This window comes from Electrona antarctica (assembly GCF_951216825.1).
Source record: "Electrona antarctica genome assembly, chromosome: 15".
Classification (NCBI taxonomy): Eukaryota; Metazoa; Chordata; class Actinopteri; order Myctophiformes; family Myctophidae; genus Electrona; species Electrona antarctica.
This window is the reverse complement of record NC_136796.1, coordinates 19,126,396-19,235,879: the sequence shown is the minus strand read 5'-3', so window position 1 is coordinate 19,235,879 and position 109,484 is coordinate 19,126,396. Positions and strand designations below refer to the sequence as shown.

The 109,484-nt window shown below is 41.7% G+C and overlaps 3 protein-coding genes and 1 pseudogene across 5 annotated transcripts; 3 read left to right on the top strand and 1 right to left on the bottom strand.

The window, feature by feature from the left end:
* The first annotated feature begins 3,116 nt into the window (after positions 1-3,116).
* syt11a (synaptotagmin XIa) lies at positions 3,117-21,599 on the top strand. The gene is made up of 8 exons (XM_079522332.1): positions 3,117-3,246; positions 10,625-10,790; positions 11,148-11,260; positions 12,445-12,642; positions 13,321-13,586; positions 14,728-14,955; positions 17,662-17,782; positions 19,713-21,599. The coding sequence occupies exons 1-8, from the start codon at positions 3,198-3,200 to the stop codon at positions 20,021-20,023; spliced, it is 1,452 nt and encodes a 483-aa protein (XP_079378458.1). The 5' UTR covers positions 3,117-3,197; the 3' UTR covers positions 20,024-21,599.
* A 6,833-nt stretch (positions 21,600-28,432) lies between these two features.
* Positions 28,433-46,382, top strand: rit1 (Ras-like without CAAX 1). The gene is made up of 6 exons (XM_079522754.1): positions 28,433-28,637; positions 38,401-38,491; positions 41,288-41,344; positions 42,427-42,500; positions 43,405-43,596; positions 44,801-46,382. The coding sequence occupies exons 2-6, from the start codon at positions 38,410-38,412 to the stop codon at positions 45,029-45,031; spliced, it is 636 nt and encodes a 211-aa protein (XP_079378880.1). The 5' UTR covers positions 28,433-28,637; positions 38,401-38,409; the 3' UTR covers positions 45,032-46,382.
* A 14,322-nt stretch (positions 46,383-60,704) lies between these two features.
* LOC306938283 (death-associated protein kinase 2) lies at positions 60,705-89,247 on the bottom strand. 2 transcript variants are annotated; one of them, XM_079522386.1, is made up of 12 exons: positions 89,171-89,247; positions 79,284-79,449; positions 77,156-77,377; positions 75,385-75,523; positions 73,958-74,087; positions 71,146-71,194; positions 70,080-70,106; positions 68,597-68,749; positions 65,673-65,718; positions 64,716-64,805; positions 62,343-62,426; positions 60,705-61,974 (listed from the first exon to the last, which is right to left on the bottom strand). In XM_079522386.1, exons 2-12 carry the CDS (start codon positions 79,343-79,345, stop codon positions 61,894-61,896), a joined length of 1,083 nt encoding a protein of 360 aa, XP_079378512.1. In that variant the 5' UTR covers positions 79,346-79,449; positions 89,171-89,247; the 3' UTR covers positions 60,705-61,893. The 2 variants fall into 2 exon arrangements, with proteins under 2 accessions (XP_079378512.1, XP_079378511.1); XM_079522385.1 differs by lacking the exon at positions 89,171-89,247 and having other exon boundaries at positions 79,284-79,472.
* Positions 89,248-89,325: 78 nt separating this feature from the next.
* On the top strand, positions 89,326-98,815 carry LOC306937978 (alanine aminotransferase 2-like; annotated as a pseudogene). Its single transcript, XR_013792566.1, has 9 exons — positions 89,326-89,380; positions 93,800-93,935; positions 94,446-94,669; positions 94,828-94,907; positions 95,584-95,720; positions 96,443-96,617; positions 96,846-96,982; positions 97,834-97,946; positions 98,474-98,815. The product of XR_013792566.1 is annotated as an alanine aminotransferase 2-like (transcript).
* The last annotated feature ends 10,669 nt before the right edge of the window (positions 98,816-109,484 follow it).

Here is a 109,484-nt window from a genome sequence, read left to right as displayed (position 1 = left end):
TCGGGAATCATTTGATTAGTAGATTTGACCCCCAATCCAACCCTTTGATGCTGAGTGCCAAGCAGGGAGGCATTGGGTCCCATTTTTACAGTCTTTGGTATGACCCGGCCGGGGATCGAACCCCCACCTCCCAGTTTCAGGGCGGACACTCTAACCACAAGGCCACTGTCTGGTCAAAAGTAACACGGTTCTATATGTTAACATATTTTATATAGCTCAGTGACAGTCAGTCAAAAGTAACACGGTTCTATATGTTAACATATTTTATATAGCTCAGTGACAGTCAGTCAAAAGTAACACGGTTCTATATGTTAACATATTTTATATAGCTCAGTGACAGTCAGTCAAAAGTAACACGGAAGTGCATCGATTCATGTTTGTAGCGTTTGAACTGAAAAATACATGCTTTGTCACTATCCTTTTTTTACACAGTGAAGATTTTTACTGTTGTACAACTATGTCCTCTCTCTTTGTTTAATAATTTGTGTCATGATGGTTAATGAAGATATTGTGACAGAAACATTGACCTTTTTTATATATATAATTTTTATCCCATGATTTTGCAAACCATTTTTTCCACCCAGTGTCAATTATCTGATGTAATCCTGGGTGCTATAGTTCCTCCAGGGGGGGCAACGGACTGACCTCATGCTACCTTCTATACATGAGGAGTCCAAGCTGCTTCTTTTCACCAGACCAGGGGGGAGTTTCCCCGGCCGGACGTAGCACGTGGAAGGAACACGTTATTCCAACCAGTTCCCCTCCATCAGGCGCCCCGGCTGGCCAGGGGGAGGTAGTTTAGAGACCAGGGGTGCGTTCGGAAATACCGCACCGGAGCGCACTCGCCTATTAGTTTGCATTGCACAGTGTGCTCAGTGCACTATCCGAACGTGCCCCAGGATTATTGCATGTTTTTTGTGAAGGTACCTACCCTAGGGGACACGGGGAGAACATGCAAACTCCACACAGAAAGGCCTTTTGCCATTGACCAACATTGACCTTTTTAACCCATTTAAACCAGGAAAGTGACCGCGTCCTTTTCGATTTTAGTCATATTCTTTACTTTGGCTGGTCAAAAATAGCAGATAGCCTATACAAGCTCATAGCACGTCACTTTGTGCCCACCATGAGCTCATAGAGCTGCTTTTATTTTATTTTATTTTTAGAAAAATCTACATTTTTGAATAATAAAATAATGCACAATATAATAAATTAAAGATATTGCACAGAAATACCATTGGAGTGTATAGATGAAACAATAAAGAAACGTTGCCCAATATATATATTTCTAAACATGTTAACCATATTTATATTATAGCTATTAACTATTATGTGGCAGTTTGGCAGTATAGTCAGTGATATTGTCTCCACCAGGCCGAAGCCATGGGGAGAGAGTATGTTTTGCACTGTGTGTGTGTGTGTGTGTGTGTGTGTGTGTGTGTGTGTGTGTGTGTGTGTGTGTGTGTGTGTGTGTGTGTGTGTGTGTGTGTGTGTGGGGGGGGGGGGAGAGTGTGTGTGTGTGTGTGTGTGTGTGTGTGTGTGTGTGTGTGTGTGTGTGTGTGTGTGTGTGTGTGTGTGTGTGTGTGTGTGCGCAATCTGTCCGATATTTCATATTCCATCCTAATAGCTTTCAAAGTTTGCAGGATTGGCCCATTTTGAACAAAAAGCCTCAAATCATGAACGCAGCGTGCAATTTACGTGAAATCTTTCACGCACTTTCCTACTAGGCTGAGGAATATATCCCAACCTTTTCACATAGCGCCACCAACAGGTGGATTTTTGCAAAACACGTTTTTGGAACAAAATGCCTCAAATCATCCGTAAGAACAAATGGCACCCTTTTCACATTGACCACCAGGAGGCCACAACCTGACCTGGCCTGATGGAGACCTGTGCCCCGAGGGGCACTTTTTCTAGTTGCATTTTTATGGCACGAAAATATACATTTTACACTTTTAGATGGACTTCTAGCTGAGTCTTCCCACTGCGGAGAAAAAATATTTCATTGCCAGAAACTAGTCTTTGTCTCGGTGAAGAATTAAAGTAGCCTATATTCTTTAAGAGTAGCCTAGACAGTGTGAGTAAAAAGTGTCAATGGGGAAACAGTCCGTCAGGCACAGGCCGTATATGTAGCAGTGGCGCCATCTGGTGAATATCAATAGGAACAATGGGATATAAATGTAGGTCACTCCCCGTGTAGTGGAAATGACTTCATTGTTTCGATCTTTTCTTGACTTAACGTCTGAAAGTCTGAAAGATTCATCATTATCACTTTAATATCAGCGTCCCTGAAAAGCTTCTGGTAAGATGCTGTATTTATATAAATCGTTCGTAACATGTAGGCCTACATGATTTACTTTCATGGGTAACCGTTTAAGAGGCCTGCCTGGCCAGGTGTTTAAATGAGGTGTCATGTCAATCTAGCGCAGGTGTAGTTGATTCGGCGGCCAGGAAGAGTATTTTTTTACTTTATTTATATTTGTGTATGCTGAAACTAATTAAGTGACGGACAATTGGGAGAACAGCTAGCAATGGTTAGCGAGAGAAAGCGAAAAGGCAGAAAGATCTATTTGGACAGTGACTTTGGGGGGGGGGGGTGCCATTTTCATTTTATGTCAAAATACCCCAAATGTATTTGGTGGTGGAGGTGGACCTCCATCTGAAAATTCGTTGTAGCCTACCGCATGCAAAGTTTGTGGTGTTTGTTTCCAAAATATTCCACATCTCTCTCTTTAAAAAAAAAAAATATATATATATATAGGCTATACATTAACCCATTTTGCTGCATGGGCCAATGAGGGGACCCCTGAACTCCCTCAAGGACCCCTGGGGGAACCGACTTTAGAACCAATCTATGGAACCAATGCCCTAAAGAAAGAGGTTCCCCCAACAACAATCTCACCCACACACACACGCACACGCACACGCATGCACACGCACGCGCGCGCGCACACACACACGCTGTCACACAGACGCATTCCAGCATCGTCAGTGGACCGACGCTCCTCTCCGGACTACAGGGGCGCCACAGCGCTCATTTCTCTGCTAGGATATGTCAGTGCATGATGATGATGATGCCGTCCATGAACCACACCCAGCAGCATCCATGGACATAAAATAAACCCCGCGCTGTCTTCTTTCATTCACTCACATGTTTTAATTATTGACACGACACCTGCAGGCAAATAAGCATCAACATGGCTGAGGCTGACCAGGCTGAGATAACCAACTTGAAGCCGGCATATGGTGAGTAGGCTGTATTTCTAAAATGACCTAATAATAATAGCCCGACCGTGTAGCCATATATTTTATGATGCTCATCCACTGTGATTGTGTCTATTCTATATTATGCTTCTAGATTGAGTAGCCATATACGTATGAGCCATATGAGGTGTATGCATTAATGTAGCCCTCTGTGTTGTCATGCTATACAATTTGTCTCGCGCTATAGCCTATATGATATCATCATGGTCATGGTCATCCATGTGATAAGCTATATCCACATCGCTTGGTGGTATAGGCGGAAGGCGGTATAGCCTACATATGGATATTAGAATTCAATACAAAACAATACGTTTTAAAGCACTTATTATTAACTTATTATACTATACCCATATCTGGTTGATCATATTACATGCATAAAGAAATTAATTAGGCTATAAAATAAAAAACTAGAATAGACTACAGAAGCAATAAAATGCGCATCGCAGCATAGGATATAAAGTAGGCTAAATGTTGGACCTATATCATCATCATTCATTATTAACCTATAGATTATGATTATGAATGAGTTATGTATTGTGTGGTCATGTTATGTTGCGTTGCGTGCTGCTGTGTCAGCCTGCAGGGCCATAGCAACGCTTCCATTCTGGAGACGACACTGTACAGTACACACAACGCTTTCTGTTACGTAATGCCCTTAGTGCCTGTCTGAGGTTTAACTCCGTAGCAAAGGACAGATCTACAAGCTGTCAAGGCGTCGCCGCCGCGTCTGGTCGGCGAGCGACGCAGTTGCGTGATTGTGTAGGCCTACTGATCTGTGTGGTAGTCTAGTAAGCCTACATCCCTCTGAGGCTAATTTGGTTATGATTCAAACGACGAAGTGTGTGTGTGTGTGTGTGTGTGTGTGTGTGTGTGTGTGTGTGTGTGTGTTCATCCCACCCACAGTCCATTGTTGTGGAGTTTTTGTCAGGGTGCCAGAACAGAACACAGAACCGGTCCTACACTGACGCTGCAAACATGATCTGAATGAGTGAATGTCCTTTTTATGTATAGGCCTATTATCATCATGTCTTCATCATTATTAGATTATTTAGATCCAGTAAGTAATATAGGCCTATATGGAAATTAGCCCACATGTCAGGCAGGCTATAGCCTGTATAGTAACATAGTTAGAATGTTAGAATTGACAGCCATCTATCTTTCTATCTGTCTATATATACAGAGATTACAGTGGAACTAAAAAAATACATTGTCGTAAATTATCTTGTACGTGTAATACTGGTGAAGATGAACTATACAATTAATTTAGCTGGGGACCCCCTGGAACCCCCTCAAGGACCACTGTGGGTCCCTGGACACCGACTTGAGAGCCTTTGATACAAAAAATCAGTCTACTTAGGGATCATTAATAGCTGGATTGATCCCCTGCAGCAGAAAACATTTGGTTGAACTAATGGTTTTGTAAGGTTGGACTTAATGCACTATAGAGTCTATCCAAACTCATACTGTTTCATTATTGCGTGGATTACAGAAGCACTGCATTGCAACAGCTACACTGCAGCTAAATCTGGCATTAACGTCTATATATGATCATAAGAAGAAAAGAAAAATAGACCTTAAATATAATAAATAAGTACCGGTATGTCAAAGAGAACATACAAAGATCAAGCTATATCTATGCAGATACACCTAGCATTAGAACAGCAGTGTGTGTTGAGGTTAAACACAAGGTCAGCTTGGCTTGTAAGCACATAGGGAATCTCTTTTGGTGCTATACAGTGAAGTAGCCTACACAGCATCTTTGTCAAATGGTGCTTTATAGAAACATTAATAGGTGCCTGAACCAAGCTGCAGAACCAGTAGAGAATCAAACCTATGTGTATGAGGTTTAGCATATGGTACAAACACATTGGTAGGTCCATATTGTGTGTGTGTGTGTGTGTGTGTGTGTGTGTGTGTGTGTGTGTGTGTGTGTGTGTGTGTGTGTGTGTGTGTGTGTGTGTGTGTGTGTGTGTGTGTGTGTGTGTGTGTGTGTGTGTGTGTGTGTGTGCATGCACGATCCATTTCCAAGAGCCACAACTATTACTTTTTTTAACTACTTTTACAAAAAAGTCAATAAATCAATCTTTGTGTGTGTGTGTGTGTGTGTGTGTGTGTGTGTGTGTGTGTGTGTGTGTGTGTGTGTGTTGGGGGGGGGTGGGTGTTGGGGTCCTTGCCAATTTCACAAATTGTATTTGTTTATTTAACAGAGGAGTGCACAATAGAAGCCACAGAGAGCCGTGTAGTCAATTTGCATATGCAAATCTCTGGGCTGAGTTCAAACCAATACAACATCAAAATGCAACACAGAAAATACAAAGGCAATACAATGAACCATATTTGAAAAGAACACATCATATAGAAAAGAACACATCATATAGAAAAGAACACATCATATAGAAAAGAACACATCATATAGAAAAGAACACATCATATAGAAAAGAACACATCATATAGAACATGAATCGTAGTCTCATCCATGTTGGTTCCATACAAGGGTTTAGATCAGTGGTTCTCAAAGTGTGGCCCATCCTTACATTTAGCAAATGGACCAAATGGACCCATGCATGGTTCCGTTTGTACGCTCTCAGAGTTATGGGTGTCCTTGAAAAATGTAAAGGTTTAAGAACCTGCGATTTACATCAATGATTTACATCATGGTCGGATTGTCTTGAGCCACTGATTCAAGCGTTCTTTTGAATACTTTCTCTGATATGAGTGGGAATTGAGTTCCACTGGTTTTCTGCTCTAACTGCAGCAAACGAACCAAAAGCATGCCGTTTTCCTAAATTTAGCCCTGCAGTTACCTCTGCCATAGCTGTGACTTTGACTGCTGTACCACCTGAAAAATACTGCATGTCATGAATGGAATGAGAGAAAGAACAGACACAGGCAGGTGACTGGTGTGTGCAGATAAATTACCACTTTTAGTGCTATTTTAGCACTATTTTGTTTAGTGAACCAGAGCCACTACACTAGTACACACAATGTCGTTAAATAGCACTAAAAGCGATCATGTGTCTCCGAATAATAAAGGGAACCTATAGCAACTATCATAAAGGTGCTATACCATAGCACCTTTGTCAAAATGATGCTTTATTGAACCATTAACAGGGCCTGAAACTAACTGAAGAACTAAAGAGAGAATAAGAACTCAAATGGAACCAATTGGACCCATTCCATTTGTACACTAGACGAGTTACGTCACACACTCACAGGCTGGTCACATGAGGTTTGAGATCCACATTGGAGCCACATGGTTCCCATGGGGATGCTGAGATCCACATTGGAGCCACATGGTTCCCATGGGGATGCTGAGATCCACATTGGAGCCACATGGTTCCCATGGGGATGCTGAGATCCACATTGGAGCCACATGGTTCCCATGGGGATGCTGAGATCCACATTGGAGCCACATCGTTCCCATGGGGATGCTGAGATCCACATTGGAGCCACATGGTTCCCATGGGGATGCTGAGATCCACATTGGAGCCACATGGTTCCCATGGGGATGCTGAGATCCACATTGGAGCCACATGGTTCCCATGGGGATGCTGAGATCCACATTGGAGCCACATGGTTCCCATGGGGATGCTGAGATCCACATTGGAGCCACATGGTTCCCATGGGGATGCTGAGATCCACATCGGAGCCACATGGTTCCCATGGGGATGCTGAGATCCACATTGGAGCCACATGGTTCCCATGGGGATGCTGAGATCCACATTGGAGCCACATGGTTCCCATGGGGATGCTGAGATCCACAGGATTCCTTTTGTGTGTACAGTATTGTCGTTGCTGTCTGGCAGAAACCTCCTATGTCCATATTTTAACTTTTTGTGTTTTGTCTTAAATTAACGCCCTACTTGATCATACTACAGTGTCACATGAAAGCGTCATCAAAAGTAACGCAGTGTGCACTTTTGCTATTTTTGAGGGGCGCTAGCCCCTCCTATATACAGGTTTAATGTTTGTTTTTAGTTCAATGTTTGTTTTAAAAACGCCATTGACAATGGTCAATTGTCCCTAACACAAACATTAAATACCATTAACAATAAAGAGAATTTAATGTTTGTTTTGTCACCGTTTGTTTTACTTCACCATTACATCACCTAATCATAGCAATATGAGTTAGACTTTAATAATTAGCGCCCCTCACTTCACACGGGTGTGATTTTTGAATTAGAATCACTGAAAAGTACAATATGCTTGTCTTGGTTCTGATGGCTGCCATGGCAGGCATGTGAGTCGGGTTGGGGTGGGGAGGGGAAAGGGAGGGGGTCCCTGAGCTGTCATAGGTAAATCCAGTGTCCCAATAGGACAGCATGAGACAGCTGTTCCTTTGTCTCACAGCACAGAGGTGGTAGTTTACTCCGAATGATTTGAACACGTTTGTTTTAATCTGAGCATTTGAACATTCACCATGGTGATTGGTGACTGTGATTATTTGTATAGGATGAGGGTGTCTGATATTCTTCCAAATAGGCCAGTAAGCCATTGGGCCTGCTGGTGTTATTATTATTCTTTAGGCCACCCCAACTGGCACAACAGGACAGAACAAGAACAACCAGACAGATTTCTAGGCCCCAGGAGGACGAATTCTCTCAATAACGCCACAAGCAATGCACATCCACTGTGTAGCATTGGGTAGAAGGCTTGTATCTCCATATTTCTACTTTTATGCCCTATGGTGTTACAAATAGTATAGTTCAAAAGTAGCAAATATTACAAACGCACAATGCGTCTCATCTCGATGCGTCATGAGTTTGTAGGTTGGCTATTTTTTAACATTTTAACATTTTAAGTGAACGTGGTTGTTAAAGTCCAAGTAATCAGGTATTTCAGTCAGGTCGTTCGCCAAGCATAATACAAGAAAGTGCTTGCTTGCACACCAGCATCAATAAATGCAATGTCCACACAGGTTTTTCAGATGCAAGAAATGTGTAATTGTGATCTATACTAGTGGGGGAAAAAGTGCTACCAAAAATGTGCCATCATTTTCCACATTGGTCATTCCAATTATTGAGTGTTGGTGTGCGAGTATTCCTTTTTACCGACATTTATTAACAACTAGATAATCATCATGACATCACCATATATTTTATTATGTATTTTTGGGTAGATAACACCTGCAGCATCGCATTGGAGCAGTATTATTCATTAACAATTAACATTATTTCTGGAAGTACAAGACAGTAACTGATATTGTTATTGACTACTATATATTATTTTGTTATTAATATCCACTGTACGAAGACATAGGTAATGTGCCTGACCACTTTAATTGATATTTACGGGCACTCTACCCGTAAATACCAGCTTGTTTACAAACATTCAAACATTCCGATCTGGTGTATATAGGATATGGGATCAAGTAGTTTTCCAGTTTTCTGATCTAGAGAGGATATAACTTTGTGTTGTCAGGCGGACTGAAATCATGGTGAAAAGTGAAACCAAAAGTGCTACTCCCAAAGTATTCCTTTCTGTTAGAGGCGTCATCATTTGTTTTGTTTGGTATAATCGTTTCTTTTCATTTGGTATATCTTTATTTATTCCAATGCGTAATGCGACTACAATACTCGATTTCGGCATGCATGTTGCTGGAGGAAACAAAAACAAAGCTGCTCCAACCGGAAACCACTTTATAGAATTGTCGCCATAGGCCTAGACGGGATCACACTGGTTCAGTTTGGAATGAAAACAAGGCTTTGCTCTGCATGGAAAGCCTTAAATGTATTTATAAAAATGAATAAGGGATATAATGGGGTCATAGTTTTAACCACTGTTGTGAGCGCACCAGTGAGGCAGAGACAGAGAGGCTGTGTTCAAACAATAGACTCTCTTTAAGTAAGGATTTTTATTTCAACAAAGGTAGGGAGGGGGAATAAATGCATCAACATAAACCTTCCAGCCAAAAGTATTTAAGTAATACACCCCAGAGGTTGCCTAAAGGAAAAGAAAACAGTCCATTAAAATCTGTTCAATTCAATCCATAGTATCCACTAATAGTGGAGTGTGTAAAGAGGAGAGTTACAGCCTCTGACTGTGAGCAGGTCAGCTTCAGTTTTTGTATAGACCAGGATGATCAGGAAACACATAAATAGCCTATTATGAACGTAGAGAGATACCTCATTGGCCGTGGCGGTTCATTGACACCTTCATTGGAGCGATGCGTCATGGAGGCATCCATATTTTGTTTGCTAGATGACTAAGTTTGTCTTAGCTTGTTTGTGTTTATTGATTGTTACTGTACTTTGTCCCATTCGGTTCAAATATAATTTTCATCATTTCATCCTTCGATTTATCTTTTTTGAGTTTTGATGAACCACTATGTGAACTGACCCAAACGTATACATTACTAATTAACCTATTTCAAATAGACCTGTAGTGAAAATAGCAGATCTTCAAGCTCACAACATGTTGCAATGTGACACGTTGTGACATTGATTTTCATTATAAAACCAATGTTAAATACTTTTTAGTGTAAGTAAGTATAAAACATGAAAAAGTGAGGTACTTCTACACACACTGGTAGTGTGCTCACAACATGTGACTGATTGGTGCAGCGATTTACGAGATTAGCCACACAAACACGCACACACACACACACACACACACACACACACACACACACACACACACACACACACACACACACACACACACACACATACACACACACACACACACACACACACTTCCGCTTCTATAGCAACTGCTTCCATGGCAACGTACACAAAGCCAGAGTGCAGTGGTGTTATTTCTGTTGAGCCACAGAATGCCAATGAACCAAACCGTGTCATGTCCGTTCTACATCATCCTGTCCAAGTTTACTTTCCAACAGTGACGCCACACTGTATATTATTTCTCTTATTTCATGGCCATCGTCTGAGTTACCAGTTTGAGTGGTTCTCAAACTGGTGGTTGGGACCACCAGGGGTCCCCTATACGTTTTGGGGGTCTGCAGATGATTAGCTTAAATGTGCAACATGGTTTTCTCAGTAAACAGTACACAAACTAACATATGTGTATACAGATTATCTGCACATTTTTAAAGTTAGAGACCTTTTGAGACCTTTTTAATATCAAATTGCACAAGTTGTCAAATATTATGTAAGAAAAGAAAGAGGCAAACATTATGAAAAACGTTTAGAGCTTGAGAATCTGCTACTTTTGACACTCTTATGCTGTACGATCAAGTAGGGCGTTAATAGGCAGCTTCTGTTATTATATCTACATACGTAAGCATGAGGCTAGATATAAAGGAGCGAGGAAAAGCATTCAGCAAGCCGTGTAATAATCATATTTAATGTCCGTCTCTAACGAATCCTCTTCTCTTTCCTCCGACAAACCTACACAACAGCGGTGTCACCGGTGTTGGCCGGCTTTCTGGGCGCCGGGGTCCTGGTCGTCACGGTGACTGTGGCGGTCTTCCTGTGGACATGCTGCCAGCGCCGCTACCGCCAGCTGACGGGCGGCTACAAGCTCCAGTCGGGACCGTGCGACTCGCCCGTGGACCCGCCCTACAGGTAGGCCTGTCCCACAATTATTACATAGTCACTTAATCGCAAATTATTTGAGATAATCGCAATTATCGTCATAATCGTTTCCATGTTGAAATATTTTCATTCAAACAATTTTCAAAATAGCAGAAATAACTACTAATCTACAAGCTTACAACACATCACTGTGACATGTTGTAAACTTGTATGTAGATCTGCAATCTGTGCTCATGAAGTCTAAAAAAACAAACAGAAATTCAAGTTGTATTCATATGTCCCTATGTTCAAGTGACAAAAAACACAATTAAATCATTAAATCGAAATTATTTGTGTGACAGTTAATGGTCAACTTAGATGTTGTAATGGTGACTGCCCACCCTACAGGTTCATCCACATGCTGAAGGGCATCAGCATCTACCCGGAGACGCTTAGCAACAAGAAGATTGTGCGTGTCGGCCGGCGAGCCGGGAAGTCCCGGAACAATGGAGGAGGCCACGGTAGGAATGCTAACATTTCCGAGAGACCCATCTCTCAATACATAGGTTTATGTCTTGATTCCGAACACTCCGTGCCTTCATATCTATTTGGATCTTTCATTCCTAGAAAGGTTGCTTTGTTTTTGTGAAACCCTACAGTGTACTATCATCAGCTATAGCCTACATACTACTACTACTACTACTGTACTACACCATATGCACCCTTGCCACGTTTAAAACCACAATCAAAACCCACCTTTTGAGAGTAGCATTCGCTACCTAATCTAAATCCCCCCTTTTAAGATTTGAGTATTTACAAAAGTGCTATGTCAATTCTATGTATAGGTTATTATCATTATCAAATTAATTATCATTTATTACAATAGAAAATATCACAGAGAGTTCACCATAATTGGTGAAATTCGCGATTTCCTCCATCCTACACATCCTATCAATTCGCTTTTGACAAGTTGCGGTCTGGAGAGATAAACAGCGGATATGGAAACAGTCTGAGTGTCCATGTGTGTACTGTATGTGTGAAAATGACTGGATACAGTTCTGTAGTAGGCGGGCTGCACTCTGGCTGCCAAAATTGTGTCCTGTGAGGCAATACAAATATTTGTTTCTCAACCAAATACATGTATATTTTTAGTTGCATTCTCAGAGTTTTAAGCTTATTGATTATCACAATAATGTTGTTAATCACAATTATATTTGGCCCAATTCTCTTGAATTTCCATTACATCCCATCCCTAGGTTGGGTGACTTCAAATCATAATTTCTATCAAACGTTTTGTCTCAATTACAATGAACAATTTGTTTTTTAATAGTGAAAATGCCAGATCTACAAGCTTACAATGTGACGTGTTTTGCGATGTGTGTAGATCTTGGCAGAAAAATGTATTAGAAGGCTTTCACGTTGATATGCTGATATACACAAAAAAAACAATTATAAAAAAAAACCTTGCTTCTCAATAACCACAGCATCCGTATTGTGGGGAAAGCTATTGCAGAAAATAGCAGATTGATGCATTGTGACTCATAACGAAGTGAAAGTTTTCCCCACAATAACAGAAAACAGAAAAGTCAGTATTATATAGCCGAGAGGGACTTCGGTCAACCCGGTTTAAGTGGTTAAAGACAAAGTCGGTTCTTGGCTCTAAATGTCAGCTCTGATATATTTTCGGTTAATTGCCCGTCCCTAGGCCACGGCGGCGAGTGGGGTCGCGGCGGGGAGCGGGGAGGCAGAGGAAGGTCCGTGCCGGTGGACGTGGAAGCTGGGGCGGCCCCGCTGCAGATGAGCCGACTGCACGTGCCCCCTGCTGGCCAGCCGCTGATAGAGCGGGCGCTGCCCATCAGGGCCGACTACTGCTGCCTGGAGAGCAGCTCTGGAGGCCCCAGCGGTAAGCCTGGCAGAACCATTGATTGATTGATTGATTGATTGAATACTTTATTAGTCAGTTTATTAGACTTGTTTGTTGTTTCCTTGTTTCCATTGGCTATTTTCTCTATGTATTAACTGAAAGTGGAAGTGGTTAAGTGTGTCTGCGTTTTTTTATATATAAATATTGGACCAGTTATCAACAAGAGCTTGTGACTATATTTAAGGATTTATTTTCCATTTCCTGAAAAGTAACAATTTTGGACATACAGTACAAGGTTTCCACTTGACAGTGACGATAATTGTTATTTGAACTACCGGTAATAGCTATTATTAAGCATTGTCAGTTTATCCTGTATGAGTTCTCTCTCCTGATTGGACTACATTGGTATCCCAACCTGATCTGAACTAAAGGGCTGGAGAGAATCCTGTTACTGAACCAACAATCTACAGCAATGATCACTATCACAATAGCTATTTAACAAAAAATGTCACTTACTGAACCTTTCAAGCCTGTTTTGTATGTGGTACATTATTTATTTTTAATGGTGCTGGTTATTGTAAAGCGTAAAAACAGAAACAGAATTTTGAGTAATATGTTCCAAAGTTCAAATGTGAAAAAAACAGGAATTAAATTGTTAATCGCAATTGTTTGTATGACAATTAATCGTCAACTAAAGCGTTGTGATTTTGGTGACAGCCCTGAGCAGCGGCAGCAGCAGCTGCAGCGCCAGTAAGACGGCGTCGCCCTTCACCCCGGGGGGTCCAGACGACAGCTCGGCCTCCGGCACGCTGCCCACGTCCCTGGGGACCCTCAGCCTGGCGGTGGACTACACCTTCCCCAAGAAGGCCCTGGTGGTGACCGTCATCGGAGCCCAGGGGCTGCCGGCCGTGGACGAGCAGGCAGGCACCTCGGACCCCTACGTGAAGATGACAATCCTGCCCGAGAAGAAACACCGCGTGAAGGTGAGCCAACAGTGGGTCGGGGACCCATTTGTGGTCGCGGTCACGTTTATTATGGGTCCCTTCATTTTTGTGTTGTTTCGTACATTTTGTTTTGAATTATTATTTTAAAACATACGTACACCCTCGCTCCCATCAATTAGCCTGGCCTTAGCCAGGCTAATTTCTCATCCTCTCCGAAGTCCAGACTGATGCCGTGGAGCAACGTGTGGTTGAATCCACGCTATCAGTCTGGCTAATGCCAGGCTACCCTTCAATGGCTTTATTAGAAATGTCACATGCACCGGAGTGACATTTCGAGCACACTGAGGTGTCTGAAGAAGTCAAGACGGAGTGAGAAGACAGAAATATGTCATTTTTTATTTAGGCACACCCAATTCTATGAAGATAAGGTTGAGAATGGGTGCAGTGCTCCTTAAGACTTAAGACCACTAGCCGATTTACAGGCTCAGAAGGCGTTGCTATTTTCATGATTTCTTAAAATGTGTCATTAATGATTAATTAATTAATTAATTCATCCTATATTAAAGTTGCCTAATGGGTGGGTGGGTTTTCACCTACAACCCTTGGGGCCGCTATCAAATGCACATATGGAGATCAACAGGCACTGATGTCAGACACAATCTCAAGCTTTAGAATGCAAGATCCAAGGGCCAGTAAAGCCGCTGAGAACAGGCAAGACCAGGCTTTGACTTTGACCTCTTTAATAAACATAATGTAAAATACACACCATTATCAAACAAGGCAAAAAAATGATGTGAAAAGCAAATGGCACTGAGGGAATAACCTAGCAGCGACATGCCCAAAGTAGAGGTGTGCATTGACGCTGCCCTCATAATTCAATTTGATTACGATTCACCAGGTAACGATTCGATTCGATTCACACTTTTCTATATTTGCACAACATGGCAAAAGTTTCATCAGTCAATACAAGCAGTCATGATACTGAACAACATATTTTATTTATAATTATATTATATATAATACTATTATAATTATATTATAATTATATATTATATTTAGGCTTCGATTATTGATTATGTGACGTTGCTGGATCGATGCAGAACCGTGCGCGGCCGCATCGAGATGCATTGCTGAATGGATTCTTTTTGACTAACTCTTCATGTGTGTCCCTCCTCTTCAGACCCGCGTGCTGAGGAAGACGCTGGAGCCGGTGTTCGATGAGACGTTCACCTTCTACGGCGTGGCGTACAGCTCGCTGCCCGAGCTCACGCTGCACTTCCTGGTGCTCAGCTTCGACCGCTTCGCCCGCGACGACGTCATCGGCGAGGTGGCCGTGCCGCTGGCCGGCGTGGACCCCAGCACGGGGCGTGTCCATATCACCCAGCAGATCACCAAGAGACACATCCAGGTACAACAACACACACACTCACATCTGTCACAGCGTGGGCCAAGGACATTAATCACTTATATGAGTGGTTCACCCCAGAGAAAATGACTTAATTTCTATCAATTACACACCCAATGAAGCCTTGAATTCATGGAGATTTTTCAGTTTTTGTCACATTCCGAAGCCAATAATTTGATGCTTGGCGGAGTCTCCTGCTGACCGGCTTAGGATGAGGCGACAAGAACCCCAACTTCATGGGGTGTGTAATTGACAGAAAGTAAGTCGTTTTTTGAGTACTACTCAAACCCCATATGGTTGACCATAGTCCCTCAGGGCTCTATACTAGTGTATTTTAAGTTTCCTGTTATTGTGGGGTAGGCTTTGGCCGAAAATAGCCGTTCGACAAGCTCACACCGCGTTGCAGTGAGAGCTTGACGTTTTGCTATTTTCTGCGAAAGCCTTCACCATAAGAAGCATGCACACACACACACACACACACACACACACACACACACACACACACACACACACACACACACACACACACACACACACACACACACACACACACACACACACACACACACACACTATTTCATTACATCATGAAGGAGGCGGGAGAGAGACAGCCAGGGACAGACAGACAGACAGACAGACAGACAGACAGACAGACAGACAGACAGACAGACAGACAGACAGACAGACAGACAGACAGACAGACAGACACAGACAACAAACACATTCTAAGAAGAAGGATGACGAATCAGACTATATTTGTGGAACGCTGACAGTTTTTATGACCTTTTTTGCTGGGGGGTTTTCATCACTTTTAAAATGGATTCGGATATGAGTCACATACAGCATTTGCATGTGTGCGGACTGCGGAGTGCAGACATATACATGGCACGCACATGCACGCACGCACGCACACACACACACACACATACACACACACACACACATTTCTCGCCTGCATTGTGAGGTTCAGTGAGAGCTCTGCTTCAAAGTGTTTCTATGGAGACAACAGGGAGCTGAGGAGGAATGACAGCTCTTTAAGGATGAGAGAGAGACAGAGAGAGAGAGAGAGAGAGAGAGAGAGAGAGAGAGAGACACAGACAGACAGACAGACAGACAGACAGACAGACAGACAGACAGACAGACAGACAGACAGACAGACAGACAGACAGACAGACAGGGAGACAGACAGACAGACAGACAGACAGACAGACAGACAGACAGGGAGACAGACAGGGAGAGAGACAGGGAGAGAGACAGGGAGAGAGACAGGGAGAGAGACAGGGAGAGAGGAGGGGGAGAGGAGGGGGAGAGAGGGACGAGAACAGTAACATGGAAACAGCTCAGGATCCTGCTTGTTTTTTATCATTATTTACACTTGAGAATGTACAGGAGACTGGCGTCATTGTGTTTGTATTGTATGATCACATACTAGGCATAAAAATAATAAAGTACACATTAGAAAGAAAATGTCTTCAACTTAACCCATTATTAAAGCATCTGTTGTCATTGTATACAAATGTGGCTATTCAAATATAGCAGATATAGTAAGCTTATAAGCTTGCAAATCTTTGAATACCGGTATATAAATGTATAAATGTCAAATCTTTGCTTCTGGGGGTTCCTGGAACAACATATTTTGAGCCAAATATAATTGCCTATAATTGTGGGGGTCCTTGACATGAAAAAGTTTGAGCAGCACTGATATGGCAGCATACAGTACGTTTTTCAGAAAACCGTTATCATCGTATATAGAATGGTGGACATTTGTTATGATTAGCTATGATTTTGTGCAACGTGTCTAAAATTCCTCGCTACATCAACACACACCAAGCATCACTCCCCACCCTGTGATATTTGGCAACCCATAAAGCATCATTTATACTCCGTGTATACCATCCTCTGTGAGCCAGGACTTTTTTTTGGCTCACTGACATTATTTGGATTGTCTTCCAGGCGGTGAGACACTTGGCTCATACCTACTGACATTTATAGTACCTCATACCGACCCACCATTGTCTACAAGGTCTGCGTCTCCTAGGAGGGCTGTGGACACTTCATAAACCCGCCTACCAGTGACATCATCATTACGCATGGTCTTTTTAGGGGTAGACAAAAATGTTACCATATTATAATGAGCATTAGTGAGGACCAAGTATATGAAGATAGGTTGACACTGGGAGAAAAATATTGAAATAACCAGTTTGTGTGTATTGGGGGATTACTCACACGTGCACAAGCCAGCTTGTCTATCGCAGTAAGTTAGGCTTAAGTGGAGCATGGAAGAACCGATGTAACCTATTATTGGACCATTTTATAATGATAAGAAATTATTCTGGACCATCTCCAGTATAGATATCCTGTGTAATAGCAGTCATCCTGCCCTCTGGTTGTAAATATTACACTGTACAACACGACTGTTACTGTTTTGTTTGAATAGTGAAGCTCATCAAAACGCATCGCATCACTTTTCAATGTGAACTTGGATACGCTAGTTTCACGTTTTTTGTTTGTATTACAAAATTGGTTAAATATAATGTAAAATGGCCATGTGTCATTGTGTCAATAACTGATCGAATGTGTTGTGTGTGCGTGTATGTGTATGTGTTTGTGTTTGTGTGCGTGTGCGTGTGCGTGTGCGTGTGCGTGTGTGTGTGTGTGTGTGTGTGTGTGTGTGTGTGTGTGTGTGTGTGTGTGTGTGTGCGCGCTCAGTGTGTCAGTCGAGGGGAGCTGCTGGTGTCGGTGTCCTACCAGCCTGTCACTCAGAGGCTCAATGTGATGGTGATGAAGGCCAAACACCTGCCCAACATGGACATCTCTGGACTCTGTGGGAGTGAGTCACACACACACACACACACACACACACACACACACACACACACACACACACACACACACACACACACACACACACTAAGGCTGTCCCCGAACATTCGCCGTTCGAACCTTCGCTCGTTAGGGTTGGCACTCGAATCATAATTAATGGGCTTGAACCATTCGTTTTTTGTTGTTTTTTCACCCTTTTTTAACTCGAAAATATTTCTCGGCGAGAATGCGATATGCATAATAAGAGTACTATGTTAATGTTGTGTTTACATGTTACATGTTTAGATTTTATTAATAATCAGGGGGGCACACAACCGACGTATGCGCACCAGTGCACATACGTCGTCAAAATGTTTTCTGCGCGTAGATCAAAGGCATGCAAGGCGCATTTGCAGCTGAGACAGTTATGTAGAGAAATCTGACAGGCATTCAAAAGGAACTCAAATGTGATGTTAATGTCCTGTAATAAAACTAGTGTTGACTAATCATTACATGTGGATCTTATTTTGAAGAGGAAGTTAGTGCACAGGAAGTCCGTTTCAGTTGTAAACAAACTACTATGACACTTTCCCAAAGTTTGTAGATTGTCTGTGTGTGACACATCTACGTACAAATCTGGTGTAGCTCAGGTCGTAACCCCTACAAGTACAACCTGACCTAAATTACTAATCCTAATGTTAACCCCAATCTGAATCTTTTCCTAATTGTAAACCTCTCTAAGAATCATGTTTAACCATAAAATAATAGCCTACTTGTGAATTCACCACAGTGCATCCGGGTAGGCCGTCTATATGAACACAAATATCCTTGTTCGGGGAAGGACGGAAAGTAGGTTGGAGGCACTATGTCCTCACTGGCAGTTGACCCAGTATAGAGAGCAGTGGCATCACAGAAATGTGTGGGGAGGAATTAATTGGCATAATAAGTAAATTGGGAGAAAAAACGAGTAAATGTAAGGAAGAAAAGAAAATCTATTATTTTATGGTCAACGTCCTAGTCATGATTTCAAGATTTTCATGAATATACCATAAAACTCTAGAACAGAGCAGTTTGGTTTTCTGCAGAGGGTTGTATATAGTTAAAGCTACAACCTAGCTACAAGTTATCTGCAGGTTTTACAGTCTTTGTCTCCCTCTCCTGAAGAAGAGAAGTCATTGCAATAATGTCCAAGCTACAATATAGATCACAGCATCTATGCACCATGATCTGCTCAACTTAATTGACATTAGCAACAACATTAGCAAATAATTATATTTTATACTTGTAATGAATAAAAGGTTATTTTAAGCAATCTGTATGGTAAAGTATGTTAATGCAATGTAACTAGTACATGTGCAGTGGTTGGAGGTGGTCTGCCTACTCTTCCATTGAGACATTTAGACTCCTGGTTGATTGACACTAGAGTCATGTCCAGGGGGTTGTACGTGTACATCATGGCAGGGGATCGTACTTGTATATCAAGCCGCTTCACAGAAACAGGATATAGGCTCCCGCCCTATAATCATGGGCCACATGGCTCGGGAAACAAGAAGCCTCTGAAAATGCATGCAGCATTGAGTCCAAATGACCGGAGGAGTAGTTCACCCCAGAAATGACTTGTTTTCTATCAATTACACACCCCTGCATGAAGCCTTGATTATTTTGTCTTTGGCGCATTCCAAAGCCAATAATTTGATGACCGGGTAAAAGACTCAAAGAGTGACCCGGTCATCAAATTATTGACTCAGGAATGCAACAAAGACAAAACAATCTCGATGAATTCAAAGCTTCATGGGGTGTGCAATTGATAGAAAATATGTTATTTCTTTGGGTGAACTACTCCTTTAAGTGGTCAGATGGATGGGCTGCGAACGCTTTCGAGATTTCCAGGCGGGCCCTGATCCTCGAGAGGCCGGGAACCCTGCTGCTCTAACGCTGCTCTCCACCTCTCCCCGCAGACCCCTATGTGAAGGTGAACGTCTACTACGGCCGCAAGCGCATCGCCAAGAAGAAGACGCACGTGAAGAAGTGCACGCTCAACCCCGTGTTCAACGAGTCCTTCATCTACGAGGTGCCCGCCGAGCTGTTGGCTGACATCTCCGTGGAGTTCCTGGTGGTCGACTTCGACCGGACCACCAAGAACGAGGTGGTGGGCCGCCTGGTGCTGGGTGGCCAGAGCCCCATGCCCTCGGGCGTCACCCACTGGCGGGAGGTGTGCGACAACCCTCGGCGGCAGATTGCCAAGTGGCACAACATGGACGAATATTGAGGAGGCCCGGCGGGGTTCGGAGAGGAGACGCCACAAGCCTCAAAGTTGTCTAATCTGATTGAGTGTTTGTCTAACTCTGGGAGCGCGCAAACGGAACCAAACGGACCCTTGTGGCCAGGGGTGTCATTTGTGATCCCTCTGGATGGCAATTGTCACCCCCAAGTATTTGAATTTAACCTCAAATTCATTTATTTTGTGGACATTAATCAGAGTGCATCTCAATCCGCACCTGTCCATCTGCTGTATATGTGACATGTGATAATAGACATGTTTTCTTGTCTGCAACCATACATTCATGGAACACTATCAACCTGGGGAAAAAAACTTTTTAAAACATTTATTTTTTTCTAAAGTACTTTTTCCCTGAAATGACGCCTCTGCCACATGGGTCCATTTGGTTCCCTTTGCACCCTCTTGGAATTATACACCATACCATGTTGGAAGGAACCCCCCATGCGGAATGCACAGATCAACCTTAGCATCAAAGTCCAGGAAATCATCCCAAAAATACAAACCATTCCCAAACTCAAACAAACAAGACGAGACTTTCTGAAATTAATGACTAGCGACTACCAGTATAACCATTTAAAACATGAGTATTAACATGTCATTTAATATTATGTAATGTAGATACGGTATCCACGGATTCCCCCCTTTACAATTGCACATTCACAGGCTGTTTAGACAAAGGCAACAATCCACAAACCTGTAATATCATACATACTATATATTGCATGATTAAACCATTGAAGGATAAAAGAAAAGAAAAGAAGAAGAAAAAAAAAACACTTTAAGAACACTATGGTACCATAAAATATGACATGTGCTTATCTCTTTGTATTTTGAGGGGAAAGGTAGACTTCAAAAATGGTTCACCCTCGTCCTATAGGGGGGGCTGCAGGCCGAGACCAAAGGGACATATTCACGCCAGTCACGTATGCTACACCCCGCACACATAAAGGTGCACTCCAGGAGCATATACGCCCCATACCAGGCACAGAATGAATGATATTTAGCTCCATAGGGTCGGAGCTTAGCACACAGTGAAACCAGAAGAATAAGCAGGGGCTATAAGTTCTCAATTTGAACTATGTAGTACAAAAAGATAACATTTATATTGACATACATATATTGACATATTCCAAGGTGGGAATACTAATATATTTAGAAATTGAACATAATTTAGTACTTCATATGTTGTCGACAACGCTCACATCTAGTATTGTTGATAAGAAACATATTTCTGCCCCTGAATTTAATTAAGAAACCTTTGACTACAATGTTGGGATGAAAAGCTGCTTTCTGTTTTCAATTCATTTCACATTGTATGAATCAATATTGAGCAACTGCGTCGCCTATTTCCCATCTGAAATGTTATCGCAAACTCTTCTGATAACAACACAGACGTCATATAGGCAGTGTGAGGACTGGGGGTGAAACTGTGTGGTTGTGTAAGTGCCTGGAGGGTGCCATGTGCCTGTGTTCTCCAGGTTTGTAGCCTCCTCCTTTCTGGCATCATACGTTCAAGATGTTGGTTTGTTAGAAAATTTGGGGGCGGCAGGCAGCATGCCTGTTTTTGACAAGCGCGGTAAAGTTCAGCACGGGGTGCTTGTCAAAGCGATGCCAGCTTCCTGTGCCGAGTGGGTGTCCAGTCTAATTTTAGCAACTTGTCTGTTGCCTCAAAGACTATAGTACTATAAAGGAAACTACACTCTAAAGTTGAATGACATTTCAGATTTGATGTCTGATTTGGTGGAATTTAAGCCTGTGTTAACACTTGAGTCGTGTGCCGGCGTGCGTACCGGAGAATGATGTGCGAGAACACAACATGCCACACGCTGTGACGCTTTGTGAGCTTGTAGATCGGCTATTATAGTATACTAGAGCGGTGTCCGTTGGGCACTGGCCTACTTGGAACGATGCAAGTTGGAAATGCATGCCCCACCCAGTTATTATGTCTGTGTCCCTATTATGCCCATATATGGAGTTCTTTGTCAGGCATGCCCAAATATGGTGTCTTTGCAGCTGTCAGAACACCATTGTGATGTCAGAACAGGCCAGCTCCATATATGGAGATCTAGGGGTGATCAGGTGTGGTCAATTGGCTTATTTGGGCCCTGTCCAGAGCCTGGGCAGGGGCCTTGTCCAGAGCCTGGGCAGAGGCTTTAGTGCTGGTTCTGGACAACGGTGTATCCCATCGACTCAAGGCCAGGCCTGTGGTGGTGTGGAACGTGTGTGTCAAATTTTAAGTCGGTGGGGCAAACGGTTCTCGAGTTACGTGGATTACAGACGTACGTACATACTGTACACACGTACAGAGATGGTGCATTTATAGATACTGTAGATAATATATAAACCAGGCTTTATGAATAACATAATTTATGTTGAATTTCAGGATGATGGAATCGATCTGGGTCATGGAAAAAAAGAACAACAAAGTATTGTGCTACTGAGGCTGACAGCAATCAGTCTCACTATCAATGGAGTTCAGAACTGGCTCTGGAACAATAGATTTGGTGTGTGGAGAACTGGAGATAGAGCTTTTTATTGTCTGGAGCTGAGCTGAAGCAAGCTCTCCCTCCTAACATGGATTTTATTTGACATCCAGAGTGTTAACTGAACAAAGTGTTTATTTGTTTTAGCATTACATCTTATATACAACTACATAAAACTAAAATTAAATGGTAAGTAAGAATGGTTAGTGATACATTTATAGGGTGCCTTTATCCCAGAAGGCTTTACAATGTCTATTAGATTCTATTCACACATTGATGCAAGGCATGCACCAACCTGCTCATTGGGAGCAGTTCAGTGTTGCTCAAGGACACTCCAGGGGAGCCACTGGTGATCAAACTGGGAACCTTCCGATTGAGCCACTGCTCCTCTTTGGCTTAGGTTCCTCAATAATAATAATAAATAACAAAAATAATAATTTGTCTATGTACTCGCATATAAGATGTTTAAATTGAGAATCTTGGATTTTGCTCTGTAGGGACAAACAGGATATGGTAGCAACTATATACGATATAACCTCATTGTATTCATCTTAAATCTGAACGTTTAATATGGAACAAAACACTCTAAATATTACGTAAGTATCAGGAAGATCTAAGCTGAAATGGGATCTCCGTGAACTCACCCATTCCCGTAGTCAGTGCTGTCAAATAACTGCAAGCACATTTGGGGTTTCTTGTGCTATCCTATGTGTCACTGGTTGTCATCGTATGGGTCCTGGGACCCTTAATGGTCCTTGAAAGGGTTCCATGGGTCCCCATTTAGGATTATAGGAACCAAACGGATGGAGCCAAATGGACCCGTAAGGGTCCCAGAGTAAATAAAATCACACCTGTGTGAAGTGAGGGACGCTCTAATCATCGTACATTATCTTACATCATCATCAACAATGGTGGTCCCTTATTGGCCAAGGGTTCCCACTGACATACATATGCCAATTTACTCAGACACGTATGACGTAAATTCTCCGTTCATTGTCAATGGCATTTTTAATGTTTGTTCAGACAACACAAACATTAAAGCTGTATATAGGAGGGGCTAGAGCCCCTCGACAAAATAAAAGGGGGGGGGTGTCTGATGGCCTAATCACCCTAATGCATATCAAACTGGGGGTTCTTGAAATTCTAACATTTGAGAATCACTGATCTCTGATGATGTCACCTCAATCAATTCCTTTCCCTGAATTGGTTTTGCTTGCTGTTTTGACATTTCACCGGTCTAATATTTGCACCCGCCGCAGTGTGTGGGTGTCAGGTTTTAGATATACAGTTATAGGAACCTGTGTCTGTTATGAGGATTCTGGTGCCCTTATTGCTTTGCCCAAAGCCCTTCACCTTCAACTTGTCCTTGACCCCCGACTCTGGCTTGGTCAGCAGCGAAGGTAACCAATAAAACCAATTAAAAATAATAATAAAAAGGCTTAGTGGGCAGGTATTTTATTGTATTTTCTTTGCTGTAACTTACTGGTAACACGGTTGCCAGTAAGTAACTGTAATTATCAGTTTACGGTACCCTTACTGTTAAAAACAGCTTTACTCTGAATTTGACGGTAAAACAATCTTACCGTGAGTGTGCTTTGTTTCAGTATAGCTGCATTACTGTAAATGTGCTTTTATAACAAGTGGTTCTCAAAGTGAGGTCCGGGGACCTCCAGAGGTCATTGAGGAGTTACGGATCTGTAACTCTGAGAGTGCACAAATGGAATGAAATGGACCAGTAAGGGTACATTTGGTTGCATTTGTGCACTCTTGTGAGTTAGGATTTTACAGTGTAGTGACTGCATGGGGGCCCAAAATTTGAAAATCGTATGAAATGGGGTTGGGTCCATTTGGCCTGATACATATAAAACCGGGGGTCCTTGAAATGAAGAGGTTTGAGAACCACTGGTTTATTAGTATATTGCTGTAATTATGTTTCACGGTGCAGTCGCATGCACCATTTCACCTTCAGCCGTCACTCGTAACGCTGTCAAACTTGTTTTCACTTGCCAACAACAAGGCCATCAAAGTGACGTTTTGGTTTGGACTGTACACACTGTTAAGTCATTGAAGATCCACATCTTGCTGTGTCTGCGTATGAACTATGAACTGCCCAGCTTCATGGATGCATGCCTGTGTTTGAGGTACAAACAGACCCTTGACTCCACTTTTAAAGTGAAGTTAAAAAACAAAGACAAAAAAAAAGGCTCTAGCTATAAACCACGCTAATAATCAGCCTCACGCGTTCCGTGCCCGAGCTATCACAAAACAATCATGTCAGGTATGCATAATATGATGTGAATAAGAAGCTTTGGTGTGCATTTCATGTACTTGACTTCATGAACCTTATAGCGGCCCTCTTCTGGGGGGCGAATGTTCGACAAGAATAGCGGACCTGTAAGATCACTACGCATTGTTTGTGATGCATTATGAGCTCATAGATTGGCTGAATTCGTTGAAACATTTTGTTTTGAAAAAAAGTAGTGTCACTAGGATAGTGTCTGGGGACCAACATGGGTCCAAATGGACCCTTACGGGACTGCAACTCTGAGATTGTACATTTTGGTTCCATTTGTACACTCACACACTTTTACGGCAAAATCAAATGAGTCTGTGGCCTAATGCATATCATACTAGGGGTCCTTGGAATGAAAAAGGTTGAAAGTTGCTGGTATAGAGGGGAACAGGAGGGGCCTAGTATAGATGCCGAGGGGTTATCTAGTCAACAAAGTATATGTACTATAGGGTTTAAGTGGTTAAGGGGTGAAGTGCATAAGTATTCTTTATCATTATAAATAACTGTGCTTCACGTTCATGTATGCTGCACTTAATAGGAGTGGCTTTTGGAATCTGCAAGCCCTCTAAAATGCTCAATGCAATCTTTTATTTCATCATTTTGTCAATTCCTTTGGCCTTTTCGTGACGTTTTTGGAAAATGTGGACATATTGTAATATACAGTAGAAAAGTGGCATTGTGACTTGTTTCTACTCTGCGGTGTCCAGAAGAAGACTTAATATCCCCAAATTCCCCTTGATTTCTCTCTTCATGTATGGCATGACACTCTTTGGAATTTACCGTTCATGAAAATGTCAAGACATTATGCAAAAAAAAGAAGGAAAGTCTGCTGCTGTTGATTTGTGCAATGTTTATTTTTATTTGGGCAAATATACACAGAATTTAGAGATGCATATTCCCATGAGCTGTTGAGAAGTTCATTTGACTTGTAGATGTAAAAATGTTTTTCCAACTTTCTGCTATCTTAAATTTCAACTCAAATATTTAAATAGTCCAATGATCGTAGATGAGAACTTCATAACTTACTTTGGTATGGAGTTTCATTACCGCTGATGTTTTTGACATGACAAAAACATCAGTCCTGCAATGGAATAAAGGCTAAGCGTTAACATTTATTACAACCTGTGTTGGTCTTTTGAGTCTTTCCTTTTTTCACCTTGAATGAATTAAGTCTTAAGTCTGCCAGGTCAAGTATCAAGTCAATTAAAACAAAAAAGGACCAACCAATGTTTTACCCAAACTGATTAGAAATAATCAGAATCCTCTTTATTGTCTACTCTAGTAATGAAACAGGTGAATTTATTTGTGGGTGCGCTCCACCATTTTGTAGTTTCTGTGAGAAGAGAGAGGCTAAAGATTAAGGTATGAGCAGGAGAGGAAAAATAATCATCATGTAATACTTTTTCTGCTGATCATTTTCCAAAGCATACATTTCTTCATATTTTTACTTCCTTGCCTTACTGTGCACAAGAACTTTGCTGATAGGTAAAGTGGTTTGCATGATTATCCACGAACAACCGAACCGGCCAGGCTGAGGTGTAAACACCAGCAGAACTGGTTCTCCACCGCACCAAACCGCACCATGCTGAAAACCTTATGGTCATAGTAGAAAGGCCCTAATACAGACACACAGTCACACATGCACAAACACACAGGGTTGAAAACATGTCTCCCTCCCTCCTGCCTTGGGCCTGGTGGAGATTAAGCAAAGACAGATGGTTTGAAGTATTTTGGTGCAGGTCCAGGTCAAGTCATAGCAAGACTCTGACAGACATGTGGACTCAAGTCCAAGAGTCTTGTCTATACAGCTCTGGCCTGCTGTCTGTCTACTGTCAGCACAGTGCATCTCTCTCTATAGGTCAATGCATGGTTCCCAAACTTGGGATGATTAGCCATATGCAACGTTGTTTTATCACTCTACCGTAAACAAACCAACACACAGTATACTTAAGTGTATACAGGGTATATCTGCACATTTCTGAAGTTGCAATTGAAGACCTTTTAATACCAAATTGTCAAATATTATGTATTTGGGGCAAACATTGTGAAAATCGCCAATCTAGCTCATGAAAGCTTGTAGTTTTGGCTACTTTCACCATATTCAACAGTGGAACCACGGTCATGGTCAAACTAAATGCAATGCTTTTACAATGCTTGCTTGTGAGGGTGGGAGGTCCAGTTCAAATACAAATATGACTTTTTGTGGTGGGGGTCGCGGCCTGAAAAGTTTGGGAAACCTTGCTCTATAGGTCTAGGTCATCCTCAAACACGCCCTAACAACTGGATTATTGTGTAAATTAATTGTGTCTTTAATCCACTGTATCAATTAGTTGTGTGGTAACAATGCTTTAACGAAACATGCAAAGCATTAAGGAACAATTATCTCAGCTTGTAGGCCTATTTCATCAGAGCAGGCGCCAAGCATGCTGCCTTTTGAAACAGCTTCATAGTTATTGTTGTTTGAATCAGACAGAGACACAAAGGTGGGGAGTGTCTGTCTGATTGAAACAACAACTCTGTCTGTCTGTCTGTCTGTCTGTCTGTCTGTCTGTCTGTCTGTCTGTCTGTCTGTCTGTCTGTCTGTCTGTCTGTCTGTCTGTAGCCTGCATAGGCTATACAGTAATATAGGCTAAATTCATAGTGAATCAGCAAAAATAAAATAAAGAATACATTTCACACTGCTTTGCATTCCACTATACTAGGCTACTCTTATCTCTCCCCTCTCTAGGGCATACACGTGCACGCAACACGTGCACGCACGCACACACGCACACACACACGTGTACACACACACACACACACACACACACACACACACACACACACACACACACACACACACACACACACACACACACACTCAGCGTTTTGCAAAGGGAAAATATGCGCAGAGAAGTGAGCTGTCACAAGATCAGTAGCCCTGCACTCTGTTAAACTCTTCTGAGAGTGTACACATTATGGTACCAGATGCATCCGTACGGGTGCAAATTGTGTAATGTGTAGGCCTACATTCTCAGTGGTGGGCAGTAGCTACTTACTGTACTTACTGTACTTACTGGTACAGTAACAGTATCAGCCTATAAGTAAATGTACTTAAGTGCATTTACTTATTATACTTTACCAGTAAGTACTTTTATTATATTTATTTTTTACAAGCTCATAGATTTCACGTATTCACTACATTTCAAATATTGTCTATTTTGACGCCACTATGACCTAGAATTCTATCTCTAGGGACTCTTAACTGGGATATAAATGTAGTCTACAAAAGACTGTTTTTACAGCCTTATTTCAAGGAGTGAAATGGCATATAGATCTACAAGTTCTGCTATTTTCACTATTTTTGAACATTTCTGAAAATGTCTGATTTATTATGATTAATTATATTTAAAAAAATGCAATACACCAAAACATTAATAAAGGAAAATGTACCTCATAATTTGCACGTTTGAATTATTGAGTATCTAGTGCTTTCCCGGATCTATCTAATATAAGTACTTATTTGTCCACCATTCCGACTTTAGAGTATTTTTAGTTTTTGACAGTTGCCAAGAAGAGTAGCAGGAGCTTTAATATAACGGGCGGAGGGACCCTGCATGGGGCCTGCGGGGCTGGTCCCTCCTGTCCTGTGCATGCACATACTGCTGCTGTACTACTTGCACTGTCTGTGTGTGTGTGCGTGCGTGCGTGTGTGTACATGTTGTGTTTATAGTGTTTATGGATGTTTTTGTCTCGTAGAACAGACTCCATGCAGCGATCAGAGGCACAGAAAGGCCAGAGGACCGTGTACAGTGCAGATATGAGGCGATACATTTAGCGACCGGAGGTGAGTGAACGTGTTTATTCAGCAACTTTGTGTCGTTTTGTAGTGTCACTGTCTGACTGCAAGGCCATGCGTTTCTATTGCTATGGGAGCTATTTCGTGCTATCGAGCTAAAACATTATGAATGATCAGCTCTCCAAATGAAGCAGACATGAGCGTTATTGTTGAATTAACTGTAGCAGTGCTAAAACCGCGATGGCGGGTCGGGTTTTTTTTTGCAGTGCCTCCACTGGTTTTACTGGGAGCTGTAATAAAGAAAGTGGGGGAAAGGTTGAGTTCATGTTCTCTTCAACTCTCTTTGACCGTCCGTGTCGAACAGTGTGGTGGCAGAAAGTAATCTGTTGTTGTTATTTTTTTACTTAAGTAACATTTGCAATAGCCTACCACCATATAAAAATACTTTGTCAAAGGTAAAAGGTCTTTATAGCTGTGTTCAAAATGTTGCTTGAGTGAAAAGTGCAAAATATATTGCCATCAACATATACTTGAAGTACAAAAGTAAATATACTCACATTTATTTTAAGTATACTTCTACAGAAAGCCAATAACGATTTAAATCTCATGGGTCCAAAACATCACCTAACATCACCTGACTATAACTAAAGTTGTCAAATAATTGCAGTGGCGTAGCCTACTGAAAAAGAAATATTTGTGATGTAGTGGAGTAGAGTAAGTAGAAAGTATCATAAAATAGAAATACTCAAGTATTTTGAAATATTATTTACTTCACTTAAGTACTTCACTTATGTACTGTACGTAATCGTAATGTACTGTATTGTTACTTATTACTTTACACCACTTTTTGACAACTGAGATACATTTGGAATACAAATAAGTGTGATTATTCTTGGGTGCGTTTGTCTGTCAGGCAGCAAGAAGGGCTACTGTTTGTTGTGGTGGTTAATATCAAGTGTTTAAAAAGGGAAAATCTTATGAATAAATCCAAAGCAATTGTATCCCCCTACCTCCCCAAACAGCTGAAATTAAACTGCATGGGTGAGGGTTTATGTCCAAAATTGAGAGAGAAAGAGAGAGAGAGAATAACTATGTACTCTGTAGTACTGTATTGTAAATTAATATGCATTTGGCTGCAAAGTGCAAACCCTCCATCTGAAAATATATAGTGCCAGGGACTCGCATACAATATTTGTGCTGTTAAAATGTAGGCGTATATTTATATGCTTGTAGATTTCTTGCTTTTTCTTCTAATAGCTGATGCATATAGGGTTAAAGTGGTTCAACTGATTGTGATGCTGTATTGACTCATTTAGACTCCTGGCACCTTTACTGGCCTATATTATGATGCTGTAGTTGCTGTTTAAGGCTTGGATGGAGGGTGGGCATTAGCCTGGCTAATAAGCCAGACTCAAATCACACTGTCCGCCGGCAGGCAATTTTTTTTTGGCAATGGCTGATTCGGTCTGGCTTATTAGCCAGGCTAGGTGGGCATAGGGCCTTATGTGGCCTTCAAGGACCCCCCTCCCTCACCAAAAAACCACCATCATACCAAGAAGGTATGTCTGATGGTAGGGTTGCTGGGTATGGGATATGATTATGGACATGTCACCATATGGTCATGTTTTCTATCTATGTCCTCATCACTAAATCGGGATCCGCTTGGAATTCCGACGTGGCTTTTTAGTAATGGGGCGAGTCGGAATACTAATCGGAGCTACTACCTTGATTTTCAAAGCCTTGTACTTAATGATACTATGTTGATTGTGGTTTAGAAACAACAGAAACAAGAGTTTTATAGACACATGATTTGGTTAATTATTTGTTTATGTTGTTGATTAAGTTTATCATACAAGTGGATAACTTATTGTAGGCCTACTACAGTGTAAACAACCTCCATTTTGAATAGAGTGAATCACATTCTTTGAGTTTTCGCTGTAAGAGAATTAGATGTTAGATGCTAGATTAGATGCTAGATTAGATGCTAGATTAGATGCTTAGATGTTAGTTTCTCCATTTGTAACTCTGAGAGCGTACGGATGGAACCAAATGGACGGGTCTCAGAGTTGAATTCAACCATCCAGTGGGGTTATGCTGTCTGTGTACTAGACTGTTGGCCACTGTGTTACCCTATGAAATCACATGATTGCCTGTCAAGCCAATATGAGTCAGTTCCTCTTTTGTGTGTGTGTGTGTGTGTGTGTGTGTGTGTGTGTGTGTGTGTGTGTGTGTGTGTGTGTGTGTGTGTGTGTGTGTGTGTGTGTGTGTGTGTGTGTGTGTGTGTGTGTGTGTGTGTGTGTGTGTGTGTGTGTGTGTGTGTGTGTGTGTGTGTGTGTGTGTGTGAGAGAGAGTGACACTGTGTGTGTGTGTGTGTGTTCATTTGAGTCAAGTCATTTGATGGTAGACCGATGTGACCAGGCACATACACACACAGGAACTCATTACAGACTGGAAAAGGGACTTTTACTTAGCTAAGTTTTTACTTAACTAGTTACTAGGTAATAACATTACTGTGATATTATGACATTCCTCGGTAACTAGCCCATTTAGACCGGAACAGTTTTCTGCAAAACTTGTCACTGGAAATTATTTCACAGCCTCATAGTAGATAAAACATGAAATGACACAGATGCTTTCCCTGATTCAAAGTATAAAGTAGTATTGGTCACAACAGGACGTAACACGGGCTAGTAGTGTAACTTATTACAATTGCCAAAACTGTAATATTACATTTATTAATCCAAGCAATTTACTGTCATGTTTGTTACAATGAATAGTCGTGTACTTAAGTAAATATACTTAAGTATATATTAAGTAAGTGTACTTTACACTGTAAAGTATCTACAATAGTACATTTACTTAAGTAGGCTACTGTAACTTAAGTACAATTGTGAGTTATTTGTACTTGAGTAATTCAAATTTCCAATACTTTTCCTTCTACACAACATCTCAGAGAGAAATATTGTACTCCCTGTATCTACAACCTGGCAACGTGTTGTGACGTGATGCATTGTTTGCTTGTAGATCTGTTCTTTTATAGCATAGATAGTGCCCTCTCTCAAAGCTGCTATTATTATTATTATTATTATCACCGGTATTATTATTACAATTATTATTATTATTATTAAAAGTAATTTAATATAACTGGTAATGCAACCAGTTACTCTTGATCACAAGTAATGCAACAACCTTTTAAAGGACTAATAAGTAATTTAGTAACATATTACTCTTCCTGGTTAACGTGCCCAACAACGCACAGGACCCTTCAAAGGTTATTTTTCGCGACCCAACTCAACGTAGATGCAGATGAAATGAGTCTGCTGAGAACAAGGTTATATGAGTCCATTCTGTCTGCAAAGTCAGAGGTCAAGTGTCTTGCCCAGGGACACATTGCCGCAGAGGCCTGGAATCAAACCTGGGACCTTCTATTTCAATGCTATTGAGTTGAGTGAAAAAGATACATAGGCTACATGAGGTTTAAAATAGCATTTCCACATAGCTACCTTCTTAAAATAATGGTCTGAAGTCCTATTTTTCAAGTTCTTTCTAAAAGAATAAAAAGCATTATGAAAAAGACTCCAGCCATTGTTTTAAGAAGGTGCCGATTATGCGGTGGAGAACATGGCTGTTTGTAGAGTCCATTCTGTCGCGAGGTGCAAAAGACCACTCAGCGCCAGTGTTGCCATGTCCGCTTATAAGAAGTGTTGCTCATTTGGGCTTGTTTCTAAAGTGTAGTTGCTTACTGGTATTTGGACTTGTTTTTAAAGTGTTTAGGCTTGTTTCTAAAGTAACTTTGTTTATTTGGGCTTGCTATAATGTTGTTTAAACAAGTGGTCCTGAAACATTTTCCTTTCAATGACCCCCAAATGAATATGAAATTGTCCACAGACGGTTATGACAAGATTGTTTTTGAAAATAGCAGATCTACAAGCATGGCGATGCGACACATTGTGAGCTTATACTGTTATTTTCAAAAAGCCAATGTGTGTATACGTAGGTGTAAAGTGCTCATGATTTCATAGACGTGGTTGCTTATTTCTCTCGCGGCACAGTGAGGCCTGTACGCATGAGGTCTTTGAGCCAAGAATGTAGGTTAGGCCGCCGTGTCGTGTCGTGTCATGGTTAAAGATTATGGCTCAGGAGGAATGAATGAATGCACGACTGAAGTGGACGTTACGCATGTGTTTTTCTGTGGACGGGATTTGAAGCAGCACAGCCCTAATGCAGAGTAGACGCATATTATTACAGTAGTAATTCTCCACCTTTGGAATTTCAACGGTATGCAATGCATCATCAGATGCATTGCATCAGACTCTTTTATCATCTCTGGGACGCCAATCTGTGGCTCTGTGCTGTAGATTAATCCTCAGTGTTCATTTAACTCTGAGAGTTTACGAATGGAACCAAATGGACCATTGTTTCCATTCATACGCTCTCAGAGTTACAAAGGGAGATATTAACACCTAGGTTCTCTCTCGTAGCTAAAACTCAAATTATGACAAATGGGTTATAACTAAGAACATAAATTACATTGGACTAATAGAGGGTATGTCGATACTATGAGTATAATGGAGACTATTATAGAGAGGGTATAATGGAGACTGCGCATGCATAAAGTGAGTGGCAAAGTGAGTTTAATGTTGTTTACCGTCATTTAATGCAATCGGATGTATGGGCTGTCCCTACCCTAACCCTAACCCAGAGTTGGGCCCCTGTTGGCCCTTGTACCTGATGTGGGCAACGCCTGGCATACAAGCTTCAAGCTTGCTTCCATTTCAGAAATATGAATAGCACGTTTTTGTTTGTCATGCGAGTTGATGTCACACGCTGTGTGTGTGTGTGTGTGTGTGTGTGTGTGTGTGTGTGTGTGTGTGTGTGTGTGTGTGTGTGTGTGTGTGTGTGTGTGTGTGTGTGTGTGTGTGTGTGTGTGTGTGTGTGTGTGTGTGTGTGTGTGTGTGTGTGTGTGTGTGTGTGTGTGTGTGTGTGTGTGTGTGTGTGTGTGTGTGTGTGTGTGTGTGTGTGTGTGTGTGTGTGTGTGTGTGCAACACAAGCCCTTTTAATGTGCGCTAACGCCTTCAGCCAACTTGCCTGCCACACCGCAAGCAGTTGGAACGACATCTTGTGATTGCATGACGTTTTGGCTGCAATTAAATTATTTCAGTCAAAAGATGTGTTGTCCCATGGAGATGAATATAGTTTATGAAACACTGGGAATTTGATTAGGCTGCTCTGTTCATTTCAGAAGGTTTTCTGTCGTATGATATTTTAAACTTAAATACTTCACCCCCCCCAATAAAAATATGTTTTGTCCTATCAATTACTCTACGTACTGAACTCATAAACCCTTGAATTCAGAGAGATTTCTTTTGTTAATGTTGCATTCCTGAGACAATATTTGACGAATTGGAGACCGTTTTAACAATAGTAAAACCATATTTAAAACATTCTCTTTGAACCTGAGTCATCATCAGCAGGCTCAGTGAGAGTTGTTTTATATAGTTATATAGTTTTACGTTGTTCTCAAGCCTGTGAGCTTGTAACTCTGGAATAATAGATTTAGATTTAATAAAACGTTTTAAGAACTACTGATTTAGAAGGCATTTGTAGAATCTTGTGTTATTTGGAATGATGTCTTTGTTTTGTAGACCAACCCTTTAATACCACGTTCTTAGTTCGGCAGACTGGGAATTGACTGTCAGGCTTTAGCGCCCATGTGGTACAACCCATAACTAGGGCTGTCACAAATTATGACAAACTTGTCGATTAACCCTTAGAAGAGCAAAGACGCCAATTGGCGTCTTCATCAGAATTCCGTAAATGAGCAATGACGCCAATTGGCGTCTTTCTCTTTTTTGATTAATCTAAACATATTAATATGCTCCGAAGCGCTGTTTAAATTCCTGAGCTTATATTCCAACTACATTACCCAGAAAACCCGTGTCACGTGACACACGTGTACGTGTTGCCATTGGAAGCTGGTCCCACCCCCTGTAAACAGTGGGGGCAGAGGGAGTCTTCATAGTTTTCATTGTTTTGCCTGTTTTGCCGTCTCGCCCGAGCGATTTTCTAGCAGAAAAAGTTGAAAGCAGTACTATTTATTTGAGCGAGTTTTGTGGTAGTAGTATTGATCCATACGCGTCCCAGTCGCCTTCTCCAGGCGGAGTAGCCCTGGTCCAGTGCTTACAGCGAGACTCGCTGCTCCCTCCCTCCTTTTTTCATTGTCTCCCCATCGTCGTCCGATGAGCTATACCGGGAAACCATTGAAGAAGACGATCAACCCGGAATGTTTTGAGGTAATCTTATTGTAGAAAATGCCCTTCTATAGTGATCAGAAATCATAAGATGATCGCTACAAATAGATGCTTGGATAATTACTACTACTAGTCAGATCATGACGCCAGAATGACTCACCACGATGGCCCCCAGCCATTAGCCAGCACCAAAGGTGCTGGCTAATGGGGGGGTTGGTGTCGGTCGGTGCATTGGTGCTGGCTAATGGCTGGAGGGTGGTGTCGATCGGTTGGTCGGTGCAGTACAAATGTATCGTAGCAGGCATGCACGCATGGCAGTACAAGTATTTTATATTGTAGCGTGCCTTATAGGCGATCTGATCTTTAGAGTAATGTTCGCTCCTTTTATTTACTGTCTACAAAGACGGAGAACAAACATGCATCGTTTACTGAAGCAACGCGTGGTTATAATGACCTTGCTACAAGGATCGGAGGGGGGACGGGGAGTGAAGCTAACAGTAGCGTATTATATAAGATCTGTATGACATTTCATTGACGTCTGAGCTTGCATGATAATCGCATTCATTGTATATTGTATACAATCATGATTGTACATTGTTTAGTGTGTCTCCGTGTGATGATGATGATGACGATGATGTCAGATAGCCTACGTCCCCCCCCCCCCCCCCCCCCAACTGGCTATTGGCCGGGCTGACTACAGCTAAATGTTTATTTTTATATATTTAGAACTGGCATCAGATGAGGAGGAGGATGATGATGATGATGGTGATGATGAAGACGAAGAGTCAAGACTGCGATGGAGTTCTCCGACACTGAACCGGATGCATTCATTCATTTCAGTTGTTGTTTTTTTTAAATTTAGCCTACACACACACACACCGTCAAGAACAACTGGAATGCAGTGGTTTGGGGACACTGGGGAGTTTGGGGACAACTGTTTTGTATGTAGGCCTATTTATTTTCTGTAATATTTATTATAATTGTATTATGTTAGTAGTCATAAAAAATAAAAGACGCTTTTACAATGAGTTAGACCTGTCATGGCTATTTTGTTCACTATTCTGAGGTTTATGGTTTGACTAAGCGAGTTTCAACTGTGATTTACTCTGTAACGGTAGATGGTAAGAACCCAATTTTTTGTTATAATACAGTATACATTCAAGTCTATATTTTGATACATATCATGGGCACAAAGTCATATCAAAACAATGTCCTTGGATGTGTTTTTTATCAAAACTGTTTCTTCACAACAGGTTTTTGAGATACATGCATGAATAGACAAGGTACTGGTAAGACTATGTAAACATGGTACATATAAAATGTGCGTTAGAATGTCTAATTTTACCCCAAAAAAGAATTGAGTTTATATGATGTTCCATTTCAGAGCTAGGGGGACTTTTAGCTGGATAGGTCAGATTGATCATGACTGACCATGCTATTTATAGATGGCAAAATATCTACAGTGGTACATGTGAGAAACTTTTTATTTTATTCTAATTGAACTAGACAACTCACCCTTTAAAATGAGATATTGCATGGCTATGTACGCCCAGCAGAAAAAAAGTTATTTAGAAAATAAAACTTCAACCGGGCATAACTTTTTTTGTTGTCCTAGAAACACTACCCAGTGTAAATGCAGGCTCTTTTAAATGGCTTCCAACACAAAAACTGTGTAATATCACTTATTTTTTCTTTTTTTCTGGATAATCCTCCCTACTATAGAGTGTTCTGACCATATAAGGAGTTCCTCCCTGTCCCCAGTGAGCCCCTGGGGTAAAAAAAACCCTAGTTTCAGTTTTGGTGGCGGGTGGCAAAGCCTTCATCCAATCAGGATGAGCAATCATGATCGACTGGGGGCGGGCCTTGGTGCACATGCTGTTGGCCTGTTGCACTTCCCCCCACTGTAGAGCGTGCATGTGCACATTTTGTTACCGGGGTGGACTGGGTGGTTTTCCAAATCACCCAAATCACTGAATGCTCCTTTAATGTCTCAAATAATTGCAATTAAGGATTTTATTGTGTTTCTGACATTGAACATGACTACCGTAATATGTAATATTATTATATTTTAGATATTATATTATAAAAACATTAATAAAGGAAATGGCTGATCTACAAGCTCAAAACAAGTCTGTTATTTCCAGTATTATTGAAAATGTTTGAAAATAATCAATATTTTTAAACAAGGAACTAATGATGATGATGCCCATGATATGTTTTTTTATTCAAATAAGTGTTAATGTAAATAGCTCTATGTTCTGATAACAATCATTTCTTATAGTGTTTATTCAGTAACAGGGATATCCCTGTCTCTCTAGTGCTCTAGTTCCAGGTCACCAATTTCATCCAATCAGGAGAGAGTACCATTCATCAGCTTAATTTGTATAGTGCTCCACTTCCTATTTTGTCTGCTCATTTATTTATTTAATCACTTGTATGATACTTGTATCCTGTATGAGTTCTTCCTCTTGATTGGCATAAATTGATATCCTGACCTGAAATTGTATTTCCTGTTTACTGAAGAGACAGGGAGACTACCGTTACTGACTGAACAAATAGGGCTCCATTTTCGTAACCGCTAAACCCCTCCTAAACTTCTTTGCCTTTTTTACTATTTTGAAAAACGTTTTTGAATAGTTCAACTAGCCAATCTACATTGACACGTGTAGACTGGCCATTTTAACTATTCAAAAATGTTTTGCAAAATAGTAAAAAAAAGGCAAAGAAGTTTAGGGATAAGGGGTTTAGCGGTGACGAAAATGGAGCCCATAGTCTTGCGTAGCCAGACAACTATTCAATCTCTGAAGGCTATATAGAGTCTGGAACTACACCTCCCGAAATCTGAGTAAGGAAGCCGTTCATGAAGACACCTTTTATTTTTATTTTTTAATTTCTATTTCTGCTAAGCAGACAAGCTATATATGTTTAGATGATTTCGATTTATATTCGGATATATTTGTGCGACTGTAAAGACGGAAGTGAAAAGGAGGCGTCACATCCGCTTTATATTTTACTCATTATGAGAGCTTCCGCGTCCCAGAATGTATGACTGGAAGCATTTGAAAAAATGTGGGAGGCAACACTCTGGCCACGCAAGACTACTGCACATCTATAGCAATGATATCAGAATATAAAGCTTTAACCCATTTTGGGCGGGAACCCCTTTTGGTGTTAGCATTATGTTATGCTTTAGCTATTGAAAAATAGCAGATCTACAAGCTCATAGCGCGCCACCGAGTGGCGCGCTACGAGCTTGTAGGTCTGCTATTTTTGAAAGATCGAAGAACGACTGACATAGAAACATAGCTTTTTCAGAAAACTGTCATGATGTAGAAGACATTTTTAGAATCTGATCTCAGGTCAAAATGGTTTAAACTATAAAACATAACATAAAACATACAAAAATTCTATATATGACTTACTCCACCTCTAACAAGTGTACAGGAATGGAACCAAATGGATCCGTAAGGGTCTGCAGTGCACACATTTGTATCTGAGTTACAAATGGAGATATTGACGTGTGTGTGTGTGTGCGTGCGTGCGTGTGTTTCCTCCTCCAGGCTGAATGAATGGAGACTTCGGGGGGCTCTGGCGGGCTCTCCCGTGAATACAAGCTGGTCATGCTGGGTGAAGGAGGGGTGGGGAAGAGTGGTAAGTTTACCCATGAGCATCCCGTTCAATCACTAAACCTAACAACCCTAAGGGTAGGGATGGGCAATTAACCGGAACTATTGACCAAAAAACGACTTATTCCTGAGAAATCGAGAACCACGGTTTTTCCACCAGTTTTTTCTTCTTGCATTAATAAGCCGTTTCTCTTAAAAATGTTCTTTATGAGATAGTAAACAAGCAGTTGTATCCTAATTAGACACCATATTACTGTCCAGTACTTACATTTTTCTGTGATTCCTTACCACAAATTTTAATATGAAATTATTCGCTAATAACAGACCAAGTAGGAGATAAGTTATTTAAAACCATTTTATGAGATCATATTTGTATTAAAAATCAGGTCTTAATAGGTTAAAATGGTATCATGTCCTTGAAATAAACTATTGAGAATCACTGATCCCATGCCTATGATCACTAGCCTGGCTAATAAGCCAGACTCAAATCACACTGTCGTGTGGTATTTGAGTCTGGAGATGCTGTGTATGGATCTTGTTTCCCGGGGGGTGGGTTCAAACATTTTCTCTTTGACGCAATTGGTTAGAGGTACTGTCAGTCAAAGGTCTCAAGCATTGAATGTCACTGTACCAAAACCCGCCCATATTGCATACCGTGTCCCGATTGGCCACACCAGTTCTCTGGTGTAGGAAATGGCCGTACAATTGAGCCTCTCCAGACTGTAATCCGCCGGCAGGCAATTATTTTTTGCCAACGGCTGATTCGGTCTGGCTTATTAGCCAGGCTATATGATCACAAACGGTACTGTATCCTATGTTATCAACAACAAATTCCATGTTAAAAAAACATTCCACGGACACTGCCATTTTGCATGGAATCTTACTTTATTCTACATTATGAACAACAAAAAAGTTTGAGTATAACACCCGGAGTTGAAACGTGTTTCTGTGAGTCTGTGACGTGACATGAGCTGACCTGATTGTGTGGGTCACACGTTTTAGTAGAACAACCGTGATGTCTCTGTGCCGTGAGGAGCCGTCGACATCGACATTTCTTGTTAATTAAAAACATTGATTGTTTGACGGCAACAGAAAATTGCAAGCACATTTTCTAAACCCAAGTCAAAGTGTACTGCTGCTGATGAGCACATCCCTGGGCCATGGTAGGGGGCCTGTGCTCGGTCGGTCTACCACGACTACAGCGTCTGTCTCGATTTACCCTTTGCTACTACTTCATCCCAAGGTTATTAGTCTGTAATCTTGTAATTGGAACACTTTATTCCACTGGAGTAGTCTTTTTTTTGATTCGCTACTCCTCCCACAGTTTTGACTGTAGTTGAGACCGTGGGTCTTCAACCTTCAAGCCAAGGACCCAAGGGCACTGGAGGGGTCTGAATGTCTATTGGGGGATGCCTGGTCTAATTATTTATTTCTTTTTCCCGACCGGCGCTGGTGCATGCCATGGTCTAGCACCGTTTCCATTTTGCTGCGTAATAGTCGTTGCGTATTGGCTGCATACGTGCAGTAACTTCAGATGCTCTTAGTCTCAACTCAATCAAGGTGTCAGATGTGCAACAATGTGAGTCATGATGCCCCACACACAAATAATGTCCCTGCACTTACCCCCACTACATATTAAAACTGTGTTGCAGATTAAACCTTTCCATAGATTTCATAGAGGGCTTCATAGACTTGGGCATTATCTATTCTATTAATATGTTGGGATTTTTTAAACACTCAATGCTTGGTCTGCTCTTTGTCCCTACACTGTAGGGATGATATTTTCGGAGAATTGGTGTAGAGTCTACACCAACTCTCCGAAAATAACATTTGCGAGGCGTTGTGAGCTTGTAGATCGTCTATTTTTTTTTAGCTATTGTTCCCCATCACACAAAGATTTGGCAGACCCCCTGTAGTTACTCTTGAGGACCCCCTTGTGCACCCGGAACCCCTGTTGAAGACCCCTGGTTTAGATTGTTTAATTTGTTTTTATTTGCATGTATTGTGTGAAAAAAGACAATCTAAAGATTTATTAAAAGTTAAAACTGGTACAGCTAAAACAAATAATTGGAATATAGATTTCATGTAGCCAAACCTTTCATTTGTCAAAAAACTATGTTCAATTAATTAATCTAACAGATTTTATTGGGGCTTGTAAATCTTCCTGGGACCCATCTAAAAGACCATCCTTGGGCCATTACATTGAAAACCTATGTTTTTTGCTCAGGAACATCCAACAGAACTACAAGACAGTTACACCATAAAGCAGTGGTTCTCAACCTGTTCTGGATCAGGGTCCACTTGAAAATCTTGAAAGCGTTCGCCGCCCAGCCATCTGACCACATGTTAAGCCATCTGACCTGTGTGTTCTGGGTTGGATCAATGGAATGAACCTAGTGAACTTTACCCCAAAAATTCTATTGATTACTCACCCCATGGAGACTTGAATTCATGGATATTTTACCCTAAACTAATTTGCCATTTTTTACTATTTAAAAAAACCTTTTAAAATAGTTCAAATAGCCGATCTACAAGCTCACAATGTCTCGATGTAGATCGGCTAGTTGAACTATTTTAAAATGTTTTTCAAAATAGTAAAAAATGGCAAATACGTTTAGGGATAAGGGTGGCGCAAGATGGAGCCCTTAATGTTTTAAAGATGAGACACACACATACACACCCGCACACGCACTATTTTGGTGCCCACTTGCAATACCACCTCCACCAGTGGTCCTGGCCTACAGGTTACTTGAGAAGCACTGCCATAGAGAAATGTCCTCATCATGTCATGTCTTCTTGTCATTCTGTGTCTGTCTCTCAGCGATCATCATGCAGTTCATCAGTCACCGGTTCCCAGAGGACCACGACCCCACCATAGGTGAGACAGAGACCTCCTTCTGATCCTTCTGTTTTTTATGTCCGGTGGGGGATATAATTATGTTTTATCCCTGCTTCTGGTCAGAAGCATGCTTTTCCTTTTTTATATTGTTTCTGTTGGGTCTAACGTTTTGTGTTTTTCAGTAAAGTAATGCCCTACTTCAGTGGTTCCCAAACCTTTTAGCCCGTGACCCAAAAGAGAAATGTGTTGTCTCCCGGGGACCCAAACTAGTGGAAATGGCACATCTACAAGCTTCGCACCGCGTTGTGAGCTTGTAGATGGGCTATTTTGACTACTTCTTAAACATTCATTTTCAAATGTATGGAATTTCTTTAATTTTTTCTACTGAACAAAATCATTGAATTTGTTTTTAATTCGTGAAAAACTTTGCTTTTTTGGGGAATGTTTTTTGAAAAAGTGCATCTTCAACACTACCAGGGCGGCGCCCTGGATAGCCCTACCGACAACCCATGCACATCAGTATACTGTAGTGTAGGGCTTAAGTAGTAGTGTAGGGCATTACGTTGAATTCTTTATGTAGCACACACAGCACATCATTTATACCAGAATTTTGGCCCAGAGATAACTGTTAATACAAGTTTTTATTTGTATTTTTCTGAGTGGTAAGATTGAATCCTCCTGTCAGATATAGAAAGGTCTAATGTGAACTGGGATGAGTTGTTGGACGTGGATGACTGCAGACCAGATGTGGGATGGTTTGACACTTGGCTACAGTTTATTAAACAGAAATTTTTGTATTACCGCGGTTCATAAACACTACGAGACACAGTCAAGCTGTCACAGGCCAGCTCAGCTCTTTCTTTTACCACATAAGCCCTATTTTTAATACATAACCCATTAAGACCATAGGCTTTTTGTCTTCTCAATCCTAACCTTTTTCTGAAAAACCTATGTTGTTATACTGTGTGACGTCAAAAATGTATTTGGCCGTGTACCATCCATCTCAAAATATTTTGTTCCAGGGACCCCCAGAAGCAAAGTGGTGGTTATGAAAAGTCTTATGTAGTATGTTAGGAATTGAAAATAGCTTTATAGAACATAATGTGGTATGTTGTGTTCAGAGGATGCTTACAAGACCCAGATCCGCATCGATGACGAGGCAGCCAACTTGGACATTCTAGACACCGCAGGACAGGTAAACAATCCATGCATCCATTTCTGTTGTCTCTTTTTAAACTTAGTGTGTTTGTTTAGAATCTACTGTTGAGAAGCAACCAGCTGCGCTCTGATTAAAGTGTTACCCACCCGCGTTATAGTTCAGTACCGCTCCGCTCACGTTATACCGTTGTTCAGTACCGCCCGTCCCCGTACTCATGAACTTATAAAAGTATATTTTTCACTCGTCAAACTCGGGTACCCTACGGGGTATTCGCAGATACCCGGCCCGTTGCAGGACTCTGCCTCCACCATCTGTGTGTGAATCCAAAGCAAGCACTTTTGATATACTGTAGGTTCTCTACATCAGTGATTCCCAAACTTTTCTGGTCGAGACCCAAAAGAGAGATTAAACCCAAACTAAAAGAACGAAAATAGCCGATCAACAAGCTCGCAATGCGGCGCCTTGTGCACTTGTAGATCTGCTAGTTTCACTACTTCTTAAACACATTATTATTATTATTATTATTATTATTATTACTTGTTTTCTAATTTATGGAATTTCTTAGATTTTTCTTTTATTCCTTCATGAAATTACAGAGAACATTTTTATTTATGAATTTATTTTGTATTTATTTTATCATTTTTATTTTTATGTTTTGAAATAATAATAAAAAAAATTGTGCATGACCCACAAATGCGTCCCGACCCAGTGTTTGGGAACCAGTAAATAAGTATGCCTTGCTGAGCCATGAGGCCCACAGGGCAGGAGCCCATCTCCTGTTTCTGTAGCGTGAGGCAGCTTGATTTACAAGTACACCCCCTGGACATGATGTACATGTACACCCCCTGGACATGACGCTAGTATGTATGTCGCAGGGAACCAGCGCTCTATGTAAAATGTGCCATTTCCACGTATCGTTTATTGGCGTGTGTGTGTCCAGGCGGAGTTCACGGCCATGAGGGACCAGTATATGCGAGCAGGCGAGGGCTTCATCATCTCCTACTCCATCACTGACCGGAGGAGCTTCCAGGAGGCACGGCACTTCAAGCAGCTCATTGACCGCGTGCGGCGCACCGCCGACACCCCCGTCGTACTGGTGGGCAACAAGTCTGACCTGGCCCACCTGCGCCAGGTGAGGACCATGCTTGTGATTGTGAATACACCTGGTATTAAAGCTGCAATCCTCAACTTATCTGAATGAAATAACAGTTAACACAATGTAACTATTATTGTCTTAGTGTTCCGTCGACTAAAACAACAAAAACTAAAAATGTTTGTCGACTACCTTTTTTCACTGAGGAAAACAAAAAAAAACTAGAAAAAGTGCCCTTCTGGGCACAGGTCTCCACCAGGAGGATAGGACTGTGTGAGATGTTTGGCAAAATGTTTAGGAGTAATATAAACATGTTTGCCTTTGATGGCAATTGGATGATTTGAGGCATTTTGTTCCAAAAATGTGTTTTGCAAAAATCAACCTGTTGGTGGCGCTATAACAGGCCAATGTGAAAAGGGTGGGATATATTCCTCAGCCTAGTAAGAAAATGTGTGAAAGATTTCACGTAAATTGCATGCTGTGTTCATGATTTGAGGCTTTTGTTCAAAACGGGGCAATCTTGCAAACTGTGAAAGCCAATTATAGCCAATTAGGGTGGAATATGAAATATCGGACAGATCCGACTTGAGCACATGACCATAGAGATACTGTGTAACGATTTGTGATATCCAATATCCAAAAATGTGTTTTACAAAAGTCGGCCTCCTGGTGGCGCTATAAATGGCAGATGCGGAAAATGCAGTTCAAAGGTTTGTCCTTGGCCTCTAGGGAGTGTGCATGCAACGTTTCACGCAGATCGATGCAGTTTTAGGTAACAAATGTGAAAAGCTGCCTCATGGTGGCGCTATAACAGGCCGTTCTGGAAAATGCGGGGCAGAGGTTCATCGTTGGCATCTAGGGAGTGTGTGTGCAAAGTTTGGCATCGACCGGGTTAACGGTGCCGGAGATTAGCTGGTAGCGGACGGACGGAAGGACACACACACGGACGGACACACACACACACACGGACGGAGTGCAAAACATACTCTCTCCCCATGCCTTCGGCCTGGTGGAGACAAAAAGCTACGGTGACTAAAAGTAAAGCCCAAACCACACCAGTAGCAACACCTTGGGACAAAACTGTTTGGAGGTCAACCACACCAACTCAACTCCTTGCAACGCAAGGAGTCTCATTGGTGTGGTTGACCTTTTTTTTATTCTGTGAATCAAACACAATTCCACTAAGACTTCCTGATCTCACAAGTTTTCTCCTGTGCTCGTCCCGCCTTGTGACCAAACCCAGGTGGCGGTGGAGGAGGGCCGCGAGCTGGCCCGCGAGTTCCAGTGTCCGTTCTTCGAGACGTCGGCGGCGTTCCGCTACTACATCGACGAGGTGTTCACGGCGCTGGTGCGGCAGATCCGCCAGCGTGAGGCCAAGTCGGTGCGCAGCGGCGACCGCAAGGCCCGGCGCAGCCGCTCATTCTGGGGACGCATCCGCCTCACCTTCCACAAGAAGCATGACACGCAGCACTGAGGGACGCTGTCCACACACACACACACACACACACACACACACACACACACACATGCTACATGCGCACACAGGGGTGCACTACTTTTTGGAGCTGGCATGTCGGAGACGAGAGAGACAGACGGGCAATCCTGAAAGACGGTGAGACTATTCGTCTCACGCTATAGTGGAATGCAGGACACACTCCTTGTACACTGGGGAACCTGTTTTTAGCTGAATAGAAACTGGTGTTAATTGCACTTATCAGAGCTGTTCTGATGTGTGCGAGTGACGTGTGGTGCACCTGACATCTTTAAAATACAGCTCTGCTAGCTCAAAAAATCCCTGTGTGTGTGTGTGCACACACACACACACACACACACACACACACACACACACACACACACACAACTCTACCATGGATATGCATCTGGTGTGGGAGGAACTGAAGAAATGTCCTGCCCAGACCACACGTGGTGACGCCGACCTGTCGGTGGGCTCAGATCACAGCAGAGGGTATAGACATCATAACCAATTGAACCCCAGCGTCAATATTCTTGGGGGAACATGACCAAAAATAGCCAATCTACAAGCTGTGAACTCGTAGATCCGCTATTTTGGGGTTAAGAGATTTGGTGTAGAAGGAATTCAAGTCAAGTTCTCTAAGACTACATCTGTTTAAGTGGTTAAAATCCATTCAAAGTGACCCAAGTGACTCAAGAGATTGTAAACGTGACCAATCTGCTGACCTTTTGGGGGCTGGTGTCCTAGGACGACCTAGGATTCCGTTCTTTGCTGTTCCTTCCGACCACTGAGAAGGAGGTTCGTCGTGAGCCGTTTTCTTGGGCCAACATCACAGAGGTGGAAGAAGCTCACGGAGAGACCCCAACCACTGTCATCTCACTAGAGACAAATAAATACGGTCTGTTCTGCAATCCACACAAACTGCAACCTAAGCATGCTAGGTTTGCAAAGAATATACAGTACATGAATTTACACAAATAAGGTAGTATTTTGAGCTGTAGCAGCAGCACCACCTTCTGGTGAAAGACAGGAATTCTGAACGTCAAGGCTCTTCTGCGTGGTGCACTTGAGGTTCTCCTTTATTCCATTTCCCATGTTGGCATGCTGGGCTGTGGGCAGTGCCCGCAGGAGTGCTGTTTTCTGGTTTGTAGTTCATTTGACTTCCGTTGGCGAGAAAGAAAACTTCAAAGAAAATGGATGCCAACGGTGGTCAATGCACGGCGCTTATTTCCTATTATTGGTTGGCGCCCGGTCGATGTTCACCAGTGTTGAACTGAACACTTCACGAGCGTCCGCCACTTTTAGTTTGTCCGAGCCTTAATGGCAAATGTATGCTTTGTCAACAATAACATTTTGAACTGAACTTTTATTTTCTGTATTTAACGGGGGGAAATAAGTGTCAACGTGACTTTGCGTTTGCAGGTGAAAACGCAGCATTGTTTGGGGGGGTGGGGGGGCTGACACGGCTTCTCAACGAAGTATGAGTTAGCCTCACATGAAAGAGAGCGACTCGTATAGAGAAATAGGGCTTATATCGTTGCTGTTGGGTGGAAACCTTGTATGTTCAAAACGGTTCCTTTTTTGTTATTTTTTACATTTAAATAGGGAAAAAGGATGATACGACACGGCACTCTTGAACGAGAAAAAAACATAAAAAGTAGAAATCTGAAGATACAGGGTTTCTGCCTGACGGCAACGGTAGACCGTATTCAAATTAGTCTTATTCAGCAGGACAACGAGGGCGCGACGTGACACTCCGATGTTTCTAGATATTCACTTCCATGTCACAGTGCGACGCCTTATTAGCACTGTGTCGTTTTCATTTCTTATTTTTTTGTTTTGCAAGACAAATGAACCTTGTTTATGACTTGTGTTGGATCGCGTACTGTCCAGTTGTGCCATCGCTGCACTGTAGACAATGAATTGTTAATGTGGATGTGTGGTTCAGTGTTGGGCCGTAGCTAAGCTACTAGCTGAACTACATTTCCCAGTGGCTTGGGGGTAACTTCACTATTATTCAGAAGCTTCCATGGTTTCTTTACCATGTAGCCGTGTAGCTTTGGCAAAAGCTACATCACTACATTTTCAGTGACACATCAACGTAACAAAAAATAACAACGGATGGGTTTTGAGTGCAGTTTTTTCTTCATATCAAAGATAATTCTCCATCCATCCACTTTAGCTTTTAAAGTCGTATGTTTTATTCAATTACTGTGTCATAACATGTCCTCAGCCACATGACCGACTACATTAGGTACAAAGTAGCTTCAATGTAGCCACATACTTTTACTAAGTAAACTGTATTGTAGATAGTTCATTGTACTAAGTATCCTGAATTGTAGTTATCTACTTATTTTTTCAAGAGATCTTGTCATGTAGCTCAGTTGCTTTTCATGAAGAGTAACCAGTAGCTTAGCTGGCTACCTTTTGAAAGTAGCTCACCCAACACTGGTGGTTCGGTCATATTTTCAAGGCAGCAGCGCTCTTATTTGAAAACCTACAGCAACAGTTGCCTGGCCGCCGCTTAATTGGAAGTTGACACTGTCGTTCACACTGGAACTAAATTCATACACACATAGATCAGAGTTATATGGGGCTCAAGCATGGATTCAATAAGACGGAATGCGGATGTGCCGAGATTATACATGTAGACGAGTGTTTCACAAAGTATTTTATTTCAAGGACCCTCATTTTGATAATTCTGAGTACAAATAACTCTAAGAGCGTACACTCTTGAGTTACAGACCTGTAGGGGTCCATTTGATTCCTAACAAACAATGACAAGCGAGGGCTCACACTCTGAAAGGTGTAGGTAATTTTTTTTCTTTATTTCTCCATTATGCATTAAGTTACAAACCTTTCGGCTATCCAGGCTTCGTCAGCGGATCGGGATATATATATATATATATATATATATATATATATATATATATATATATATTCTCCCACAAAACGATTAAAAACAATAATCCTGGGAGCCACACTTCCTCTGTCAACCTGAGGGGGCAGCGGACTGACCTCATGCCCCCATCTATGCATGAGGAGTCCAAGCTGCTTCTTTTCACCTGGCGGGGGGGAATTTCCCCGGCCGGACATAGCGCTTGGAACTTGAAGGAACACGTTATTCCGACCAGTTCCTTTCCCCTCCATCAGGCTGGCGGATCGGGATCTGACACGAATTTTGACCTGATGGCCAAGATTAAATTTATCCCCTGAGCAACAGGCAGGTTCTATAGAGGTTATGCGGGAATGCCTACTCAGTTACAAACTACTTTCTGGCCTTGACAGCCCATACATCCAAACAGAAAAGTCCTATTTGATTGCATTAATTCCCAGGACGTCTGGAGACGTCTTGGTCACAAATTGAGTTTTTAAATTACTTTAAACAACATTAAATTCACTTTGCCACTAGATTTGCCACTCTATCTGACATTCACTTTATGCATGCACATACCCTCTATTAGCTCAATGGTAAACATTTCAGCACTTGCACACGGGTTCAAATCTGGGGTAGAAGAGGTAAGTTACATAGTGCAGCTTTAAGGCATGGAGAATTAAAATAAAAAATGATGTCATTGTTTGTTTTATGAGGATAACACCAGAAGTTGACAAGTTGTTCCTAACTATCAATAATTTCACCGGGGACCCCTTGGAACGTCCCTCGAGGACCCCCTGAGGGTCCCTAGGCCCGTCACAGTGGTTACATAAATGTCTAATTGCAATTATTTGAGATTATCACAATTATTTTTGCATTATCTGCAATTTTTTAAGCAGAAATAGCAGATCTGTACGCTTGTAGATCAGCTATTTCTGTTATGTTTTTTTATTTGAAAGTATAAAATTATTAAATGTCAGTAGGCTAATTTAAGTTATATCTGCCCTGTGCAATTTGTTTTTATTACAACGCCTAAAAGGCAAGTAAAAAAATCTATTCTGATTCATATGTTCAATGCCAGAAATACAATTAAATCATTAATGGCAATTTATTTGTATGACACTGAATGCCACAGACGAAAAACAGTCTAAGTCCACACTATTGATCCATAATGTATAAATGATAGATAAGGGTTCAGGACAACGAGGCCTTTTCGTGGAGGGGTCAGAATGACATTTGGACTGTTTTTCGTCTGTGGTACTCATTAATCATTGAGAACCACTGGTGTAGACTTAACACTAGCTCTGGTCCATAGCTCTAATGCGTTGCATTTAGAGCTATGTTACTCTCAACTTCCGCCGCTCGCATGAATGCAGACCAGCCTCTCCTCTTTAGCGTAAATAAAAATAATGTTTTTGCTACTCACCAAAACAAAGGCAGGTTGTGTCATTAGAAAGCCTACTTTCCTTAGTGGACGCACTCTGAGCCCCCCACCACACGTATAACACGAGAGGCTGGTCTGCATTCATGTGAGCGGCGGAAGTTGAGAGTAACATAGCTCTAAATGAAACGCATTAGAGCTATGGACCAGAGCTAACTTAACACGTCCAACAGAACGTGGAGCATTGAAGGACACAGGGGAAAAAACAGGAAAGCAACTTGCAGAGAGCTGTGGCATGCTGTAATTAACTAGTTTTCTACTTGATTGTGTGAGCTTATGGATCTGCCATTTCTATAGGAGTGTGACACCGGTGTGCTACTATTGTCTTGTTCAGACCCAAACAAGGCCTTTGATTTCCTATCCGGATCAAAGTTGAGCTGGTTTTGAACAAGGTAAGGGATGTTATTCATATTGTGATGATGATACAATTCCATGTGTTTTTCTGCTGTTCAGACTTGACAAAACCAATCTGATTCCAATCTGGATAGGCCAATTTGGGCCCTTTTCTTTTTTCTTTTTTTTTAAATAGTTGACAAGCTACAAGCTCACAAGATGTTGATGTAGATCGGCTATTTTCACTATATTAAAAGTTTTTTTTGAATTTTAAAGATTTCCAAAATAATTTAAGCATGAGGTGTAAGGTGGTGTTTTACTTTAAAACAGGCACTTCTGGGATAAGTTTTCCGTCTACTTAGGCTTTATGTACATTCCATAAATTGCTTTATTCAGTATATACAGTAGATATGATTTTATTTTCATTTGATCACACACACACCCCCTCCTACCGTAATTTGAGCCCATTCAACTACAAACTACATGTTAACCATGTTAGACTCGTTGAAAACACACGTCCCTGCTTCTGGTGACTGATATTGTCCTAATGAATGTTTCGAAGTTAATGTCTTCTGAAATGCCAATGTTGCACCAAGGAGCCCTGTATCTCCATGCATGTAATCCAGGAAGTCCATGCATGAAATAACAAATATAAATATTGAATCAAGCACGCCTAAGTAGACGAAAGACCGGATTGACAGCAGAAGTGTTTTAAAGTTCCCTTTTAAGGTCCTCATTCAATATAGCACAGCAGATTTGGGCTCCTCGGGTCCAAAAAGTCTACCGCCTTTTTCATTTTATTTAATTTTAGTTCATATTATTTTATATTGTTCTTGTGATCACAAAATACTGAACTGGAACATAAAATAGTTGTTTTGATCCTGTGTCTTGTGTATTTTGATGAAAATATTTGGGAGAAAGCTGTACATTTAAGAGCCAAAATATGATCTGTGATCTTTGTATATTTTCAAATATGAAGGCAATGTCTCCCAAATTAAAATGTATTGTACTATGAAAAATGTTGGGCCAGGGACCCTGCATTGTCTTAAAATAGCTCTCATATACAATATATATATATATATGTGTGTGTATGTTTTTCTTTCCTCTTCTGGGGGCCTCTGGCACAAAATCTTTTCAGATTGGGGTCACATCGATTGTGACATGGAAATGTTTGAGGACCAGTGTAATACTACCGGTAGTTCTATTGTATTAACATACAGATTGGTTCAAATAGCATTTAATTCGTTGAAACAAGTTCTGGATTGCAGCTTTGAAAGTTCCCATGTTTATTAGTTTGTATTACTACCAGCATAATATGTTTTGACATTTGTTTGTAATGAAAGTTCCCTGTAGATGCTATTTCAATGTTAATTTGTTCTGTAGACATTTTCCTCCTCTGCAATCACCCTAATTTATTTTCTGTTAACACTCCTAAATAAAATGGATAACCCTCAAATGGTGAGAGATTCATCAATGTTGTTGAGTGTTTGTATAAGTAATTAAAAATTGGCTTGTTAGACATATGCTAATGATGTACAGAGAATGTAACACAAATTCTACAAAGAAACCTACATTTCCACTTCAAAAGATGTTGTTAAATGGAGGACAAGTTGAACTAAATAAATGGACTGCATTTATATAATGCTTTTCTCCAAAGTGCTCTACTAGTATCAATGTAAAACATTTCACCCCTTATGTGTTAGAATGGTTTCCTAATTCATTTATTTTATACAAATAATTCCTTTAGGCCTACATGATTGTATCTAACAAGGTTGAATGAATGAACCATTGTAAAGCGCTTTGAACACTTGGAGAAGCGCTATATAAAAATTAAAAATACCATTAATTATTATAATTCCTATAAGAAATATAACCAACTTTTAAATCAAAGCAAAATCAGTAAAGCAAATCGGTATTTTTGTCCTACACAAAGATTAAATGACTATTGACAAGGAATAGATGATGTACGATGATAAGAGCGCCCCTCAGTTCACACGGACGTGTGATTTTTTTCCCCTCACGCATTAGAAGGACGATATCAGTCACCACAGTTTGAAGTTACAATGGGTTTGTATAGGAAGGGCTAGCAGTGCTAGTTGTTTTAGCCTGATAGTGAATTGGCTGCAGGTGTTCCACTCTCAAAGCAGGTTAGAACCACACCCACTATCTTTCACTATGGATGCTGTGACAACCCTCTCCTACCCTGCCTAACATGGCCAGTTTGGCCACTGCTAGGGCTGATTGGCAGGGTGGAGTTAGATCGTCAGTGAGATTGGACCACACCTGAATCTGGTGTCAGATAAGTGTCAATCTGTCTTCATTCCTCATTTTTCTCCTCTACTGGTTTGTTTGTTACTCTGCCTTGGTTTACACCTTACAACATTCACACTGCACATACACTTGCACTGCTTACACACTGATTATCATTCATATGTACTGACATGCACATTATTTGTGGTTTATTTAGTTTTATAAATATATTTGTATACACTTAACTGTGCCTGTGTCTCCCTTTTATTGCAGTCCTGAGTCAGATTGTAACAAGATGAAGAGGCTGCAGATGTGCAGTATGTGTTGGTGGGAGAAAGTGACCAGGGGGCTGCAAACACACAAAGCAAGGTGGTGTCACTGTCAGGTGAGAGAGGCCAACATCAACACTGCACGTGTAAGCCGATTGCTGATTGAACCACTGCTTTAATAGCCTGGTAAACCCCTCCCCTTTGAAAAACCTTTACAAGAGTACCAGACTACTGGTTCCCAAACCAGGTCCCTAGATGGTTGGCTTACAATATTGTGTTCAACTTCTCACTCAACAGTAAACAAACCCAACAATCTGCACATTTCTAAAATTACAATTTCATGACTGGGGGCAGATGAGAAACTCATTTCTAAATCTAGAGTTGACCTGGCTCGCCTTCCTCCATGCTACTCTGCTCTATTATGGGAAAACCAAAACCATATTATGGAGTGACATTCCCATAGTAACAGTACCCCCCATTCACTCCCACTCACTCCCATTCACTCTGAATGGGAGTGAATGGGAGTGATAGTCCCATAGTAACAGTAGCTCCCATTCACTCCCATTCAGTCCCATTCACTCCCATTCAGTCCAGTTCACTCCCATTCACTCCCATAGTAACAGTACCCCCCATTCACTCCCATAGTATCAGTCCCATAGTAACAGTACCTCCCATTCACTCCGATTCACTCCCATTCACTTCCATTCACTCCCATTCATTCCCATTCACTCCCATTCACTCTCATAGTATCAGTCCCATAGTAACAGTACCTCCCATTCACTCCCATTCACTCCCATAGTATCAGTCCCATAGTAACAGTACCTCCCATTCACTCCCATTGTATCAGTCCCATAGTACAGTACCTCCCATTCACTCCGATTCACTCCCATTCACTTCCATTCACTCCCATTCATTCCCATTCACTCTCATAGTATCAGTCCCATAGTAACAGTACCTCCCATTCACTCCCATTCACTCCCATAGTATCAGTCCCATAGTAACAGTACCTCCCATTCACTCCCATTGTATCAGTCCCATAGTACAGTACCTCCCATTCACTCCCATTCAGTCCCATTCACTCCCATTCAGTCCCATTCTATCAGTCCCAAAGTAACAGTACCTCCCATTCACTCCCATTCAGTCCCATTCACTCCCATTTTGAAAGGTGTGTTAAAATGGCCTAAGTCACATTTTATTATGACTTAGGCAAAATAAAATGGCCTAAGTCTCACTCTTGACATAGGCCATTTTTTTAATAGGGTGTAACAGGAAGGCCTTTTACGTTAGGGCTTAGGCGATTTTACTAGAGGTGGCCAGCATCACCAGGAGTTGATTTAGGCACTTACCCTTTGTTTACATCTAGCATCCAACAATGTTGTATGCTAGATGCGAAGGTGTGAGTGAGGCCTTTCCAAACTCACTGGTTGATCTCCTTGTCACTGGAGAGCATGGACAGGCAGGGTGGTCACTGTCACTGTTTCTACACTGTTGCTTACATATTTGCCTGTGAGTGTGTACACAGGGCAAAATACTGTAATGGATTGTGTGACTGTATTTTGTTCTGTAGTGCAGACCATTCTGTATACTTCTGTATACTATTGTTCATACATAGTGAGGATGTTTTTTGTGTGTGATGTTACTGTATGCTATATGCTATAAAGCTTGCTTACAATCCCATGCAGCATATCTGTCTATAGATAACTTATTTGTAAAGTTATATGCAATATTGGTATCTCTTACTTGGTAATATGTGATACCAATCACGCAGCGGCTTGATATTTTTGTGTTTTGACCTAAATGTAACAATCCTGGGCCAATAAAGGGCCCTAGGAGCCATTTTCAGGGCATCCGCACGGTCCAATTTCCCTGAAGGGCCCGTGAGAGCAGGGCCCCGGGGCCACGGCCCCACTGTCCTTATATGGCTAATTTGTCCCTGTGTCTATTTATGTAATTTAATGAATTTATATTTGCCTTACACAATTTTGCCAGAGCCATATACCAAAAAGGGGGTTTTGAGGCAGATGGGACACTTTGACAACTTTTTATCATAGCTCATCATTTTCAGCACATTTCTTCCAATAAGAAAACACTGATTAGAAGTATATTTCCCACTCTACTATACAGTTGGGTGCCACCGATATTGTCCCTTATCATTTGACCCATTTAGGCCTGACCTCAAAATTTTAAAAAATCCTTCTAAATCCTCCAGTTTTCTGAAATAAATATTTTCACGATTTTTCAAAAATAGCAGACCTACAAGCTCGTAGCGCGCCACTCGGTGGCGCGCTATGAGCTTGTAGATCTGCTATTTTTCAATAGCTAAATTATAACAATGTTTAAAACACCAAAAGGGGTTCCCGCCCAAAATGGGTTAACTGTCCTTTTGCGCAGATCACGCAAACCTCAGCAAAAAGAAAAGGACAATATCGATGGCCTCCAACTGTATGTGATATGCTATTTAACTATGATATTAATTTGTTGTATTTTTATTTACACCTGGTGTTTTCAGAAAATAATTGTTATTTTGAACAATGTTTGCCTGTTGTCTCTCCTATGGTACCAACATCAATAAAGCATGGAATGGAATTGTGTACAAAATCTTATCCACAACGTGAATTTGGGTCTGAGTCGAGGCTAAATCTCATGGTCGTCCGTGGCTCAAATGCTGAATTAATACATAATGGACCTTGATATGAAAAAGGTTGAAAACCACTGGCCTACTAGTAATGCATATCAAACTGTGTGTCCTTGAAATGTTAAAGGCTGAGAATCACTGCATTAGGACTGATGTCCTGTTTGCTATTCCATTAAAAATGGCCATGCATAGTAACAAAAATAATAAAACAACTAAACACAATTTATCTGTGACCACAGGCCAATGATGAGATTGAGAAGATCCTTTTTCCTAAATGTATGCGCTTCATGATGATGAGAGCAGAGAACTTCTTCATCCTAAGAAGGAAACCAGTGGAGGTAAATACATTAAATAGTCACGGTTCGCACACTGTGTTAATGCTCACAAAATAATAATATTACATTTTTTGGCAGCATTAAGATGTGGTGTGTAGACCGTCTATTTTTTTTACAGTTAATTTCACACAATTATTTTGATCCAGCACCCGTTGAAATGTTTCTCCGCCTGTCCCATTCACAAGTGGTCACAAATAGTCAACTAATAATAGTCAACCAATCATGTAATACTATGCAGCTAAAGACAATATATTTAATAATAGCTCTCTTAAATCATTCCATACATCCGTTTCATAATTTACAATTTAGGCAATTCGCAGACTCTCTTATGGCATGAATTTAAGTTGGCAAAAGACAGGATAAATGATAAAAGAAAATAAACAATGTATTGCTACAAAGTAACTACAGTAGGATACCAGGTAAATATCAAACCTAGAATCTGTCTAAACCAGTGGTTCTCAACCTTTTCAGGCTGTGATCCCCTAATCATATTTCAACTGGGGACCCCCCACCCTGACAAACACCGAATTGTAGAAGTTGAGGCATTACATTTTAGTTTGACTCGATTCCACAGATAAATATTGTAAAAATAAGCTTGTAGATCAGCTATTTAGACAATTATTGCCTCTTTCTTATATTATTTGACAATTTGGCCAATGTTTGACCAGTTTTGTAGTGGTGGATCATGCCCTGATGGTGGCATGTCCTTGGTTTCCTTGTAGGTGATCACCAGTGTTTCTGTTACATCAGCCTCCTGATCACAAACTTCCACACCGAGCAGATGTACAGTACAAGCACAAGTTGGTGGACTTCATCATAAGAGTTCCTAAAAAATGTGAGTCTTTATTACATAAACATTTACATAAACATTTATTTTTAAATGCCATTCAGACCAAGCACGATAACTATAAATAAGTTATTTATGTATGTATGTGTGTATATATATATATATATATATATAGCCATGTAAGTGGATGGCAGAGTAAAGTCATATTTTATAAACAATAGAAACACTTGACAAGTACACGTGGGATGCAATCAGTCTCACTCTTCGGAATTCATATATCCTATTCTTGCATGCGTCATTAATAGGGTGACCAAATATTCAGCCCCTCAAAAACACGACCCTTAAATTAATGTGCACGTTAGTCATGCAAGCGTGCAGCCATTCATGCACGCGCAAATACAGTAGGTGTTGCATACAGGCAATGACTGATTGAAAAACATGATCAGCTTCATAGTTGCATTCAGACACACCATGCATTTGTTCATGGTTTCTGATTGGCATGTTTACATAAAAGGGACATATTATGCAGTCACTGAAAACTTTTAGGGATTATTAGGGATGCTCCGATCAGGTTTTTTGGGACCGATCCCGATCACCGACTGTTTTTCTCATGATCGGCCGATACAGATCTTGTGCTTAAGGGGCAAATTTGAATATTTCCAAAATTATTATGTCAAAACCCTAGTCCTGTGTGTGGGGAGGAAGGGGAGAATGTTTAGGCCTGTTCTAAAGTTGAAAAATGATATTATACTATATATCTGATTGACATTTATACCACTTAAATGGTGTAAATTAAAAGATCGTTTTCTCCAGATAGGGCAAATTGCCGATTCCGAATCGGTGGCCGATTATCGGAGCATCGCTAATTATTATTGCAATTCTGGCATCCGGGACAATTTCATAGTGAACTAGATAGACCTGTGGCCCTGTGAAAGATATCACGTAAATTGCAGGCTGCACTCATGATTTGAGGCTTTTTGTTCAAAACGGGCCAATCCTGCAAACTTGTTAGCCAATTAGGATTGAATATAATATATATCGGACAAATCCGTCTTGAACACATGACTATAGAGATAGTGTGTAACGATTTGCGTGATTTTTGGACAGAATCTGGAGGAGTAATATTAAAAAATGTCTTTGTTCTTGAAAATTTGGGGCAGAGGTTCATCACACACACACACACACACACACACGGACGGAGTGCAAAACATATTAGTGTTTTGTCTGGATTCGGGACACCCAGCTTGAAACCGGCATAATTCCGGCCAAACTGGGAAGTCTGGTCACCCTAGTCTTTCAGCAGCACAGAGGTGTAGATCTCTCTCGCTCTCTCTCTCCATTTGGGCTCTGCCTCTGACACAGCTGGACTGTGCAGTGTGTGTTTCCACTGTTCACAGAAGTTGACTGTTCATCAGTGTTGACACTCACATCATGATCCTTATAGTTATCGTGATCATTGTGAACGGACCTTTTGTTTAGAAGACATTTTACTAGTGGTGGTAAGAATGGTTAACCCATAGAGCACCGAAGTCCTGACGTCACTGTCAGTAGAGGGCGTAAATCCACAGGTTCGTCTACTTTTTATTTGCATTGTAATCTCCATAGGGGGATTTTAGATCGCCTCATATAAGAACTGTGTTTGAAAAATAAACCGATCACCCCGGCCTTTTCACTCATATGGATATGAAGCATCGACTGAAGGTGGAAATGTACAAATATACCCAAAGTGTAATAAAAAAAGCGTTAGAAACGAACAACCCAGAGACTACATTTCCGGGTAGGCGGGTGGCTGCATCTGCCCGTCGCACAACAGAAACTGAATGTTAATTACGTTTATTTTAATTTTATTGATATTTAATGTTTTGTGGTTAGTACAAGTCGAGTCACCACCAGCTGAGCTTATGTCAACGAGGAATCTCAGGAACGCAATGTGTTGACAGCTGAGCGTGACGTATATTAGCAGCGACATTGCCTCCATATGTAGTTTCAAGGCTTTTGCGGCCACATTAATTCCATTTTCTCCAGAAACTAGCTGTATCAAATATGAATGGACATCATTAACGACGCACAGCCACTCCCCTGACAGAAAGGCCGGGGTGGTCGGTTTATTTTTCAAACACAGTTCTTATATAAAATCGCCCTATGGAGATTTCACTGCAAATAAAAAAATACATGAACCTGTGTATTGGCGCCCTCTACTGAAAGTGACGTCAGACTTCGGTGCTCTATTAAGACATAAGCCCCATTCTACAAATGCCTCCTAAATCAGCAGTTCTCCTGGGGACCCCAACATTGATAGATATTTTACCGCAGACCCCCCCCCATCTGAAAATGTTTTGTGCCAATTTTGGTTTTATTTGATATAACGACCAAAAGAGGAAGCAGAAAATATCCCTCCTTTCAAAATAAAACAAATTGATCAGAAGCGTTCGGTTGCATATCAGAAATATATTTTAGTCACATTCCATACAGTTTGTACATCATGCCACTGTGACCTGGCTTACAATGCAGGTATTGCAATTTTGTAAAAACAAACATAATATAAACATTAATTCAATGCATAATTTAGCCATATACTGTAGAATAGATCATGCAGCAGATTACACAATGCATGCGGGATACAAGATTGCATATTGAGACCGCATGCTCCAACAAACACCCACAAAACCTTCCTTATGCTGGGGCAAAAATAGCCGATCTACAAGCTCTCAACGCACTGATATGAAGCGTTGAGCTTGTAATCTGCTATTTCCGTCTATGAGATTTTGGTGTAGAGTGAAATACAAGAAGGCCCAGTCGACCCCGGTCAACTAAGCAAAACCATGACGAAAAATGTTCGGCGACTATAACTAAGAGTAAATATATGAACAATTTTGTCAACACGTTAGGGAGGGACTAGTGGAGAATTCATACCAAAAGACAAGTCATTTTATGTTTGGTTGCGCTCTGAAAATAGTAGAACTACTTGTAAGTGATCGGCTATTTTCAGCATGCAACCAAGTGTAAAATCAGCCATTTCAACGCCATCAAGGCCTGCCAAAGTAATATTTTTGTCAAAATCAACTGTAGTAATTCGGGAAAAAAAATTGTCATGAATTCAAAGCTTCACGGGGTGTGTAATTGATAGAAAATACGTCATTCTTTGGGTGAACTGCCCCTTTAAACCTAATTATATTTAGATGACCGAGGTCCCCCAGGGGTCTGTACTAGGCCCCATACCTTTGTCCACCTCTACAGCAGATCTCTTTGCCGAATATCTACTACAAGCGTGTAGATCAAGATCGGCTGTTTTCCAAATGTTCGCCCCCCAGAATAGGGATGCTAGGGTTCATGTGGTTAATTATACTGTGTACCCTGCCTTGTTCAATTTTAATAAATTAATCCTGGAAGCTGCCACCCATCTCCAGGATAATTCGTTTTTACTGTTGTAATATACTTAGCTATCTTTTGAATATAATGGAAGACTGAGGCAGTGAGTGAGTTTGACTTATTTTCCAGTTGTGCTCTTGAGCTTTGGTCTACCTGTAGTGCACATCATCAACAACTAGAGTTGGGATCTGGAACCGGAGGTATCAGTTCCATCACATTTTGGAGACGTTTTCCACGAACCGGGTTTTATCCCACTGTCGGATAAGAGCTGGTGTGTGGACTTCACGTCTGCGATACAATAAGCCTATCTCACAGAATTTCCCCGCCCCCCTTAATACGCCCCCTTTTGGGGTTAGTGGTGATAGCGTGACGTCACTCCATAGACGCTACATGTTAACAGAGGTAATTTAAGAAGTCTACAACTTTTGTTTTCTCAAGGTAAGGTTTGTTCTATCTGTTCGAGCTGATTTACCATCTTGTTTGCTTCATAATAATATTGGTCTGTCACATTTTTACATTAGGAAATGTACTTAGATTCTCCAGAGAAAAAACGTGTAAATGCTAATGTTAAATGACACCACTATCTACCGGAAGTGGGCGTGGAAAGGGGGCTGTGAGATAGGCCTATTACAATTACCGGTGGTTCTCAAACCTTTTAATTTCAAGGACCACCATTACTCAGTGTACAAATGGAACCACATTTGTACACTTTCAAGGGTTACAGACCTGTAAGTGTCCATTATAGGAATCGTTAAAGCAAAGGGAAGGAATCAGACCGCTAAGAGGCAGCCGCTAAGGAACCATCCCAACCCTATCAACAACATGAATCACTCTAATGACCTCCACCTGGCCTGTTCAATCCGTCTAGCACCATAGAACACACTACTAACACTGTTTCATTCTTCTATTAGCTTCAATCCGTCGAGCACCATAGAACACACTACTAACACTGTTTCATTCTTATAGCTGCATTATAAAGGACCATACCACTGTCCCTAAAATGTCCACTATCAATATCAAACTTTGAAATCCTTCCCAATTTCCCCCAAGGTTGCTTTAGATTTTTTTTTAGATGCTTTTGAATATGTCCATATTCAATAAACATAATGTACACTGTACAAATGTGTGTTTGAAATGAAGCATTTGTGTAATGAGCACTTTTTCCAGGTGTATTGATATCAATGTGCAACTTTTAAATAGTTTGTATTAGAATAATAGTAATTTCATATAAAAATAAATGGCATAGTGGTTTTAGTTTTACTCATGGAGTGTTTTCCAACACCGTTTCAACATGAATGGCAGTGAATGACATTTAAAAATGTGCTTTGAGATCTACTAAATTATACACGTATGTACACCTTTGCTTTTTTTTGTTCCATTTCTATTTTAAAACAGGGGAAATCTCTGCTAATGGCTTATTTTTTTAAACTTTTTTGTTGTTAAAAGTCTATATTCTGATTAATCATTGTGTGTGTTCAGTATCAGGGGTCTCCCCAGCTGTTTTATACAATACATGTTCAGGTGGGTTTCATCTAGTCCGGAGGAAGAACCCATTCATCAACTTCAATTTGATAGTGTTCCAGATACAAATTTCACTTGTTTATTCTGTATCCTGTATGATTGGATGACATTCTTATCAGGACCTGGAAATGTCTTTTCTGACATTCTCAGTGATTACTAAAGACCTGGAGAGACAGGGGAGACCCCTGTTACGCTACACAGCAATAATTACTATCACAATACAGAGCTATTTAACACATGGGAAAGAAATGTAATCAAAATTAGACCGGTATGGTCCTTTAAGGAATGTGCAATAATCACTCATAACACCACCACCACCCCATCCTGTTTACTAGAAGTGCACCAAGCATGTAGTCAGACACTCTGACATATATGCCAACAATACGCTGTAGTCCATTCCACTTCAACAGTTTAAGTCCCAAAACACTTAGGCTCAGAGTCCAGTCTTCATTACTGTGGAGCCCAACACCAGGTCTTGCACGACCTAACTGTGCGTCACTGTCGGCCAGAAACCTCATATCTCCATGTTTCAACTTTTCATGTTTTGTTTTGTAAATTAGTGTCTTACTTAAAACTCGGCGATCTACAAGCTTGCGACGCGTTGCACTGTGACACCTGTGACACAGCCTGGAGATCTGCTATTTTTGCTATTTTTTTTTTTTAAAACAAAAAATAATAGTGAAAGTGGGTTTGTAATTGAACCAATGAAAAGTATTAACAAGAGCTTGATCCATTGGAAAACGGTTTCCGTTTCCTGAAAAGTAACAGTTTTGGTCAAGCACGGTTTCCACTCGACGGCCGCGACTGCCCGTTAGAGAACTGGTGTAATAAATAATATACCGGTCCTCTTTTCTTCATCGTCTGCAATCCGTTTGCCGGTCAGAACTTCTTGCTTTTCCGGCTTTTGGATCCCGACTCACCCAGTTCATAAACACCCTGGTAGTGATGCTGGTAAACAACCTGACTATCCACCACTAATAAAAGGGCCACAGCCGTTCTCTCAGCACAGCCATGTGTGAGCTCTTCATTGCCCCATGCTGCTCACTTCTATGAGCTGCTGCTGAGTCTCCGTCGGATGAGAGAGGCTGGCTTGGTTTCACTGTCCTCCAGGTCACTCTCACATTGTCTCTGATTAAAAAAAAAATTAAACAAGAAAACATGAGATCAGTCAGTGTATGAGTCAACTCCATGGGCGTCCCAGTAATTTCAAAGTTGTGGGGAAATGTTCTAGCAACTTCACACCCGAAATGCAATTCATTGCATTTCTGATGTTAATGCGAGCAACACGTTCACAATAACTTTGTCTTTCTTGTCAATATTAAGTGAAAAGGTTTTAAGGTCAATCAAATGGTCAACCTTTATTGACCATTATATCACTACGCTTGGACAAACAATTCAAGTTCTTGAAATAATGTGCCGATTTGGCGTATGCTGCAGCCTTCATTTTATACATTTCAAACACGAGAATGTTTTTCCAGTGAGAGAGATTGTCTTACCTCATCATCAGCATCTTCACGGCTCTTACCCAGCAACTTCAACCGACACAGACGATTACACACCCTCACCATGTTATAGGACATCTGTAATCATACAGAAATGCAGCATTATTATCATCATAAAATCCACACCATTGTTATAAGACATCTGTAAACGTACAGAAATGCAGCCTTATATCAGTAGTGGACAGTAACGAACATGCATTTGAGTATTTTGCTTTCTATTTTCATCTCTATCTATTTTCTAAATTGTTATCCCACGATTTTGCAACCCATTTTTTCACCCAGTGTCAATTATCTAATGTAATCCTGGGCGCTACACTTCCTCTGCCAACCTAGGAGGGCAGCGGACCTCATGCTTCCTTCTATGCATGAGGAGTCCAAGCTGCTTCTTTTCACCTGACAGGAGAGTTTCACAGGCCGGACGTAGCGTGTGGAAGGAACACGTTATTCCGTCCAGTTCCTTCCCCCTCCACTGGCCCTGGCTGACCAGGGTCAGTTTAGAGACCAGGATTACTGCATGTTTTTTGTGAGGGTACCTACCTACTACCTACCCTAGGGGACACGGGGAGAACATGCAAACTCCACACAGAAAGTCCCTTTCGCCAATACAATACTACTTTTGAATACATTTTGTGAGGCTGCATGTGAGCTTGTAGATTTGTAATTTTCACAATTATTGTTTGTAAATTTCTGAACTTTTCAACACAGCATTGCATCAATATCAAAAAAATAAAATGTGCTTTAGAATTAGTACTTTGAATACTTGGCCAATACTTGCTTGAATATAAGACTTTTTTTTTTTCAATGGAAATATCCTAAAAATCGGGGTCGTATTATAATCGGGGACTAGACTATTTGACATTCAATGTTATTTTTCCACAAATGAGTCTTGGAAAAATGGGGGTTGTCTTATAATCAGAGTCGTCTGATTTGGGACAATACGGGTAAGTATTTTTTAAAGCTTGTACTTCTGAAAACGGACCCTTTTAAAAGCGAGTACTCCTGTTACTTTAACCCAAGTAGCTATTTGACAGAGCAACTAGTGGAGTAATATTAGACCAGGAATATCTATACTTGGACTCAAATACTGGAGTTGAATACTTTGTCCACCACTGGTAGTTTTCGAGCAAGACACTATGAGGCACCCTCTTAGTTTACGGCAGTGGTTCTCAACCTGTGGGCCAGCCAAATGACAGTGCAATTACAATGTAAGGACTTTTAAGACCTTTTTAAGAAAAAAAAGAGTATTACTGCATCAAAGGTAATTAACAAACTATACTATACAAATTGTCAAATATTGGCCAAATTGTCAAATAATATAAGAAATAGGCGAAAATTTAAGAGGCAAAAACTATTAACTATAAACTATTTTCACATTTTTTTTATTTACGGAACGAAGTCAGATAAAATGTAATGCCTCAACTCCTACAATTCCAAGTGCTTATCAGGGTCGGGGAGTCCCCAGTTCAAATATGATTATTTTGGGGGTTGGGGCCTGGCTAGGTTGAGAATCACTGGTTTAGGGGTCCCAGAAACCTTGGGCCAGCACTGTAAAACGATGCTGTACATCTGCCCAGTGTGGAGAAAAAAAACAAAAAAATATTTGCATCAGAAAGGCTGGACTTGGTGTAATGCTACATAAGGCCAGCAGGTAGCACCAGAGTAACAGTTAGTTTTCCTAGTGAGTCAGTATTGTTTGTTTCATAATACAAGTCTGTACCCTGTAGTTTGAACTGAAGTGACTGACTTCAGCATTACCCAGCACTTTCTCTACTAGGTTTGTCACATTTTAGTAAACATTACTCAGTACTTTCTCTATGGTTGTCAAATTATTTAACATTACTCAGCACTTTCTCCATGTTTGTCGCATAAAACATTACTCTGCACGTTATCAATTAATCATATTAATTAATAATAATAATAATAATTTCCTACATGCCCACAAGGGGTGCGGGGCAAGTAGCGGTGTCTTGCTCAAAGTCACTTCGACCCGTTATATAATGTACGTAAGACCAATGTATGACTAATCACAGTAGCCGAACCAGGGCAGTCACAACATCTCGGAGGGAACACAAACGGCCGACATGAATCCTTATCCCGCCCACTGGAATCTCTGAATGATGTCATATTGTAGTTTTGGACTAGCCTCGTATTCAATTTCATGCTGGTGTTGACTGATTGCCACTTCACCTCCCAAAGTATGAACGCCAGCATCATCAATTTCATTTTTATTCAATTTCATTTTCATTCAATTGAATTCTGCGACAGGGAGGGTTTACCAGGCTAGTTTTGGACCAGCTGAACCGAAACCGACGGTTCAAGATAATAAGACCTTGTTAGTTTGTTCGCAGGAGTACGACCGACACTCACCTTCCATTTGCGTCGGGCGTTGAACTTCTTGAAGCTCTTCATGTTGATGGAGGCGCGGTTTCTTTTGGTCGCTTGCTGCCGCGTGATTGGCTGAAAGAGAGCACCTCCTCGCGTCAGTATTCAAACACAGACACAGTTCAACATTATTGCTGCTCAAATCAAATGCATCGTTTTAGTTAGACCTATGTGCAGTCAGAGGCTGACATAACAATTGGCAGTTGTGGTATATCCATTATTTTATTATGAATACTTTTATACCGCTACATCTCAGAGAAAAGATTTTGTACTTTGTACTCCACTAGAATTTTTTGACAGCTTTAGTTACTAGTTACTTTACATATTTAGATTATTAATACAAAACGTAGTGATAAATGATGGTGTATGAGTATAGTTTGAGCTACACAGCAGCACATAAAGTCGTTAAAATCAGTCCCACCTTGCAGATGCAACAATAAAGTGATTATACTAAATAGTAACTGCATAATGTTACTACTGCATAATGAATACTTTTACTTTGGTATTGTAATTACAGTACATCTTGATGACAATACCTTTCCACTTTTACTCTAGTAAAGTTTTGAATACAGGATTTTTACTCGTAACAGAGTACTCACAAACTGTGGCAATGCTACTTTTAAGAGGGAAGTTACATTTGCATGTCACTGAGTCACAGTGTTACATTAGCATTTCACTGAGTCACAGCCCTGTGCAGCTCCTTGTAGGTGGAATGGAAAATATGTAAATAACAGTCTGCAAAATGTACTGGACGGTGCTCGTTTGCATGGTGGAGATGTTGTTGAGGGGTGGGCAGTGTTATTGTGTGTGTGTGTGTGTGTGTGTGTGTGTGTGTGTGTGTGTGTGTGTGTGTGTGTGTGTGTGTGTGTGTGTGTGTGTGTGTGTGTGTGTGTGTGTGTGTGAGAATTGTCATCACTCCTGTATGTTATGCAAGACTCTCACCTTGATCCAGGGATGACTGAGACTTTCCTCTGCAGTCATTCTTTCACTGCACAGACAGACAGACACAAACAATTAGATAGAAGAATCTACTTTATTTCACATTTTTTTATCTATGGAAAAATATATTTTTTGTTATTGTTATGTGATTGTGAATTAAATGTCTTTCAAATGTTGCTAATTTTTGTACTTAGGCTATTTTTGCTGTGCTATATACTTCGATAAAATACATGCTGGCTTCATGGAACCAAATGACTGAGATCCGACGTGGCGATTGAGAACTTTAATCCATGTGAATGTCAACCCTCCTCCCATCAATCAATTGCAAAGGAGAGGAGAGGACTCTGAATAACCATATGGGCTTCCTTCCTTCCTCCACTTACTTTTCACGGGGGCAAATAAACAAAACAAAAGTTTGAGGCTGCATCTCCCTTTGTCGCTGTCAGCCAAACCACCTGTGTGTGTGTGTGTGTGTGTGTGTGTGTGTGTGTGTGTGTGTGTGTGTGTGTGTGTGTGTGTGTGTGTGTGTGTGTGTGTGTGTGTGTGTGTGTGTGTGTGTGTGTGTGTGTGTGCGTGCGTGCATGCATACAAATTCAACTCCCATGGGCCCCACACACACGATGCTAATGAAGAGCTGATGCACACTGTATTCTGAGTGTCGCCCACTGGGTGCTTGATAACAGCTCACTGCTTTATCATCATCATCACAGTGACACAGTCATACCAGCCAGATTCTTTGCAGGAACATTAGGTTAAATATTTTCTCCTGAAAGCCAGTGGACATTCAGCTGTCAGATCTATCCAGGATCAACATGGAGGGGTACAGACAGCCTGGCAGCCCCTGAAAGGTGACGTGTCTATTTTAGAACAACGGCAGCTATGATTCCTTCTAACGCGACAATACGACGAGACCGCGATGGGCCGTCAAAAACATAATCTTTGGTTGGAATTGGAAGCATTGATTTACTGTAGATCAAGAGTTATTCACGTTTTAAGATTTTCGATCTCATCCACTAAAATGGAGGGGGACCACTTTGGATGACATCCTAACCGGAAATGACATTGAATGTTGCCCAACAGGCGCTCCCAGCCTGTGGAGCGGTGCGCTCGGTTATGAAATTATTAATGTTCCGTCTTTTGATTAATCTCCGTCCTGGGTGCTGAGCGTAACTATTTGATAGGACGGAGACCTCCGTGTATGCCGCTCAGGGTGTTAACTAGGGGTTAAAGTGCTTTTAACTGATTTAGCTGGGAACCCCCTGGAACTCATTCAAGGACCCCCGGGGGTCCCCGGTCCCCACTCTGAGAACCATTGGCTTAGCAAGCTGCTCTGTGTGTGGTGATGTTTGAACAAACAAAGGCCTGTTTTGAGATCCTTGACATTTCACAAGCCTTGAAGCCTTCATACTGTATCGTCCCGGGGCGTGTGCGCCAACTTGGCATGGGAAGAGTTCCCAGCATGCCTCGGGTGCACGCCCACTCTGTTTCACGGATGTGTTAGCCGTGGTTGTTATTGGAGTTAGAGAGTGGTTTGGGAGGTTTGCTGTTGTGTAGCTGGCAGTGTTTATTATCATTTTAATATTGCTGTTGCCGGGTCTAAACCTTGTATGTCCAAGACTGTTACTTTTCAGGAAATAAATAAAAAGAGAACTCGTCCAATTGATCCGTTATTATTTAGTCACAAGCTCTTTTTAATACTTTTCATTGGTTCAACATTTCCAAAACCCACAGACACACTTAACCACTTCCACTTTCTTAATGTTTTTTTTAAATAGCAAAAGTAGCAGATCTACAAGCTCACAATGCATCGCATGGTGATGCGTTGTGAGCTAACCGATCCATGTGCTCTATAACCGCTACACTAGGGCGGCCCTATTGCAGTGCGCGGGAAAAGGCGATAAAAGTTTGAAATGTGGAGATACCAGGTTTCTGGCCCGACAACGGCGATATGTGTTTCATGTGGATGGGTTTGATTGTGAAACCATGGCGATAGGAGTGGTGGTTGTGGTTGTTATGGGATTGAGCTTAGTTGGAGCCACTTTAATTAGGAAAGCTGCAATAAAACAGTTGCAACATCAAAGTGATGAACACATTAATGTTACTAATTACAATCCAGTTGTGAAATGGACCATTATATAAATGAAGTATATTTTGATTAAAATGCTTTTGTACTTAATTTCAAGCAGATTTTGAATACAGGACTTTTACTCGTTACAGTGGTGGTAAAGTGTCTGCCCACCATCTTGGGGGTTGTGGGTTCGAATTAGGGATGTCCCGATACACTTTTTTCGAATACGGATACCAATGTTGTGATCTCGTGTTGTGTTTATAGCTACCTAGCTATATATCTCGTGTTGTGTTTAGCTATCTATATATCTCGTGTTGTATTTATAGCAGACTCCTCACTCAAATGTGCACTTGCAGTTTGGGCAACTCAAAAGCAAACTCCACATGCCCCAACATTTTATTTACCTGCCATAGTGTCAACCCCTTACCCCTGTGTCGGATCAGTGGTTAGACTGGCATTTTCGCTGATACCAATATGACCCGATATGACAAATAAGGGCCGATACCGATACTTTTCTGATACCGATACAGCATCGGGACATCTCTAGTTCGAATCAAACGCGGTGCATCCGCCTTGTCGAGGGTCTATAGTCTATAGTATAGATGTTCGTATCGAGTATATACAAACATACCCATGTTTGAGGGAGGGAAACCAGGGCGGGAAGGGTGATATTTTGTCACTGCATGTACTCTTTTTGGCTGGAGCGGCACCTGTCAGCAGGGAGTGTTGAGCGGGAGGTGTGTAATGAATTGGCATAACAACTAAATTGGGGAGAATAATGGGTAAAAAAACGCTGCTCAACACAAATAACTTACACTAAAAGAACACATCTCGCCATAAAATCTGACTTCTGGCTCACCTCGGGTCTTTGACCAGCAGTTTCTGGATGAAGTCTATGGCCATGTCGCTGGTCAGACCAAAGTAGTGTTTGGGAAACTCGTACTTCATGGCGATGATGTTTCTGAGCGTGTCCTCGTCCGTCTCATCTTGGAACGGTGACAGTCCACTGAGACTGAGCACACACACACACACACACACACACACACACACACACACACACACACACACACACACACACACACACACACACACACACACACACACACACACACACACACACACACACACACACACACATGATTGTGTTAATAACATACTGTAAGTGGTTGAGCTACAGCATCAGTGGCTGAATCATAAACACACAGCCCGGCATCCCTATTTTGGTCATGACATTATAGGAAAACATTTAGACATTTTCAGAAACATTCACAACACCACCATGACATTGGGAGGTACAATTCTCACAGCCCTGGGCTCCTGTCTCCCTGTTTTCTTGCATTTCTTTAGTTATAGTTAGGGCTTTACGTTACAGTTGTGTGTTCCTTTCATTTGTAATGAGTGACATGAGGCCGTTTCCTGCTTTCCATAGTTTCTGCTACCCAAGCCCCCAGGGAGGCTTTCCAACGTTGAAGTGCTCGGCCCTACTGGTCAGAGTTGGGACTGCAGGCGGACCCGTTGATTTATGAGGAGGAAACCCCGTGCAGCTGGGGTTTAACATTGAGCGTTCGTTTGCACATTGCAAAAATGCGGAAGTAGATCGTTCTTCCGGGTGCTTCAAAACGCCACTGAGCAACTTCCATCGAAATCAATAGCTGGGGGGCGGGGCTGTCGCTCCGGTCCTCCCTCTATCCTTTTATTACTCTATGCTGCTACCTGCCGTGACCTACTAGTCCCGTCATTAGCTAATAATGTTCACCTTTGTCCATACAGTCCCCCAGCCTATCCCTGTGTTGATTGTCAGTAGTGTTCACCTGTGTCTGGTTATCCTGTGTGTGTATATAGACCCACAGTTCCTTGTGCTCCTTGTCAGTTCTTAGATTATCATGGTGATCTGTGTGACTACTAGTTTCCTACTGTAGTGCTCTAGTCTAGTAAGAGTTCCCTAACTCTTCATGCTCCTTATGTTGGTCATTACATTCTTGAGCATTGCTCTGCCTCAGCCACTATGCCTCTGGGTCGACCATGTCCTGCCTTGCATAGTGACAAGGTTTTATAGTTTGATACGTGGTAGCCTGGAAATGACATCTTTACAAGATCACAAGGCGTCACAATGAGCTTGTAGGCTGTTTTTGGAGCCAATCTGGTTTAGGTCTACCCTGAAACAAAGCAGAAATCCTGCTGTTTAAACCCAAACCCTAGTAGTGCATACAGAGTATATGAGGCTAAATCCACCCCAGGCACAGCACATCTGTTGTGCTCTTGTGTGCAAAATGTCAACCATTTTGTTTAAACAGGAAATATAAGGGGAACATTAAAGTTCTTTGCAAACTTTGGCAACTTACAGTATGTATGTGATCACTCCAGTACTCCTGGAAAGATAAAACAGGATGAGCACGTTATTTAACTTCAGAAGATGAGACAATAAGCATGCAAATTCAACATAAAACATGCACACACGTGCATGCACACACACCCAGAGGAGCCCATCTTTTTGGCAAATCCAAAATATAAAAAAAGGTACTTTTATTGGATACAAAGATGAATGATATTCTCCAGCATTAGCCAATTTGATAATAGATGGGAAGTCAAAATGAAGTAAAAAAGTGAAATCTAGGTCAGTGTGTCAGTATTTGTTACTCTTTCACCAATTACAGATTATAATTCAGATGTATTGTGGTGTCTGTCACTGTCAGTAACATGACATCATGTGGGACACACCCTGCAGTGTCTACTGAGCATAAAGCATGTGTTCAGAGCAGAGCAGGTCCTCACATGTCAGGGAAATAACAGCCTGAAGCAACACTCTGTCCCTGTGGAATTGACATCTGTTGAGCATTTAGCAACAGACCGTTTCCAACTGTTCCTCCCCTCTGGAATGCACACTGTAGTGCAGTGTAGTGATTCGCAAACATTTTCATGTCAAGGATCCCCACATTGATATGTGGCCACAGACCCCCACGATATGAAAATATGGGGGTCCCATATGAAAATCTTTTGTGCCAGGCAGATTTGTTTTCTTAAAATGTTTCACAAATACTCAAAATTCCTCAAATGTTGTCAATCTTCTTATTTTTTTAATTAGCCCATCTACAAACTCAAAGCATTGTGCGAGAGGTTAAAGTGATTATTAACCCCTTTTGTTGGGGCCCCCCTTGATCCCTCTTTAGTGTGGTGTAGTGTAGTCTATCACAATACAACACAGTACAGTACAGTGTAGCCTACACTGTACTGTAGCCTATTACTGTACTGTACTGTACTGTACTGTACTGTACTGTACTGTACTGTACTGTACTGTACTGTACTGTACTGTACTGTGTAGCACAGTTTTAGTACAGTACAGTGTAGTGTACTAGTTAATGAAAGTGCTGATATTGTGTACAGTTTGAGTATTGAGTGGAACACACTTACCACATGTCTACTGCTACACTAAGAGGTTCATAGTTGATCACCTCGGGAGCTGAGAGAGAGAGGGAGAGAGATTACTTTAAAAGCAACAGCACTACGTTGAAATGTCTGGTCCCTTTACTGGGTTCACACAGTAAACATCTGGAGTGTTCATTAAGTACACTTTCAGAATTGAACTAACACGTGGGCATAGTTTGTGTGAGAACAGGTAGAGGTGAATGACAAGCTATCAGGCAGCCTAATTAAACTTCGCTAGGCTTTGCTTGGCTAGTACCATACACTGTACTTCTAGGCAACAGTCTTTGTGTTCTGCACCAGGCGGGATGATTGTATAGGGTGCCTGTACCTCTATTAATATTTGTTTACTGTACTTCTATGCCCTGTATCTGTAACTTTGACTGCTGTGCTGTCTCTGCCACCTGCATTTCCCCCAAGGGATCAGTAATAAAGGCATCTGTATAACAAACCATTCCCCACCGCATCTATACAAGTTAAAAGGACAATAAGGTATTTGTTGGCTTCTAGTTTAGGGTCGCAAATGTTTACTTTTAGCTGAAGAGCAATGCCTGGGTTCAGAAGTTTAACAGCAGTGGAATCACTACAGCTGGATGGTGTGGTTTTAAGTGATATTTCAGAATAAAGTGTTTTCTGTGAGAGCTGGGGAGACCTCGGTTACTGAAGAAACACCCTATACCTATAGCAATGATTAATAGCACAACATAGAGCCAAAATATTTCCCTTAGGCCTACAACACTCTGGCGCCTGGCATTTTTCTTGACCATTGTGTTATCTGCATGTCCTTTCCAGTCTTATCCAAATAACAGGAAAGGGGGGTGTAACATTCATGTGTGCTGTTTAATCACGGCTGTCATCCAACTGGCACCTTGTCAGTGGAATCTTTATTACGCCCCCTCCTGTTTGCGCTCTACCATCATCTTCGGGCTAATGTGGCGTCAGAATTACGAGCGGATCACAAATGGCCGATCTAAGCTCATGACGCCTCACATCGAGGTTGAACATCTACTACTTTTGGCATGCATGCACGTCGTGTGACGGTGTATTTATCAAGCATGAGTTTGTGTTTGATAGACTTCAATAACCTTCTGATAAGGTTATTAACACAATTCTGATAAGGCATAACACAACATAACCCACGTGGTAAGACAGGTTGATGAAGATTTATTTATAAGGCCTTGTGTGGCAAGCTTACCATTGTATTTATCTTTTGCTTTTACATTCTACGGGCTCACAGACACACATTAGATCTATCATTCCTCGTCTCAATAGCAGTGATGGATGAAGTACTCACATGTTTTACTAAAACTACGGTAAAGTAAAAGTATCAATACTGTAATGTAGATATAGTCTGTTTACAAGTACAAGTCCCATATTCAAAATGTATCGGCATCGAAATATACTAAGTACCAAAAGTACTCTGTGTGTGCACTCAGAATGTCCCATTTCACAAGTTCAAAATGTATAAAGAATTTGCCGATCTACAAGCTCACAAGGTGTCGCATTGTGATGCATTATGAGCTTTTAGATCTGATATTTTCAAATGGCCGAAATATAGGGCTGAAGTGGTTAGTGTGTTTTGAAACAATAAAAATCTACAAAGTAACTAGCAATTACATTTTTCATATAATTAAAGTAAAATGATTGAAACATGGAAATACTCCTCTAAAGTAAAAAAGAAATACCTCAACATTGTACTTAGTTGCTTTACACCACTGCTCAATAGAAACATTTAGGGTGCTACTTAAGGATGCGTACCTGTGTTTTTAAAGGCTTGTTTTTCGTTACATGTGTTGCACATTAAATTACGTACTTATACATAATCCTTAAAAAGAGAGCATGCTCTCACCAGTCTTCCCTGAATATATAAAGGGCAATAAATATGTAAGAAATTAATTGTCTAAGACTGTGCATGTTTACGTATGAATAGTTATAAAGTCTATTATTAGTATTATTATTCAAATGTAAGCTAAATGCATTGCCTGTGGCCGGCGCTATTCCCAGTACTAAACAAAATGTCATGAGAGTTTGAGCACACAACAACATACAGGCAGGGCGACTTTAAAAAACAATGCTGTATCAGGCTGAAATCTGTCAGTGTGTTCCCAGCCTTACCACTGTTAAATTAAACTCTGAGAGGAAGAATGAACATTTCCAGGGGTTCTTTAACACTGAAAAAGCCTGCAGATGGCATAGCTTGTGTTTGAGCTATGCATAAATAGTTTTCCTTTAGTGAAATGAAATCGCCCCATTCCAGGGAGAACATTCTGCAAAAGATGTGGCTTAGAGATTTGGTATACTGTAGAGGGGAAAATTGATAGATTGGCTATGTTTTGTAATAATAATCAAAATCTACAAAGTAACTGGTAACTAAAGTTTTCAAATAAATGTAGTAGAGAAAAAAGTACAATATTTGGATCCAAGATGCAGTGGAATAGTACTTACAGTAAGTACAGTACTTAAGTAAATGTACTTTGTTACTTTAGACCACTGCTGTAACCCCACTTTGAGAAGCACTACAAGTAGGTGAGTTTCTGTTCTCCAGCCCTTCCAGACACAATGACACGTCATTCACTTTGCTCTGGTCTCCATGGAAACAGGCCTGATGACCACTTACAGAGACAGAGACTTACACACCTCGACAACCTGCACAAGTCAAGCTCTGCTACTGTATCGCACGCACGCACGCACACACACACAGTCGCACACGCACGCACACACATCTGTGCTTTTTCACTTAGTTTTTCTCTCTGAAATCGGGGTCAGCATGGTCCAGAGCAGTATGGGTAATATTACGTACGGATGTACTGCGGTGTGCCGCCCATGCTCTTGTACTCTTCGCCCTGTTGGAAGTGGTGGGCCAGGCCGAAGTCTATGAGCTTGATGCTCGGATGAGGAGCCTCCTTCTCTGATAGCATGATGTTCTCTGGCTGCAGAGAGAGAGAGAGAGAGAGAGAGAGAGAGTTTAGCTCTAGTCAATAAACGGGTAACAATCACTACCATGTCAAAAATTAAGCTATCATCTGTCTAAATTATATTGTCTCTGTCAGGTGGAAGTCCAAAACTGTTACTTTTAAGGATTCAAATTCAAAAATAGAAAAAGCAGCAGATCGACAAGCTCCACATGTGTCGTTTCATGCTGCGTTTCGAGCTTTTCATGATACTTTGAATACTTGTGTGTGACACTAGTATGATCAAGTAGGATATTCATTTATGAAAACCATAAATAAGAGGCTTCTGCCCGACAACAAAGACATGCTATACGGCAAAATAAAGTATAGTTTGCACAGTGTTTTCAGGGGTTGAAAACGCAGCAAAGTGAAAACACCTTCCAGAGTGGAAATCTTTGAAAACACTCCGCCTCCTGTCTCCATATAAACAGGAAAAACGATGAATCCGCAAAATGTGTGACATCATGGCTTATGTCGGCTGAGACTCACGTTGCTTCTCTTTATTACATTGGTGCAGAGCCGTAGGCGCTCATCCTACGAATACAAATTTAGCGAGCAGCGAAACCACGCTGCATTGGTGAATGTAAACCATAGATGTAAATAAACAGCCTTGTGAGGAAGTAGAACGGAAGTGGTTCTACTCATAGACATATAAACGTAGACGCCTCTTCCGGCTCTGGGGGCCATGTCAAAATTGAAGGCACAATTTCCGTGTGTGTGATATAAATCCCGGAAAAGGCGCGCTGTGATTGGCCAGTAGTCACTTGAGTGACAGCGAGAGACATGGAGGAGTCGCATGAGTAACGTCACTTAGGCAGCAACGCAGCGTGCCTTCAGCCCTTCCCTATGGCACTTCCGCTTGACTTCCTGCCTGTATTGGAGACACGTCGCTACAATAAACTGCAGCGGCCAGTGAAAGCATCTATTTAATATCTATGGTTCTACTACATGTGTGCCTGGTCTATCTGACAGTGTGTCACCGCCACCTAGCCACCTGGCATGCACACTACAGCGTGTTCAATCAAGGTTGCGTAAATTCTGAATAAAAAGTGAGAACGCAATGGGACTTTGCCATTTTCTGTAGAGACCGTTGCCGTAATCATCAGGATCAGATGCACATCCAATGGCAGAATATATAATAGGGCAGTAATTCTCGAACCGTTTTAATTTCAAGGATCCCCGGAAATTAGATATGCATTAGGTCGTGGGTGGACCTGCACATCCCCATGGCCCGGCATGTGGCCCTACGTGGGAGTGAGAAAGCGGGTGGGTTTACCTTGAGGTCGAAGTGAGCGATCTTCTTGCTGTGCATGAAGGCCACGGCCTCCAGGATCTGCTTGAGGAACTGGATGGCCTCGCTCTCTGTCACGTTCTCCTTCTCCGCGATGAAGTCAAACAGCTCCCCTCCGCTGATCCTGGCAACGCAGTGCAAAAGGGTGAAGTCAGCCCTCAGCGGTTTCTGACAGGAATATGGGGAGGGAATTTCTTTCTTTTGACATGAGTCATCCTCTACTACGTACGCGGTGAAAACCCAACTTTCTGTCTCGTAGCGTAGCAGTCTAGTGACTCGACTTTCAATCAACACCTCCCAAGTTTGATATAAATAGTTGCTTGCACCACTATTTTTGTGTCAATCGCAAACACATTTCTTTTTCCGAATAAAGTATTTCTATCAGAAATATGTATTTCTATCAGAAATGCATTAATCAGATGGTAATTCTGTCAGAATGACACCCGTACAAGCACTCACAACGTCTCGTCACGTGTTGGGAGCTTGTAGAACGTTATTTTCGAATTTTTTAATTACGCCCTAAAATAAGGCTTAGATGTAGTAGGGTATGAATTATAAAAACTATGGACACACTCAAGTAAAGTAAAAGTACTGTACCTCAACATTGTAAAATAAGTACAGTAAATGTACTTACTGTACTTACTTTCCCCCAATGACTGAGAACAACACAGCACAATGCATGGATCAAAACAGCACGTTGAATTACACCACTGGCAAGTCCAACGTTTCATTTTGTTGCATAACAATGCATTAACCCACAACAGATTTGCATACACGTACTGTAGGTGCTTCGCCGTTTAGAATGCCACCTTGTTTATTTAATAACTGCCACTAACCTTGCTCAGGCAACAGAAGTTATGTATTTTGATGTTGTCGGGTAGAAACCTTGTATCTCCATATTTAAACTTTATTTTTTGGATTTTATATTTTTTTTGCAAGTTAATGCCCTACTTAAAGCGGCACTATGCAACTTTTTCTTTTATTCATAAAATGTAATTTTGTCCAACGTGTATACATTTGGGGTGGTTTGTTGTATTTTGTCTCCTTGCTCTTCTATTGAGACATTTAGATCGTGTCAAAGGTATATAATGTCTCACCTAGCCACAGGATCTGACACAAATATTGACGTGATGGTCAGTCAAGATTCAATTTATAACCTTCGTAAGCATGCAGGCCCTATTAGCTCAATGGTAAAAATCTCAGCACCAACCGGCTTCAAATCCGGGGTAGAAGAGGAAAGTTACATATATAGTGCAGCTTTAAGTATAGTAACAAGAACTGTGACTGAATTTACATTTACTGAAGTAACAGCTTTGGACATACTATTATATGTTTTCGCCAGGCCGGCAATTTTCTTCTTTTTCTTTTCTTTTTTGTTGTTGTTAGACGTTTTGCCTACAAGGTGTCATCAATCAGCATGACATCATGAATGGCTGAAGCCCAAATATATTGAGTGCCTAGAAACACTGTCCACATTACTGAGTGACTAAACACCTGCCAATGACATCTTCGTCTTGGTCGGGTGGAAACTGTTCAAAACTGTTATCTTTCAGGAATTGATGAGAGCTTTCTGGCCGACAGCATGCATAATTATATAAAATACTATTCTCATCGTTGCTGTGAATTCCTGCACCAGATAAAACACAGGATTTAAATTAGGAAAGATAACAAATTATGATCTGAATGTCTGATCTCTCCATCTCCCTCCACCCTTCTCTCTCTCTCTCTCTCTCTCTCTCTCTCTCAGTGTACTCACAGCTCTACGATGAGCACCACCTGTGCCCTGCTTTCGAACACGTCTCTGATGTGCATGACGTTGGGGTGCGTCAGCGCGCTGAGGATCTCCACCTCTCGCTCCACGCTGCGGCGTTCCATCCCCAGGCGGCTGCACGAGCCTTTCCGGATCATCAGGAACTTCCCCGCCCAGCTGGTCCCCGTGGCACGCTCCTTCATCATCCTCACCTCGCCAAAGTGGCCGCTGGAACGGAGGGGGGAACAGCAATTTAGCTATTTTTCTTATTAAGAGAGACTTGAAGCTCATTCATGCTCCAGTTTCAGGTGAGTTACAACTCCTAAAGCGGTGTAGTTTTCCAAAGAAAACTACGTCGCTCACATCACCGCGGTAAGTAGCAACTCGCCACAACGCTACGCTCACCCATGACACATCTCTCTATTTTTACTGACCGACATCTCCTCTTTCACTCTGGGCTATGACCCCGTTCACTGATTGGTCTAGAAGTTGGGTGGGCGGTCCCCTTGGTTTTGCAGGCACTGTGGTTGCGCATCTGAACCAGAGGGAGGTGAGCTCACCGCGCGTATGATGGCCTCGACTCACCTAAAAGGTGAGTTGCTTATCACCTAAAACTGGTGTATGAATGAGCCTTTACACAGTGCAACATGGGAATAAGCAGAGTAAGCATGAACTCTGGGCCAGTGGGACCCCCAAAATTATATACATTTGGCCACGGACCACATCTCAAAATGTTTTGTGCCGGGGTCCCCCGGAAGCAAAGATTTGCCAAAATGTCAAAAATAGCAGATCAAAATATTAATATTTGGTCTAACATTGCAGATATAATCAAGGATATGATTTGGTTTTTATTTTTTTTCCTATTGCACAGTGGTGGGAAACTTGGCACAGATGTGCATTTCGTGGCGCCGTTGGTCCTGGGAGGGAGGGGTGGGTGGGTTTGTTTTTGTGTTCCTTTGCTTTTGCTGTGTGTATGCAGATTGCATGTGTCCTGTTTTTGTGTTTTGTTTTCTTTATTCATTCATGATGTCAGCATGTTTGGTTGTGCTGTTTTATATAACATGGTGACCCTGTCCCCGGACCCCATTTGAGTACCACTGCTCTAGGCAATAAACAACCAGGTAAATAGAGAACAGTCATCTTGATTCTCCATACAGCTTAGCCACCTCGTTTGTGCTTTCGGCACCAACATCTTTCTTTCCTTAGCACTTCCCCATATAATAGGCAGCCGTGGCCCTGTGGGACGTCCTTTTGCTCGATGCCTTTGTGTTAGTTCCCACAGTACAGGCTCGCTGGCAGGGAGTCCCCGGTTTCAACGCCAGTGACCGGCTCGTCTCATTCTCCTGATTGCTATCTTCTCCCTTAGGGGGACGTGCACAGGATGCATGATGTCCTTGGTCTGATACCGCAACGATTTCTGTCACACAGGCGTCTTTGTAATCTTCCAAGTCTGATTGATAATCCGCCTTGTGGCAGTTTAGTTTTTTTATGATCAGTCAATGAAATTTGATGATTTGAAACAATTAAACTCTCTCTCTCTCTCTCAAAGCTGTGTTCTCTGTTTAGATGTTTAGAGAGAGAGAGAGAGAGAGAGGGAGAGAGAGAGAATGCTTAAAGGACAACTTCACCCATTTTCAGCATTTCAGATGCCATCACGGCATCTTATAATGAGCATTAGCTTCTGTCTACTCACTGTCTCAGAGGAGGGCTGTACAGTTCAGAAACCCGTGCCTACCAGTGACATCATCAATGGGGAATCGAACCTAATAGAAACTGCAGGCTTTCTATTCCTTAAAAGTTAGCATGCTATTGTTCAAGTAAAACAAAACAAAAAAACTGATGTCACTGGTAGGCGGGTTTCTGAAGTGTCCACAGCCTCTATGAGACACCGACCGAGTACAATAAAATGGTACAATTTTTTTCCTTTTGTGTGACACTGTACTATGATGAAGTAGGACTTTAATTTACGGGAAAAGCTAGACACAGAAACCAGGAAATGATACGGAAACATAACTCGACAAGTTCAAAGATACTGCACTGCAGGGGTGTCTGCCAAGTTCTTGTGTGATTTTGCACACTCTGAGAGTGCAATTAACACCCAAAGACATTACAGATTAGTATAGAAACCTGTTACCTTCCAAGGACATCTCCGATCTCATACAGGTCTTCCACGTTGTCCAGCTTAAAGGTAGCCATGTTGGCTCTTCTCCCCCAGACCAGCGTCTCCCCGGCGGATCCACTCTGCTTGTGTGATCGCTCCTCTGCTACCGGTGCATGGTGCTCCAGAACACCCCTCTAACCTGGAGCGCACATGAGGCAAGGAAGACAGGTCATAAATTACACAACGCATGCACGCACGCACGCGCACACACACACAGGCAGGCAGCACAGGAGGGTTTTCGACTCCACTGTGCCAGTTCCCTGTGGCATGTACATTTCATCAATGCCATTTTAAATGCTTTTGCTTTGCTATTAGATCGTCTATCTTCGGTGCACACCACCGCACGCAACTAAGTTTCTTTAATTCAGACATGTGTTTTTATCAAGTTGTACTGTACTTGTGGGGGATGTCCCTCACAACAAGTACAGTAATAGTACAATAGTAGTAATAAATACAAGTACACACGTGAGCGCGCACACACACACACACACACACACACACACACACACACACACACACACACACACACACACACACACACACACACACACACACACACACACACACACACACAGTAGTTTTTTCCTACTCCAACATGCCAGTTCCCCATAGTGTGTACATGCACACGGAACTGAAAAACAAGCAAACCAAAAAAAGTGACAAAAGCAAGTGACATGACAGTAATGGTGTCATGTCACCATGACACCATTGAAATACAGCTGAAATACAGCTCATCAAGATACACTATTATGCTTTGGATTTTGCCTTCAATCATAATGAAAGCAAAATTACATTTTGGTAGAGGTTTGGGTTGTATAATACTTAACTTGCCACAATGTAACTACAAATATTGGAGTTATACTGTAAAACCCCGATGACCTTGGGATACATCACTGAGGATACGTCCCAGGTGCATCCATGTATGTATGTATTTTGTTTAGTTATTCTATTTATAGTGACTCATAGGAACAGACTACGTGACAACCAGGAATAGTCTGGTGACCACCGGAGAGACGGGTGGCAGCCGGAAATTAGACGGCACCCGAGAGCAGTATGGGTTGGCGCCCCAGCCTGTGTCTTCCGTGAGGAAGAAGCCCAACAAACCCACGGTGAGGCCTTTAGGAGGGCCATTCAAGCCTCAAGCGGAGCCTGCGGCACCACCAAGGGCAAGGTGGAGCCTGCGGAACTGTTGCGGCTCGAGAATCCACCATTCCTGAATAAAGTGCCTGGTGCTGGGAGTCTGGTGCAACGCACAGGGCCTGACCTGGTGAGAGCAGGAGTGGACCTGGTGAGACGTAGGAGGGGCCCGGACAGGAGTCAACCCACAGAGCCTAGTCCTTCCACGCGCCAGAATGGTACCTCCCAGTCCCGGCAGAGTAGTTCAGGAGGAACGGATTGTGTGGCCCTGGTTTTTTCCCTAATGGGACTGATCGAGGGTAGCTACTGGGACGTAAGTCGGGACTTGATCACCCCGGCTGGGTCACCTGAGTGAGGGGTATGATGTTGGGAGACCCGAAACCCCGATGACCTTGGGATACATCACTGAGGATACGTCCCAGGTGCATCCATGTATGTATGTATTTTGTTTAGTTAAATGTGCTAAAAGAGTGACTTTGAGAGCTATTTCACTGTTGGAATGCAAGTTAATAACAATAATATTTTAGGTCAACGGAGCGAGGATAATATTTCCAGTCAGCGGAGCAACTGTTGAAGATCGCCAGTATTTGAAGTTACATCATGGCAAGGTAATTCCACAATCCAAACCTCTACCAAAGTGCCATTGTCCTATTTAAGGAGCGTCCACACCCAGCACTATAACTGTAACTGTATAACTATAATGATAACTATAATTTAACTATGAAGACGTACGGTAGGTAAAGTAAGTGGAGCTTTAATTGCTGTAGTAGTCATACAGTCACACCATAAATTGAAGGGTCAGAAAACAGCACTCGAGCACTGTTCATGCAGCCCTGGAGTGTGACAAGCTGAAGTTTGAAATACATTGTTTTCAACAAGGGCGACGCATATCAGCAATTGTAGGCATGTGTGCAACTGTTTTAAAGTATTCCACAGTGGCATTATTATTAGGGCTGTCCCAATCCAATCACATGATTGGAAATCGGGGCCGATCGTGTCATTTTCAAATGATCGGATGGTGAGCAAAAACAAACGTGATCGGGACATCCCTAGTATCAATATTATATCCATATCATTATATTAGACTGGATATCGTCTGTTGTGATAAGTGTTCTAATATCGGATCGGGACAAATCGGTATCAGCAGATACTCAAAATCTAAATAATGATCGGAATTGGATCGGGAGCAAAAAAACGTGATAAGGACATCCCTCATTATTATTATTACTACTACTACTAAATGCTTCTACAATTTTCTATTTGACTCTCATGTAACTGTACACAAAATGGAACGATAAAGACCACCTTGAAACATGTGTCAATATACAGTAAATACTCAGCGACAGGAAACCATGATGTAATATTCTAATCTAAACAGAAGCCATGTTTGAAGTGGTAGAGCGACTGCATCATGCAGTCCTGTCCTGGTATACTGCACGAGTACTTCCTCATTTTGATGACACTAGTACCTGTCCTGCACTTCTACACTCTTTTGTACTCATCTCTATACATTTACACACAGCAAGATTTTATAATAATGGGGCGGCCAGAGGATATTATCAGGCATAGGTGAAGCAATGCAGCACCTCAATCGTGTGATCAGATCGCACATGGAAGCAGATTGCAAACAAAAGAGCTGATTAAAATTGGCAATGGCTCCGGACGAATGGTTTGGATAATGTCTAGGGACCAAACGTTATATAGTAGCCGCGTTCTTGCCACATATCAACCATGAACCAACATGTCCAACACGACCAGTTTGTTTTCAACGGTCGACAACATCCAGATCACTATCAAATCCTTGCTGTCTGGCACAAACCTCCTATCTCCATATTTTGACTTTGTGTGTTTTCGTAAATTAATGCCCTACTTGATCATACAGCGTCACACAAAATCTGCTACTTTTGCTACTTTTGAATTTGAGTCCTGAAAAGTAGGTCTATCCTTTTGGACATATGAGGTTTCCACCCGACAGAGATCAAATATATTAGAAAATGATCGGGTGGTCGGGTGGCCCTGATCGTCTGTGAGCAATACGGGAGGATTAAGATGGCATCGTATCTTTAAACCCCTCACGGTACAGCTGGGTTTCTCAGCGGTCGGGTCTGGGGACCAGCAGGGGACATATGGGTCAAATGGTCTGTAACTGAGAGCAAAATGAACTAAAATATAATAGCAGTGGTTCCCTTGAAGACACAAAGAGTCTCCTTTGTGTCTCCATAGGGAACCACTGCTGGTCATCAAATTATTGGTTTAGGAATATGACAAAAACTAAGAAATATTATCAATATAATTATCAATTTGGGGGATTTAAGCCCTATTTCAAATATAAGTGAATATAGCTGATATACAAGCTCAGAATGTGTTGTGAGCTTGTAGATCGGCTATATACTGTACTTGCACTGTACTATTTTTTTTACTACATTTCAATTTTGAAAATGTACTTCATGATACATGATTCAAGTACTTTTGAATACTGAGTATATACAGTACTTATGTGCACCACTGAACGCTGACTGAGGATTTCACAGTGTAGATTCAAGACACAAGGATTAAAAAAGATGCTATCAAATGGTGGTGGCCTAACGCATGTCAAACTGGGGGTTGTTCTGAAGAAAAAAAAAGAAAAAGAAAAGGTTGAGAATCAACGGCACAATACAGGATAATCTGGTCAGATAATCACCCCCGATCAGGCTCGGAACGTGAAAGCCCCTCCCTTCCTGACCCCAAAACGTCCCTGCTTTATCCTGTGTTGTTGTGATCTGAGGTTGCTGGGTTTTAGTCTTAGAGTATACTCTAAGGTTTTAGTCGTTGGAGTGAACCAACCATCCAGCCTGCAGTGTGTGACAGACAGGGCAAATGAGGATGTTGATGTCAGTCAACACTGCCGTGGCCACAAGGCTGTCGACACCGCCGAGTCGACTGTGACCATGCACTGTTGTGTTGTGTTATGCTGTGCTGTGGCCTGTCATAATTAGTTCATAATCGCCTAATCGCAATTATTTGCGATAATTGCAATTGTTTCGTAATATAATCGTCATTTTTGTATATTTGAAAACTTGAAATGGGACATTCTGCACAATGAGTACTTTTACTTTCACATTGTGCTCAGTCTAACAATAGCTTGGTGTCACAATACATAGACATTTCTGACCACAGGGATCAACAGTTTTAACCACAAGTAACATGGAGGTTACTTTAGTAACCATGGTTCTTTAAGTAAGTGACAAAATATTTCGCTCTATGGGAGGTTTTCCTTTCAAAACCGAGGTGCAGAACTTCATTTTAATGAACTCACCACAGGACAATGGGACATGAAGAATTATGTCCTGTGGGTTTAAGAGAGGTGACGTCAGACGCCAAGACCCGAGGGCGTAAAAGGGGCGCCTACGTCACCGCCTCTCATTCGAACACTTTCCTTCTGCCAAGAGCAAGACAGAAGGGTGTTCAGCGAAATATTTCTCTCACTTACTTAAAGAACCATGGTTACTAAAGTAACGTCCATGTTCTTTTAAGTTGTGTTCGTGAAATATTTCGCTCTATGGGACCTTATGAACTCCCGTATCCTGAACTAGCCAAGTGAGTCCCAGGACTTGAGGATAATTGAAGGGCTAGGGAACCTTAGGTTGGTAGCCCGGTCCCTACGAGGGAAAGGTGACAGTCCTTAGATTGTCAGCACCTTTCAAGAGTAGCTGTATAGAGCACCGAAGTCTGACGTCACTTTCAGTAGAGGGCACCAACACACAGGTTCATGTATTTTTTTATTTGCATTGTAATCTCCATAGGGGGATTTTAGGTCGCTTCATATAAGAACTGTGTTTGAAAAATAAACCGACCACCCCGGCCTTTCTGTCAGGGGAGTGGCTGTGCGTCGTTAATGATGTCCATTCATATTTGATACAGCCAGTTTCTGGAGAAAGTGGAATTAATGTGGCCGCAAAAGCCTTGAAACTACATATGAAGGCAATGTCGCTGCTAATATACGTCACGCCCAGCTGTCAACACATTGCGTTCCTGAGATTCCTCGTTGACGTAAGCTCAGCTGGTGGTGACTTGACTCGTACTAACCACGAAACATTAAATATCAATAAAATAAAAATAAAAATAAACGTAATTGACATTCAGTTTCTGTTGTGCGACGGACAGATGCAGCCACCCCGCATACCCGAAAATGTAGTCTCTGGGTTGTTGGGAAGAAGGTTCATATTAGGACAAACATGTTGACATTTATAGATACTGACAGCACATGGGAAAGTGCAAGTATGCAGACCTTCTTCCCAACAACCCCCCCCCCCCCCACACACACACACACATAAATTCAATGACCACCGCCTCCACACTAACAAAGAAGCCCCTCCCTTTCCCTCTCAGATAAAGTGCAGAGAACAGAACAATGCACTGTGTGTCCTCTGTGACATCACAAGCTAACCGCACCAATATCAAACCTAAGTCATTCTTGAATGTAGGCCAAGACGGAAGGAAATGAAGAAAACAGCGAGCGGGGTTTCTGCTTCTGTCTTTATCTTGAAGAGGGGGCACGGGAGATTGCTACCCAGCTCATGTAAACAGAGACACACACACACACACAGCGTGGAGGCTGCCAAGCTGTATACTTCAAGTGTCGTGTTGACTCGTGTGGAAAGCATGCATGTCCAAAGCCATTACTTTTTCTTGTCCATGTCCTGGTTCATGGCTTGGACAGTCACCGGGTTAGAAGCTAGAAAAATAAATGAAAAACGTAATGGAAAAATCGCATCTGTGGTTTTTCCATCTATTAATATATTAATGTTTATTTTAATTGAAAGTGAAATATCCCTTTAATATTTGTGACCAAGAAAGAAAACAACTTTAAACTAGAAAAAGTGCCCTTCCGGGCACAGGTCTCCACCAGGAGGAGTGTGTGTGATGTTTGGCAAAATGTTTAGGAGGATGTTTTTTTTTATTTGTTTTTGCAACAATTCCAGATCACTCATAGCATCTCTGAGGATAGAATTCTGGATGAGCAGGACATGTGCAGCATTTTGTACAAAACGGGCCACTTCTGAAAACTTAGCCAATCAGTGTACAATCTGAGAAATCCAACAGACTCGTCTTGATCACATGACTACAGAGATCATGTGTACCGATTGCCATTTCTTGCCTTTGATGGCAATTGGATGATTTGAGGCATTTTGTTCCAAAAATGTGTTTTGCAAAAATCAACCTGTTGGTGGCGCTATAACAGGCCAATGTGAAAAGGGTGGGATATATTCCTCAGCCTAGTAAGAAAATGTGTGAAAGATTTCACGTAAATTGCATGCTGCGTTCATGATTTGAGGCTTTTGTTCAAAATGGGGCAATCTTGCAAACTGTGAAAGCCAATTATAGCCAATCAGGATGGAATATGAAATATCGGACAGATCCAACTTGAGCACATGACCATAGAGATACTGTGTCACGATTTGTGAGATTTTTGGACAGAATCTGGAGGAGTAATATCAAAAAATGTGTTTTACAAAAGTCGGCCTCCTGGTGGCGCTATAAAAGGCAGATGCGGAAAATGCAGTTCAAAGGTTTGTCCTTGGCCTCTAGGGAGTGTGCATGCAACGTTTCACGCAGATCGGTGCAGTTTTAGGTAAAAAATGTGAAAAGCTGCCTCATGGTGGCGCTATAACAGGCCGTTTTGGAAAATGTGGGGCAGAGGTTCATCGTTGGCATCCAGGGAGTGTGTGTGAAAAGTTTGGCATCGACCGGGTTAACGGTGCCGGAGATTAGCTGGTAACGGACGGACGGAAGGAAGGACGTACGGACGGACGGACACACGGACGGAGTGCAAAACATACTCTCTCCCCATGCCTTCGGCCTGGTGGAGACAATAATGAAAACATGAGACCATGTGACCAACATATATCTGTGTTGTAAACTAGCCTCTATCAAACAAAGGTGACAAAAGTGGAAAAGGAAAGGAGTGCTAGGGGCCGAGATGGAATTTCAAGAGGTGAGTTTTCAGTCTACAGCTGAAAATTGGGTGTTTATTCCACACCATAAAAACTTTATATATTGACCAAAGGTCAGTGAACACCATTTCCAATTTGTTGGAATAGGCTTTATAATTTGTGCTTCTTGTTCCAGTGAACTTTACAGCTATGCCAATTATTTGCGGAAGGTCTCATCCTTTTTCAGAATAACAATACAACCCCCCCCCCCCCCCCCCCCAACCTGTGCTGTGCCATAATGTGATGTTATAACCCGAAATCGGCAAGCTAACGAAGCACATGCACACGTTCAACTTCCTTCAACTTTGTGTGCAACTCATGCTGGTACATGTCTCCAACTCACATTCTCACACACAATGGATTTCATAAATGCATCAAATGTAAGAAATAGAAATGTTTCGAACATAATCCTTGAAATGAAATATTGACTGTTAAGGGCTTCATCTACTTTGTTGTGCACTCTGTTGCACACTGAAATACAAGGTCACAATGCATCTATTTTGTTACAACTTATGCATGTACCCGGTACATGCATAAGTTCCGACAGCATCAGGTGTGTCCAACTCCAAAACTGTTACTTTTTAGGAAATAGAAAAACAAACCTGTGTTCCAATTGATCCAATGTAGTTATGAATGAGTCACAAGCTCTTGTTAATTTCTTTTCATTGTTTCAATATTTTTTTAAACCCACACACACAACTTTCACTTTCACTTCAAGAATAGAAAAAACATTGCCAATATACAGTCTCACAACACATTGAGACTGAGAGAACACAGTGTCACTATATTGTGTGACACTGTTGTATGATCGATATTGTAGATGTGTGAATATGTATTTGATGTACACCGCCCCCTTCCCCCACACACAATTATGGAGAAATTGGAGACAATGTCTCTGCCCGACAGCAACGATAGGCCTATTGTATACACTGTACAGTATAGTTGTTGGGTGGTGGGGTGGGGTGGACCCTGTGGATTGTTTGGAATATGACTGTGGTCCAGAGATTAAAAATGATTGAGAACCAATGGATTACACCATGATAAATTGCAGGTCTCTCCACTGTAATGCTTGCCGTCCAGTTGGGACACTAAACCCATTTGTCATTTTGAAAAGTGCCCACAATCTCCGGTGAGCCCACATAAACAGGCCGGCCTCTAGTGTAGTCCGCTCACCAGTGCTGGAAGTGGTACTCACATCTTTCACACAAGTAAAAGTATCAATAAGTTATTGGTACTTTTACTTGAGTACAAAATGTGAATATTGCGTTATTGCTCTTGTGTTATAGAAATACTAAAATGTACTAGTAAAAGTAAAAGTAAAAGTGAAATATTTGCCTCTGAGATGTAATGGAGTAGAAGAATAAAGTATGTCGTTTATTGTTTCTACATATCGGTTTTGGTATGTTTTTGGTTAATTGCCCAGCCCCAGGCCTGTCAGTCTATTCATCCCCTCTATCACCTGCCACACCCTCAAGATAAGAGCTGATCCCCTGCTGACCTCCCCACCACCCCACCCCCGCATGCAGGGCCTCTTTGCCATAATGCTAAATCTTGGCCATACAGGGCCCTTTCTTGCATGGCACCTTACACCTTACTTTTTTACTATTTTGAAGAACATTTTAAAATATAGACGGAAGGAAGCCGGGCGGCCTCCCCGCTGACTTCCCTCCCCCAAACACTGGTCAATTGTGTTCATATAGGACGCTCGACAAAGCAGCTGTGCATCCGTCTTTGTCTATGACAGGTTAGATTCTAACCTATTCCTGTTAGACAAAAGTGTTTCGAACGCGTTTGTTGAGATTGGATGAAAGGTACATTCCACTGCAGTCTTCCAGTGTCTTGTCTTTTGCTGGATTTGCATTTGTTTCTTAAAGCACACTCGCAGCCTGAGGTCAATGGTTGTATTAGACATTTACACTCAAAGGACCGCAATGGAAATAAGCTCTTGAGCTCTTTTGTGTTTTAATCTTTTGATAGATATATACAAATAATATTTGTATATCTGGTCAATGTTATGGTCAATCAGTCTGTACTCCAAATTGCACTTAAGTTTGATGTTGTCTTAATCATTGTATTATTACACACACTGAAGCTGGAGAAATGCCATAGCGTTCATCTGTATGGCTGAATGACTAATACAACTATTGAAATGCCTTAGTTTATGTCAACATTTCCTGGTTATAATGTTATCCAGTGTGTATTCAGTTGACTGAGGTCGCCCAGGGCTCTTACAGTCAACAGTTAGACATGCTTTTGCGAAGAAACGAAAAGTACACTGCAGCAGACGTCTTGTTAGTTCATTGCAATGAAGATACAGGTACAGTAGTCCTGTACCTGCAATGAACTAATGCACTGTTTATTTAAGAATGAAACCCTAATACTTTGTTGACCTTCTTAGGTCCAGTACAATGCCGGCCCCCTCCTCAGTCCTCACAATGAAACACTGCGCTGCAGTTTGCATGCAGAGATTTCTTTATTTTCCATTCTGTAGAGTAGCCCGCATGTCTGTCTCTGACAGGGATTTCCCTAAGGCCAGTGCTATTTCTCGTTTTATAATGCCATAGCTTATAGGCTACTTCTCCATAAATGTAGGCTACACATTCAAAATATAAAGCGCTTGTTGTCAGAGTTTGAGAGACAGTAAAATAATGTCATGACATGAATCGAAAAAGACCTCTGACTGGCACACTATAGCTACTATTTATTTTATATAGGTTATCACTTGCAGTATATGGATGACTACTGTACCTGTATCTTATGCAGTCTGCTCAGTCCGTCCGTATGAACTCCACGGTTGTAAACGGGTGTGTGACAGTGTGACTGTGTGACGTGAGTGACTGAGTGTGAGTAAAGGATAGAGAGTGATGTTTTCAAACCGTCATCCCCAACCACAGCCACGAGGAATGCGGAACACGCGCACACTAAAGACCTCCTCCACAGTTAAAGACGCACTCCGCAGTATACGGCAAAATGTGTCGCCTCGTCAAAAACCAGGCAGCTAACAACTGTTGCTGGTGGTCACGACCACGAGTCACGACTATCTATCTGTTCTTTTTGATGCGCGCTATGCATATTATGAACTGATTGTTAGTGCAACCAACTGATATTCATTTATCCGTAGCAATAGCATACCTTACCCGTAGCCCCATTCATAATAATTTATGATTCGTTCGTTTGTTCGTCCGTCCCTCCATCCATGATCCATTCATCCATCCATTCATTAAAAAGATTACGACCATGCAATCCACTTACCCATTTGAACTGTCAGCAGAATATGCTACTACGTTTAATAGGCTACTCGTGCGCACGCCAATGTGCCTGCCCTGCATGCACGCATCATACAATAATAATAATAATAATAATAATAATAATAATTGTAGCCTAATTAAGCAGTTGCAGCCTAATGGTGCCAATTGCCATTAGCCTATAATACATCATACATGCCATAATCTGGCGAAGTTAGAAAGATGCACAGGCGTGCGTTGCAGAAGCTGTAGCCTCATATAATAATCAGGAACGCGAACGCATTAGTAGTATGTGACACACGTGCCATAGCCTATCGCTTCGATCATCTTACCTGATCGAGGCTGTGTTGGAAATGCAAATGATGCGCGCTAGATGACTGCGGTAACTGCGAGGGGAAAGCCACCATTCGATCGTGACATTGGTGACAAATGACAATCCGTTCACAGCCGCACATGTCACCAGAGAACAATACACATGTAGCCTAACCGGCAGTTAGGTGACTATGATAAATTGAACAAGGTGGACCCTCTTGTAAACAAGTGTAATGCTTTATTGGGTCGTCCACTCACAGTTGACAGTTTTTATATTGAATTGTGCTTGAAATGTAGGCCTACTGTAATTCTGCAAACTGTTAATAAATACTTCAATCAATCAATCAATCAATCAGGTCTACAAATAAAGCAGACCTTGTTCTAATGTGGTAGGCTAAGATTAGTAATGCAGTATTGTTGCAGGCTATATGCCCTATATGTTCAGGACAGGAATGAATGATGAAGATGCAGCACGACTCACGAGAGTTTTGTTTTATCCACAGGTTATAATCATGCTTCCATCCATGCCTGAGCTGGAAGCGGTCATTCAAGCGGAACCTCCGTGCTCATTATGTTGTCCGGAGGCGCCATCTTGTGGTGTTATTGCGCGACTGCGGCTTAGATGTTGTAGGTCCATTCAAATCAGTTCAAATTTCTATTCTATTCTATAAATAGGAATGTATGATTGTTATAGTACCGGTGTAACAATAGGCCTACAACATAGACAATATCATTGGTTGACGATGTGACCAGGGGCGGCAGGTTCCTATAACGGCAGTGGGTGCCCCCCGCCCCGCCCCCCAGCCACCCCGCCTCCCTGCCACCCCCCCCCCCCCGCCGCAGCGGGGGAAAAACCTTTTTTTTGGTACTTTATTTACAGTTTGCTAATAAATACAGTGGTGCGCGCTTTCAGTTCACAACAATTAACGAACAAATTAAATTGTTTCAGCATCTTGTTTCAACATTTCAGCATGATCAACAGTAAATAATTAAATTGTTTCAGCCATAAGCGGCGACGATATTGGTTCATTCATGGCAATACGATACGATTCAATGATTTAAATTCGATGCAGTAACTATTTAGCAAAGAAATTAAATATGTGTGAAACATGTGGATAGTGCAGTTTTTTTAAGGGACAATGTAGGCTATGTAGGGGTAAAATGAGTAGGTAACATACGAAGGGGGAGCAGGAAAACATGATCATCACTATCCACTATCATTAGTGTTTCATTAGTGTTTAGTGTTTCATTAGTGTTTCATTAGTGTTTCATTAGTGTTTAGTGTTTCATTAGTGTTTCATTAGTGTTTCATTAGTGTTTAGTGTTTCATTAGTGTTTCATTAGTGTTTCATTAGTGTTTAGTGTTTCATTAGTGTTTCATTACTGTTTAGTGTTTCATTAGTGTTTCATTATTGTTTCATTAGTGTTTAGTGTTTTATTAGTTGTTTAGTGTTTCATTAGTGTTTCATAAGTGTTTCATTAGTGTTTAGTGTTTCATTAGTGTTTAGTGTTTCATTAGTGTTTCATTAGTGTTTCATTAGTGTTTAGTGTTTCATTAGTGTTTCATTAGTGTTTCATTAGTGTTTAGTGTTTCATTACATTACATTACATTACAGTCATTTAGCAGACGCTTTTATCCAAAGCGACTTACAATAAGTGTATTCAACATAGGTAGGGAACAAAAACTACTAATCACCAGAAGTCTTTAGTGCATTTTCTGCAAAAACAAGCAACCAAGAGTATACCTAGCGCTAAGGTAAAAGTGCAATATATCAGCTACCTATTTCCTTAACCAGATGAGACAAAATAGCTAAATCAAATGAGCATGAGCTAAAACAATTAAGTGTATCGACTAAACAAGATCCAATAAACAATACAACAATAGAAAACAAGCGTTCGTACAACTAGTTAACAACAAGTAGGTCAGGCAGAGAGGAAGGGTAGTGTTTCCTGAAGAGGTGGGTTTTCAACCTGCGGCGAAATATGGGCAGTGACTCTGCTGTCCTAACATCAGTGGGGAGTTCATTCCACCACTGTGGGGCCAGAACAGAAAAGAGTCGTGACCGTGTGGATCGGCCAGAAGGACCCTTGAGTGACGAGGCAATCAGTCGCCCCGAGGTGGCAGACCGAAGTGGTCGGGCAGGGGTGTAGGCATCGACCATAGCCCGGAGGTAGGAAGGAGCTGTTCCTTTCACTGCCCTATAGGCTAACACCAGGGTTTTGAACTGGATGCGGGCCGCTACGGGGAGCCAGTGTAGAGAACGGAGAAGGATGGTTGTGTGGGAGAACTTGGGGCGGTTGAACACCAGACGAGCCGCAGCTTTCTGAACAAGCTCCAGAGGTCTGATGGCAGATGCCGGAGCACCAGCAAGGAGGGAGTTGCAGTAGTCCAGGCGGGAGATGACGAGAGCCTGGATGAGCACCTGGGCTGCCTTCTCCGTGAGGAAGGGGCGAATCCTCCTGATGTTGTAGAGGAGGAATCTGCAGGACCTTGTCACTGATGCGATGTTTGCCGAGAACGTCAGTTGATCGTCCAGGGTCACACCCAGATTTTTCGCAGTCCGAGTTGAGGTCACCACAGCATTATCAATGGTGATGGCCATGTCTCGGTGCGGACAGCCCTTCCCCGGGAGGAACATCAGCTCGGTCTTGTCCAGGTTGAGCTTCAGGTGGTTTGTCGACATCCACGCCGAGATGTCAGCCAGACAAGCAGCAATGCGTGCCTCCACTTGGGTATCAGAGGGGGGGAATGAGAGGATCAGCTGGGTGTCATCGGCATAGCAGTGGTAGGAAAAGCCATGGGAGTGGATGACAGCACCCAGAGATGTAGTGTAGAGAGAGAAAAGAAGAGGACCCAGAACCGAGCCTTGGGGAACCCCAGTTGTGAGCCTGTGTGGTTCTGACACAGACCCTCTCAGCATCACCTGGTAGGAGCGACCCGTCAGGTAGGATGCAAACAGGGAGAGTGCAGAGCCTGAGACACCCATCCCCTCGAGGGTGGAGAGGAGGATCTGATGGTTCACCGTGTCGAACGCTGCAGACAGGTCCAGGAGTATCAGGACGGAGGAGAGAGAGTTCGCTCTAGCGGCATGGAGCGACTCCGTCACTGCCAGCAGGGCAGTCTCTGTCGAGTGACCCACTTTGAACCCAGACTGGTTGGAGTCCAGGAGGTTGTTCTGGTGGAGATAGGAGGACAGTTGTTTAAAGACAGCACGTTCATTAGTGTTTCATTACTGTTTAGTGTTTCATTAGTGTTTCATTATTGTTTCATTAGTGTTTAGTGTTTTATTAGTTGTTTAGTGTTTCATTAGTGTTTCATGGGGCCGCATTCACACGTACCAAACACCAATCAAGCAATGTTTGGTCGTTTTTTTGTTTTTTTGGGCCACCACAATGCTTTTCCAATGGGAGTCACATGGTTTGATCAAACATTTGTGTTTGATCGCTGATTTCTGATTGCTCCCCCCTCATCAAACAAAAATGTTTGGTCAAACCATGTGACTCCCATTGAAAATGAATTGGAGCAGCAATCAAAAAGCAATCAGACATCACACACGGACCAAACATTTGTTGTGTAGGTGTGAACTAGGCCTAAGTGTTTCATTAGTGTTTAGTGTTTCATTAGTGTTTCATTAGTGTTTAGTGTTCTTCTAAATATTTTCTAAAAAGGAAATCTGATTTGAGGGTGGGGGCAAATGCCAACCCTGGGCTTGTGTTTGTGTCTGTTTCTGTGTTTGTTTGCATAGTGTTTTGTATATCAACAGTACAGTCAGTCCTGTGTGAGTCAGTATCTGAGAGTGTGTTGTCATGTACTTTTCAGGAGCTTATAGTGCTAGCCAGGGAATAGAGTGCATCCGCTGCAGGACGCTGCTCGTTACATCCAGAAGAGGGATGGTGGAATTCCCTCCAACCCAGACAACATCTACCTCTCCACATGTGCCAGCGACGCTATAGTGGTATGACTATACACCTTCTCCTTTCCATGTTTAAAATGAAATCCTCCACTAATCGGGCCAATTATTTAACAGTGAGGGTACTCAAACTTTTTGATTTCAAGTAAACTTGAGTTACAGACCCCTAAGGGTCCATCCGGACCCCGCTTTAAGAACCACTGATTTATAAATGTTCATGTATATTTTAACAAATTGCGATGGCTCAGGAGGTAGAGGTAGGAATCGGGAAGGTTTGCGGTTCCATCCCCTGCTCCCCCTGAGTTAATGTCCTTGAGCAAGACGTAAATGTTCTAGTTGTCTCGTTCAATTTGCTCATGTTAAGATATTGTCTTCCCTTTTCTGTATGCCAGATGTTCTTAAAGAACTTATCCACTTTTTTCCATTGTACACACAATTCTACAAATCTCTGTATGCATAAGTCAGTCGTGTTGATCCAATCGACTTTACACTTGGTGGGTGTATTGCTGAGGACCTGCGTGGAGTACACAACACGCTCTCTTCTCTTCCTCCCAGACCATGCTGAAGTTGTTGGTGGCTGGTGAGGGCCGCGAGCGCACGGGTGTTCCACAGTATCCGCTGTACTCCGCTGCCCTGGCCGACCTGGCCGCTGTGCAGATCAACTACTACCTGGACGAGGACAAGTGCTGGGGCCTGGACGTCACCGAGATCCCTCGCTGCCGCAAGGCAACACTGCAATCCCCGCGCACTCTGCATCATCAATCCTGGAAACCCAACTGGTTTGTATTTTGATTTTCATGCACGCACGCACGCATGCTCACACACACACACACACACACAGATTTAGACTGATTTAGAGTCTTGTTTTATTTATGTAGTTTCAGTAAATAAAGATCCATTATTCTAATCTTCAACCTGTGGTTGTCCTGTGTGATAGGTCAGGTCCAGAGCAGACAGTGCATTGAAGATGTGATCCGATTTGCTAAAGAAGAGCACCTTTTCCTCATGGCTGATGAAGTAACTTCATTCATTTCTTCACTTAATGTGTAGTTGATGTATTAGAGGTTTTATGTGTCACTGAACATCATTGAAATATGCATGTTACTAGTTCTGAGAAAGTGAATGATGAATCATATCTCTTGATAATATAAAATGCATCCCACTCAGTCAGTGTAACCATAATAATAATAATAATAATAATAATACTGAATTAATTCTAATTATTTGGCTTTTTAAAAATTATTTTATTATTTTTGCTGTGCCTATTTTGCCTCCATGATATGTCTGCTGCAATGTTTAAATATTATAATAGAATGAAAATTATCCGCAGATATTTGAAAAAGGTGCTGAATAAATGTATTGCATAAGTTACACATCACAATCAATGGTGAAAACTGCACAAGTGCTTCCCTTATAGACATAATGCAGGGAAATTAGACACAATATACCACAGATGTGTTGTGATGTGCAGTGTAGTGTGACATCTAGTGGCTGTATGTTGCCCTTTCATGCCAAAGACCCCCAAATTGATATGTACAGTAGTATTTGGCTGTGGACTCCCAGGGATTCCCATAAGGGAAGCTTTGTCAAATATTTTAATTTGGCGACCCCCAGAGGAGTCGCAGCCCCCAGGTTGAGAACCCCTACCTTACATGTAGTGAATCCTCATGACTATATTACCTCTCTACGTCAGGTGTACCAGGATAACATCTATGCAGAGGGCTGTGCCTTCCACTCCTTTAAGAAGGTGCTCTTTGAGATGGGACCAGAGTATTCAGATGCTGTGGAACTGGCATCCTTCCACTCCACCTCCAAATGCTACATGGGAGAGTGAGTCTTCGCAGCTAAACTTGAAAATGTGCGAGAACAACGTCAAATCTTCAGTGTTCATTCAACACGGAAGACTAACTCGATTTGCACGCTCTTTGGAGCCAAATTTTCACTGAAGATTTGACTGTGTAGATGCACACAGCAGAAATGGCATAATATAAACCATGCTTTTATAGAATCAAGTAACCTTTATTGGTATATAGCTTGAGACCCAAATTGCACCAATGATTAGCCATGCAACTCCTTGCAACCAAACGGTTGTGAGAAGTTGCATGTAGTTGCATGAAACCATTATCCCCAATGGCAGTTGCAAGGAGTCGCATTGGTGTGACATGCCTTCAAACTCTTTTGTTATGTTGCAAGGAGTTGCATTGTTGCGGTTTTGGGCCTAAAAACTTTCCTGAAAACATCAATGACACATTACAGAGTTCAGAGAGAGCTAAATTAAATCACGATAAATGTATTAAAATAAATGAACAAAATACTGGTATTACTGCATATTGCGCTGCCACCCTGAATGTCTGTGGCATCTGATCATGAAAACACAAACGATTTGAGGTTATGTGATGCCATGATGACCGGGCGCTATTTGGTTTTTCCTCGCTCTTCTTCACCGTGACAGTCCTATCTCAGAGCTAAATGATCACTCAGGATTTGAATGTGTGCTCAACTGCTCATACAGTACAATAGCATTATGTCTGACTCTTTTGTGCGTGTGTTAGGTGTGGTTTCCGCGGGGGCTACATGGAGGTGATCAACCTGGATCCTGAGGTGAAGGTGCAGCTCACCAAGCTGGTTTCGGTGCGTCTGTGCCCGCCTGTCCCGGGACAGGCTCTGCTGGACTTGGTGGTGAACCCGCCCCAACCTGGAGAACCCTCCTATGACACATTTATGAAGGTGTGTGTGTGTGTGTGTGTGTGTGTGTGTGTGTGTGTGTGTGTGTGTGTGTGTGTGTGTGTTGGGGGGGGGTGCATGCGTGTGTATTTTTGTCAAGACTTTTAGGTCACTTGTTTAAAAGTATTGCAGTATACTATTATAAAGTATTGTAGATTTGCTAATTTTCACTATTGTTCCTTATTAATTTATTTGAAAAAAAAAACCGCTTTGACGTTGTCTCTCCAACAGGAACGGAATGCTGCAAAGGCCCAGCTGACTGAGCAGACCTTCAACGCGGTGCCTGGCATCACATGTAACCCTGTCCAGGGTGCAATGTACACCTTCCCCCGCGTCACTCTGCCCCAGAAGGCCATTGAGCTGCCAAGGTCTGTACTATGTGCACCCTGTTTCTTTTGGCTTCGTTTATTGACTCTGGGTGTTTTTAATTGTGTGTTTTTTACTTGGTCTTTTCTTTAAACCCAAACAACCAGTGGTGGACTTTTTTTCCCCTTCTTTTTTTACTTGAGTAAAAGTCTCAATACTGCAATGTAGAAATACTCAAGTATAGTCTGGATTTCTAAATTTACTTCTAAAATTACAAGTATTGGTATCAAATCTGTGTTCACGATGAACCTTTATTTTAGTCATAGTTGTCATAGCAGCAACAGAAGAAACATAGGAAAGGTACAGAGTCGAGAACAAAACCAAAATACATAAGAATCAGATTCTGACAATGGACATTGCACTGTCTAAAGGAATAAGTGTAAATGTACTGTCTATTGCCAGTGATTATATGCATACAATTTCATAAATCTATCATGATGAAATATGAATACTATATACAGTATGTATAAACTGATACCGTATAAGAAATGTATAGTGTCAATTCAATTTTATTATAGTGCCAGTCTGATCATTTTATCATAGTGCTATAGCCATGGTTCACATACTCGTACTACACGAGTGTCATGGCGCATCTTCACCCTGTACATATGACATCTGAACATTTATGTACACGTTCACTTTGTGAATGTAGCCAGCGGCCGGCCTCTCAAAACAGGGTGAAGATGACATGACTGTCATGATTATGACAGTCATGTTTCAGGGCTACACAAGTCACCAGATACTTTACATAATAGAGCACAGAGCCAAGGCATGTCAACTGGTCTTCAACAGTGAGTTTGTTTTTTATAAATCCACGCTCTGTGTGTGTGCGCGTGCGTGTGTGCGTTTACAGAAGGAAGGCCAGGCTCCAGATATGTTATATTGCATGAAGCTGTTGGAAGAGACTGGTATCTGCCTTGTTCCAGGGAGTGGCTTTGGACAGAGAGAGGGAACATATCACTTCAGGTAAGCCCACTGCCATTAGAATTAGAGTTCACCCTAAAATGACTTATTTTGTATCAATTACACACCATGAAGCTTTGAATTCATGAAGATTTAGTAGTAAGTACTACCGGAGACTCCGCTGGTCATCAAATTATCCGCCTTGCTACACAGAATTATTTTCGTTCGCATTCGGCTCAAAAAGAAAAGCCTGGGTAAACCCATTGGAAAATTTGGCATAGGAGGCCCACTTCCTTGTATTTCGATATTTTAACCAACTAGACCAGACCGGCTGTAGAGCACAGAGTTGGTAACAATGGAAGTTGGAGATCCATGCCCCACCCGTCTATGCAATTCCCGTTGTATCCCTACTAGGATAGCTAGCAAGGGCCCAATGAAATTACCGGTATGTTGTTTTTTGGACTGTTTCATCCGACTATTTTATACATATTTTACATATTTTATATAGTTAGTTACTGAATTATCATTACTAGTCATTTCACACTTTTCTCTTATCTATGCACTTCTTTCCTTTATGTAATCTTGTCTAGAATGACCATCTTACCTCCAGCCGAGAAACTGAAAGTTGTATTGGAGAAAATCGGGAAGTTCCACCAGCAGTTCACACAGGAGTTTTCGTAACAACTTTTCTCAGTTTTTCATCAGCCTCAGAATATCAATGGCAGAGACTGAAATGTCAACCATTCAGTCAATTCATATATACTCTAAGAGCCCCACACAGTATTTCAGGTGCCTTTCTTTCTGTGCCTGAAGCAGGCCAGTACAACACTACCATCTTCAGTATGAGCATTCTCTCTCCAGTGCCCTTAGTTGCAAGTTTGTGCAAGTCTTATTAAAACGTTATATATTTGTGTACACCCATGTGATTTGTATGTGTGAAATCTAATAAAAGGAAAACAATGTCATTGTTAAGTCTTCTTTACTTGAATGATGTGGATATCAGGATCCCCTCCTATATACAGCATTTTGTCATGAACTCGTGTCACATTTGCCAGAATTTTCGTCATATGTGTCTGCTTTTTGTGGCAACACAAACATTAACACTAAACATGAACACAAAAATTAAATGTTAATCAGATAATACAGAGGAGAAACCATGACAGGACACAGACAGCCTCCCCATTGGTGGATGTGATCCTGGCAGCCAGCCCAGGTGTGTTCTGGTCCTGTTGATTGAGCTGAGAAAAACTATATATATGGGCTATAGTCCATTGTCTCGGAGTGATTTTCATCTTTTTTTCAAATCCTCAAAAATGATGAAAAACGGCATGCTATAGTATGCCGTCCGAGGCCATGGGCTATAGCCCATGGTCTCGGAGTGTTTTTCATCATTTTTGAGGATTTGAAAAAAAGACAAAAATCACTCCGAGACCATGGGCTATAGTCCATTGTCTCGTAGTGATTTTCATCTTTTTTTCAAATCCTCAAAAATGATGAAAAACGGCATGCTATAGTATGCCGTCCGAGGCCATGGGCTATAGCCCATGGTCTCGGAGTGTTTTTCATCATTTTTGAGGATTTGAAAAAAAGACGAAAATCACTCCGAGACCATGGGCTATAGTCCATTGTCTCGGAGTGATTTTCGTCTTTTTTTCAAATCCTCAAAAATGATGAAAAACGGCATGCTGTAGTATGCCGTCCGAGGCCATGGGCTGAACTTGTACACACGACCTGTGGTTCACATAGAGAGCAGCTTATCACAGAGGCCACCATGCTCTCTGAGAATCTCCTCAGCTTTCCATCTCTTTCCAGTTCTCTTCTGGATGTTATTCTCCAAAACATGCTGCAAAGTGAAAGTAGCAGGAACTCAGCTGGATTTGAACTCACAACCTCTGGCTCACATGGACATCATCTTAACAAGGGTGCCACTGAGCTCTCAGTGGTTTTTAGGTTGTAATTTGTTCTTCTTGGTGTCACTTTTCAAATGGGGCCTTGGGATCATGTACAGAGCATTTGAATGGTGCTGTGCATCAAAGGTGTCTTTAGTGCTTTTAAGTGTTATCGTGGATGTTAATCAGTCAATACAGAGGAGAAACCATGACAGGACACAGACAGCCTCCCCATTGGTGGATGTGATCCTGGCAGCCAGCCCAGGTGTGTTCTGGTCCTGTTGATTGAGCTGAGAAAAACTATATATATGGGCTATAGTCCATTGTCTCGGAGTGATTTTCATCTTTTTTTCAAATCCTCAAAAATGATGAAAAACGGCATGCTATAGTATGCCGTCCGAGGCCATGGGCTATAGCCCATGGTCTCGGAGTGTTTTTCATCATTTTTGAGGATTTGAAAAAAAGACAAAAATCACTCCGAGACCATGGGCTATAGTCCATTGTCTCGTAGTGATTTTCATCTTTTTTTCAAATCCTCAAAAATGATGAAAAACGGCATGCTATAGTATGCCGTCCGAGGCCATGGGCTATAGCCCATGGTCTCGGAGTGTTTTTCATCATTTTTGAGGATTTGAAAAAAAGACGAAAATCACTCCGAGACCATGGGCTATAGTCCATTGTCTCGGAGTGATTTTCGTCTTTTTTTCAAATCCTCAAAAATGATGAAAAACGGCATGCTGTAGTATGCCGTCCGAGGCCATGGGCTGAACTTGTACACACGACCTGTGGTTCACATAGAGAGCAGCTTATCACAGAGGCCACCATGCTCTCTGAGAATCTCCTCAGCTTTCCATCTCTTTCCAGTTCTCTTCTGGATGTTATTCTCCAAAACATGCTGCAAAGTGAAAGTAGCAGGAACTCAGCTGGATTTGAACTCACAACCTCTGGCTCACATGGACATCATCTTAACAAGGGTGCCACTGAGCTCTCAGTGGTTTTTAGGTTGTAATTTGTTCTTCTTGGTGTTACTTTTCAAATGGGGCCTTGGGATCATGTACAGAGCATTTGAATGGTGCTGTGCATCAAAGGTGTCTTTAGTGCTTTTAAGTGTTATCGTGGATGTTAATCAGTCAATACAGAGGAGAAACCATGACAGGACACAGACAGCCTCCCCATTGGTGGATGTGATCCTGGCAGCCAGCCCAGGTGTGTTCTGGTCCTGTTGATTGAGCTGAGAAAAACTATATATATGGGCTATAGTCCATTGTCTCGGAGTGATTTTCATCTTTTTTTCAAATCCTCAAAAATGATGAAAAACGGCATGCTATAGTATGCCGTCCGAGGCCATGGGCTATAGCCCATGGTCTCGGAGTGTTTTTCATCATTTTTGAGGATTTGAAAAAAAGACGAAAATCACTCCGAGACCATGGGCTATAGTCCATTGTCTCGGAGTGATTTTCGTCTTTTTTTCAAATCCTCAAAAATGATGAAAAACGGCATGCTATAGTATGCCGTCCGAGGCCATGGGCTATAGCCCATGGTCTCGGAGTGTTTTTCATCATTTTTGAGGATTTAAAAAAAAGACGAAAATCACTCCGAGACCATGGGCTATAGTCCATTGTCTCGGAGTGATTTTCGTCTTTTTTTCAAATCCTCAAAAATGATGAAAAACGGCATGCTATAGTATGCCGTCCGAGGCCATGGGCTATAGCCCATGGTCTCGGAGTGTTTTTCATCATTTTTGAGGATTTGAAAAAAAGACAAAAATCACTCCGAGACCATGGGCTATAGTCCATTGTCTCGGAGTGATTTTCGTCTTTTTTTTAAATCCTAAAAAATGATGAAAAACGGCATGCTGTAGTATGCCGTCTGAGGCCATGGGCTGAACTTGAACCCACGACCTGTGGTTCGCATAGAGAGCAGCTTATCACAGAGGCCACCATGCTCTCTGAGAATCTCCTCAGCTTTCCATCTCTTTCCAGTTCTCTTCTGGATGTTATTCTCCAAAACATGCTGCAAAGTGAAAGTAGCAGGAACTCAGCTGGATTTGAACTCACAACCTCTGGCTCACATGGACATCATCTTAACAAGGGTGACACTGAGCTCTCAGTGTTTTTTAGGTTGTAATTTGTTCTTCTTGGTGTTACTTTTCAAATGGGGCCTTGGGATCATGTACAGAGCATTTGAATGGTGCTGTGCATCAAAGGTGTCTTTAGTGCTTTTAAGTGTTATCGTGGATGTTAATCAGATAATACAGAGGAGAAACCATGACAGGACACAGACAGCCTCCCCATTGGTGGATGTGATCCTGGCAGCCAGCCCAGGTGTGTTCTGGTCCTGTTGATTGAGCTGAGAAAAACTATATATATGGGCTATAGTCCATTGTCTCGGAGTGATTTTCATCTTTTTTTCAAATCCTCAAAAATGATGAAAAACGGCATGCTATATTATGCCGTCCGAGGCCATGGGCTATAGCCCATGGTCTCGGAGTGTTTTTCATCATTTTTGAGGATTTGAAAAAAAGACGAAAATCACTCCTAGACCATGGGCTATAGTCCATTGTCTCGGAGTGATTTTCATCTTTTTTTTCAAATCCTCAAAAATGATGAAAAACGGCATGCTATAGTATGCCGTCCGAGGCCATGGGCTATAGCCCATGGTCTCGGAGTGTTTTTCATCATTTTTGAGGATTTGAAAAAAAGACGAAAATCACTCCGAGACCATGGGCTATAGTCCATTGTCTCGGAGTGATTTTCGTCTTTTTTTCAAATCCTCAAAAATGATGAAAAACGGCATGCTATAGTATGCCGTCCGAGGCCATGGGCTATAGCCCATGGTCTCGGAGTGTTTTTCATCATTTTTGAGGATTTAAAAAAAAGACGAAAATCACTCCGAGACCATGGGCTATAGTCCATTGTCTAGGAGTGATTTTCGTCTTTTTTTCAAATCCTCAAAAATGATGAAAAACGGCATGCTATAGTATGCCGTCCGAGGCCATGGGCTATAGCCCATGGTCTCGGAGTGTTTTTCATCATTTTTGAGGATTTGAAAAAAAGACGAAAATCACTCCGAGACCATGGGCTATAGTCCATTGTCTCGGAGTGATTTTCGTCTTTTTTTCAAATCCTCAAAAATGATGAAAAACGGCATGCTATAGTATGCCGTCCGAGGCCATGGGCTATAGCCCATGGTCTCGGAGTGTTTTTCATCATTTTTGAGGATTTAAAAAAAAGACGAAAATCACTCCGAGACCATGGGCTATAGTCCATTGTCTCGGAGTGATTTTCGTCTTTTTTTCAAATCCTCAAAAATGATGAAAAACGGCATGCTATAGTATGCCGTCCGAGGCCATGGGCTATAGCCCATGGTCTCGGAGTGTTTTTCATCATTTTTGAGGATTTGAAAAAAAGACGAAAATCACTCCGAGACCATGGGCTATAGTCCATTGTCTCGGAGTGATTTTCGTCTTTTTTTCAAATCCTCAAAAATGATGAAAAACGGCATGCTATAGTATGCCGTCCGAGGCCATGGGCTATAGCCCATGGTCTCGGAGTGTTTTTCATCATTTTTGAGGATTTAAAAAAAAGACGAAAATCACTCCGAGACCATGGGCTATAGTCCATTGTCTCGGAGTGATTTTCGTCTTTTTTTCAAATCCTCAAAAATGATGAAAAACGGCATGCTATAGTATGCCGTCCGAGGCCATGGGCTATAGCCCATGGTCTCGGAGTGTTTTTCATCATTTTTGAGGATTTGAAAAAAAGACGAAAATCACTCCGAGACCATGGGCTATAGTCCATTGTCTCGGAGTGATTTTCGTCTTTTTTTCAAATCCTCAAAAATGATGAAAAACGGCATGCTATAGTATGCCGTCCGAGGCCATGGGCTATAGCCCATGGTCTCGGAGTGTTTTTCATCATTTTTGAGGATTTGAAAAAAAGACGAAAATCACTCCGAGACCATGGGCTATAGTCCATTGTCTCGGAGTGATTTTCGTCTTTTTTTCAAATCCTCAAAAATGATGAAAAACGGCATGCAATAGTATGCCGTCCGAGGCCATGGGCTATAGCCCATGGTCTCGGAGTGTTTTTCATCATTTTTGAGGATTTGAAAAAAAGACGAAAATCACTCCGAGACCATGGGCTATAGTCCATTGTCTCGGAGTGATTTTCGTCTTTTTTTCAAATCCTCAAAAATGATGAAAAACGGCATGCTATAGTATGCCGTCCGAGGCCATGGGCTATAGCCCATGGTCTCGGAGTGTTTTTCATCATTTTTGAGGATTTGAAAAAAAGACGAAAATCACTCCGAGACCATGGGCTATAGTCCATTGTCTCGGAGTGATTTTCGTCTTTTTTTCAAATCCTCAAAAATGATGAAAAACGGCATGCAATAGTATGCCGTCCTAGGCCATGGGCTATAGCCCATGGTCTCGGAGTGTTTTTCATCATTTTTGAGGATTTGAAAAAAAGACGAAAATCACTCCGAGACCATGGGCTATAGTCCATTGTCTCGGAGTGATTTTCGTCTTTTTTTCAAATCCTCAAAAATGATGAAAAACGGCATGCTATAGTATGCCGTCCGAGGCCATGGGCTGGTCTCGGAGTGTTTTTCATCATTTTTGAGGATTTGAAAAAAATACGAAAATCACTCCGAGACCATGGGCTATAGTCCATTGTCTCGGAGTGATTTTCGTCTTTTTTTTAAATCCTCAAAAATGATGAAAAACGGCATGCTATAGTATGCCGTCCGAGGCCATGGGCTATAGCCCATGGTCTCGGAGTGTTTTTCATCATTTTTGAGGATTAAAAAAAAAGACGAAAATCACTCCGAGACCATGGGCTATAGTCCATTGTCTCGGAGTGATTTTCGTCTTTTTTTCAAATCCTCAAAAATGATGAAAAACGGCATGCAATAGTATGCCGTCCGAGGCCATGGGCTATAGCCCATGGTCTCGGAGTGTTTTTCATCATTTTTGAGGATTTGAAAAAAAGACGAAAATCACTCCGAGACCATGGGCTATAGTCCATTGTCTCGGAGTGATTTTCGTCTTTTTTTCAAATCCTCAAAAATGATGAAAAACGCCATGCTATAGTATGCCGTCCGAGGCCATGGGCTGGTCTCGGAGTGTTTTTCATCATTTTTGAGGATTTGAAAAAAAGACGAAAATCACTCCGAGACCATGGGCTATAGTCCATTGCCTCGGAGTGATTTTCGTCTTTTTTTTAAATCCTAAAAAATGATGAAAAACGGCATGCTGTACTATGCCGTCCGAGGCCATGGGCTGAACTTGAACACACGACCTGTGGTTCACATAGAGAGCAGCTTATCACAGAGGCCACCATGCTCTCTGAGAATCTCCTCAGCTTTCCATCTCTTTCCAGTTCTCTTCTGGATGTTATTCTCCAAAACATGCTGCAAAGTGAAAGTAGCAGGAACTCAGCTGGATTTGAACTCACAACCTCTGGCTCACATGGACATCATCTTAACAAGGGTGCCACTGAGCTCTCAGTACTTTTTAGGTTGTAATTTGTTCTTCTTGGTGTCACTTTTCAAATGGGGCCTTGGGATCATGTACAGAGCATTTGAATGGTGCTGTGCATCAAAGGTGTCTTTAGTGCTTTTAAGTGTTATCGTGGATGTTAATCAGACAATACAGAGGAGAAACCATGACAGGACACAGACAGCCTCCCCATTGGTGGATGTGATCCTGGCAGCCAGCCCAGGTGTGTTCTGGTCCTGTTGATTGAGCTGAGAAAAACTATATATATGGGCTATAGTCCATTGTCTCGGAGTGATTTTCGTCTTTTTTTTTAAAATCCTCAAAAATGATGAAAAACGGCATGCTATAGTATGCCGTCCGAGGCCATGGGCTATAGCCCATGGTCTCGGAGTGTTTTTCATCATTTTTGAGGATTTGAAAAAAAGACAAAAATCACTCCGAGACCATGGGCTATAGTCCATTGTCTCGGAGTGATTTTCGTCTTTTTTTTAAATCCTAAAAAATGATGAAAAACGGCATGCTGTAGTATGCCGTCTGAGGCCATGGGCTGAACTTGAACCCACGACCTGTGGTTCACATAGAGAGCAGCTTATCACAGAGGCCACCATGCTCTCTGAGAATCTCCTCAGCTTTCCATCTCTTTCCAGTTCTCTTCTGGATGTTATTCTCCAAAACATGCTGCAAAGTAGCAGGAACTCAGCTGGATTTGAACTCACAACCTCTGGCTCACATGGACATCATCTTAACAAGGGTGACACTGAGCTCTCAGTGTTTTTTAGGTTGTAATTTGTTCTTCTTGGTGTCACTTTTCAAATGGGGCCTTGGGATCATGTACAGAGCATTTGAATGGTGCTGTGCATCAAAGGTGTCTTTAGTGCTTTTAAGTGTTATCGTGGATGTTAATCAGATAATACAGAGGAGAAACCATGACAGGACACAGACAGCCTCCCCATTGGTGGATGTGATCCTGGCAGCCAGCCCAGGTGTGTTCTGGTCCTGTTGATTGAGCTGAGAAAAACTATATATATGGGCTATAGTCCATTGTCTCGGAGTGATTTTCATCTTTTTTTTCAAATCCTCAAAAATGATGAAAAACGGCATGCTATAGTATGCCGTCCGAGGCCATGGGCTATAGCCCATGGTCTCGGAGTGTTTTTCATCATTTTTGAGGATTTGAAAAAAAGACGAAAATCACTCCGAGACCATGGGCTATAGTCCATTGTCTCGGAGTGATTTTCGTCTTTTTTTCAAATCCTCAAAAATGATGAAAAACGGCATGCTATAGTATGCCGTCCGAGGCCATGGGCTATAGCCCATGGTCTCGGAGTGTTTTTCATCATTTTTGAGGATTTAAAAAAAAGACGAAAATCACTCCGAGACCATGGGCTATAGTCCATTGTCTCGGAGTGATTTTCGTCTTTTTTTCAAATCCTCAAAAATGATGAAAAACGGCATGCTATAGTATGCCGTCCGAGGCCATGGGCTATAGCCCATGGTCTCGGAGTGTTTTTCATCATTTTTGAGGATTTGAAAAAAATACGAAAATCACTCCGAGACCATGGGCTATAGTCCATTGTCTCGGAGTGATTTTCGTCTTTTTTTCAAATCCTCAAAAATGATGAAAAACGGCATGCTATAGTATGCCGTCCGAGGCCATGGGCTATAGCCCATGGTCTCGGAGTGTTTTTCATCATTTTTGAGGATTTAAAAAAAAGACGAAAATCACTCCGAGACCATGGGCTATAGTCCATTGTCTCGGAGTGATTTTCGTCTTTTTTTTTAATCCTAAAAAATGATGAAAAACGGCATGCTGTAGTATGCCGTCTGAGGCCATGGGCTGAACTTGAACCCACGACCTGTGGTTCACATAGAGAGCAGCTTATCACAGAGGCCACCATGCTCTCTGAGAATCTCCTCAGCTTTCCATCTCTTTCCAGTTCTCTTCTGGATGTTATTCTCCAAAACATGCTGCAAAGTAGCAGGAACTCAGCTGGATTTGAACTCACAACCTCTGGCTCACATGGACATCATCTTAACAAGGGTGACACTGAGCTCTCAGTGTTTTTTAGGTTGTAATTTGTTCTTCTTGGTGTCACTTTTCAAATGGGGCCTTGGGATCATGTACAGAGCATTTTAATGGTGCTGTGCATCAAAGGTGTCTTTAGTGCTTTTAAGTGTTATCGTGGATGTTAATCAGATAATACAGAGGAGAAACCATGACAGGACACAGACAGCCTCCCCATTGGTGGATGTGATCCTGGCAGCCAGCCCAGGTGTGTTCTGGTCCTGTTGATTGAGCTGAGAAAAACTATATATATGGGCTATAGTCCATTGTCTCGGAGTGATTTTCATCTTTTTTTCAAATCCTCAAAAATGATGAAAAACGGCATGCTATATTATGCCGTCCGAGGCCATGGGCTATAGCCCATGGTCTCGGAGTGTTTTTCATCATTTTTGAGGATTTGAAAAAAAGACGAAAATCACTCCAAGACCATGGGCTATAGTCCATTGTCTCGGAGTGATTTTCATCTTTTTTTTCAAATCCTCAAAAATGATGAAAAACGGCATGCTATAGTATGCCGTCCGAGGCCATGGGCTATAGCCCATGGTCTCGGAGTGTTTTTCATCATTTTTGAGGATTTGAAAAAAAGACAAAAATCACTCCGAGACCATGGGCTATAGTCCATTGTCTCGCAGTGATTTTCATCTTTTTTTCAAATCCTCAAAAATGATGAAAAACGGCATGCTATAGTATGCCGTCCGAGGCCATGGGCTATAGCCCATGGTCTCGGAGTGTTTTTCATCATTTTTGAGGATTTGAAAAAAAGACGAAAATCACTCCGAGACCATGGGCTATAGTCCATTGTCTCGGAGTGATTTTCGTCTTTTTTTCAAATCCTCAAAAATTATGAAAAACGGCATGCTATAGTAAGCCGTCCGAGGCCATGGGCTATAGCCCATGGTCTCGGAGTGTTTTTCATCATTTTTGAGGATTAAAAAAAAAGACGAAAATCACTCCGAGACCATGGGCTATAGTCCATTGTCTCGGAGTGATTTTCGTCTTTTTTTCAAATCCTCAAAAATGATGAAAAACGGCATGCAATAGTATGCCGTCCGAGGCCATGGGCTATAGCCCATGGTCTCGGAGTGTTTTTCATCATTTTTGAGGATTTGAAAAAAAGACGAAAATCACTCCAAGACCATGGGCTATAGTCCATTGTCTCGGAGTGATTTTCATCTTTTTTTTAAAATCCTCAAAAATGATGAAAAACGGCATGCTATATTATGCCGTCCGAGGCCATGGGCTATAGCCCATGGTCTCGGAGTGTTTTTCATCATTTTTGAGGATTTGAAAAAAAGACGAAAATCACTCCAAGACCATGGGCTATAGTCCATTGTCTCGGAGTGATTTTCATCTTTTTTTTCAAATCCTCAAAAATGATGAAAAACGGCATGCTATAGTATGCCGTCCGAGGCCATGGGCTATAGCCCATGGTCTCGGAGTGTTTTTCATCATTTTTGAGGATTTGAAAAAAAGACGAAAATCACTCCGAGACCATGGGCTATAGTCCATTGTCTCGGAGTGATTTTCGTCTTTTTTTCAAATCCTCAAAAATGATGAAAAACGGCATGCTATAGTATGCCGTCCGAGGCCATGGGCTATAGCCCATGGTCTCGGAGTGTTTTTCATCATTTTTGAGGATTTAAAAAAAAGACGAAAATCACTCCGAGACCATGGGCTATAGTCCATTGTCTCGGAGTGATTTTCGTCTTTTTTTCAAATCCTCAAAAATGATGAAAAACGGCATGCTATAGTATGCCGTCCGAGGCCATGGGCTATAGCCCATGGTCTCGGAGTGTTTTTCATCATTTTTGAGGATTTGAAAAAAAGACGAAAATCACTCCGAGACCATGGGCTATAGTCCATTGTCTCGGAGTGATTTTCGTCTTTTTTTCAAATCCTCAAAAATGATGAAAAACGGCATGCTATAGTATGCCGTCCGAGGCCATGGGCTATAGCCCATGGTCTCGGAGTGTTTTTCATCATTTTTGAGGATTTAAAAAAAAGACGAAAATCACTCCGAGACCATGGGCTATAGTCCATTGTCTCGGAGTGATTTTCGTCTTTTTTTTAAATCCTAAAAAATTATGAAAAACGGCATGCTGTAGTATGCCGTCTGAGGCCATGGGCTGAACTTGAACCCACGA

What these genes read in the sequence shown, in the direction of transcription:
- syt11a (XM_079522332.1), top strand. Translation starts at nt 3,198, where the DNA reads ATGGCTGAGGCTGACCAGGCTGAGATAACCAACTTGAAGCCGGCATAT. An exon ending in CCCGTGGACCCGCCCTACAG is followed by an intron (nt 10,791 to 11,147) that starts GTAGGCCTGTCC and finishes CCCACCCTACAG; the next exon opens with GTTCATCCACATGCTGAAGG. An exon ending in AGAAGAAACACCGCGTGAAG is followed by an intron (nt 13,587 to 14,727) that starts GTGAGCCAACAG and finishes CCTCCTCTTCAG; the next exon opens with ACCCGCGTGCTGAGGAAGAC.
- rit1 (XM_079522754.1), top strand. Translation starts at nt 38,410, where the DNA reads ATGGAGACTTCGGGGGGCTCTGGCGGGCTCTCCCGTGAATACAAGCTG. An exon ending in TTCTAGACACCGCAGGACAG is followed by an intron (nt 42,501 to 43,404) that starts GTAAACAATCCA and finishes GTGTGTGTCCAG; the next exon opens with GCGGAGTTCACGGCCATGAG. An exon ending in ACCTGGCCCACCTGCGCCAG is followed by an intron (nt 43,597 to 44,800) that starts GTGAGGACCATG and finishes GACCAAACCCAG; the next exon opens with GTGGCGGTGGAGGAGGGCCG.
- LOC306938283 (XM_079522386.1), bottom strand. Translation starts at nt 79,345, where the DNA reads ATGGCTACCTTTAAGCTGGACAACGTGGAAGACCTGTATGAGATCGGA. An exon ending in GTGGTGCTCATCGTAGAGCT is followed by an intron (nt 75,524 to 77,155) that starts GTGAGTACACTG and finishes CTGCGTTGCCAG; the next exon opens with GATCAGCGGAGGGGAGCTGT. An exon ending in AGTGTAGCAGTAGACATGTG is followed by an intron (nt 70,107 to 71,145) that starts GTAAGTGTGTTC and finishes TTATCTTTCCAG; the next exon opens with GAGTACTGGAGTGATCACAT.